The sequence below is a fragment of the Corylus avellana genome, chromosome 7 (assembly GCF_965113065.1).
Source record: "Corylus avellana chromosome 7, dhCorAvel1.hap1.2, whole genome shotgun sequence".
Classification (NCBI taxonomy): Eukaryota; Viridiplantae; Streptophyta; class Magnoliopsida; order Fagales; family Betulaceae; genus Corylus; species Corylus avellana.
The window spans coordinates 5462256-5606434 of NC_142496.1; the positions used below are offsets into that span (position 1 = coordinate 5462256).

General features: G+C 34.4%; 9 protein-coding genes and 2 non-coding genes across 13 annotated transcripts; 3 read left to right on the forward strand and 8 right to left on the reverse strand.

Annotated features, from left to right (window-relative positions):
- The first annotated feature begins 13924 nt into the window (after positions 1 to 13924).
- Positions 13925 to 19797, forward strand: EBS5 (HCP-like superfamily protein). The gene is made up of 6 exons (XM_059598573.2): positions 13925 to 14552; positions 14830 to 15321; positions 16698 to 16913; positions 18245 to 18568; positions 18691 to 18933; positions 19151 to 19797. Exons 1-6 carry the CDS (start codon positions 13986 to 13988, stop codon positions 19370 to 19372), a joined length of 2064 nt encoding a protein of 687 aa, XP_059454556.2. The 5' UTR covers positions 13925 to 13985; the 3' UTR covers positions 19373 to 19797.
- Positions 19798 to 23596: 3799 nt separating this feature from the next.
- LOC132184507 (protection of telomeres protein 1a) lies at positions 23597 to 32149 on the reverse strand. Of its 2 annotated transcripts, none has more exons than XM_059598159.2 (10): positions 31933 to 32149; positions 30473 to 30609; positions 29517 to 29706; positions 28807 to 28871; positions 28514 to 28602; positions 27661 to 27942; positions 27505 to 27578; positions 27332 to 27390; positions 24956 to 25108; positions 23597 to 24037 (listed from the first exon to the last, which is right to left on the reverse strand). In XM_059598159.2, exons 1-10 carry the CDS (start codon positions 32054 to 32056, stop codon positions 23843 to 23845), a joined length of 1368 nt encoding a protein of 455 aa, XP_059454142.2. In that variant the 5' UTR covers positions 32057 to 32149; the 3' UTR covers positions 23597 to 23842. The 2 variants fall into 2 exon arrangements, with proteins under 2 accessions (XP_059454142.2, XP_059454143.2); XM_059598160.2 differs by lacking the exon at positions 31933 to 32149 and adding an exon at positions 31328 to 31393.
- LOC132185986 (small nucleolar RNA snoR113) lies at positions 31310 to 31409 on the reverse strand. Its single transcript, XR_009440671.1, has one exon. It is a non-coding gene; the product is annotated as a small nucleolar RNA snoR113 (small nucleolar RNA).
- LOC132185987 (small nucleolar RNA snoR113) lies at positions 31576 to 31675 on the reverse strand. The gene has a single exon (XR_009440672.1). It is a non-coding gene; the product is annotated as a small nucleolar RNA snoR113 (small nucleolar RNA).
- Positions 32150 to 34489: 2340 nt separating the features above from the next.
- Positions 34490 to 40345, reverse strand: LOC132184158 (zinc finger (Ran-binding) family protein). The gene is made up of 7 exons (XM_059597670.2): positions 39903 to 40345; positions 38547 to 38664; positions 38042 to 38388; positions 36568 to 36684; positions 36018 to 36134; positions 35096 to 35194; positions 34490 to 34996 (listed from the first exon to the last, which is right to left on the reverse strand). Exons 1-7 carry the CDS (start codon positions 40232 to 40234, stop codon positions 34879 to 34881), a joined length of 1248 nt encoding a protein of 415 aa, XP_059453653.2. The 5' UTR covers positions 40235 to 40345; the 3' UTR covers positions 34490 to 34878.
- Positions 40346 to 49867: 9522 nt separating this feature from the next.
- Positions 49868 to 60079, reverse strand: LOC132184361 (bystin). The gene is made up of 12 exons (XM_088518638.1): positions 59826 to 60079; positions 59197 to 59689; positions 58486 to 58609; positions 57642 to 57693; positions 56650 to 56977; positions 55027 to 55106; positions 54150 to 54197; positions 53157 to 53303; positions 52538 to 52610; positions 52367 to 52442; positions 50697 to 50787; positions 49868 to 50079 (listed from the first exon to the last, which is right to left on the reverse strand). Exons 2-11 carry the CDS (start codon positions 59515 to 59517, stop codon positions 50708 to 50710), a joined length of 1329 nt encoding a protein of 442 aa, XP_088374764.1. The 5' UTR covers positions 59518 to 59689; positions 59826 to 60079; the 3' UTR covers positions 49868 to 50079; positions 50697 to 50707.
- A 2264-nt stretch (positions 60080 to 62343) lies between these two features.
- LOC132184441 (uncharacterized) lies at positions 62344 to 67643 on the reverse strand. Its single transcript, XM_059598079.2, has 6 exons — positions 67184 to 67643; positions 66282 to 66416; positions 66099 to 66192; positions 65558 to 65652; positions 63989 to 64156; positions 62344 to 62773 (listed from the first exon to the last, which is right to left on the reverse strand). Exons 1-6 carry the CDS (start codon positions 67518 to 67520, stop codon positions 62613 to 62615), a joined length of 990 nt encoding a protein of 329 aa, XP_059454062.2. The 5' UTR covers positions 67521 to 67643; the 3' UTR covers positions 62344 to 62612.
- Positions 67644 to 76932: 9289 nt separating this feature from the next.
- TOC64-III (translocon at the outer membrane of chloroplasts 64-III) lies at positions 76933 to 93440 on the forward strand. 2 transcript variants are annotated; one of them, XM_059597436.2, is made up of 13 exons: positions 76933 to 77321; positions 78040 to 78192; positions 78458 to 78582; positions 81176 to 81301; positions 82254 to 82436; positions 82974 to 83118; positions 85757 to 85925; positions 88492 to 88626; positions 88840 to 89040; positions 89454 to 89581; positions 89664 to 89715; positions 91393 to 91462; positions 93040 to 93440. In XM_059597436.2, exons 1-13 carry the CDS (start codon positions 77119 to 77121, stop codon positions 93120 to 93122), a joined length of 1773 nt encoding a protein of 590 aa, XP_059453419.1. In that variant the 5' UTR covers positions 76933 to 77118; the 3' UTR covers positions 93123 to 93440. The 2 variants fall into 2 exon arrangements, with proteins under 2 accessions (XP_059453419.1, XP_059453421.1); XM_059597438.2 differs by lacking the exon at positions 76933 to 77321 and having other exon boundaries at positions 78101 to 78192; positions 81166 to 81301.
- Positions 93441 to 97134: 3694 nt separating this feature from the next.
- Positions 97135 to 98499, reverse strand: LOC132185400 (putative F-box protein At5g55150). The gene has a single exon (XM_059599177.2). The coding sequence runs from the start codon at positions 98497 to 98499 to the stop codon at positions 97135 to 97137; it is 1365 nt and encodes a 454-aa protein (XP_059455160.2).
- Positions 98500 to 114592: 16093 nt separating this feature from the next.
- Positions 114593 to 118036, reverse strand: LOC132185762 (nuclear localized protein). Its single transcript, XM_059599541.2, has 7 exons — positions 117593 to 118036; positions 117434 to 117498; positions 116354 to 116416; positions 116133 to 116234; positions 115891 to 115956; positions 115162 to 115240; positions 114593 to 115047 (listed from the first exon to the last, which is right to left on the reverse strand). The coding sequence occupies exons 1-7, from the start codon at positions 118029 to 118031 to the stop codon at positions 114605 to 114607; spliced, it is 1257 nt and encodes a 418-aa protein (XP_059455524.2). The 5' UTR covers positions 118032 to 118036; the 3' UTR covers positions 114593 to 114604.
- Positions 118037 to 123276: 5240 nt separating this feature from the next.
- Positions 123277 to 126035, forward strand: LOC132184362 (protein C2-DOMAIN ABA-RELATED 4). The gene is made up of 3 exons (XM_059597975.2): positions 123277 to 123508; positions 124574 to 124669; positions 125486 to 126035. The coding sequence occupies exons 1-3, from the start codon at positions 123335 to 123337 to the stop codon at positions 125774 to 125776; spliced, it is 561 nt and encodes a 186-aa protein (XP_059453958.2). The 5' UTR covers positions 123277 to 123334; the 3' UTR covers positions 125777 to 126035.
- The last annotated feature ends 18144 nt before the right edge of the window (positions 126036 to 144179 follow it).

Consider the following 144179-nt stretch of genomic DNA (forward strand, 5'->3'; position numbering starts at 1 on the left):
CTATAAAACAAAATTTTACCACTTTTCTATACTAATCCTTATTCTCATTTTTTTCACAAAAAGCATGAACAGTAACGATAAGGGGAGAAAGTTAACAAACAAGCCCCTAAGAATCCATGACCCACCCTCACGGAGGTTGTAAAAGCAATCTTTGCAAGTGGGTCGTAAAAGCCTTGTGACCCACCTTCGTGGAGGTTGCGATGCCTCTGCAACCTCTAATCCTCGAAGAGGTGTTTTGTTGTGACTTATGAGAGTTGACAACTATTGAGAAACATGATTTTTATGTTATATTTAAAAAGGACGAAAAAAACAAAAGAAATCCATGGAAAGTAAATGGTTGTACCTTCTTTTTTTTTCTTGGTTTTGGTAAATGCACAAACGTGTATAGTTGTCATGTCCCTTCAAACTTTTAAAGTTGTAATGTCTCTCCAAACTATCAAGCATTTCACTTAATCCCCACCCCCTGTTAAAGGTGTTTTGTTTAATCTAACAAAAAATGAGTCACTTCTTATATACTAGATACAAATGTATCTAGATAATAACAAAAAGGAGATTGTTGGTCAACTCTCTGGCCATAATTTTTTTATTTATTTTTTAATCTAAGGACATAATTTTATCTACACACATCTCATAGGGGAATAATAGAAATTGTATGTCGTATATTTGTCTCATGATGCATTTGCTTCTAAATTAACGTAAAATTCTAATGGGGGGCCTATGTGAAAGAGCTAGGTAATTGATGGTAAGGCTGCCAACTTTTGACATGATCCGCGAACTCAACACGAAATTAAAATGTCGGGTTATGGTTGACCTATATAATCTTATACCAATGCATCAACAAGATCTGACACGAAACATAATGACTAACAATTTTTGACTTGACTCAAGAACCCAACATGAACCGAGTAATAAATTAGAGGATTAGGGTTGAGGGGTTTGACCCGTTTACTAAATAGGTGGATTAGGATTGACTTATATAGTCTTATACTCATACTTTGACATGACCTAAACCGTACACACAAGCACGAATTGACACCCCTTCACTACAAAAAAACCATTTTTTACTGACAGGAGTTTTCTGACGTGTTCTAGTGTCCGACACGTCAGAAAATTTTTCTGACGGGTCGTTTCTGACGCGTGTCGAGTGTCAGAAACGTAGGTGTCAGGAAAAAAAATTTCCTGACGTGTGAGTAGGCAACACGTCAGAAAATTCTGACGTGTTACACACTCACACGTCAGAAAATTACCACGTCAGAAAATTTTCTGACGTGGTAATTCTGACACGTCAGAAAATTAAAAAATTAATTTTTTTTTGAAATTTTGTTTTTGAATTAAAAATTTATTAATTTAAATTATTATTATTTTTTTGAGAATTCCTGCCGTGCAGGTAATGCACACCATAAACACATACATGTGTTTATGGTGTGCAGAGATGGATCACCATCTCTGCACCCCATGGTGCAGAGATGTGCGATCTCTGCACCAATCTTCCTTGAGCTTCTTCTTCGATCATCGATCTTCTTCTTCTCTACTCTTTTTTTTTTCTTTTTCTTCTCTTCTTCTTCTCTTCGATCTCCCTTTCTTTTTCTTCTGCACTTTCTTTTCTTCTTCTTTTTTCCCTTTCTTTTTCTTCTTCTCTTCTCCTTTTTATGGTTCTCCTTCTTCTGCCTAATTTCTTGCATCTGCCGTGGAGAGAAGGGAGATCTAGAGGAGACAGACAGACTGTGGGAAAAATAAGTGAGGAGGAAAGAATAAAAAGAGAAAAAAAGTGGAGGGAAAATAAGGTGGGGGAAAAATTTCAAAATTTCGGTCTTTTTAGAAATTTTTCCTTTTCCTGACGTGCAATATTTAGCACGTCAGAAAATTTTTGACGCGCCAAGTTTGGCGCGTCAGAAATTTTCTGACGCCCCAAATTCACACGTCAGAAATTTTCCCCATATATATATTAGTTTTTTTTTTAAAGTAGTTTTCTGACGTGCCACGTGTCACACGTCAGAAATTTTCTGACGTGTGACACGTGGCACGTCAGAAAACTAATATATATATATATATATAAGATTATATTTATAAATATACATATCTGATTATATATATATATATATATATATATATATATATATATATATATATATATATATATATATATATATATTAGTTTATATTTATAAATATACATATCTGATTATATATATATATATATATATATATATATATATATATACATATATATAGAATTCTGACGTTGCAAAATTTGCCACGTCAGAAAATTTCTGACGTGGCAGACCACCACGTCAGAAATTTTCTGACGTGGCAAATTTTGCAACGTCAGAAATTATATTATTTTTAAATTTTTTAAATTTGTAATATTTTTCTGACGCTCCAACATCTAAAACGTCAGAATTTTCTTACGTGTCTGAACAGACACGTCAGAAAATTCTGACGTGTTACTATTCACACGTCAGGAAAAAATTTTCTGACGTTTTATATATAACACGACAGAAAATTGCTGAGGTGGCAAAAAATTTACACTGTAGCACACGTCAGAAAACTCCATTTTTTTTGTAGTGCTTGTTGATGGCGATATTGCAACTTTTTAATGTCTAAGTGATATATTACAAATAGAGTGATAATTTGAAGAAGTAAGTTACATTTATACATGAGAAATGATTGATGTCAATATTTTTCCCAAATGTTATTCATCTTATCTTACAAATTAACCATTAGATTTATTGACTTATATGACCTCTACATAAGTTAATGGTGGACCCCACAAATCTAATGGTTATCTATTGAATTTGTAAGAGAATATGAAAAAAAAAAAAATATAGAAAAATTAGGGATCCGGATCCCCTCCAATTGAAGGGGAAACTGAGGATCTCATTTTCTCTAGTCTCAGCCCTTAGATGAATCTAAGGGTTCAAAATATTTCAATCTCAAAACTCAAACACAAACACAGTCACACTGGATTTTATACCAAATTTAAATTAATTAATTAATTATTTTAAAAACAAAATGTAGAAAACACTAAGGGGTGGCTCCGCCCAGAGCCGCCCATTTGGGGGTGGCGTGCGGCCACCCCCATGGCCTAGGGGTGGCCTCGCGCCACCCCCAGCCACCCATGGGATGGACGGCGGTGGCGGCGGCGAGCCGTTCCATGGGGTGGCTTCTCCTCCAATTGTTTTTTTTTTTTTTTTTAAATAAATAAATGTTTTTATTATTTGATATAATTAGGTGTGTTAGGTTTGCTTTTGAGTTTTGTGTTCCTAGATTTTTTAGAACCTTGGATGTTTGCGATGGCTAGGATCTCAAAAAATGAGATTCTCCAATTACTCACAATTGGAGGGGATCCTGATCCACAAATTAGTGATACCAATCATTTATCTTTATATATATATAGCAAAATATTGGCGACAACGTCGAATCATTGTCATTATTTTTTTCAACAACGATAGGTTGTTGCTAATATTTTATTATCATCAACAGTCGTTTTTGTTGCCAAAAAGCAAAAATAAAAATAGTAGACTCGTTGCTAAAATAAAAATCATTGCTAAAACTTTTCAACCTTTTTTGTTTTGTCGAGAACTTTTCCCACCACATTTTTCACGACGAATTTCTGCAACAATACTATTGCCATTGAAAAAAAAAAATGCAACTTTTTTATAAAGGTTAAATACTAAAATACCCCCTAGGGTTTGAACTCTTTATTTTTTGCCCCCTAGGGTTTCATTTTTATTAAATAAGGTACCTGTGATTTTTATAAAGACGAAAGTGGTATCTCTGTTAAAATTATGTCCAAAACTTAACGGAATGTCACATTAGCACCAATCAAATGTCGACACATGTCATGTAATTAATTTTTTTAATTTTTAATTTTTTAAAAAATTAAGAAGATTAAAAAATATATTTTAAAAAAAAAAATTGAGGGTGGCTACGGCCATTTGGGGGTGACTCGGCCACCCCCTTTGGCCATGGGGTGGCCTAGCCACCCCCATCTAGCCGGATGGGGGTGGCTCGTTGCCAAGCGGGTGGCTCGGCCACCCCTTTAGTGCCAACGGGGTGGTTGAAATCACCCCCAGTGGGCACTGGGGGTGGGTCAGCCACCCCCATGGAGCCAAGGGGTGGCCAAAACCACCCCCAATGGGTCTTAGGGGTGGTTTCGGCCACCCCATCTGGCCTGATGGGGGTGGCTTACCCCCTTGGCACTTGGCCACCCCAATTTTTTTTTTCTTTATATGTATATATATTCAATTTTTTTTTAAAAAAAAATAATAATTATTACATGACACGTGTCGACGTTTAATTGATGATGACGTGGCATTCCGTTAAGTTTTGGACAGAATTTTAACAGAGGTACCATTTTTGTTTTTATGAAAACCACACGTACCTCCTATGATAAAAATGAAACCTTAGGGGACACAAAATAAAGAGTTCAAACCCTAGTGGGTATTTTAGTATTTAACCCTTTTTATAATTAGCAACACCTTTTGTTTTCTGTTGCTAAACTTTTAGCAACCAAAATGCCATCATTGCTAAAAGTCATTTTTGGTGTAGTTATACGCTACTCTCAAAAGGTTGTTGCTCTCAAGGGGTAGCTCAATCGACTGAAGACCACGCCTTATAAAGCAGAAATCACTAGATCGAATCCCCTTCTCATTTACCTCCCCTTGTATGGACATGTCAAAAAAATAAAACAAACAAAAGGTTGTTAACCTATCAATGAGACAAGACAACTATCTAAAGGGAATTTTTAAAGAGAAATGTTACGGGGACTTCCACGTTCACATTTCTAAATGTACATTCTCTGACATGACATTAAAAATCATCATTAAATTTAAAATCTAATAGTGATTCATTCAAAATTTAATGATAATTTTTAGTGCCATGTCAAAGAGTGCATATTTGAGAGTGTTAGAGTAGAAGTGTATGAAAGATTTTTCATTTTTAAAAGTTGTGTAGCTATGCACAATTATTTAGAAAATGAACATATAATTACAATATGCAAATATAATTGTGCACACTTATTTTCAAATGTTAGCTCATATCTAATTGAAGCATTAATCAATAAAAAGGTAGACAAGTAATATACAAGATATGAGAGTGCATGACAAGTCTAGAGGAAACTCATGACACTATTGAAAAGACATAACTAACCATCTAGGGTGGTGGTTCAATGATTCAAAAAAATCTCCAAAGTGGTTAGGAATACATTAAGGCATGATTTCGAATCCCGTAATGAGAATTTTCATGTTTAATTAATGTAAATTATCTTGGTAACCATTAATGCCCTTCTTAGTTCCCATTGATGCCCTAGTAGTGTTGGGTTAAGCTATGGCTCAAGTCGAACTTTAAGAAGCGTCTGTAGTTCTCTCTGTTTACCTTCTAGGCTCATCATGTGTGGCTCCCAGCAAGTAGATGCTATTATGGTCACGCTTAGTAAGAATAGCTACAATTAGTCTCTTCGGTCTGCCCCTTTTTCCTAAAAAACAAAAAATACATGACTACAATCAAATGTCAATCCACTTTTTTTTTTTTCTTTTCTTTTTGAAATTAGTGTCAATCAACTCTAAAGCCACCACATTTTACACAAGAGAAATGCTACAGTTCCTCCTAGCTAGTGTTCTTTTCGTATTCTTCTGATCCTACATGGATATTGTTTTCTAAAAAAAAAAAAAAAAAAAAAAAACTTATCCCATGCACTGGTCCCTCAAATTTTTTTTAGAAATCAATATACATGTAGAATCAGGAAAATACTAAGAGAACGTGAGGAGAAACTGTAGCATTCACCTTTGCACAATCATCACTTTAGCGTCTCTTCCTTAAATCTTAGTAATGGTTGAGCACAATTATTTATAAAAATAAATCAATTATCAACCTAAAAGGCATTTTATCTTAAGAAAAACTCAAAAAAAAAAAAAAAAAAAAAAATCTTAAGAAAAACTCAAACGCCTATTAAAGAGATATGAGTCTATGACTTTAGCTAGAAGTCACTACAAATTAAGGCCATAATACTTCACCAAAAGTCATCATTTAAAAATAAAATTAAAAAAAAAAAGCCATTCGTTTCAATAAAATATTATTTATCTATCTTCAAATCAAGTGTATATATAGGTCTTAGGCCCTTTGCTAATGGATTTGTATTCAACATTTGAACTCCCAACACAGAAGAAAAAATTTATAGAGATCAATCAACGGGATGAAAATGGAGAAAATTGGTGCAAGAAAATTGATGGCGTTGATGCTGCTTGTGTTAAGCGTGGCGCCTGCGCGTGCTGATAACTCTCCCGTACCCTCCCGCCATCCACATTTCCTTCCAATATCTGTCCCTGCCTCTCTCCATGCACGTGACAATTTAATGGCAGCCAACATGGTTCGTAGAATCCCTAAATTTCTTAAAAAAAACCCAGAAGTTGTTGGAAACCCTAATACTATTCAAGGAACTGGGACATCTCTGAAAATCTCTCCATTTCAAAAAGTGGTAGCAAAAATCCCAACGTTTCCTAAACTCCATATGCCTAAGAATCTGATGGGAAAAATGTTTGGTGGGATGATGGTTTGTGGCATGATTTGTCCATCGTTTGATCATGTATCTAAATTTTGTTCTATTGCATGTCACCCGATTGCTACGTTAGAAGGAAAAGCCTTGGCTCCAGAACATGAAACATGACCGCCAAATTTGAATCTAGTATGCTCTCTCTCTCTCTCTCTCTCACATGTATGCATAGCATGCATGTACATATATATGCATCATGCATGCATGGTTGGTTAATATTTCTATTATTTTCATGTTGAAAACTTTGCACGCTAAATATATATGCACATGAAATACACAAAATCAAACATATATAGGGTTTAACTCTAGTTGAGATACCCTAATTTTATTCGTTTGATGACTGAAATTTTCTCTAGCTAATAACTTATAAAACTTTGAAAAGTATAGCATATAAATTTAAAGAAAATTAGTATATTAATTGCTTAGCTATTGCTCCTATTTAAATTTCTCCTACTTACTGAAAAACATTTGCTTCACCATATGGGATTTGGTTCTTCAATTTGAGCATATATGGTTGAGGGAAGAGTGATTATCTTCTACTTTTCATTGTACTTTTCACTCCCCAAAGGGCCAACCCTAATTTTATTTTTTTTTCTTTTGGCCTTGTGAGGATGGTAAGGACCATGGCCATGGGAGCAGTACTTCGGCCACCTAAGATCGGCCCAACCGTAGGGGGTGGCCTAAACCACCCCAGGCCAAATGCCAAGCCCCCCAAGGTGGGTAGTTTGAACTAAACTTGTTTGATAATCTTAATGGGGGTAGTTCGGCCAGCCCCAAACCAGCCATAAGAGTGGCTCAAGCGACCCGCTTTTTTAAAAACAAAAAAAAGTTAATGTTTTAATTTTTTTTTTTTTTTTCTATTTCTTTACATTTTTAATGAAGTAAAGGGCCGCATGCATGTTTGCTTTTTAAGGACATTGATGTGGATTTTTGTTAAGTTATGGTTAGAAGTTAGAGGAATGGACCATCTTCATTTTTAGCCATAAGCAATGTACAATTTACGATACAAATTAAAACATAGGTAAAAAAAAATAAAGTTGTTAAACCATAAAGGATGAAAGGTATATGACCCTAAATTGTATAAAAAGTTTAATCCAGACTACCCAAAGTGAAACTCATGTCAGGTCGAAATTTGTTATGAAATCACATGTTCATGATAATATTATATGAATTATTCTAATGATAATATTATATGAATTATTCTAACTATGTCTTTTGATTGCTCTTATTATATATGATAGGCGTGAATTAAGCAGGATGCAATGCACAAGCTACGACTGCTCAATAAAATTTATTGTGCACGTACTTATTATTATTATTATTACCATTATTATTTTCTTTACTTATGGGTGAAAAGTTGTGCTTCACATGTACTAAGAAAATAATGGAGATAGAATATGTGTGTTTATGCATCAAGTACTTTGTACTATTAAATTCCATAAATAAAATGGCTAACGACATTTGATTATTTAGCTGAAATTCACATCTCAGTGGTAAATTGTTTGTCATGTCACTTAATTTTCATTAAATAAACAAACAATGAATGTTACTGGCAACGCGGATAATAACGTTTTTATTTATTTATTTATTTTATTTCTCCCTCTTGATTTTTATCAAGAAAGAATTACATGAGTTCAGATTTGATTTTGAGGTGTAATGATTCTTTTTTATTTGAGTTGCATTTTGGGGAAGGTTCACGTACACTACAAAAAAACTATTATTTTCTGACGTGGTTACAGTACACGATTTTTTGCCACGTCACTAATTACTGACGTTTTATGCCATGTCAGTAAATATTTTCCTGACGTTAAAAATTTGGCAGGTCAGTAATTAGTAACGTGGCAATACCAACACATCAATAAATTCTGACGTGTTAGATATTGCTACGTCAATAAATTTTTTAGGATTTTAAAACTTTTAAAATTATATATTTTATCAACGTGTTAAATTTTTACACATTAGTAATTTTTGACTTGTGAAATTACCACGTCAGAAATTTCTGACGTGTGTAACTACCACGTCAAAAGATTTTGACATGGTAAACTGCCACATCAGAAATTGGCAGATCAAGAGGCACCATGGCTTTAAATTAACAAAAACAAAAAACAAAACAAAACAAAAAAGGAATCACCACAGACGAGCAATTAGGTCATTTTAGTCACATTAATACATGCCATCCAATTTAACATCAAAATATGAACTTATAGAAAAATAATAATAATAATAACATCAAAATATGATGGAGGGTCCAAAGTAGCATAAAAGCATATATTTGATGCTATGTAATAAAAATATTAGTTTGAAAATGTTATTTCAAAAGGAGTGGTAGTTTGGGTAATTAAGTTTAATTTCCTTCCAAACTTATTGTTATAGCTTTCAAAAAATATAGGGAAAAATATATTTATTCTCCTTAAACTTAACACATTTTTTTCAAAGGAAAAATATATGAGAATAACTTCTATAGGGTCTTGGCACAAACGAAGGCCTTTGTGCCCTTCAATAAGAAGGCGACACATTAGTGTGGAACACTATAACAAAAATATGATGTTCCACCTAATCTTTCTTTTTTTTTTTTTTTTTTTTTTAAATACATAGAACAAAACACCTTATAGAATAACATTTTCATATTTTTCTCTAAAACCACCCTAGCCACCAAGTTGCCGCCGGAGAAAACGTTGGAGACGACGCCGACTGGTATAGAGAAAGCTGAAGATGACGCCGTCCGGTATAGGAAACACCGGGTAAGAACGGCTCTCTTCCTCCCTCTCTCTGGCGCCCCTCTCTCTCACCGGCGGCAACAGAGAAAATATGAGAGTTGAAAGAAATGAAGGGAAAAGAGAGTGGGGGACGGTTGTCTACAAATGGGCTAGGGCTTTTTGTCTCTCTGGATTCTTTTTCAATTTTAGGAGTAAGTGCTAGGAATTTGAATCAATTAAATAAAATTTAATTTTGTGAAAAACAGCAAAAGGAGGCGTGTGATTAATTTGGTTGTTTCTATAATCTTGGGTTTTTTTTTTTGTTTTTTTCTAATTAAAAAGGTGGGAAGGGGCGACCAGTGTAGTTTTCCTCCTTGGGCGTTCACTACAAAAAAACCATTTTTTCCTGACATGAGTTTCCTGACGTGTTCTAGTGTCCGACACGTCAGAAAATTTTTCTGACGGGTCGTTTCTGACGCGTGTCGAGTGTCAGAAACGTAGGTGTCAGGAAAAAAAATTTCCTGACGTGTGAGTAGGCAACACGTCAGAAAATTCTGACGTGTTACCCACTCACACGTCAGGAAATTTTTCTGACGTTGCATTTTTGCCACGTCAGAATTTTTCTGACGTGTCAAAAATGACAAGTCAGAAAATTTCCTGACGTGTGAGTGGGTAACACGTCAGAAAATTTTCTGACGTGTCATTTCTGCCACGTCAGAAAATTTTCTGACGTGGTAGTTCTGACACACGTCAGAAAATTAAAAAATTAAATAAAAATTAAATACTTTTTTTTTAATTTTTTTCTGGAATTTTTAATTATTAATTAATTAAATTATTATTTTTTTTTTCTTTTGAATTCCTCTGCACGCACGGCAGCTCCCTCACGTTGCCGTATGTGCAGATCTGCACCACACCATGGTGAGAGCTGGAGAAAATTTTCTCCAGCTCTCATTTTTCTCTCTCTCTCTTCAAAAAATCAATCTGAAAAACCCAAAAAATCTTCAAAATCGATCTTCTCCTCTTCTTCTTCTTCTTCGATTTTTAACTTCTCCAATTCCTTCTTGATCTCTCCTTCCTCTTCCGGGCGATTATCGTAGTTAAAGACGCAGAGGCCTTTGCACGTGGCAAAGCCATAATACAGCTTGTCGCCATGTTGGAGGCTGTCGGTGAAGGAAGAGAGGAAGCAAGTGGCGGCACAAAATGCGATGACGAATCCGACGAGGTACTTGTTGAAGATTTGGCATTTTCCGTTTCCGGTGAAAGATGGGATCAGAGCTTGAAACACAAGATTTGATCTCCTTTTTTTTTTTTCTTTTTTTTTCTTCTTCTTCTCTTCTCCTTTTCTTTTTCTTCGATCTGCTGCATGCTTCTCAATTTTTCCCCTTCACCTTTTGTTTCTCTTCATCCTCCAGAGGTGCCATGCAGACTGCAGATCGAGAAGCAGCTGGGAAAAAAAAATGTGCTGCAGGGAGATTGAGACAGGAGATCTCCTGTGCTGGGAAAAAAAAATGAAGAGGTAAAAAATAATAAGTGGGAAAAAGTTGAGGGGGGAAATAAAAAGAGGGAAAGAAGTTCAAAATCCCGCCTAAAGGGGGCCAATCGAGGTAATTTCCTGACGTGCCAGGTGTCGCACGTCAGAAATTTTCTGACATGCGACACCTGGCACGTCAGGAAATAAATATAAAAAAAAAAAAAAATATATATATATATATATATATATATATATATATATATATATATATATATATATTAGTTTATATTTATAAATATACATATCTGATTATATATATATATATATATATATAGCATTCTGACGTGGCAAATTTTGCAACGTCAGAAATTATATCATTTTTAAATTTTTCAAATTTGTAATATTTTTCTGACGCTCCAACATTTAAAACGTCAGAATTTTCTGACGTGTCTGAACAGACACGTCAGAAAATTCTGACGTGTTACTATTCACACGTCAGGAAAAATTTTTCTGACGTTTTATATATAACACGACAGAAAATTGCTGAGGTGGCAAAAAAATTACACTGTAGCACACGTCAGAAAACCCCCTTTTTTTTGTAGTGGTTACTATTGGGGTTCCCACCCGCTGTGAAATGTCAGGTTTGAGCCATAGCTACTGCCTGGGAAGGCGAGCCCGTCACCACAACCCCACAAAGGTGTGAGCCAGTAGAGCCCCTTCAAAGTAGCATCTGGTTCACGCATCTACTACCGCAAGCGGATTCAAACACGCGACCACTAGGATGAAAGGAATTCTTCTACCAACTCAACTACCACCCTTGTGGTATAATCTTGGGTTTCTTGATTTGTGCATGTTATTCATTTATACTGATGAGTTATTAGGTGATAAATCCGACTGTTGATATTTTCTTTTCTTTTCCTTTTTTTTTTTTTTTTTTTTTGTTCTTATCAATATCCTATTCGTTGATAGAGAATAAAACCAAAACCAAAACTAGTGCCTTTACAACCTAAAAAAAAAAAAAAACTCAAACCAAACGTCTTCGACGTTTTCTCTGGCGGCGTCTCCGGCGGCAGGTTGGTGGTTGAGGTGGTCTTAGAGAAAAATATAAAAAGGTTATTCTAGAAGGTGTTTTGTTTTAGGTATTATAGAAGAAAAAAATTAAGTGGAACACCATATTTTTGTTATAGTGTTCCACGTTGATGTGTCAACTTCTTATTGGAGGGCACAAAAGCCTTAATTTGTGCCAAGACCCTATAAAAGTTATTCTCAAAATATATTTATTCTCCTTAAACTAACACATTTTTTTTTTCAAGGGAATTACTAAACTACCATTTGTTACACTTACTCCTACTCTCAAACTACTATTTCGTTGCAAAATGGTCCATACCCAACTTTTAGCATTAAAATGAAAAAAAAAAAAAAAAAAAAAAAAAAAAAAAAGGTGCTCATAATCTACATGTTCATGTTTTAGACTTAAAAATGTCTAAATTGCCTTGAAGTATACTATTTGCAAGACATTTCGTATTGTCCCACATTGAAAGATATGAGAAATGACGAATAAAAATTAATGAAAAAATATAAAATTAGTAACCAAATTTAACCAATCAAATACATAGACAAAAATATCTAACAAATAGTGTACGTTGGGATAGATTTATATATACTAAAAGTTTGTTCTTAACTAGTGCATACAAATAAAATTGAATGAGAAACTCACAAGTAAGGAAATTTTGTCCTTAGCTATATACAAAAATACAAATAGATTGAAATGCCTTCGGATCTAGAGGTAAAGCGACTGAAAGAAATTGCAACAGATTTTTTTTGTTTAATCGTTTTTGTACTATATGATCATTATCACAAAGGCATAAAATCACTATAACATTATATATATACCTTCACTTTGAGAAATTGGAAACCATAAACTAACCTTATTAGATGTACCAGCACCTCTATCACATTATAAATAATAAACGAATGGATTGGCAATACTACAATACTACAAGTGTGATATATATAAGCTTTCTCTTTTTTAATTCTTGGACTTGTTTTGCTAGAATCAAAAATAGCAAAATCTTTATTATTAGTCAAATCAGATTCAGATCTCCTGACACGAAGAAAAACAAAAAAATTCCAAGCCATCGGTTGGTTTTCTCAAGAAGCTGAATGAGGATAGTCCTAAGTTCCTAACCACTCCTGTCAAAGCATGCAGACAACTATTGAAGGCTGAGGATTATGCAGTTCAACATAAGCCTCTACATGCAAATGTGGTTATTTGCAAGATCCAAAGTTACATCCGCAAAATATGGATATATCTTTTTTGATATTTTCATCTGCACCATGTTTTTACTAATGGCATCAGCTCGATTATTGTAGTTATTAAATGCAATTATTATTTGCTATCTACATATTATGTAATGGACTTTTTGTGTCTATTTTAGTTTTTTTTTTTTTTTTTTGGCCTTCTTTGAATTGTGTCTCTATTAGGCCTATTTTAAACGATTTTGAAAATAATTTGAGTAGGTTTTAGTATTTTTGGCTTCTTTGATTTTTTTTTTTTTTTTTAAGCCCAAACGTTTTGAAAATGTATTGAATTCACATTACTTTTGAAAACAATGTAAGCATAACCTATACCTAATCTAAAACAATGTAATTTTGGTGAATATATATATAAATTGTTATCCGTAGCTACATATGTAAATGCAGATATTGATTTTTGTTAATCGTATCCACATTGACATGTGTGATAGTGAATAGTTGCAAATAACAGATGCAGTCTATTAAAATCCACTCAAATATGCATCCCTAGCTAGTTGGACTTGAAATTTGCAAATTAAGAAATACAACTCATATCTGTCCAAATTCTTAAAACAATAAGTAAGATCAATGAACTTAAATTCAATCTGATTTAAGATATCAGATATCTGATAAAATTATTTAAATATAATTATAACTTTAAAACTAATTATATAATTTTTTAAATTTTTACATATCAACATTTTATTTAGAAATAATAAATAAAACTTTTTGAAAGAATTTTCGTTTGATTGGGACGGTTTTGGCTACTTTGACTGAGGTAGTTGGGACGGCCACTGCCGGCGTCTGCCACCATGGCACGATCTGATTGGCCGAGTGAGCACAATCGACGTGGCAGCCAAACATATATATTTATAATTTATAATTTTATATCATACACCATCGTCCCCAGAATTTCACTGTTCTTCCAACTAACCAAACCCATTTCTTCTTCTTCTTCTTCAGCGTCAAAACGATGCGTATCGCAACCCTGAAGCTCTCACTCTCTCTCCTCATTGTCTCTCTCTATCCTCTCTCCCTCACCGCTCGCCCCTTCGTCCTCATTCTCTCCCAGGACGACATCAAAGAGACCGCGATCTCTTCAGATGACTCGCCCGATTCGACTCACCCTGACTCGCCCGAGTGGGACGAGTTCGGCGAATCCGACTCACCGCACAAGTCCGAGGACGAGCTCAACCCCGGCTCATGGCGCCCGATCTTGGAGCCCGGCGTGGCCACTCCAGCCGCCGGCTCGGCCGATCCTGGCGCCGAGCTCGAGGTGCGGTACAGCTCGTGCGTGTCTAAGATGGTCGCGGCGGCGAGTTCGGGCGACGCGCGGGTGATGGAGGAGGCGGCCGCGGAGATCGAGGCCGCGGCGAGTGAGGGCCATGCGCACGCGAGGTCGGTGTTAGGGTTTCTGTACGGGATGGGGATGATGAGGGAGACGAACAAGGCCAAGGCTTTTCTGTACCATCACTTTGCTGCCGAGGGAGGTAACGCCGAGTCCAAGATGGCCCTCGCATATACCTACTCGCGCCAAGATGTGAGTGGTCCTTACCCTTAGAAATTTGGAATTGAGTAGTTGAAATGACAATTTGATTCTTTGATGCATGAAAACCCTAGGGTTTAGGAACTATGCTCTGTTTGGTTGCTGGGAAAAGCTAGGACCTAAACTTAACTGTGTCTAATGCAATTAAATTACTCCTAATTATTGTTGAGGAAGATTTTCTCCTGTGAAGTTTGTAGCTTAGGAATGTTGAAGTTCTTATAGTAAGAGTATTCTAATGATGAACGAATTGATTTATCTTGATTATTTGCAGATGCATGATAAAGCGGTTAAACTTTACGCAGAGTTAGCAGAAGTAGCTGTAAACAGTTTCTTGATCTCGAAAGATTCACCCGTGATTGAACCGGTACGTATCCACAATGGAGCCGAGGAGAATAAGGAGGCCCTGAGGAAGTCACGAGGGGAGGATGACGAGGACTTCCAGATTTTAGAATATCAGGCCCTGAAAGGAAATGCAGCAGCCATGTATAAGATTGGGCTGTTTTACTACTTTGGGCTGAGAGGATTGAGGCGTGATCATGTCAAGGCAATGTCGTGGTTTATGAAGGCTGTGGACAAGGGAGAGCCAAGGTCAATGGAACTTCTTGGTGAGATATATGCTCGGGGAGCTGGGGTTGAGAGGAACTACACAAAAGCGCTTGAATGGCTTACCCTTGCGTCCAAACAGCTACTTTTTTCAGCTTATAATGGGATGGGGTATTTGTATGTCAAAGGCTATGGAGTAGACAAGAAGAATTACACCAAAGTAAGATTATCTTGGTTTGCTGCATATTTATATGCTGAACCTTTACTTATTTATCTATACAATGGATTATGGACTGACTTGCTTAACCTGACCTACCCATTAAGCCCTTTTTTCTCTACTTTGTTATGCCTTCCTCTTTGTTGGCATGTTTCTCTTCAGTACTCTTTTTCTTTTTCTTTATTTGCTTTTTTATCTGAACGGTATTATTTAGTGTATGTTACTGCCCTCAATTCTTCTCATTGTGGTAATCAGTTACCTCCATTTTCATCAATTAAATGAAAAGCAGAACTACTGAGAGAATCTGATTTTGAATCTAATGTGTTTAATTTTCCGCCTTATCAGGAGAGTTCAAATTACCATATTGTTAATGATAGCATGAAACCATTTATTCTGCCTTGACAGATAAGAAATGATAGTCTCTTCTTTATCTTCATCAGATTAATTAGTGTCACTGTAGTTGAGCTGGGAGAACACATGCTGCACCTTTGTTTTACTAATACTTCATAATTTGTCATTTAAAAAGACAAAAAAGAAAAGGTAAAAGAAAGAAGGTACAGCCTTTTTTAATTTGTGCCACAATACTCGGAAGGGCATTGATTGTTGGAAAGTTCACATAGTTGAATTGATTTGTCAATAAAGATGAAGATACAATTGAAGTCCACTATGAAGAGCTACATCGAAGGGGTAGCCAGTATCTGTCAATCTGTGACTTGACATGCATTTGAGTTAGGGGAATGGACATGGCATCCAATAGCTGGCTTGGAAAAACTTGGATTGACGAGAAGAAATTTGAGCAGTATAAATTTAGCATAGAATATTGGCCTCTTGGCCTTTTGGGTAATGGAATCTGCATTTCTGTTGACCAATTGAGGGCTGAGGTTAGGGTGGGCCACAACATTGAGAATCTTAACTACATCTTTGAGCGAGCCAGTGTGATTTCTTATTATATTTGATCTAATTACCCATGGTGTGGTCATCTCTTCCCACATTAATGGTAAAGTTCTGTTGTTCGCCTCTTTTAACTAATATGTAGGCCTTTTCATTTCTTTCCTTCCTCCAATAAATATAGCATGTCATGTGTTTCTTTTTGCCCAATTATTCTGAAATGCTTAACTGTGTTATTGGTTCACCTGAATGGAGAGTGTGTACATTTGGATTTTCTTGCCTTTTTTAATTTTGTTTTGAAGTTAGTCTTTGGCTTTCTCTAAACTTTCATCTGCTGTGGGGAAACTGTAATATTACTACTACTCCAGTATTTTCTTACTTTGTCATGACTTGACCAGTATTTAATTTCTTTGTCCTCTCCTCCATGTTCTCAAGTTGTTTTAGGTCTATTGATAGGCTAATTTCAGAGTATACCATCCATCCCATGACAGGCAAAAGAGTACTTTGAGAAGGCCGCTACTAATGAAGATGCTGGTGGCCGTTATAACCTAGGAGTAATGTATCTAAAAGGAATTGGGGTAAAGAGGGATGTGAAGTTAGCATGTAACTATTTTATACTGGCTGCTAATGCGGGTCAACCAAAGGCATTCTACCAGCTGGCAAAGATGTTCCATACTGGCGTGGGGCTTAAGAAGAACCTTCCTATGGTAAATTGAGTTTGACTATGTTATTTTCTCTTCATTGTGTATATGTTTCGCCAAGTTAATATTTTATGTACATTGCAACCAAGCTTTCCTTTTCCTTTTCCCTTTTTTTTTTTTTTTTTTTTTTTTTTTTTTGTAATTGTTTTGACAATTATCTCTCAGGTCAGTATTTTTTGCTCAGTAACCTCATGCTTGTGTTAGGATTAGTTGTTTGTTGTATCATGATCATACAGATAGTAAATACAGAATTCCATAACTGGCATTAAAACTGAAATATTATTTATATTATTAGAATTTAGAAGGCCGTGACTTTGATTATATAAAAATATTCAACAATTTTTAGGGTTATTTTCTTCTTGTTATGAAAATCTGTCTTATTTTCTTTCCTCTTTAAGATAATAATAATTAATAGGTTGGCATTTTTTTGCACCCAGGGGGTGGGGTTGTGGGGAGTGGGGGAGTGAGGTTTATGTTATTGGTCTGCTGGAATAAAAATGTTAGCAAGAATTTGGGAAAACATAAAATTTGCCCAGAAGAAAAGTGAAACACTAATGTCTACCATAGTCGTCATCCTTAAAAAAATTGCTCTCTATAACAGCTGAGGAAAGTTACATTGAAGAACATATAAAGAGCATTAATTACAAATTTATTTAAGAATGTTCATATTATATATGCAGTTGGTCAGGTTCAGGATTCTGATACTGACCCAATTTGTTGGATTTGGACAAAGGGGTGAATGAGTGCGCGTGGGGGTTGGGGTTGGGGTAAGGGTCAGTGCTTCCTTTGGTTGAAAGGAATTGAGAGGTATCCCAAGCATTGTTGATGGGTAAGCTGAGTGTTGCTTGGCTGTCGACTACAGTAGAGTTGGTCCGATTGTCAGAGTTGAAAATTTAACCATGTCTGTATGATTAAACATTAATACTGTTTCAAATAGCATGATCAAGTTATTTTGCATGTTATATTGTGCGAGTAACTAGTGAGCTTAAATTGATAATGGTTAGAGAAACTGATTTCTTGGTGTAATTTTCATTAATATGTTTCTTTCTCTGGTGGCAAGATATTGACTTCTTTTGACCAATTATTTTGACAAATGCTGTGTGTCCCCAAGGACAAAATTGAAAATTCTGCTTTCACCAATGTATTTGGGTTCATTAATGCACAAACGCCCTTTTTTTTCCCTTAAGTAGTTAAGTTCAACAATTGTTTTAGAATCTTCTTGAGAATTAGAATTGATATTTGAATTGCATGTAAATTTCTAGTAGTTATTATCATGATTGTTAAGATGCCTAACACTTAATATCAATCGATCAATAGTTGAGTTTGTTTTATTTCAGGCAACTGCATTATACAAATTAGTTGCAGAACGGGGGCCATGGAGTTCCTTGTCTAGATGGGCGCTTGAATCATACTTAAAAGGTGATGTGGGTAAGGCATTCCTCTTGTATGCAAGGATGGCTGAGCTAGGCTATGAGGTAGCACAGAGTAATGCTGCATGGATACTCGACAAATATGGGGAACGTAGCATGTGTATGGGAGAGTCGGAGTTTTGTACTGATGCAGAAAGGCATCAGCGTGCACATTCTTTGTGGTGGCAGGCTTCAGAGCAGGGTAATGAACATGCCGCTTTGCTCATTGGGGATGCATATTACTATGGTCGGGTACGTGTCTCAAGATGAAATAGGCCTCTGGGTGCTCAAGGTTCAGGATTATGATTTAAGACATGTACTCGGATCTCCCACTCCGTGATTTCCTTATCCTTTTATCTTTTCTCTGTTCGTAGGGTACTGAGAGGGATTATCAGCGTGCAGCAAAGGCTTACATGCATGCCAAATCCCAATCCAATGCACAAGCCATGTTCAACCTAGGATACATGCATGAGCATGGCCAAGGACTTCCATTTGATCTCCATCTTGCCAAGCGTTACTACGATCAAGCCCTTTCAATTGATTCTGCAGCAAAATTGCCTGTCACACTTGCCCTTGCAAGCTTGTGGATACGAAAGAACTATGCCAACAGTTTCCTGGTGAGTTTACTTGTCTGGTTTATTCCAATCCTAAGAGATTGATAATGTTTAGAACTCTCTTTTGAGCTAAATTAGTTCTCACTTGTATTTTTGGGATAACTTGAAATTTCTAATTTGTGCTTGATGTCGATGATTATGAAAATTAATTGAAAAACTGAATTCAGCCATTCTTCTTTTTTGAGACTGAATTGAGGGGTTTGTTTTGTGTATAATCTAGGTCGATTTGATTGATTCATTGCCTGACGTCTATCCAAAAGTAGAAGCATGGGTGGAGGATGTGCTCTTGGAGGAAGGAAATGCAACCATACTCACCCTTTTTGTTTGCCTCCTTACCGTCCTTTATCTTCGTGAGCGGCATCGTAGGCATGCTGCTCCTGCCGCTGGTGAGGTGGCTGTGCCGCACAACCCTAACGAGCATGGTGCACCTGTACCTAATTAATTTATGTCACTGGTGGTTTTCCCAAACTACAAGGCTAATTTGCTACTTTTGAGAAAGAAAGGTTTTTTCTGCGACATGTACAGGTATATGTTATAGGGCACATTGTACCATAGGGTCTTAAAACCATGCATCTTACATAGATTGATTTATTACATGCCAACTTCTGTTGTGGGAGGTACAATTTACAACTGAGTTTGACCCCTTTTCGTTTTCTTTTTCTTTTTTGGTCGAATCGGTTTGCATCAAAGGAGAGCACAAAATCCTTATTTTCATTCACATTATGTTGTAAGATCCAGTTATGGATTGTGCACACAAATGAAGTTTTTGAAACTTCTTTGTTAATTCATTTTTGCCCCTACTGCCTGTGAGGGGCATGGCGTCAAATCTTCATTGTTATGAGATATTGGGTGGGCTTTCTTTGTCAATGTACACCTTGTCTTTCTACATTGGATGGAACTACATGTAAAGGACGTAATCAAGCTAAAGTATCGGTAACCAGATTGAGGTTTCCTGTAATTCAAAGAATCCGGGCTGTTCATTCAAAATGAACGTCTTGAATTGAATTGAGCCATGTTAGCAATAACTACCCTCTAATTAGCATGAGCTGTCTTTAAGAGGTAGTTCAATTGGTTAAGACCACACCTAATGAAACGAAAATCACAAGTTTGAATTCTCCTTTTCCCTCTTATGCGGACATGTCATAAAAAAAAAAAAAAAAAATAGCATGAGCCCTTATAGGCCAAAAATCATGACATGAATTCCAGATTTTGTGATACAATACATCGAAATAAAAGTTGGGAAGAATCAAGAGATAGAACTCTGAATGAAAGTGTATCTTCATATGGTTTCTCTGGTTTGAGCATTCAGAATCAGCAAGAAAAATATTTTTGAGTTTTATCCTTATTTTATTATAGTATTAGAAGTTTGTTGTTTCCTGCTGTGATGGTAAATGAAGACAATAGCAGCAACTACTATGGCGGCAAAGATCGTGGAGTGTAAGCCTTTTACGTAGCTATTCATATGCTCGAAGACAACGACCAGTAGAATGATGAGAATTGGGAGCTGTTTTCAAGAGATTTGATGGCAACAAGCATGAAAAGCATAACGGTAGACACAACTCCCATGATTAGTGATTAAAATAGATTTACTAACTTTCAATCGAAACCTCCATATTGAAGGTTTTCTTAATTGGCTTGATCAAGTAAAACGTTTTTTGTCCAGAAGAAAAGAAAATTACATTAATCACATGTAAATTCAAGGGAGAAGCATCCACTTGGTGGGAATAGATGCATAGTAATAGAAGGCAACAAGGAAGGAAGTTTGGTTGACATGATCATTTCTTCTACGTTCAAGTGGCTCATTTGTTTGATGACCGGCTGAAAAATTGTTTGAAAATATGGTAATAAGAAGAAAAATAATCTAGATTTACTAGCAGATGACATAGAGCACGTATATTTGCTTGATGACAATCAAAGTCTTATCTCTTCACTTTCACTAGACGACGAAGAGTACAATCACCTTATCAATTTGATGAAGGATGAAGAACATGTAAGAAGCTTGGTGGACTCATTGCAAAAAGCAAATCCGCCAAAAGTAAAAGAGAATCTGTCAGCTTACAGATAAAGCCTACGAGAAACATGGTGGGACCTGACAAAGAAATTATCTATTCTCTTTACTAAAAAAGGTGAGAGAATAAAAATTGAAGGATTTAAACCTTAATCTTGTCCTTTAGGTTAAAGCCATACAAAGCTATAAATTCTAGTTCAAAAGACTTGAGACTAGTATTGTAAGCACTTACCTAAGTTTCTTTTTTTTTTTTTGATAAACTGTGTTACTTTTATTTCCAATCAAGCATCAAAAAGAGCTTCATCAAGAACCAGAAGGTTCTGAATACAGAGAGGAGGGTCAACAACCCACATAGCATCCATTACACTTTTAGTTGCCATTCTTGCAAGCTCATGGGCTGGCCTGTTAGCCTCCCTTCCACTGTAGGCTATCTTCCAGTGGGACAAATCACGCAGATGATGGTGAAGGTCTTCGAGAAGAGGGTGCCGCCTACTCCAACCTCGCGCCCCCTGCTGAACTGCTTCCACAACCAGCTGTGCATCACCCACAAACAACGTGCTATCAAAACCCCAAGTACGACAGATTTGGACAGCAGTAATGGCTGCCATTGTTTCCGCATCGATAGGACTAAGATAACCCCGTCGTGTGAGACTTCTTGCCATAATCATCTTCCCTTTGTGGTCTCTCAGTAACACTCCCAGTCCAATAAGTCCTCTGTCCTTGTCCAAAGAAGCGTCCCAATGTGCAATAATCCACCCATTCGGAGGAGTCATCACCTGAACTGGCCTGGCTGGTATCCCCGGCACAACTGGCGTCTCGTTGGCCTGTTGGAAATCTAAGAGAGCCCCCCTCGTACGTAGAAGCAGCTCTTTCGGAGAGGCAAAAGATCCACCATGTATCACCTCATTTCTTCGTAACCATATCCGCCTTGCCAATCCAACGAACAGTCTCATTTCTTCCGGATTACATACTTGGAACATTCTTTCCGCAACTTGGACAAAGTGAGGACCATTGAGGGAGCTTTTCTGAAATTTACGATCCCCTTCACCCCACACATCCATGGCTGATGGGCATCTCCATAGAATATGGAAGACCGTCTCCACCTCAAGGCCACATATGGGACACCCTGGATCGTCTATGATTTGTCGCTTGTGGAGGTTTTCTCTGGTGGGTAATATATCCTGGCAAGCCTTCCAGAGAAAATTTTTTTCCACACTTGGTACCTTTAATTTCCAGATCAGCTTCCACACAGCACTACTGGAACTGCGTATAGAGCATTCCCCACGTCTCTCTTCCTCCTTCTTTTGCAAATGGTAAGCACTTCGAACCGAAAAATCCCCCTTCACCATACCCCTCCACACCATACAATCTTCTTGATTTCTGCTACTAAGGGGGATGGCTAGAATCATTTTCACTTCTGCCGGAGAAAAAATCTGTTCGATGAGGTTTGTTTTCCACCATTTAGTATCTCTATCCACAAGTTCACACACCCGAGCCGTCGGGGCAAGCACTGACGGTTGGGATTGTATCATGTAGTCGTTCGGATTGTGGAGCCACTTGTCTTGCCATATACGGATCTTCTCCCCATTTCCCACTCTCCATATAAGGCCCTCCCGAACGATATCACACGTGCTTTGGATGCTCCGCCAAGCAAAAGAAGGCTGTTTCCCCTTTGGAGCATCTATGATAGAGCAGTTTGGGAAGTACTTTGCTTTCATAAGTTGTGCAATAAAGCTGTCCGGTGACTCCCACATTCTCCACACCTGTTTCGCCAACAGGGCCTTATTGAAAAAATTAAAATCCCGAAACCCCATACCTCCGGACCCTTTTGAGACCCCCATCTTGCTCCAACTCATCCAAGCAATTTTGTTTTCCTTCATCTTATGGCCCCACCAAAACTTTTGCATAAGTGAGTTTATTTCCAAACATAAGGACTTTGGAAATAAAAACACGCTCATGCTATAAGTAGGTATGGCTTGAATGACCTCCTTCAATAGGACCTCTTTTCCAGCTTACCTAAGTTTCTTGTTACCTCCTCTAGTCAACATTCTCTTTTCTGCCGACCATTTTCACTCTACATTGCCTTTTAACTAATAATCTTGAATGTCCCTATATCCTTTTTCCTTATTCAATGAAAAAAAATAAAATAAACTAATAATCTTTGAATGTTATACACCTTTTAAGAGAAAGGGGGTTTAAAAGGGAGGCAGATTATGATGTGATCCTACCAGTTTATTGAATTGTTAATAATGCAGGGCATTTTCTGTGATTCTTTTTTTTTTTTTTTTTGGCTTGTTAATTATTGTGACTGTCATTGTGCTTAAGTCACCATAACGTAAGAATAGCATAGTCTATTATTAGCTGTTAAGAAAGTATAAATAACAGATCACCGGCCTTTGTAATCAGTTTTTGACTCTTGTAAAAAAATTTCAATACTAATAACGGAGCCTTGGAATAAATTGTTCTTTCTATAAACCCTAGATCTCTCTTTTCTTCTTGAATATGAAAGCCTAGACTCCCTGAATTACCATCTTGCCCATACTTGGTGCTCACTTTAATCATGGGCGCATTGGCAATAACGTAATATAGACAGTATTTCAGCCTCAATTAGAAACGCAGAGATCAATATCTTGGACTAAAAGAAACAATTACTAACAAATGATGAAAAAAAAAACCTAACATTACAAGATAACTCTGTACAAATAAGCAAATATTTACAGCCTGCCATCTAGAATTAGTCTATTTACAGCCTGCCATCTAGAATTAGTCACGCATGAAGACTCCCTTAATTTATATGCACTCTAATATTTATATACAACAATTCTAAGTTCGGTAGCAGTTACGCGCTTCGTGCAAGGAAAAACATAGCAGCAACAAACAAGATCTTCATGCTTGTCAGACTCCTTACTCCAGCTTGGTGCCAAAGATTCGATACTGTCTACTTCCCCAAGCTTCATTTTTAGAGAGGTAATATGATTTAAGGCAAAATTGTGCCCATGGTGGAGTTCTTGGAGCATTATCACTCACAGCTACCCCAAGTAATTTGTTCATCTTAAGTCTCAATACATCAGTAGAGGGATAACCATCAAAAAATTTCTCCTATCATGGATGAAGACGACACAAATCAAATAGAATCCAGCCATGCAAAAGCAGCATAGATGAAAGAAAGTAGCATATGAAACTGGTTGATTTTAATGCACTGTTGAACTCTAATCAACTTGGTAAGCATATGAATTAAGGATTACCATGTAGAAGATTTTGAATATATGAATCACTTAAAAGTAGTTGGCAACATGTAGTCTTGTTATATATGGTCTATTAGTACGTGTTCTATCGTCAGATATAATTGGGTTTAAGACTAGTACTTTCCGATCTACGGGCTCTATATGTGGTCAGCAGTAGCCCAAAAAACAACCGTTTATCAATAATACAACACTGTTGTTAAGGGGAAATCTCAAGTTGCCTTAAAAAACGTTTAAATTTAATCCGAAACTCAACCCTGCTAAGCAGGAAATAAAGAAGCAAGAGGGAGAAATTATTTAATTTGTTTAAAAGAGACACCAACCTCATGTTAAAGCAAAAATACGAGGGCAAATGGATGGGAAGTTAAGAAGTCAAGAGAAACATAGGGACATTTCACAAGGAAGTTTTTTTTTTTTTTTTATAAGTAATGTAGTATATATCAAAAAAAGCGCAAAGCGCCTCTAAGTACACAATAATGTATACAAAGGAACCCAACCGAACACCCTAACAAACCAAAAACCCAGAAAAACCCAATCAAACCAAACACCCAACCACAATGGTATACAAGAGACCCAACCAAATACCCAAGAAAAGCCCTAGTGCATCTCAGGTGGAAACCTAGTGCACCTCAGGGGGGAAATGAAAAGGCATTTTTCGACCCCAAAAAGGCATTTCACAAGGAAGTTTAACAACTAACCATGGCGAAATAACAGGGACATCGAATAAGGAAATTTTAGATCAGATTACATGAAGTTGGTTGTTGAAATGTCTTACCCCATCTTCACCATACAAAAGAGCATGGATTCTGGCAGTTGGATCCTCTAGGGTCAGCCTGATCCTGTAAGTCCCAAGTGGAGAGCGGAGGTCCTCAGCCTGCCATGGAAGTGCTGCAACTACTCGAGCTACACACTTGAATTTAGCTGTTACCTGTAATGAAAGTGAGAATCACTAGGAATTATTACAAAAACATAATCATAAAAAAAGTGTTGATCTCTGTAGGGCTCTAGGATTGAAATTCTAACAAAAGAAATGTGAAAGTGACAAAAGGGCGCAAGCTTACCAAAAAAAAAAACATTATTGTTCTAAACATTGCCATGTAATGAAAGCACTTACTTGAAGCAACACCAGCAGCATAAAAGTCATGGTTTTAATTCAATTGTAATGCAAACAAATGCTAAGAAATAAATATTTGGACATTGATAGACATGTCATTCAATGTAGAAAGCTGTTTGTTATAAGGAGCTTCCACCATAATAAAAAATATGATACAAAAATTGGTCATAAGCTAAGAAATAATGCTATTCTTCACACTCATGCCACGCCAACTAACATAGTGTGTTTTAAGTGGCTTACAATAACCACTTTAAATAAAATTAAATAAAATTAAATTTAAAAAAAAAAAAAAAAAAAAAAGTGTAAGTCACTTGAAACAAATCATGTCAGCCGGTGTGAGATGGATGTGATAAATGAGAGTAAGTGTAGCTTTAGTCTAAGCTAAAACCTAAAGAAAATTCCTTCATAAAGCACCAAGAAAAAACACACACGGGCACACAATAGCACAATGGCCTCATTTTTTATAATATGTAGAACAAATAGGACTCCCACGTTTACAGACCTATTAGAAAATGGACAATTCTTTAACACCTAAAAATTCACAAAAAGTACATATATAATTAAAAAATTAAAAAAAATGGATAAATGCAAAATCAGTCCTTATAGTTGACCTAAATTACAAATTATTTCATGTGGTATAAAAAATAATTCAAAGGTCCTCGAGATAGGCAAAAATAACAATTTAGTTCATGCAGTCAAATTTCGTCAAAACACTTAACGGATTCTATTTGTGTGCCACGTTAGCACCAATACAATGTTGACACATGTCACTCTTAATAAAAAATATAAAAATATTAAATATATAAAAATAAAAAACTTAAAAATTTGTTTTTTATTTTTTATTTTTTTTTAAATAGAGGGTTGGTTGCCGGAGCCACCCACTTTGGGAGGGGGCGGCCAGGGAGCCACCCCCAGAGGTGGTAGGGGATCGTTGTATTAGAGCAATGCAAAAGCATCTATAAATCCTTTTCCGATACCAATTCTCAATCCACTACGCAGTCTCAATCCACTACGTGATCTTAGGTAATCTTCCTCCCATTCTCTTTCGCATTGTCACAATGTACAATTTTGGTATCTAACACCCTAATTTCCTATATTTTTATGGTTATTCATTGTCAGAACCTTTTGCAACCTTAGGCATCTAAGAATCTCTAGAATGGTCTAATTTTCTATTTTATTTTATTTTACGGAGCTTTCAAAAAGAAAATTGATTTCAAAATAAACTAGAAGAATTTGATAGGTGTATTCAAAACTTTAGTTTTTAGTTTGATTAAAAAGGAAAGGTTATTGGCAAAGATTTTGGTTATTTTCATAGTCTTTGATGCGTAGTTGATATTAGCTCCTCTTAATGGTTGTGGAAACGACGAAATTATCTTTGGTAATATGATTGTTGAACTAGAAATTATGCAGACTAATCTTTTATGGGTTGCTGTGTAGATTTCAAATTGCCACCCCCCTCTTATTATTATTATTTTTAAAAAAAAAAATTACTTTTTTTAGATTTATGTATTTATATATTTAATATATTTATATTTTTTTTTATCAAGAGTGATAGGAGATGGCGTGGTACACTAACAAAATCCGTTAAGTGTTTAGACGAAATTTGACTACAGGGATTAAATTGTTATTTTGGCCTACCTCAAGGACTTCTGAATTATTTTTTATACCACAGGGAGTGATTTGTAATTAGATCAACCACATGGATTGATTTTTCATTTATCCCAAAAAAAAAAAAAAGAACCTTCACAATTCCTGCAAACTCTTCATATGCTGACACACAAATGTTAAAAAGAAAAAAGGTGTACAAAAATCAGTAAATGGAATGTGCTTCCCAGCTCCGGAATTCAGGGGAAGCATACATGTGCTCTATTGTAGAAATGGAAAAAGTGAAATTCTCCAAACTTTAAAAGAGATAAGAAAAAAGAGATTACCCATCATAAAGAGAATAGGCATCAAAATAACCAGAGTTTGTTTAGATGTTACATCTGGATTCATAAAAAATAAAATAAAATACAATGGGGAAGAGATATATGATACCTCTGAGTAGGTAAGAACATCCATTAATGTGACAAACGGCACATCGTCATAATCTACCTCTGCAAGGGGAAAAGGACATACACCGTCAAAAACTTCCAGAAAACAAAGTTGATATTGGATAGGACCTTGAATCACATAATTAATGAATGAGAAACCCAAAACAAAAGTGAAACCTGTAATACGTGACCAAGGGAAGCACCAGTATGGAATACATCCCCTTTCTGATGATAACCGCTCATTGTATAACCTGACACAAATAATTAAAAGCCGCATTTTCTTAAAAAAAAACGTTTGTGCAATATACCAATGTGTCAATCCAAAGCAACAACCTTTGGCGCACTGATATGAGCTGGTCGTCATTTGGTGTATAGCGAAGCTTCGTAAAAGATGTCAATATACCAAGCCAGAATCCTGACTTCACTTCACACAGTACATTCACAAATTTTACCCATTTTCCAGAATGTAGCAAGTGGAGGTACTGGTTTTGCATGCCTTGGTCAAAAATGACCCTCAAGATGGTTCCAACAGCAGGAAAAGTACATAACAGATCTCTTTGCAAGGCCACGGGTTCCAATTGTAAAGGAACCGGGTTACTCAGATCATCTTCTAACCTGTGGTTTATGGTTAAAAACCTTCAGATTAATCTTTATAAAACTAGGAGTTTAATACCATTTATCCAAACATATATATGAATTAATTTCACACCTAGAAGATATTATGAAATAAACAAACATGTGCAATGAAGACGAAATGAGATCACTTGTAAATCACATATCTAAAGCACAAATCTACTCCTGGCCATTATTAGTGAAATGTCTTTTTTTTTGATAAGTGGCCATTATTGGTGAAATGTTATCCCCTTATACACGAGATAAAGAAGACAATTCATTGAAATCTCAAACTAGAAATGGACACACATAGTGATGGTCCTACATCATACTATTTCATACAGACTGAATTAAGATTTAGAGGTCACACAAATAAAGAAAAACCCCATAGGTGTTGGTGTAAAGAGATATCCGCTGCATACGTTGAATTAACTTTCTGTTTTCATCTTCAAACTGTAAAAAGTTATGGAGTACCATATAGAATTATACTAAATAATTCAGTTCAATTGCAATCCATTTGCTTCATAATCAGAGAAATTGAGTATAATGATTGACAAAATACTGATCAACTCACTTTGTAGGAAGACTTATTGGCGGAGCATCCGTTCCATCCCAAAGAAACACCATCCACTCATCTTTAGCAACCTCACAGATATGAACTATCTAAGGCACAATACATTAAAAGGATGCAAAATTATCAGTACTTTAGGAAGCTGAAAAAAGAATGTCAAAGAGCATTGACCAAGTTAGACCCTAATAAATCTTCAACTACAAAAAATAATGAACAAATAACTAAATAAAGAATAAACTGTGGTAATCATTTTCATTGACATGCAGAAATTACACCTGAAAAAATTGTTGAATTACCTTGCATGCCAAATCAATGCGGTCTCCTTCCTTGATCTCCCTCAAAAATGAGAAGTTACTCAACCCTACAAAGCAGATGCGTAGTTCAAAGCTTTGCATTAGGTTGAAATGCATAGTTAAACTCCCGCAACATAACAGAAAGGAGGGTAAAGACATGTTAAGTAGAAAGGAAAAAAATATGATGAAACCCCCCTTTGCTTTACCCGATTTTAATTTTTAGATCCTAGTTTCAAATTTAGTAAATTTAGGACCCAACTTACAATTGTTTTGAAATGAAGACCTCTGTAAATTTTTCCATAAAATAAATAACAAAAATGATATGAAAATGCAAGGATTTGAGTAAGGGAAATTGTGATACCACAGAATGTCAAGTCCCACAATGGATGGGTGGATTGCTCACATTGAGCAAATGAATTATAAATGTGCTACATGGGTAGCAAGTCCTACATTGGTTCATTACTAAGTGAGATTGGGCTTTATAATTGATTTAGGAAGTTCCATTTGTAACTTGACAAGTCCTTTTGGAGAAATAATATAGATGTGGCTAACATTTTTCTTGGATCATTATAATGTGTATTTATTATTAAATTTCCCCTACCTATACCTTTATAACATATTAAGACAATTTGACCATGACTTTAAGGAGATAGTATAAATACAAGGGATGAATGCACTGCTGATAATATCAATGGATTTATTTTTAAAAATACCTTCATCAAGCTGAAAATCAACCAACCATTTTCGCAGCCCTTCTATGAACTTCTTGTCTAGGTCTCTTGGGCGAAATTTGGAAGAAACTTGATAAGGAAGGAAGTCTTTGCCATCTTTCCCTTCATATAAAGCAAAAGAAGAAAACCTCTTGTTGAAAACAACATTCACTTCACCACAATGAGTTTTCATCTGTTAAACAAGCTGCCCAAACTTTTAGCACGCTTCACAATGCTAATTTCATCGAATATGAGGAAAATAAGACCCCTAAAAATCCTATAGCAATATAGATGACGAAGTCATTTTAAACTATAAATTAGTGAATATTCACAACATCTTGACTCCATTTGTTTCAGAGGTAAGTTTTTATGCTGAACATATATACCATACAAAAATCATATTACAGGTGTAAAGAGTATACTATCATAAGCTCATTCAAGATAAATGGCTGAGGAAAAAAAAAGACGCATGAGGAACTTCCACCTTGTTTCAATATAAGATATCCATCGACAACTTTGGAAGGCTTTAATTCCCGGAACATTTTTTACCCATAAAACCAAGTGGACATAGAACGTGCAGCATTTTGAAGCTATCTGCAAGGCCAAATATCCATCATTTCCTAAGACAAAATTACAGTAAGCTAGAAATTTTAAGCTCTCCACTCTTTCTAATTCTTTTCCTTTCTTCTTCCTCTTTTTTTCTCTATGCTGTTTCATCTATTAAAAGCCCATAAACCTTGTCAGAGCCAGCTGTTTTTCTCCCATTTATGATTATTAAATATCAACTAATCAAAAGCAGAACATATAAAAATACAGACCCTGGGCACGTCTAATAATTTAAATAACCAGAGAACTTCGAAGAAAGAGAAATTGACAAATTGCCTGTATATGAATAGTATATAAAAAGAAACGGCCCAGAAAGTATAAATCATATTTTGGAGTTCAAAATCAGAACGTACCACAACATGAGAAAGCTGAATTATATCCCCAGCTGACACAACATGGGGAAGCTTTTCCATACTTTCAGCAAAAATATTAACTGAAATCCCAGGTTTTGGATGTGATTCATCAACTATTTTTAGTGTACAAATCCAATCTGCATACAAATCATAATTCTTGGTAAGAGTACTAAAATAAAAGAATATTTGCAGAAATATAACCTGAAAAGAACACTAAAGATCAACCCAAGCACAGAAGGTAAGTTACTTTTCAAAAAACTGATTCCAAAGTGACATGATTATAAAAGTAGGCATATGTTGAAAGTGCAAACTGACTTTAGAATTCAGTAAATCAAAAGGAAATGTTAAGCCATGCAGTTGAGAATCAACCAGATTCCATAGGTTATAAGCACCACCCAATCAACATGCACTGCAATGAGCAAGAATTCATTGCTTTTTCCACAAATAATTATTTTCCTCATAGATCAAAAGCTGGAGAACATTTTTTAATGTCAAGATTTGAATAAGGATCTGAAGCAAAAATATACTATAATGGCAATGAGATGACTCTAAAAATGCTCATGGTCGATCAACCATTCTCATTGAGTAATTTTCTATAATTGTGACAAGAAATGAGTTTTGAAAGACAGAAATTTAACCGATATAGGGTGTTCCAAATCTTTCAGTTCTGAGAAAATAATCCTTATGCATCTAGAATTTCCACAAGTAATTGACTGAATTTGTTTTTTTAATAAAGAAAAAATGGTGAAAAAGTTAAACATCTTCCAAATATATACACCCAGAAAATGAAAAAATAAAAAAGATAAAAAGCATTTTTCATTTCCAACGTTTTATGAAATGGCTCAGAACGTGTACCTTACAGCACTTTTCATCACCCTACTACCAACCAACAAAACTGATAGCAGCCGTTTGTCCGGCCTTTGTTTCATCATTGCCAGCAAAAATTTCCAATTCATCCAATGTCACTTTTTTTTTTTTTCCATTTAAACTAAAATGCAAATAAATTTAATGACATAGAAACATAAAATAAATACACCCAGAAAATGGGAAAAAAATTAAAAATAAAAAGGATAAAGCATCTTTCATTTCCAACATTTTATGAAATGGCTCAGAACGTGTACCTTACAGCACTTTTCATCACCCTACTACCAACCAACCAAACTGATAGCAGCCGTGAGTCCGGCCTTTGTTTCATCATCACCATAAAAAAATTACCCATTCATCCAATGTCACTTTTTTCTTTCCATATAAACTAAAATGCAAAGAAATTTAATGACATAGAAACGTAAAATAAAACATGGACCTTATACTTCAGATAAAAATAAATTAGCACAGCAGCACAAATTTCAGACTTGAGACAGACGAACAATCATGATAATTTCCAGGAAATGTAAAGTGCGTATTAGAAGCTCTTCCGAAAATCCCAAGGAAAAAGAAAATGAGAGAGAGAGAGAGAGTACCAGTGCCCCTGGTTTTCTTTGGTACACCGAACTCGATGATGACTCCGATGAGGTTCACCTTCTGATTGACGGCAGCAATGGCGTCCCTTATCTGAAGGAACTTGTAGTCATCGCTATCCCCCATTTCTCTCTCTCTCTCTCTCTCTCTGTTTCCAAAACCCTCTTTTTACAGCGTCTATGTCAATTCTAGGGTTTTCAGCATGGCAGGGTGACTTTGCTAGGCTGTCTTGAGGGAATAGAATAGAATAATGCTATGAACCAATTTTTATCTTTTTTTTTTTTTTTATTCTCTTAAAGTTGATAGGTCTTTTAAAATTATCATTGGATCAAAATTTAAATATAATTTATTTAAAATTTAATAGTAAATTTCAAAGACACATCATCTTTAGGAAAATAAAAAGAAGATAAAATGATGATTCCTAACATTACTCAATAGGATATTTGAAACAGAGAGTAGAGCAACAGGTTAGTGTTAAAAAAGGGCAAAATTGTTAACATGAAAATTGGGACAATCTTGTCTCTCATATTTGTACGAGAAATTAAGGCCGTTTACCTCCTATCAATCACTTATCGACTACTACTGAATTGTCAATGACTGACAATTGACTTCTGGCAGTCGGTAGGCGGAATAAAAATACTGTTTCAACATCGGTTCAATTTGGTAGGCGGTAGATTTTATTTTTTTATTTTTTATCGATTAACTGACAATAACTTAGCTGATTTTTCAAGTGAATTTTGAATTTTATTTATAAACTTTATTTATTAACTGTTTACCGCCTACTGATCACTTATCGACTGCCACCGAATCGTTAGCGACGGACAATCGACCTCCGGCGGTCGGTAAGCGGAATAAAAATTTTGTTTCGACATCAGTTCAACTCGGTAGGCGGTAGAAATTTTTTTTTATCGATTAACCGACAATAACTTAGTCGATTTTTCAAGTAAATTTTGAATTTTATCTATAAATTTTTCTTATTGTGTTTGTCTCGCTCATTTGTGGTTGTCATTTTAGCCCATGTTCTATAAATTTACTTTATCTTTTCATTTATAAAACATATTATTTATTGATTCTGTAGTTATAAGGAAATTGATAAATCTTAATATAAAAATTTGTAACCGACAATTGATTGACTTAACCAACCACCTATTAACCGACTTACCGATCAACCAAAAAAGTCGAAACTATTCATTGTCGCTATGAAGTCGTCAAGTTGGTTAATTAATTGACTTAACTGACTTTTACGAATCGGTAGGTGAAAATGCCTCTATCGACACTGACCGAACCGATACCCACCCCTACGAGAAATAATTGGTGTCGATATTTTACCTATATTATCTTACAAATCAACCATTAAATTTATATACTTATGTGAAGAAGAAAAAAAATATAAGAAAATTAGTAACACCAATCATTTCTCTATTTGTACCAACCAAATCCTCTCTATTTCTTTCTTCAGTTGTCGCCAACAATGGGACAACTACCTCTCAATCTTTAGATGAAATGAAATAAAAATAATTCATTTTATAGCTTAAATCATATTTAAAATTTTAAATAACCAAGCATCATGCTTAAAATGACATTGTAATCATCTACGTGTCACTTAAAAAAGGGAGAGGATTCTATTCCTCAATCATTTCTTCAATTTTAACGTTGATCTGTAAATTTTTTGCTGTACTTGTCTTTAGGGGTGGGCAGAATAACTGATTATCGATTACCGACCGATTACCGACTTTAACCGAGCCAATATTAACCGTAACCGATAGTTATTAGTCGGTAATCAGTTAAAAATTTTATACCAATAAGCTTATTGGTCAGTAATCGGTCGGTTAAAAAATTTTTATCGAAAAACTGATATGACCGATAAGCTATTTTAATTTTTAATTTTTTAGAATTTTATATTTATTATTGTAGTAGACCAATATAAAAAAAAAAAAAAAAAAAGTTTCAATATGGTATTTTAGCCAAAAATATACTCTAAAATAACTAATTTTTAATAAGCTATTTTAGGCTTTAGCCCAACAAAACGTATTTGACCCTTCAAAACAATTAATTTTTTGCTCAGTTAGCAACTAGTAAAAGCCCAATAAAAAGCCCACAAAAGCCCAAACTGATTTAACCGACCGATTAACCGATTACCGATATGACCGATAATTTTCGGTTAACACTTCTTATTGGTCGGTAATCGGTTAAGATTTGCTTAACCGATAGTTTATCGGTTAACCGACCGATAAGTCCATTAACCGGTCCTAACCGACCGATACCCAGCCCTACTTGTCTTTCCAATTGAAGGACAATTTTAACATTGTAATAAGTCAAAATTCTATACATAAATAACATATGCAACTTTCCATCCCTCTTAATGTTAAAAGCTAATAACGAACATCAATTAAAAGGAAATGGTAGTTCAAAGGCAAATGTCACAAATGGTATTTTTGGGGTAGTTGTAAATAAGATGCCCACCAAGAGGGTAAATGTGACTTTCCCTTTCTATAATCTTATTTATTTATACTTCCTGAAAAATGGCATTTGCCATGCATGTCCAAGGCTTCTTCGGGCTAATTAAACCAGTGTTCATCATTTAAAAATCCCAAAATTTGCAGAAAGTTCGCCCATATGAAACACTACAGATGCAATACTCACTTCATTCGCAAGCTATACATTACTCAGTAACACAGCAACCACCAAATCCTGCCTTCTCTCTCTCTCTCTCTCTTCCCCCAACCCTAAAACCCCAAAAGAAAAGAAGAAAAAGAAATTGCAGGACCAAATCCTTCCTATCATTGATTTTTCCAGGGCCAAAATCGTGTAGCTGTGGACGCCCAGGGAAACATCATAATGAACATAATTTAAAGAGGGTAAACAGTTCTACTTAATGTTGCTCTCTTTTTGGATTGGTACAATGACTTTAGCCATCTTCTGAAATTCGATTTGGCCATTTGGTAGAACTAGTATCGAGGCTGCTTCCATAACTGATCCTTGTACTCGGAAGCTACCGTTTCTTTGGGGCGTTCGCCGTTACACTTCAGGCATTCCATGTTCCTGCTGTAATTTAAGAAACCACATCTACAGAAACCAACCCTTGTCTTAATAAACTCTTCAGTTAACCTTTAAATTCAACATCACACTTGAGAGAGAGAGAGAGAAAGAGAGAGAGAGACTCACGAGAGGCATTCCCAATCTCCTGGCCTTAGCTCTCTTTTAGGCCGTAGCTCTGGGCATCGCAAGCACTTCCTATTGCTAGCGAAGTTCATGAAACCACACCTGCAGAAAGACGCTAATTCAGGAGGATAGAAGCAATTCACAAGTTAAAAATGTTGGTTGTAATACTAGAGAGATTAATCCTTATCAAGATTATAATCCAGGAACTAGATTGTGCTCAGTCCTCTAAACAGCTTTTGCTGTATCCCTAATAGAGAACAGCTTGATATTTTTACGTTTAGTTTTTCATCACGTCATTAAAAAAAATTAAGCACAATATGCTCACAAGAACAAAGTTTACTGAATATGTTTTGATAAATGAAAACTGGATCACATGGTAGGTTGTGGGAAATTACTAAATTTAGGACTTTTCCCAGAGGAACCTCATGAGACTACAGTTGCCTGAAAAGTTCTTTTTTTTGATAAGTAGTTGCCTGAAAAGTTCTTTAAAGAAACAACTAGCATTGTTATCCCAAATTTCATCTTTCACAAGCATAGACAATGAAATTTGTTCCAGCACAAATACATACAAACTGTGAGATTAAAATAAAAAAAAAAAAAAAAATGAAAAAAGAAAAGAAGAGCAAAAACCATTATATCATATATTGGTTAGCACTCTTTGCAGCAAATGATCAAATCAAAATAGATCCCAGCCCTGACCCTGCACCTCCCAAAATACCGAAGAAAAGCAGCCATATAAGGAAAATACATGTTTACCACAACGATCAAACGAATAGCTATTAATAGGGTATAACTACAATAAATCTATAATAACAAGAATGATAAAGCCAACTTACAGTGAATAGACTGCATCTTAGTTTACATTGACCAATCAACAATATTTAAAATGATTCTGATTGCAGGACAAGAAGAATAGGAAACATACTGTGGGCAGGTCCAATCACCCTTTTTCATTTCAGCCTCATCTACACTAACCCTCTTTGGCCCCTCAGCTTTGCACTTTAGGCAACGTATATTTCTAGAAAAATTCATGAAATTGCATCTGTAATAAATCCAAGGGCATCAGTCAGAACGAATGAACATATGTAACACGTGGGACAAAACATCTCCTGACAGCATGAGAAAAAGAAAGGAAGATTTGGGGCACTAGCCCATCATCGGTACCACTGTCAGTAACATATCAAATATGGAAAAGTAAAGTTCCACAAATGACTATCCCAAACTAGATAAATTAAACATTAAATGGCACACCCATCAATTACAGGCTAATGGAAAAACTTATGTAATACTGCATCTGCTAACATCCATTGGCATATAGTAGACAAAGAAAGCATTCATTGACTAGGAAAAGAAAAGTGGAAGTATGAAAACATAGTGTTAAGCCTGATTCAAATTACTGCCAAAAGTGAGTTCAGCAACTTAAAAAGGATTTATTATGAATTATTACATGCAACTGAACGCAAGGATGGACTTACTCAGGACAGGTCCAATCTCCTTTTTTCATTTCAACATCACCTGCACCAACTCCTTTGTGGCCATCTTCATTGCATTTCCGGCACCGTACATTTCTAGCAAAGTTCATAAAATTGCATCTGCAACAAAATGGCAAGGGCATCAGCTCATGGACTATAAATTTTTTTTTTTGATAAGTAATGGACTATAAAATTAAACATGACAGGTTCCAAAAGCAAGGAATAGATTATTACCAGCACTGCAGTGTTAAACAGAATCAGATTTAGGGATGCATGGACATGCAAATGGGATCAAAAAGGTCTGGTGCTGTTAAGAGTCTTTGATCAAGACCAATGCAGAGATAGAGAATGCGTATGTGTGTATGTGTGCAAGTGCACTCAGGACCCTCCAGGTATTTCTGTTTTCACAAACAAAATTTATAATTGCAGATGTAGTGGTAGGAAAATACAGGATATGTTAACTAAAGATATCAGCTAGCTGTCTTTATAGTGGATACAGATTTGATTGGGAAATGGATGAGTTCTTAAAGATTAAGGTTCTTCTTTTTTTTTGTTGTTGCTAAGTTCATGGTTTTACATAATTTCATGTAATTACCCTCTATTGAGGGTAATTACATAATTTCATAGGTTTTAATGAGGCAAAATTGGAATAGAGGACATCAAAATCCCACGTGAGACGCACGTGGAATGATTTCCGTCCAATTAGACGGAAATTAGTAATAAAGGGTTTGAATTGAATTTTTTTGAAACATTAGGGGGGTACATTGCCAATTTTAAACAATGGGGTTCGAATTGAAAACCCCCTGAAACTTGAGGAGGGTAAAGTGAATTTAACTATTTTTTAAAGTAACTGAAATTTCAATAAGCGTAAAGGCACAACTCTGATACATAGAAAGTATACAAGAAAGACACCTAGCTAGAAGGGAAAAAAGATCAAGAAAATCATGAAAATCAAGCACATTAGGAAAGTCTAAAGAGTCGTCCAAAAGGACTTTAGTTCCACCACCGTCCTCTTGAGGTCTTCAAAATATATACATATACAAGCCAAGTTGAGTTTATACGATTTTGTCTCGTCTAATAGACGATCCTAAATTTCTATTCAAGCTCGGTTTATTTACAGCCTAAGAGATAACTGCCCTTAACCCTTGATCCTTTCAATTCCCACTTAAAGGTCGAATTTCATCCTAGTTCTCTAGTAAATACTTCAATATATGCAGCCATTTCTACTTCAAAAGCATACATTCTCCTGGTCTCCCCTTTTTGCAGTCACTTTGTGCAACAATCAAATGTTATTGCTATCTCTTATTGAATTTAACTGTCATAGGTAATTATGATTTTTGGTTTCTCTTTAGGCTTTAATTACTTTGGCTCCCTCAATTGCAGAGGATCCTCCTAACAACTAAGCAAAAAGCAGAAAATCAAGTTAAACAGATTACACAAACAAATACACAACTAAGCAACTTTAAATGCGACTTACTTAGGACACATCCAATCCCCTCTCTTCATTTCAACATCTTGAGACAGTTTATCATCCACAAATTTTATATGGTCTTCCTTTCGCTTGGGTCCTTTGACAGCAGGCTTTGGAAGTACCGGATCTGGGGATGTTTCACTCAGTGCAATCAACTCAGAAAACAGTTTTCTTGCAGATGATTCAATCATATCTCTACCAGGAGGCTTCTCTCCTCCTGAAATAAGAAGTGGATCTAGAGCATAGAAAAGCAGTATACGCACTATATCCACAGTTCGGGCAGCTGCATCATTTTCCTTCAAAATCACATAAGCTCGATCACAGGATCCCCGCAGAGAGCAAGTACTACAAACCTGAACATAAGTGAACCTGTCAGATGCTTCAGCAATGAAATGGCCTCTCAAACATAAAAATAAAATAAAAGGGAAAAAAAATAATAAGCCCTCTTCAATACAGCATAATCAGTGGCTTTTTCTGATTAATATATGTTATAAATCAAGTGATAACATACATCGCCTTCATCCAATCGCACATAGGCTCTCAACCGTTTTGCTGAATTAACAGCTTTCCGTAAAAGATTAGGACATCCGCCCTCAACAACTGTTTGAATATCCTCAGTAGACAATGATCTGCACAAGCAGAGAAGTAACATCAATTATTCTTTAGTTTTGGTAAGTGAGGTAACACCAATTTTTTTTCTTTTGTTTTAATAAGTGAAGTAACATCAATTTTTTTTTTTATAAGTAGTTCATGGAAAGAGCGCAAGGGGTCCAACCAAGTACATGGAGAGTATATAAAAGAAAACACTCAGCACTTCATGGAAGTTGCAAGTAATGAAACCAAAGAGCAAGCTGAGGTCAGGGTTGAGGACTGCCTTTATGTGACTAAGAGCTTAACCTTGGGAGCAATTTGTGGCCAAGCTATATTAATATTTCTTTACCAATGGAATTTCAATTTCTCTCGACTCTTGAGAATTTAGGCATGGTCACATAGATTCTTTTCTTCTTCCTCTATTCTTTTTTCTCTCTCACTATTATTTTTTTCTCTCTAAATTTCTGCCACTATTAAACATTCTGCTCGTTTTAATAGACACCCCCACAATAGATCATAATCAGGCCCATTCAAAACCATAGTTCAACATCTAAAATTCTAGTAAAATTCTAACAATCTTCCCTTACATAGACAGAAATTATTTTATACCGCTTTCCCTTATTTTTGATAAACAATCGAATTGCTTTCCTATATGAGATACAGAAGGTGAAACTTTAAAGATCTACAAGGCTGCACCAACATATCCTCTAAAATATCCAATAAATTAAAGCTTAAATGTTGATATTTATCAAACCCTTCCTGTAGCCTTTATTTACATCGTGCAATGAACCCACAAACAATCAGCTGCACTGTTTACCTAGTCTTACCACCAAAAATAGATATGATTTTTGAGAGCTCAATGAAACAAAGTACAAAAAAAATACAATTATATTCTCACTGCTCATATTTAAGGGAAAAGAAGATTATCTTTAAACTTTGAGGGAAAGAAAAAAAAATCACTTTCACTAATCAAAATAGACTTAGCTCACAATTAAAGAAAAATTTCAGCTTTTCCCGGTCCATATAATGAAACCTCCAATTCTACTAGTCTACATTTATTTTCTGTATTCACGTATCCATAACAACGAAACAGAGCAACAATCATATGCCTAATAAAAATCAAGGAAAATAGGTTCTTGATTGTGTTTGCTAATACACTATTCAGAAGATACAAAAGCTCAACCAAGTCAGAGCATTTTAAGAAAAAAATAGAAACGAAGACTCAAGTTTTCTCAGCAACATTTGCTCAAGAAACAAACAAAGGAAACGGACGTACTTGAAGACATCGTAGCGGTCACGCGCGAAGCTGAAGCAAGCGTCCCTGACGAGGTTCATGTCATTGTAAGTGCTCTCCGCATCACCCTCATGGTTGGCCTCGGGCGCGGATTCGACAAAGTAACCCTTGCTCTTCAAGCGGTCGACGAAGCTCACCCATTCGGGCCACGGGTGCGCGGCGCATAGGGTTTCTGCGGCGTCGGCGGTGAGCGTATCGACCGCAGCGGAAGAACTGTAGCGGAGGAACCGTAGGGGTTTAGGAGAGAAGGGTTTGGGGAAGAGAAGCGGGGAGATTGGTGTCGGTGTACGGAGGAACTGTAAGAATTTCGACATTTTTCTGAAGAGTTGGGAGAGAAGAGAGAGAGAGAGGTGTGCGAAGCTCGGTTATGGGAGCATGGAGGGTAGGGGTTTGTGGACTTGGGAAAAGAGTCCAATGGTAGGGTTTATCTGTAACGCATATATTTGTTTATCCAAAAATCAAAATATTAAGGAAAATAGAATATCACGAAGACATGCTAATTGATGGGCGCTAAAAAAAAAAAAAAGTTATGAAAAGATTTCTCAAAATACAATAAGCATCTAATTTTTTTTATTTTTTTCAAATAGAAATGTTAGAACATTCTCGATGGAGTAACCAAATGGTACTTTTATCTAAAATGACTAATTAAATTTGTAAAAAAATTTCACATTAGATTAGCCAAAAAAAAAATGGAAAATAGATATTTGATTGGATTAGCAAAAAAAAAAGAAAAAAGCAGTACTTTTCAAGGGAATCATTTTATTTTTTATTATTTCTCTCACCTATTTTTTCTTTTTTCCAAAATTTTTTCCACTTTTCAGGAGATCATTATGAGAATATTCTTTCACAATTTTTAATAAAAAGATATTTCATAAATATGATTGACATTACTAGCTATGATTTTCACACTTACCTGGCAAATACGACATTTGAAAAATATAACCGTTTCAAAAATATTATAGTTATAAAAATGATTATTTGAAAAATAATAATCGTTAAAAAATTATTGTGTTAAACAAATTACCATTAAAAAAATAAAGAGTAAAATACGAATTTTAGAAAAGAAATAAAGATAGAATCAATAAAGAGTAAAAAAATATATATAGATAAAAATATAGTTAATCGAATGTAGGAGGCCTTTAAAAATTCATTAACTAAACTATATAAAGTGAATTTTGAGGATCTATTTTGCATAAAAATTTGGCTCATTCATTGGGAATGTTTATATCTATAATTTTTTGCAAAATTGCTAATCAAAACTCTTTTTTATTTTTTTGAAATCCTATTTTTATTAATTTAACTAATTACTTTTCAAGACTTACATTCAACCGCTTATCTAAACTCATTATCTGTTTTATTAAAATAATCATTTTTTAAAATTATTTATTTATTTTAATTAAAAATTCATTTCTACCAAAAATACGAGACGTATCCTCATCCGCCAAAGCAAACATGTTAAGACAAATGATATTTAGTATACTGTCATACAACTGTTATGTTATTAGGATGACGTGATAGTAAAAAATAGATATTGAATTTTTTCTTTCTTACAAAGTTTTTTTCTGATTCAAAGGTTGAATTTTACTTACATAACATCTCACTTGTATAACAATTATATAAGAGTTTACTAAATATCTTTATTCAAAGATCAAACGTCACACATTCTCAAATCAAATCAAATCAACCCCTTTTCTCACTTGCCAAATGCTTTTCAATTGCTCAAACTCAAAAGCAAGCCATAAATGAAAACCTTCAATGAAAATCCCTCAATCCATAAATGAAGAATTAGGATTCTCTCAAGTTCATTTTAACTAGATAATATTCAGTTAATTATATTGTAGGATATTTTTGTTTTCTCAAAAAGTAAAAAGACAAAAATTTCTCTCTAATATTATTAACTGGATATTATCCAATTCAAATGAATTTGAAAGGATCATGTTCCATAAATGAAAATATTATCAAAAAAAAAGAAAAGGGAGAAACAGAGGACAAGAAGAAGGTGAAGGGCAAGAACTTCATTATATCTTTCTATATTTGTCACATAACTTGATTATGTGCCAATAAAAATGAGTCATTGAATTAACACCGGTAACACTGTCACGTCATCCAAGTTATTTTAAAATATTTTTTAAAAGAAATTGGGATTTTTTTTAATATATATATATATATATATATATATATATATATATATATATAGATTTAAGATGTGAAAATTATTTTAAAATGAGTTGTTTGTTCCGAAAAGTATTTTAAAAAGTGCCCTATGTTTTAAATTGTTGTTTTGATAAGAGTGTATATTTTAGAGGGTAAGGTTTATTTTTGGTTTTAATTTTTTTTTTTATATGACATAAATGTGAACTATTTTTGTGTTTTTATGAGTGTTTAATGTTTGAATTTTTTGTTAATATTTTTATTTTTAGAAGAAAAAACAAAAGACAAAATACAAGAATTTTAACAAGGATCAACATTTTTTTAAAAAACCAAAAAAGGTGTCTTCAAATCGTTACTAAACTAGAAGTCTAGACCTATATGTTTAGTTTATCTAGTAGTTCTTATTTATTTTTTCTTTTTTGGGAAAAATCCCCTTTACCCTTGAAATTTCAGGTATTTTTCAATTTAAATCCCAAAGTTTAAAAATTGGCAATATACCCCCTAATGTTTCAAAAAATTTTAATTTAAACCTTCCGTTACTAATTTCCGTTAAATTGGACAGAAATTTTAAAAAATAAAATTAAAGCCTGAGGGTAATTACGTAATTTCATAGATTTTTGTCCAATTTGACAAAAATTAGTAATTGAATGTTTAAATTGAAAATTTTTGAAACATTAGGGAGGTACATTGCCAATTTTTAAACTTTGAGATTTAAATTAAAAAACCCATGAAACTTCAGGGGGTAAAGGGAATTTTTTCCTTTTTAAAAAAAAAAAATATATATATATATATATATATATATTGTACCATCCATGGAATTGTTAGTTTTGCCAATGTAATAGCTCACAATCTAACTCAAATGATTTTTGTTAAAAAATGTTTTCTTTTGTCATCCTTCCCAATGTGATATGGCTTATTATTGGGTTCACAACATCATTCTTTCCAAGTCCTTAATTGTCGTCTCGCTTGCTCGCATGAAGTATGAACACTAGATTTAAAAGAGAAATGTTACCTATGTTTCTAAGTGTTTACTCTTAATTCGTAAGGAAGCACTTTCTGAATAAAAATTATCATTAAGTTTAAAATTTAATGATAATTCATTCAAATTTTAATAATAATTTTCACTGTAACAATAATTAGTGCTTATTTAAAAGTATGTGTAGCATTTCTTGATTTAAAATGCACCACGCCAATTTCTGGGTACTTCAACATTCATGGATTTTTTATTTTTTATTTTTTTGAGCTTCTCTTTGAAAAATAGCACAAACATTGGAGAGTAGCTGCACTTCACTTTTATCAATATTCGCCCTCTTGGGTTATCATTTTCAAGCTTCAGACTAACCAATAATTGACACACTACTACGTTTCATACGCGAAATGACTATTTCATTAAAAAAAAAAAGAACAATCAATAATAAGAATGGAAGAATATATACTAAAATAGACTTGGTGTGAAAGTATACATATACTCTAACACTTGAAAAAAAATCATTCCTATGACCCACGAGAGAATGACTATTTCATTCTATCTTTTTCATTTATGATAAAAGTTATTCATTTTTTTTAATAGAAAAGTTATTCAGCGTACCAAACGTTATCCAAAGAGTTTGCTTGGGATTGCATTAGGAAGCTTAAAAAAATACTTTCAATACTTAAAAAGTTGTACCAAACAAAAAACTGATTTGTTTGACAAAAAAGTCAGAAAGCACTCATCTAACTTTTTTGCTCTAAAAATGACACTTAAAAAAAAAAAAAAAAAAAAGCTTAAAAATAAAGATTTTTCTAAAAGTTCTTTTAGGCTTTAAAAACTCAATTCATCAACTCAATTTCAAACATGCTCTAAATTCTCATCAACCTGTTTTTTCAAAAATCACAAGAAAGTCTTCATTTGAATGATAATATGGAAGGCATTTGCAATACCGCTCCCCTCTTCCCTTCTCTAATTATATCTTTTTATTGTTTGTAAAATTTATGGGTTTTAATCACATCAGATAGAAAAAAAGATTTCCAAGAAAAGAGCTTTAAGAAAGCATATCATAAATATAATAATTCAAAATGTTTTAGTGCCTACAAAATGCACTTATTGAACATAAAAGGATCTTCAACAACATCCCCTATGTCTAGTCATTCTGTCCTCCTAGCACATTCTTGATGACATCTATGGAAAAATAAATAATAATAATAATAATAAAATTGCTTTTGCATAAATAATTTTTTTTGAGAACTTTACATTAAATCTAAGCTTTACATTAAGAGTTGACTCAAACGTGGACCAAAAAAAAATGAGTTAACTCAAACTTAAGTTAGAATATCTTGCCTTTTCCCCTTTTATGATCTTTCTCAGTTGGCTTTGGATGGATTTCTTTTTCCATCATGAGAAAAAGGAAGGAGAAGTGTTTTGGTTTGTGTTGCTTTTATAACCCATTGTTTCTCTTTTTAAAATTGTGTGTTATTTTAGGGGAGTTAAGTTGTTAACCTTAAGGGGGAGTTGTATGTTTACTTACATTGCCTATAATGTTTGTGGGATGTAGTCTTTTGTCTGTATTATAACAACTATTATAATCCAAATATTATATGAAATAATGTTATCTCTGCATCTACACATTGTTATGACTCAAAAGAAACTTAAATATGTAAATATAGCAATAACACTAAGGTCTCGTTTGGTTCGCGAATTGGATATTTTATTAGGAAAATGAATAGCTATTACTAGGAATAGACGAAAGTGGAATAAAATAATTATTCATATTCCTTAGTTTGGTAACAACATATGTACTCTATTTAGAGTTGAACTAAAATTACCAAAAACCTCACATTTTTTTTTTTAAAAAAAAAAAGAAGCTAAAAAACCTAGAATTGCAAGCGGTGGCCGGCCACCCCTGTAATTCTAGGCTTTCCCTTCTTTTTTTTTTTTTTTTTTTTTTTTAAGTAAAAACAAAGTTAAGGGTTAAAAGAAACTTTTGAAAAAATTGAATTTTTTTTTTTAAAAAAAAAGTTGTCAATTCCCCTTTTTTTTTTTTTTTTTTTTTTTTTTTGTAGAAGAATAACTATTCCTATGTATAAGGGATTAGTGATTCTCATGGGAATAACTATTCTTCGGAATAAATCTTTACCAAACAAAAGAATGACTATTCCACAAACCAAACATGCTCTAATTTTTATCTATACCATGTCCAAGATCCCACAAACTTTCTGACCCAAAAAAAGGAGTTGGGGTCTCCTTTGTTACTATTCATCACAATTTCCCAAAAAAATCAACATCAAAACATTTTAACTTTTTCACTTTTTTATATCACATCATTTATTTTTTATTATTATTCAAATAAAAAAATCACTACAAAACAAAACTTTTTTCACTTTTTCACTTTTTTATACTAAACATTCTTACTTTTATTTCCCATCAATCTACATCAACTACAATGTCTAAGCCAACTCCTTTACCAAACATCAGACAAGCTTAACTTATGACTTGACAACGAGGAGCATAGGAACATGCATGTCCTAATGTTGGGGAGAATAAAATAAATAATGCTAAAGAACCTTTTATTGTTATCGTAAAAATACATAGAAGTAAGAAAAGTCTTCTTTTAGTGTATCTGATAAAAATTGATAAGCATAAATTACATAAGGATTCTTGTTTGTGAGAGCACACATTAATGTCTATGAAGAGAATATATATATATATATATATATATATATATATATATATATATATATATATATAATCTCTTACCAAACCTTGGAGTTCATTGACAACATCTCAATTCTTCTTAATTTTATCATCAAAGCAGTCGAATAAACAAGTTCCAACATGGACGTCAGGAGCTTGCAATTTTGGGAAGCATTCTTCTATGCACTTTTTACCAAGATCATAAATTTCAGCATCAGTTTCTTTTCGGTGATTATACAAGCATTGAAAAAAGTTACGTGTAATATGCTCAGCAAACCTTAGGCTTCCATATTTATATTTTGTAATGCAATATTAAAGTCTAGTTTCGAGGCAATCATACAATGACTTTTCAGCATAACCAACAACAGGTTCAGAAGGATGAAGATGGCGGATGGGATGTAAAGAGGCATGGAGAAAATGAGGGGTAAGGTAATTTGCTTGCATTGCTAGTACCGTGAGGATAATCAACTTCATCATCAGCACTATCAGTTTTCTCAGACATTTCATGGCCATCGATTGTTTCTCGCTCTATAAGCTTTTCTTATTTGCAAGTTAAATGCATAAACGATTTATTGGGATTGAACCTCTAGTCATAATCCATATCTATTGAGACAAAATCTCTAGTCAGCATCGCTATTGAATAGCTTGATTCCATTGGAAAAAAAAAATGTTTTTAGCTTTGTTTATTGGTTTATTCATTAAATTGTGGCTTTTGGAAATATGATTATATTCTAATTAATTAACATTTGATCCAAGTTATGTCTTTTGAATAGGGACATAGGACTTTACAAAAGTTGTTGCGCAATTAATTAGTGATTATTAACACTACAGAACCAAGGGTAAGACAAAACCATAACCTCTATTTCGTGTTATTTAAGTTTATTTTTCATTAATAAGATGTTTACCATAGAAGTATAGATCAAGCTAGAAAATGAGAATGTGACTTTTAGAGGACACGAAATTGTAGGGCAAGATGACTTGTTTTCTGGACTAAGACAATATACTGTCATGTGTTAAATTTCATGTTGGTGGAATATTTAAATGAAATAGGGGGTGAAATTGACGGAGTCAAGGTTCGATCCCAAGACCTTTAGCTCGGATATCATGTTAAATCACCAGTTATCCTAAAAGCTTAAGCTGATAAGAAGAGATAAATTTAATCACTTAATCATTACTTTAATATCATGGACACTTAACCATTTCGTGGTGCCTAATATTTGTAGTTAAAAAGGACAATACATGTAATCGGGCTTCAAAAATCCAAGATATGGACTTGGCCTTTGGATCCGTTTCTCTTGGTTCGGGTCACCCACTCAATTTACCCACCATCCAAACATCCACCGTACCAATAACTCATATTCATATGGATTCTTCTTCAACTTTATATAAAGTTCAAAAATAAAAATAAAAAGAGAGGAAAATTAATAAAAATGGGCATTGGCTTTGCTCTTGATCCTCACTTTGAACATTGTTATAGCTTGTTCTTGTTTTTATGATGACCAGGTAAAAAGTCATTCATCTCTGAATTCAAATTATGTTTTTTTTTTTTTTTAAAAAAAAAAAATGAAAATTAAGTTAAAACCATAATTGTGTTTTGCACATACTCAACAGTTTGTCCAACATGCTCTTCAACTTTCCAGAACCTCGATAGATAAAGAGTTTTCTTGTTTATGTTAAGAATTTTGTCGTTGTGATCAATAAATTTGAGATAAACATACATAAATTCTAATAGTATCATAATGTCGTCCATTCAAAGAAAGTAAAAAAGAAAACGTACATGTACCTCTCTCAAACTACTATCTCATTATCAATGTCTCTCTCTTCTCTTCTTACCAATCAATTTTACTCACAAACTACCCACAAAATATCAATGTCCCCCTTATGGAAAAAAATACCCTTCATAATTTATTTTTTTTTAGAAAAAAAAAAAAACCAAAAAAGTAAAAGTATAAAAAGGGTTAATAACTTTTTTGGTATTTGGGTTTTAACATTTTTATTTACCCCCCTAGGTTTTAAAACATGAAACATGACAAATCTCATACCTTACATATGGGAAAAGACGGAATCACTATCTCTGTTAGTTTCCGTCAGTCCTCCATTAACGAAAGTCCACGTGTCACTTCCATAATATGCCACGTGTCCTAAAAAAAATAAAAAAAATTGAGGTCCCCATCTTTCACGCCTGAAACCAATATGCAACCCAGCAACCCATCATCGCCCCCACGCAACCCATTGCCATCCATCCTCGCAACCCATCTTCCACGCAAGCCATCTTCGCAACTCACAGTGTCTGTCTCCATCGAACTAGTTACGAGAGATCTGTCTCATGTCATGGCATGGAAAGAAAATAGTCAATGCCGCAGATCGTTTGTGAATGCTAATGTGCTTCAAATAGTAGAAAGAGAAAAAGCTCATCATTGATCCGAAAATGCAAAAGTATCATCTCTGTAGCCTATTACTTATTCTCTTCCTTGCGTGGGATATCTTAACTAGGGTAATCAAGGCAAAATAACTCTTTGGACAATTCCCCTATTCCATTCACAGCTGCTATTCCAACATCAAGTTAGAGCACCAGCTCTTCGTCTTCATCTAAGAAGGCATTAGACATGGGCAAGAGCTCTTTCAGCAGCAATCCTTGATCGAAATGAAGGAAGAAAGCAAATGATCGATTAGGGGTGGCTTTCTGGCCACCCCTTCAATTTTTTTTCTTTCTTTTTTGGACTTCAGGGCCAAGATCTTGAAGCTCTGTGATGCAATCTTTTGTTTGAGCACCAAGCACCGTTGCTCCATGAATCTGATGTCCGCGTGCTTCGATGCCAACACCTGAGACTTGTTCACCTGCCATTCTTTCTCTGCCTGCAAGCATTTTTCATCCTAATGAACACAGGTTCAAAAATTAGGATTTTCTGTAGAGATTAAAGAGATTTCGGTCTCTGTTTGGTTGTTAAACTAAATGAAAATAAAAAAGGAGAGTATGAGATTATACAATGTGTTGGATTTTTTTTCTTTTCCTCGATTTTCTTAACAACCAGAGGAGAGAGAGATTAGTGTTTGTATTGGAGACTTTTTTCTAATTTTTTGTATTGGAGACTTGGAGGCGAGAGAGACGTTGGGTTTTTTTTTTTTTTTTTTTTTTTTGGATGATATCATTTTTTTATTTTTTAGGTTTAATTATTTTTTGTTATTTTATTATTTTTAATTTTTAGGACACGTGTCGTGATATAAACATAAATGACATGGACTTCCGTTAATTAGCACAGACGGAAACTAACAGAGGTAGTGATTCCGTCTTTTCTCATATGTGAAGTACTAGATTTGCCATGTTTTAAAATGTAGGAAAAAAAAATAAAAATGTTAAAACTCAAATACCAAAATAGTTATTAACCCAAATAAAAAATCTAAAAAACCAAAGAAAAAGAAAAAGAAAAACCAAGCCACCCACAATGGCTAAAGAAAATAAAAATGTTAAAACTCAAATACCAAAATAGTTATCAACCCAAATAAAAAATCTAAAAAACCAAAGAAAAAGAAAAAGAAAAACCAAGCCACCCACAATGGCTAAAGGGTTTGGCCACCCCCTAATTTTTTATTTTTAACAAAAAAAAAAAACTGTTTGAGGGGATGGCGAAACTACCAAAAAATGTCAAGGAGGTGGTTATGCAGATCTTTTTATTTTTGGCTATTCAATGCAAGAGGGGGGGATTTCCCCCCAACTTCAATAGGGCAAGAAACATGTAAGAGTATTCACATCAGCTACCCTATATCTGCTTTCCTTTCTTAAATACAAGGAAAATCTCCACAAAAAAATAAAAAAAAAACCCACAAAAAGCCACTTGCAACAACTTTCCAATAAGTTTGGTGCTACCCAATGGCTAGAGAAGCTCTTTCTCTATCTATTATTTTAACACTATTTCTTTCTTCTCTCTCATCTATCCTCTGCTTTTCATTAGGAATTGTATTTGGATTTTTTTAAAAATGCAAGTAGGAAACTGATATGATTGAAAAGAATTCCAACACTAGAGCAATGAAGTCGATTTTTCCCCTAAAACCTTTACTCAACTGCAAAGTACACTAGTTAAGATGAAAACAGGCTCAAGACTTGAATTTTCAAGCTCCAAAAGCACTATTGGACAATCATGGAGTTTCTGGATTTTTTTTTTTCGAAGCATGTGGATGCATGCCCACAACATATGATAAATACGAAATTTGTCCCACGAGTGCTCAAAGAGAACATTTAAAAGGCATAATAAATCCAAAATTTTGTTACTTGTACAAAAATTTGCCATGAAATTGCATTTCTCCCAGCAAACATGGACTGTATCTTTTTGGGCACTCCACCTGAAAAAAAAATAATAATAATAAAACCCTACAATTAGCCGGAGGGCACATTCTCCTCACCACATCCAAAAACGAAATTATACGTGCATTATCAGTTTACACGGGGTGTAATGCTAATGCTTATTACACCACTCAATACAATCTGGTTTCAAGGGTCAAGTCTCTCTAAACCCTATCAAAATTACATTCACCTTAAGCTTGTCATGCATGCCAAATTTAAAAGTTTATCAAAACTATACAATGTTGAAACACTTCTTTCCATGTAATTTTGAGCAATCACATTTAAAAAAAAAAAAAAAAGGATTATACAGCTCCTAATATCCGATCAACTTCATATTTGGAGTGCGTGAAGGGCTTGAGGAAGGCGTATAATCCAAATTGGATATAGTGAAAAATGAAGCAAACAAAAAGTAAATTTAGAGGCATACTAATGACTACTTTTACAAATGGGTCTGCATGACAAGCTTGAGGAGACCTTGTAATCTAAATTGGGTCTAGTGAAAAATGGATCCCAGAAAATATTGTAAAAATGAAAGAATCACCAGTTTTACACAACAAAATCCAGCTTCAACGATAGCAAAAACAATATAACAAAATGCAAAATGCAGTACACATACCAGGCAATCAATCAATCCTCCTCCATCGGAACCTCTGGAATATCAAACCTGTCTTCTTCAATAGTTTTATTGATCACAGAAACAGGAGAGGGTATGGGAAGTCAAGGAAACAAGAATTTATCTGGTCATTGAATCTAATGAAGAAAAAAACACTTAAACCAACAAAAGCAGCTCCACATTTGATGAATTCCTTGATGCATCATTATAGTAGGATATCAATGCAAACTCAATTTTATGAAGCAACAGATAATGACTAATTCAGATTAGCAAATAGCAACTAGTACAATCCATAATACATCAATGTCTTCATGATCCGCTAGGTACATAACTCATAAATCTCAAGGGTATATTAATAACCTTGTTTTATGTGATTCCACGTCGCTTGTGCGAGTAAGTTTTTTCTCTAGTAAATGATTAACATAGTGCTTAAATCATATGATCACATACATACAATAATGACAAGCTTTTACTAATACAATCAATCACCGAAGCACCTTTTCTTTTTTTCTTTTTTTTCTTTTTTTTTAAATTCAAAAAAGGTAGGCACAGGGGAGATCAATTTTAGTTATTCTATTTGGGCGTAATCATAGTAATACAGGAGAGGGCTAGACGGTGGGAATTGTAGACGCTCCCTCAAGTCCGACTCAACCTCATCAGGGCATCAATGGGATCCAAAGAGGCTAATACTAATAGGATTAAGTATTCCCATTTCGGGATTCAAACTCTCACCCTAGTACAAGTCCAACTACTTGGGAGATTTCCTTGAGGCCACTGAACCACTACTAATGATAATCACCGAAGCATCTTACTTTCATGAGTTTCCGCTTCTTCTCCCAATATGATTCATTTAAAGCATAGTTTATTTCATGAATCCAACGAAGCAAAACCCAAGCCTAGCTCATTGAATGAAGCCAGATAACCTCGTAGTCTAGCTTAAATTGGAAATTCTAGAGGTTAGTCTTAAATCTTATAATCCTACTATCTGTGATTAGCTGTGCCCTTCTTTCAATTCAAGCAGTAGACTTAAGACAATCAATTTGATTCCATTAGAGATGAACAAATGATTTCCAGGATTATCCCTTTTTTCTCTTGGTCAAGACATTATGATTTGGCAACCCTTGCAACTATGCTGCATCGCTTTTCTAGCTTAAATAAGTTAGAAGGCAAATTATACATTAAAAATATAATCCACATATATCTACTCAAGCTGAGACCTTACCAACTTGAAATCAAGCTCCTTAGAAACTTGAAAATCAATAACCAGAAGCTAAAAAATACAAACTTATTAGCACATAACACATGATACAGTTTCAACCACTGTGGCTGGCTAGGAGCATGACTAGCTATGGCTGGGTTTTGCCACCCATGACCACCACTGTGGCTAGCTTGGTCTGTGGCTGCACTAGGCAAATACAACTTTTTTTGGCATTTTTTTTGTCTTCTAAGGGGGCATTAATATTGTTTCAACAATCATTTATGACAAAAATGCTGACTGAGGTCATGAATTTAGAATGGACCTAAACCTAAGCCTTAGTCTATCAAATTGAAAATTGGGGTCTCAAGGCCAAAATGGCAAAAACATTCAAGGGTTTTGTCACCTGATTTCCCCAAAAAATTATTAGATAGAATTCAAACTTTAAGCAAAGCCTAGAAAAGACAAAAAAGGATATATATTGACATAAGATCATCCTCCTTTTCACCACGGTTGCGGCTATTATTTAGCTCCCGGCGGATTTCAGGAGTAACCTACATTTGGAGAGGGCATACGCATTATATAAGACATTAAATTAAATAATGAGAATTCATGGAAGCAACTACAATGTCAGGGACAATGTCCTTACTAGTTTGTGCTTTTGCATTTCAAGTAGATTTCTAAGGTTATCTTTATCCTCCTTCCGCAGGTCATTTTTGTACCTGCAAGGAATTTGGCATAGGAACAGTATATGAGAGGAAATGCAATTATGAATCAAACTAATACAATGACGTATGTTATAAAAGTATAAAATGTAAATCCTAGTTACATGTTTCTCCTTTTCTATCAAAAGGATGGGTACGTTTGATGTAGGACAGATTTAAAACCTGTCAATGGATGGCTAATATGGTTATAGGGTTAGAAAGTTGTGGTTTTAGGGCTTGGGATGGTAAGAGAATCGGTACAGGGTTCAAACCCTAGCTACAACTAGAGAGAGATATTGGTTTTTCCTTCTTTTTTTTCCCTATTGGGCAGACTGATTTGGAAGGCCCAGGGACGTTTTGCCTTCATTTCCCTCCCTTTTTCTCTCCTACCAAACAGATGGATTTTAACTTCCCCAAACCCCCCAATCCTCTCCTTCCCTCCCTCCAAAAATAGTGGAAGTGAACCAAATGTATGTTCTATAGAACATATTATCCTAGGAAATAAAAATTCTTCTCGACGCCCAATCAGGCAAGAGAAAACACTTTTTAGTAAAAGTTACTAACCTTTGCACAAATGCAAGTAATGATTGGTGCCATATTACAGGCATTATCCTGGTATCTTCGAGGAATCTCATAAAATGAGCAACGGTAGCATCAAGTACACGATGTGGCAAAGCATACTTCTTCTCCAAAAGAAGCTTTATAAAATAGCTGCAATGATTAAGAAGGAAACTTGGTCAAGTAGTTTCAAAAGCATTTGCAACCAAAAAGAGATTGCCAACAAAAATCATCACTTATTATATAATAAGTGAATTTATTAATCAACCAATCAACATGAATACTAATCTCGAAGCAATATGATGATCTCAAGAATACCAATCACTTTGTTTCCGAGCTTCATATTACCAAGCTCTACACTCTCCTTTCCTGATTAGTCATGTATCATAGAGAAATGTCAAAATAGGAAGTCAAAAGAGAATTATGTATTACATAAGAAGGGATTTATCCCATGGACCTTCTACATCTTTTTACTAAATCAGCAGCATTTAACATATATGGGTTGTCTCCCCTCTTAAGCCAATAAACCACATACTCTCAATGTTCTATCACACAATCTATCTGCTCGAAACTTCTAAGTAACACCATATTAAAAAGAGCAAGTGTTGTCCATTTGACTGCATGCTGACAAGATATTATCAAACACATTGGGAACAAGCTTATGGCCAAACCAGCTCTCTGATGGACTTGATTTCTGTGTACCATGATCTCTAGATTGATCTTGTCATCATTTCAGCTATTAGCATATCCAGATACCAACCATGTTAAACAAGGTTTTATCTGACACCTGAACATTAATGCTTGTCTCTTCAAAAAACTTAAGTGTCAAAAAGCCATTCAATTAAATACTCATAAAAACTCATGCATCATCCATCTACAAAAAAAAAAAAATTAAAAAAAAAAAAAGAATAAAAAAAAACAAACACATGGCACGAGCCATTAACCTTCAAACATGTTCGCATTCTTTGTAAATGAAATAAATGTTACATCATTCACTACCTTGTTGTACCACCATATTCCATCTCTGCAAGCTTCAATAATGCAACACTGCAAATCCATTCAAAAATTGTGTTAGACATCTCCCAAGTGTTAGAGTTTGAACTATTCATCTAAAATAATTTCAACAGCTACTCAGACATGCACACCATTCACAAGAACTTCATATATTCAAATTATATCAACAGCTACAAACACAACGAAGAAACCAGCTGGAAAAAACCACAAGTGGACTTTAAATTGAAAAGCTAAAGGGGCAAACAAGGAATATGCTTAGTAACAGCAAAGACATGTTTAAATTGTTGACAAATACAGCTAATTAGGCATCCACAGTTAACTGACAGATATGCTAAATAGGGCTCTTGTGACAACTAAGCAATACAAATGTTTGCCATAGATTTGTAGTCCTTGATATATATATAATCAAATAAATCAACAAGGCCATATTTCTTGCAAAAACTTGCTAAAGGAATTTTGGAAAACTACACCAATGATTTAAATCTTACAAAAAATATTCATCAAACGTCCAACAGATTTCTAATAAGTTAAAAGAGCAATGGGTTCATCTTCAGACTAAAACAGAAGGGCGCTTTTATTAATTAAAAAATATATATTATTATGTGATGAGACGTGTTTTAAAAGGAAACAATTATACAAAAAATAGGCCTGACAAAGTTTTTCCAAGAAACTCCTTAAGTTAAATTATGAAAACCATTTCGTCATTGACCAAGTATAAGGTGAGTCTCATCTCGAATCTTTAGATCCAGGACAACCCCGCTCCCCCCAACTGTTCCACAAGGTAGAAAATACAGGCAGTATCCCCACACTTTATCAGTCCATTGATTAAGATTTTGTGTCCATAGAACTCCACTAGACATACCTTGAATGAAGGGGAGGAATGGAGACCTTCTGTATAATGCTCCCAATTATGACAGCTTCCCTAAGATTGCAGGTCCTTGACTGCATGTCAAGAAAAAATTGATAAGTAATTCAATCTTATTAAAGGGCTGAGGGGCACAATCCAAGTACGCAAAGTATACAAGAGAAACCCACTTAGGGAGAAGAAAAGGAACACAAATCCATAAATTCTACAAAGTTAGCAAAGCAGAAACTGTTGATAGCAGCCATCAACCCATAAAAAGATTTGAACAAAATATCTTTCAACTCTACCACCATTCTCTCACAATCTTCAAAATTTTGGGAATTGCATTCTCTCCAAATGCACCACATCACACAATGGGGAGCCATCCTCCAGGCTTCTAAATTACAGTACCTACCAAACCGGTCACTCCAACTAGCCAATAAATCCGCCACCCCACTCTATGTTGCAGAAAAAAAAAATTAAAATCTAAACAATGGAAATTTATGACTGTATATAAAGGCTATTTTCCCTGCTCACATAATTATGTGATTGTCCAAAGCTAAATTAATCAGCCTTCCCTACACTATCCTTCCATTTCTAGAATGGTTTATAAAATGATTTTAAACTAGATTAGTAGAAATACATAAGTTTGAACCATGTGTATACTTCCCATAAATGAAGCCCAAACCCTAGGATACACGATTGATGGCAACCCTTCCCCCATCTCATAATCCCCAAGCTTGATTAAGGTTTGATTTGACCCTAAGACTTTGGTACACCACAGCAGAGACAAAAAGAATGGTAAATGTACGTAATAACAATCACATACCAATATCTGAAACACCAGAGACAGCAAAGAAACAAATTGCAACAGTACATATTCATCTTAATGGTCAAGGGAAGCGACAATTACTTATCAAAAAAGAAGTATCAATTAAGTAACAAAGACTAAAGAGCACAAACATTGAAGTGAAAGACAACATGATACTAAGTATCCTCCACTTAGTAAGTGGTAGTCCCAACATTTATAGGGAACGAGGATTGAATTCTAAGAAAACAGGATATTAGGTATCACTGAAAATATCTATGCTACAAAATGCAAGCTAGTTTTTTATCATCTCGCACTTAATTCCCATTTTAAGGAATTAAAGTATTCAACCTCTAACACACTGCAATTATATGAAATAATGCAGAGAAAGCCAAATTGCATGTATTCCCTTCACATATAGCATTGCTAAGAGATTTCAAAATTTTCCTAACAGTAACAGTGATGGTGCAAGTAAATAAATAAATAAAATGTACATCTTTATAAAACCCATCAGACACTGAGCATATCATAATTAATGTGTCTCTACATATCATGTCATAATTTTTCCTAATACCCATAGTATCTTATCCGTGTCCCAGGGGCTTCCTAGGTGTTTATCAATAAATCCATACCACGGCTATACAAATCAGCATTGATCTCCTTAACTGCTCCATTATGAAAAAAGAAACTATGCACAAGCATCCACAGTTTGTACACCAAGTTCAACAGTAGATCTTGAATATTGAAGCACATATCAGCACATTCAACATAATTTTGGATAGCGAACTTGAGGGAACAGCAAAAATTATTATGATATGTTGAAGATCGTGTACCTCACATAGAGGGAACAATATTCCTTTGAAGAATGCAGCAGGTTTGTAGAGCGACTTCTTCAAAGCTTGATATAAAGCGAAATGAAGCCGCTGATTCTTCCGAATATCTTCTCTCACTCGTGGGAGCAAAACTAGTTTGTAGAAGCGTTCTGCCTTCTTTACACCCAAATTGGAAGCAAAAATTCTTGTGGATTGATACAGAGCATTTGGTGACCAGTTCTCAGGCTCAGTCAGATATAGGATATCCTCCCAAAGTTGCATTGAAGGGATGTGCTTGAATGCTTTGGGCATTTTGCCTGCTGTGTAACTACGAAGAAGCTTGCCAACCCTGCATAGTATGTGTACTCGTGTTCAATAAATTTGTCATTTAGAATAAGATTTCCTAAATATATATATTTCTCCCACAGATTTCAGGCATGAATAGCAACAGCACTTTTTATGAAAACAAAAACATTTTAAGATTCAAATAGTCAAGAAAAATCAATATAAGTTAAACTCAAAAGGGGAACATAAATGAGTATTGCCCTTTGCGGTGAAGAGGAGGATCCATATTCAGCGGATTTTCTTCAGGTTATGGACGTCGCTCGGCCTAGGGCTGAAGGAAAAAGGCCTAGGAATAAGGGCAAAAGAGAGCTGTTAAATTTAGAAAGCTCCGTTAATTATGGCAATGTTAGTGCGTCCTTCAGGAGAAGGAAGGGCAGAATTATTGCGTCATAGTCTTTTGTGAAAGGATGAGGGTGTTTGGTTAGTGGGCCTTGCGTTGGTGTGTTTGTTTGAGGGTTTTTGGGTGGTTGTTTGGTTTTTCTGGGTGGGTGTGCTGGGGTTTTTCTTTGGGCTCGCTTTGGCCCCCTTTGTATACTTCGTGTGTAATTAGGGGAGCCTCTCTCTTTCTCCTTCTTTAATAAAACTTCTTATTACTTATCAAAAAAAATATATATAAGATATTTCAATGTGATGCAATCTTATAACAAGAAAATACATTGCGTACATACCCCTTGTATAAATCGATGATGGAGTTATCCAATTTAGGCAATGGTCGCATTTCTGCAATAAAATAAATAGAATCAGTAAAGAAGATAATGACAACTGAACGACAATGGTAAATAAAGAAGAAAAAAACAAAAAAACAAAATCCAAACCTCTAAATGACATTATTTCTAAGATTCACTTAGGACACCTTTAGTACGAAGGAATAGACCTAGAAATGGAATAGCTATTCTTATGGAACACCTACTACATTATTTGGTTGTGCCACCATTAATGGGAATAGTTATTCCCCTAAAATGGGGAATAACCATTGCTCTCAAAAAGTTAGTAAATAGGTATTCCACCAGGAATGGAATTGTGCTAAAATAATATCCCAAAAACCCATTCGTCATTTTCGTTCTGGTCTTCACAATAGGTGGTTTGGTCACCCCAACCGAACCTCACAAGTAGTCACGGCTACTCCCGGCATGCCATTCGGTGGCTGCAACCATTAGATGGCTTGGATTTGGTGGTCGCGACCACCCCCGCACGCTGGTTGGGGTGACACCAACCAGGAGAAGGAGAGTCTTATTCTTATATTGTTTTTATTAGTAAAGGTATTTTAGGAAATTTGGTTGAAATCTGATTCCATTTCGAAAATTTGGTCATTCTTGTGTTGTCACCAAACAAACAAATAGGACTAATCATTCCATTCCAGCTTCTTGTATTCCTCGTAATACTAATTCCTATTCTATAATAAGTAGTCATCATTACAGTGCATCAATCATGCCCTTAATCACTTATAGATGAACAATCCCCCCCCCCCCCCCCAAAAAAAAAACAAAAAAAAACTAAAATAAATATATCAACCTGAAGCAGCCTTTGCATCTTTCTGTTTAATTTTTGCAACAATGATATCGGCAAGAGTACACTGGGGACCCGCATCCTTTCTTAAGAATGCCTCCAATACTCTCTCATCCTCTTCATCAATCTCCTGCATGACAATAAATAAATAAAAATTGTGGGCTTGAATATCAAATTGAAGACTCCTAAAGAAACTTCCATGAAGGGGAAAGAAAAATTGATCTTTGATGATGTATGCTAGTGGTATCACTCACCCACAAGAGTATCAAATTATATGATGCCGTATTAATTATTCATAGTTTCCTAGAATGATGATTGCCCAAGCCACAAAGAAAAACTTGAGGGAAAAAAAATATATAAGAGTTTAGAATCTTAAAGTGTCAAGAGTTTTCAAAAATTAATAACAAACAATACACCACTCTGCGGTCAGTGACACAGTTTGGCCGCTTTATCGAATTCTGGAACCTCCATCGACAAAAGCTCAACATCCAAACCCCCAATTTTTTCATGCCGGAGTTTCTCAATAACCAAAACTTCCAAATTAAAAAATAAAATATAATGACAATGTACATACAAGCTCGAATCTCACCCTAATTGTTCTTCCCTTCTGACACGATAAAAACTCAAAATCCACAATCCAAAATTTCCACTTTCTTTTTGCCCACAGATTATCAGTAACCACGCAGTATAAACTAAAAGCAAAACAATGCCACTCACATCATAAGCGCCAAATTGGCTCTGAGTTTCAGAGAATCCTGCAAACTCATCGATGTCCTCGTGTGCTTCCTCGGCCTCAGTGAATCCTTGAGCGATAACCGAGTCGCTGTCGTTAGGGTTTCGCCCCTCCGCCTCGTCCTGAATCTCTCTCTGTTGAGCCAAGGCTTCTTTCAGGATCTTGGAGCTCATGCCGGACGATATCAGCTTCTCCTCCGCCTGGTGCTGCTTGGGCGCTTTCGACCTCTTCTTCGAGGCCACGGAGGCATCGTCGTCTGCGAGGAAAGGCTGCGGATTCTGATGCCTGCTCCTCTTCTTCGCCATCCGATCGAACACCAGCCAAAACCCTGATCACCAATCACTAATCAAAAACCCTAAAATGAGGGTGTAAAACAAAACCCTTTTGTTTAGCACGTGAGAGTTGACACCACGTGCCAATCTGATGGCGAACAAGAGCTCCGGCGGTTTTGATACACAGAGCTTGATTCTGTGGTAACTGAACCAACAAAAAAAACAACTCGTTATAAACTTAAGCTCAGAGAGATAGAGAGAGAGAAAGAGACTGTGAGAGAGAGAAAAATCGTGAGACAGAGAATCAGAGATAGAGAGAGATAAAGAGAGGAACCCCGAACCTGTACGGCTCGAGCAGCTCCACAGCAATCTGCAGCGTAGAGGTGGAGCCCTCGGTTTTTCAAAGGGAGAAACTTTCCGTTCCTGTGCCGCACCGCATGGGAGAAGAGCGTCGACGGAAGGACAGAAATTTCCTGGGCGGGCGGATCCAGGAACCCGGGTATTTTAAAAACTCTTACCGAATTCGGACCGGGTCCAGTCGGAATTAAACAAATTTAACCCGTACCTGTTGTTCAAACCTCAGGATCCGCCATGCTGCGGGGCGGGCGGGTTTTGCCCTTCCCCATAGACTGGATCGGGTAACTATGCCACGCCAATAACATACGTTGTACGATGTCCAATTCAAGCAGTCTTATGTTATAATATCAATTTAAATAATAAAAAATCTATTATTTTCAGTAATTTAAAATAAAAAGTCATGTACTCCTTCAAACTATCATTTAATTAATAGTCCCCAAAACTTTTAATTATGACATATTTTCTTAAATTATTGAAAATTTGACAATGTCCCCCAAAGTCAGCAAAAAGACTAGAATGACCAAAAAAAAATTTTCAATAGGACAACAATACTCCACTAAATTGGTTAGGAGATAAAGCAGTTATGGAGTTTTTACCAAGAGTACATTAATATACATAATTGAACACAACTCTATTCCATAAGCCTAAGCTAATGGGATAAGGTCCACTTAGATATATTAAATACTATTTTCTTTTATATTTTCTTGATGTGAAACACAACACTTACACGTGCACTTACAACAAAAAAATTTTTTAAAAAAAAAAATTATTTTTTTTAAGAAAAAAATGAAAAATTTCCATACCCTAGTTTTTTTTTTTTTAATTAGTTTAAAAAAATATTTTAAGGGTATTTTTCATCAATGGGAGACATTAACAATTTTTAGTAGCTTAGGGGAATATTGTTCAAATTGAAAGTTTTGGGGATTTTGTCAATTTGATAGTAGTTTGAGTTGGTATGTAAATTTTTCCTTATTTTAATTTTTTCAGATAAATTGTAATTTAACATAATATTACAACAACGATTTTTGAGATTGAATCCTCACTTTACTTCTATTTAGTAATATTTTGCGTGTTAAACTTCATACATAATTGAGAATATTAGGATATTATTCTTAATTTAAAGGAAAAGTACATGCACTCGAATAAGAGGATAACTTCTATAAGGCGGTGGACCACCTCCTTACCGCCCACCAACCAGAAGCTGCCACCTCAGCATATCAGAAAAATCCTATGTTTAAGAAATAAACACTACAACACTAAATTATACTAAATTAAATAATTAAAAAACCGATTAAATTTTGTTTAAAAAAAAACAAAGGGGTGGCTGGCTGGCAGCCACCAAAAGGAGAGGTAGGGGTGACGGCAGGCCATGGGGTGGCTGGCGCAGCCACCCCCAGCTCATCTGGGATGGCCAGCGAGCCACCCACATAGGTTGGGTGGCTACGCGTGGCCACCTCCAACAGATCTGGGGAGGCCCCCATGGGGTGGCCCGCGCAGCCACCCAACCCATGTGGGGTGGCTAGCCGGCCACCCCAGATGGGCTAGATGTGGCCGCGCAAGCTGGCCACCTTAGATGGGCTAGGGGTGGCAGCGAGCCACCCTCACATTCTTAAAAAAATAAAAATAAAAATTGAAGAAAAGAGGATAATTTGGCGTTTTGGGTCCTATTCTAGTTTGTGCAATAATTAGGTGGCAGTTTCTAATTGGTAGGCAATAAGGAGGTGGTTTATCCTCCTCGAATAATACTAGAAGTCTCCCTTATGTCACTCCAAAAATAATGTGACTTTTAAAATTACCATCGAACTTATGATTAATTATTATTAAATTTTAATCAAATGACGATTTTAAAAATCACATTATTTTTTGAGTGACCAAAGAGAGACTTATAGGCTGTATTTGGCAAAGGGCAGGACCGGACCGGACTGGACCGGACCCAAAAACTCAAAAAATTATTTTCAAAATTAATCACAACATTCTTACTTTTTACATCACATCAATCACTTTTTATTACTATTCAAATAAAAAAAACCACTACAAAACAAAATCTTTCACTTTTTTATACAAAATATTCTTACTTTTTTCTCTCATATCCATATCAATCAAATCTACTACAGTAACGTTTCACTCCCTTTTTTTCATTTCATTGCCAAACACAGCCATACAATTTCTTTAAAGTTTGAAAATTTACAATTTCTTTTTTTAAAAAAAATTCTAATAAATCCCAAAATCATAGGCTTGTTTTGTGTGGTGTAATCGGCTTCCACACAAGATGACTCATAATTCCGTATAATTCTCCGAAGAGACATATTAGACATCGTTCTCTTGTACATCTCTGAGATGTACAACAAATGTACGAATGATTTCTATCATTTTTCTTCTTCGAAATGGAGTTCATCATCCAATCATAATATTACTAAATAATCACAATTCAAGCCTAACAATTATCATCTACAATAGTAGTCGTTATACCACTTGGATCAACTGAAATAACTGAAACTCTGCTTGAATATCACACACCAAGATTCTTTTATTTCTTATAGCTTAACAACATTACTACAGTAATAAATCAGTTCAGTTTCCAAATAATCAATTGTACGAGCAAAATTTGGCTTATAAGAACCATTTCCCACATAACAAAAAAGCCCTCTAATTGCAAAGGACAAAGAATAATTCTTGTAAAAAATTTTGGTTGTTTTCTTGTATTGGATATACTCAAGTAGTGAGAAAACCTAAAAACTCAGAAAGGCAGAGAGGAGCAATTATCCAACAGTTTAAGCTTTAATCCGTGAAGGCTCTCCCACAGCACTCTCCATTCTTGTGTACCAATCGCCAATACGAGTGTGCTCCACCATATCATTACCAGACCTCAAGTAACGGATTGGTCTTAACACCCCATAGACAGCAAGGTCAGCTAAATTAGGCTTGGAGCCCCCTGACACAATGAGAAACAAGAAAGAATGAACAAAGATAATCATAATGAGGAAAAGAGTAAGAAATTCCACACGTCTATCTCATAATCAAGGAAAAGAGGCACATCTACTGCCGTATCCAAACTATTTGTTCGTAATAAAGTATTTGATGAATTGTTTCAAAAAGTGTGTTAGTAGCGTGGTGCCAAATCTATAAACCCATTTGAATAAATGTTGTTTGAGAAGTGTTTTATAGTGTTTGAAAATTAAGAAATGCTTTCCAAAACTTTGCCAAACACACAAAAAAATTCATCTTTTGCTCCCTTAAATTAAACTATTACCTGAGCAATTTCAAGAATTTAAATGATTGTGCCACAAAGGCCTCAAGTTCAAGGAAATAGTCAAACAGGGTGAAAGCAAGGGGCAATGCCTAAAACTTTGGCTGTCTGTTTCCAAGAGAACTTTTTAAATAGTGCTATTGCTAGAGAGCTTTGGCTGTTTGTGTTTTAATTTTTCGGGGTAGTGGGCAAGTTGTGTAGGGCTTTTCATCAGTCATGGAAGTAGCAAGAAATGGAAGAAAATTCTTTTATCTTATGTGGTGCATTTGGATGGAGAGAAATGGTCGAACATTTAAGGTTTGTGAATCATCAGTTTTTTGGAATTTCCAGTTTTTAAACATTTGTAATTTGGTGGATGCTACAAGATGCTACTTCACCGTGCTAGATTTCTTAACATGTTTGAATTTTAGGAGAGAAAATTTTACCCCTCTCTCTCTCTCTCTCTCTCTCTCTCTATATATATATATATATATATATATATATAATTATGATTATTATTATTATTATTTTTGGAGTGACTTGGATAGGGTACTACCCTTCAGCATGTTCACATAAAGTATGTATATCAAGAATGATATACATACTTTTTTGGAACTCTCATAGTACTACTCCCTTAATCATGTTAGGAGAATATTTACTATGACAGTATCATTCAAGCGTCACATCCTCTCCACTAAAGATTGGGGGGGGGGGGGGGGGGGGGTGGGGGGGTGGGGGGTGGGGTGAGGAGTGAAGTCGTGGGTCCGATATCCACGGGGCATGTTTTAATTATCAAGCCAACAAAAAAATTAAAAAGAAAGAAAAATCTGAATGCAATGCATGAACATCAATTGACTAAATAATGTAATGCATGCTAATGTTCTTGTAAAAAAGTTGTGTATACGAAACTTGAATGCATACCAAGGAACTCCCGGCCATTTAGGGCATCCACCCATGTTTCTGCAGCTTCATACAGCGCTGCACGTTCATCAGTGATGTTATACTTCTTCTTCAGTTTCTTGGACACAAAATACATAGCAGCAGCTCCAGCATATTTCACCGTAATTTTTTCTGTGAAGCTAAAATTACCTACAATAATAGGAAACAAGTACATAATAATCATGACTATCAGCCAAAATCTAAAGTTCAAGTTGTTCATTCACTGGAGGATGTAAGAGCAGAAGAAAAACTGGTTAAAAGATTAGAAACATATGCAGATGATAGCATACATTAGATGGTCCCTCCCCGTACGACGGGATAGAGAGAGAGAGAGAGAGATCTGTGATTTTGAATTCACCCTAGACAAGTACAGACCAGATGAGCCAAACACTTTAGCATACAATCAAACAGGAGTCTACAAAGACATAACAAGCCGAAGCTCTGAACATTTTTGAGCAAACACAGAGACACAAATGAATGACCTTCAACCTAACCCATAAACGCCATATATGCAATTTTTTTCTCCAAATCATGAATATCATTAGTACAAAATTTATTTCTACTACTACAAATGAGAGGCAAAAAGCCTTACATCTTATGGTGATAATGAGGATCCAGAAGGCTTGACAATTGAAAGTGCTGTATTAACAAAGTGTAATCATCAATCAGCTAGTCGGCAAAATCAGGAAAGATGGTTGATACACATTCAAGGCCCAAACAATGCCTTGAAAAAATTCATCAAACACCTCAAAAAATGAATCCCAATCACACAACTGCACTATTACACACATCCACTGATAAGGGCCTGACTTTGGAAGCAACTGCTCAACAAAAACCCTTCTAGAAGCCAGCTCAGTCTTGACAGAGGTGCTAAAGCCTAGAAGATTGCTTTCTAGGGATTCAGTGCTACCAGAGCAACTATTACTTCTTACACTTCTTCTGCCTTTTGTGGTAGTAAACCAAAAGAACTGCTACCTTTTAGTCATTTTTTAGAAGGGAAGACTTCTATACAGTTGACAACAAGCTCTAGCTCAAACGGTACTTCCCTAATAAGAATGGGATGGAGGGTGAGGTTGTCGGCTCAAGATCCCCACTGAATGATATGTAACCCACCAGAAAAAAGGGACTACTTACAATCCACAACCATATTAACTAAAGGAGTACTGCACATACCTAGAAAGGTCCTTCCCCATCCCCCTCCACACCCCACCAAAAAAAAAAAACTAAACTCAGATGTTTTTATGACAAATAAGACTAGGATTTTATTAATACCAAGAGACTAACTACACAGAACATGTGCAATAGATCTCCTTAAAAATTACAATCTAAATTTCAGACAATCAAAATATTCAAGGAACGAATATAAGCATGAAACACTGCTTATGGCCAACATCCAATGCCACAACATTCACAAGAAAGAGGATTTAAGCATCACATCTATTTGATAGAAAATATATAGAACACCTATTTTGTTGTTTAAATTAAGAATGAAAATTCGATAAATTAATTCTAAAAATTAAATAATTATACACAAACTAGCACAAGTCTTACCATTGCTTGTGATATAGTCAAAGGACTCAAGTGCCTCAGAAGTATTTCGATATATGTTTGGTGACAAGATATGCACCAAGTGATTGTCGACCCACCTATATCATGAAGCCATAAAAATTAGCACACCGGATTTATCAAAAGCCATAGTAGCAGTCGTAATACCTGCTAAAACACGATCACAAATATAAATGCTGTATCATAAATAAATATATATATATATATACATATATATATATATATATACATGCAAACATACACATGGAAAGTATATGTATAGATATTCTTGCAAACGAAACATACTTTTATGGACTCTAAAACGTGAAAACAAACCTTTTCTGTATAAACTTGCAATACCTGGTATAAAACTTTGTTTGCTTACTAACAAGTGAAGTTTATTACAGAAATCTCAAACTTCTCAAAGTATACTGCTAACCAGAATTATTTCTGGCAACACATAGAAGTACTTTGATCATGAGCATATGCTTGGCGAAGGGAAAAAAAAAAATAGATCATGAAGATAAGCTGGTGAAAAAAAATTTACCCACGCCATTTTTTCTCTTCATTATCATCATCATCCAAGTCTGAATCAGCCTTTCTTCCTGGAAGAATCTTACCGCTCAACTTGTCAATAATAGCTGAAAACATGTCACATATCAGTTTAATGAACACTTAAAATGGAACCCAACAAGTATAAGCAAGCCCATGATCATTCAAAGACACTTGCCTGAGGAGTCAACCAGCTGTTCCCCATCTACCACCAATATTGGCACCTTTTTATAGTCAGACCATTTAATTTCTTTCTTACTAAGTGGATTGACCTCCACAACTTTGTATGGTATGTCATAGTAGTCAAGAAAAGCTGAGATGGCAAAAAAATATCACCAACTTGTAAGAAACCTAATACAAAACAATACAACACATCAAGAGGTAACTAGCACAATAGCAACCATTACTGATTAAATGCATTACTTCAACTGACTAAAAAAAAAAGGCGAAAATGAAGCTGCTCGAGGATAATCCACTAATTTGGTAGCAGAGAAAAGACAGGAAATGAAAGAAAATAAATAACATAATGAGCAAACACCTACTTTAGTCTCTAGAGTTTACAACAAGTTCTAATTTGGTCCCTAACATTAAAAAGTTCACAATCCAGTCCCTAAACTTATTTAAATTTTTAATGATTTGGCAACCGGAAGTCCATGTAGAGGAAGAAGGGCAGGATGAGCAAGAAGAGGTTGCCATATCGGCAGCAAAATAACTAATTGCAGAAGTGTAAAATTTTATGGGCCAAATCAAAACTTCTTGTAAACTTAAAAAGCCCCCCCCCAAAAAAAAAAAAAAAATTGTGTGTGCCTTCACATTATCTAATATCAAATTTTCCACCATTTCGAACCTTTAAGAGAGGAACTAGGAATCCCATTTCCAACTCGGTATAATCCAACTCAAACGGACACAATTAAGGAGCCATTTCAATTTCCGTATTAGCATACGATCCAAAATAGAATTTCTTTTTCCCACTCCTCCATTGCAATTTCCTATTCTTAACACAATTCATCAAAAACAAAAAAAAAAAAATCAACTTTATCAAATAATTCAAGAAAGAAAAATAGAATAAGAGATCTTTACTTTTAACTTTATTGCAGAAGGGGCAGGCTTCGTACTGGTAAAGAACGACTTCCTTGGGGACGAGCTCCGGCCGGGGTGGCTCCTTCGCGTGGACCTCATCGGAGAGTGACGCGGCGGCTGCGACAGAGACCAAGGCCCCAGCTACACCGAGAGATACTGCTCGCACTGGCGAACCGGAGAAGGAAGAGAACCACCGCCCGCGGGTGTACGAGCCGCCCATACTGCTGCCGCCGTAGAGCGCCACCTGGAGGAGTCTGTGGTTCACGGTGGCTCCACCGTGGGAGGTGGCGAGAGTCCGGGAGAGGACGGAGGACGCGAGAGTTGAAGCTCTTCTCATGGTGTCGGAGAGAGTCAGAGAGAGTGGAAATTGGTTCGCTCAGATCCTCGTCGAGGGTTTAATGAGGTTTTGGGGTGTGCGTGGTGATTTCATTACAACAGGGTGCATATTGACTTCGTGTTACGCCTACGTCTCGAGACTCTCGACTACCACTGGACAAGCATCCTCTTCCATATGTTTTTTTTTTTTTTTTTTAATTATTAAAAAAATAAACTTTCATTCTATATATTATTTAATCCTCAAAATTTAATTTTATTGCATTTAACAGTATAAATGATGTTATATTATTTAAATTATTTTAAAGTAATATTATTTAATAAATTAGTATACAATTGAAATGACGTAATAATAAAAATTAACTTTTAAATTAGCAAGAATTTTGTAAAATTTGGTGCTTGGAAATGCATTAGTTTTTGATCGCCAAAAATTAATTTTATTCAAGTTAATCATATTAATTGACATTGGATTCATTAAACAATTTGTTACTTATAACCACAATTGAACTATTAATGTATTATCATTCTAATTTATATGATTATATAATAACAAATTATACATATATAATATGATATAAGTTATAAGTATACAAATTCATACTAATACAACAATTAAGTACCTAAGGTACTTAATTGTTGTATTAGTATGAATTGGTTGAACATTTTTTATATATTTTTTTATATGTTGTGTTGAACTTTATATATATATGTTGTGTTTTTTTTTTTTAAAAAAAAAATATATATATATATAAAGTTAACTAGTTATGATTTAATATTTAAGGAATTTTTTTTAAAGTACATGTAAATTTGGGGTCAAATATTATTTATTTTTCAATATGGGCTCTTTTTATCTTTTTATAACAACATGGCCCAAGAAAACACTAAAAATGCAAAAAACAAATGAGGATAAAAAATGGTACAATGATAAAAAAAATAAAAAAATAAAAATAAAAATAAAAAAAAAGCTTAATTTTAAAAAAGCAATTATAGCGGGCGGTTACCTGTTTTATTAACCGCTAACCGCCAGGCGGTTACGGTTGTGGTTAGTGAAATTTAATAACTGCTAAGGTGGTTACGGTTAGCGGTTTTTGCCAATAACCACTAACCGTAACCGTATTGACACCCCTAACTTATACAATTAAAATGGCATGATAATGAAAATCAACTTTTAGATTAGGAAGGATTTTGTAAAATTTGGTGCTTGGAACTGCATTAGTTTTTGGATGGATATCACCCTGACTACATTTATTTACCGAAAAAGTTAGGGAGAATTGAAATACAAAATATTTATTTGTTTCAGCAAGTTGATCATATGAATAGTATAATTATAATTTTATGTAGAGTAATAAATGAGATGTTCACTTTATTTATGGAGTTTTGAAGACTTTGTTTGGAATATTTTTAAGAAATAAAGTTTTTAAGTTAAAAAAAAAAAATTTTGGGCAAAAACTTTATTTTTAAGCTATTGTTAAAAATACGTTTTGACAATTTTTTAACTTTTTAGACCCTTAAAAGCTCTTTTCAATTTTTTTACCAAATAAATATTTTTTTCTTTGAATTGACTTTTTTAGTGTTAAATGCACTTTTAGGCCCCTCAAATGCACATGCCCATATTAATTTGTTTATCATGACAAACGGAAAATTTATTTATTTATTTTATTTTTAAAAAATGTTTTAATATAATATGTTGTAAAATCAAAGGAAATAACAAGACAAGATAAAGAGATTGCAATATGTGACATTAGTTCTTCAAGAACTATGTATGATTCTTCTCTATTATTGTCTGATTTACATACTACTCAATACTCCCTTTTATAGGCATGAAATCATAATGGGAGGTTAATGAATATGAAATAGGGAATATGAAACAAAAGGGTACATCAATGTATTACATGGATGTTACATAAATTCTAAAAGATAACACGAATGTGTAGAATTCCAAGAGATGGAACTAAATGGTCATCCACTAAATGCATAAATGCATTTATAACACTCCCCCTTGGATGACCATACACTAAGAATATGCCTCATTAAAACCTTGCAAAAAAAAATAAAAATAAAAAACCTGTGGTGAAGGAAAAAGAGTACAATATTCTTGTGTGCCTTTGTATGCTTTAGCACTACCTCACTAAAACCTTGCAAAGGAAAACCCAGTGGGAAAAACTTTAGCGAAGGAAAAAGAGTAACATAATTATTTTACTCTCCCTTATTAGCATGAAGAGCTTCAATTGTTTACGATGAAAGATCCTTGAGTTGACGCATTTCAATGTTATTCACCAACTTCTTAAATGTTGCAGTTGGTAATGCTTTGGTAAATAAAGCTAACACATTGTCACTTGATCTGTTTGACATCAATATCACCACTCTTCTGAAGCTCATGTGTATAAAGAACTTTGGTGAAATGTGTTTGCTTCTATCACCTTTAATATATCATCATCTGATCTGTGTGATACAAACAGCATTATCTTCATATAATATTGTCGGGCTATCTTTGATTGTGGATAAACCACACTTTTCTCAAATGTGTTGAATTACTGGTCTTAGCCATATGCATTATCGACTTGCTTCATGAATTACAACAATCTCCGAGTGATTTGGAGAAGTAGCAACAAGTGTTGGCTTGACAGATCTCCATGAAATAACAGTACTTCCACATGTAAATAGATATCTTGTTTGAGATCTACCTTTATGCGGATTAGAAAGAAAACTCGCATCTGCATATCCAACTAATTGTGAATTTGAACCTCTTAAATAAAATAATCTCATGTCAATTGTTCCACGAAGAGAACATAGAACATGTTTGACCCCATTCCAATGCCTTCGAGTTGGTGCAGAGCTGTATCTTGGTATTAAATTAACTGAAAATGCTATATCAGGTCGTGTGCAATTTGCAAGATACATCAGAGCACCAATTGCACTAAGATATGGTACTTTATGACCAAAAATTTATTCGTCATCTTCTCGATGGCGAAAATGGTATTTTTTCACATCAAGTGATCGAACAACCATTGGAGTACTTAAATGATGAGCTTTCTTCATGTAAAAGTGCTTCAGGACTTTTTCTGTGTATGTTGACTGATGAACAAGAATTCCATTTGGAAAATGTTCAATCTGTAAGCCAAGCCAAAATTTTGTCTTTCCAAGATCTTTCATCCCAAACTCATTTTTTAAATAAGTGGCAGTTTTTATGAGCTCTTCTAGAGTTCCAACAAGATTTAAATCATCTACATAAACTGCAATAATAGCAAATCCAGATTATGATTTCTTAATGAAAACGCATGGACAAATTTGATTATTTTCAAATCCTTCTTTCAATATATATTCACTAAGACAATTGTACCACATGCGTCCGGATTGCTTTAATAGCAAATCTAGATTCTGATTTCTTAATGAAAACGCATGGACAAATTGGATTATTCTCAAATCCTTCTTTCAATAGATATTCACTAAGACGATTGTACCACATGCGTCCGAATTGCTTTAATCCGTACAAAGATCTTTGTAGCTTGATAGAATAAATAATTCGGGATTTTAAATTATATGCTTTAGGCATTTTGTATCATTCAGGGACTTTCATGTATATATCATTATCAAGTGATCCATATAAATATGTTGTAAACATATTCATTAAACGCATATCCAAACTTTATGTAACTACCAAGCTAATCAAAAATCTAAATGTAATTGCATCCACTACAGGAGAATGTTTATTTATAATCAATACCAGGTTTATGCAGGAAACCTTGTGTAACAATTCTTGCTTTGTATCTCACAATTTCATTTTTCTCATTACGTTTTCGTACAAATACCCACTTGTATCTAACAGGCGATACACCTTCAGGTGTTTGGACTACAGGTCCACATACTTCATGTTTTGCTAGTGAGTTCAATTCTGCCTGAATTGCTTTCTTCCACATTGGCCAATCACATCTACGTCAACATTCTACGACGGTTTGTGGTTCAATATCATCATTACTTCTGGTAATGTCAAATGCAACTTTAAATGAAAATATGTTGTCGACAACAATTTTGTTTCTATCCAATATTTCTCCTATACTTACATAATTTATTGAGATCTCATTATTTTCAGGTACATGTTCCTTTTCAGAGGGTAATTCTTCAGGAGATTCCTCTTCGGGAGATTCATTGTCAGGAGAATTAGCAGCTGGAATGTGAGACTTAATTATTTTCTTGTTGTTAGTAAATGCATCGGCAATTGATTTGCAATACTTTGCAAATGAATGATCCTCTAAACTTCTAGTTCACATTGATTTGTACGAGGATCAAAATGAGATAACATCGAATTATTCCAAGTGATTTCTTGTCGTGCTTCTGGCAACGACTTTTATTTCCCTAGTGATGAGAATTTGTTTTTATCAAAATGACAATCTTCAAAACGTGCTTTAAAAATATCATCAATTAAAGGCTCAAGGTATCTAATGATAGAAGGAGAATCAAAACCAACATAAATTCCAAGTCTACGTTGAGGTCCCATCTTGGTGCGTTGAGGTGGTGCAATTGGAACATATACAGCACAACTAAAATACGAAAATGAAAAATATTTGGTGGTTGACCAAATGCAAGTTGCAAAGAGGAATATTTTTGGTAAGTTGTTGGTCTGATTCGAACTAATGATGCAACATGTAATATTGCATGTCCCCAAACAGAAACAAGTAATTTTGTTTTCGTAAGCAAAGGTCGAGCAATTAACTGAAGTTGTTTAATAAACAATTCAGCTAAACCATTTTGAGTACGAGTATGAGCAAAATGATGTTCAACATGAATTCCAATTGACATGCAATAGTTATAAAATGCTTGAGATGTAAATTCACTCGCACTATCCATTCGAATAGATTGAATTGGATAATCAGGAAATTGTGCTCGTAATCTAATTATAAATTGTGCTCGCATTATCCATTCAAATATTTGAGCAAAAAGTTTAGTAAATGCAACGTTACGAGTGTAAAGTAAACAAACATGTGACCACCTAGATGATGCATCAATTAAAATTAGGGAAAATTACAGTTTACCCCCCCAAAGTTGACAGCGTTTTTCAATTCAAAAATCAAAGTTTCAATTTTTGCAATCCACCCCCACAAAGTTCCAATTTTTTTCAATTCGACCAATATTATCCCAAAATTCTCATATTGCCCCTGATTTTTTTTTTATTTTATTTTTTTTTTTTTATGAAAAAAATTAAATTTGGAGTTGCAAAAATGGCCAGATGGCCAAGGGGTGGCCGTATTTTATTTTTAATTTTTTATAAAAATAAAAAATAAAAATTAGGGGCAATATGGGAAGTTTTAAATATAATTGGTCAAATTGCAAAAAATTGAAACTTTGGGGGGGTGGATTGCAAAAATTGAAACTTTGGTGTTCGAATTGAAAAACGCTGTCAACTTTGGGGGGGTAAACTGTAATTTTTCCTTAAAATTATAAAATATTTAAATGGCCCACATGGAGGGTGAATCAGCCTACATATATCACCTTGAATTCTTTGTAAAAATGATAGAGATTCAACAATTACCTTAGAAGGTAATGGTTTGATAACAAGTTCACATTGAGAACATGAAGCACAAGGATAATCTTCTGGTTCTTTAAGAGATGCTCATGAGAATTATCAATTATTCGACGCATCATAATTGTTCTCGGATGTCCAAGATGATCATGCCAAAGCATAAACATCTTCGGATTAGAGCACTTCTGGTGCATCACAACATGTAATTCAATTATTCTTATTGTTGTATAATATAACTCGGAAGAGAAAGCAGACAGTTTTTTCAATATGAGCTTCTGACCCGAAATTATTGAAGTAATATAAAGATATTCGTCACTACCTTCATTAATGGTTTTAACATGATAACCATTTAGACGAATATCCTTAAAACTAATTAAATTTCTTCTAGATTTAGAATAATACAAAACATCGTCAATACACAATTTTGTTCATTTTGGCAATATGATATTTGCTCTTCTAGAGCCTTCGATTAGGTTTGATGAACCTGATATTGTATTGACACTAGCTTTGTTTAATATCAAGTATTGAAAATATTTCTTATCTCTAAGAATTGTGTGCGTTGTACAACTGTCTGCTAGACACAAATCTTTACCAATCATCTTGGAATTAATCATTTCATCAATATGACCCATACCTCCATATATAAACAATATATATATTAAAATTTCATTAATAAAAAAGAAAATAACAAAATATAATTAAATTTGACAATGTAAACATATTGTGATTAAGACATAAAGAAAACATATTAATTGTTGTAGACATATTTATCACCAATCAGAGGATCAGCATTTGTGTTAGAGTCTACAAAGAAATCAAAAGCATCAAGATGAGTGTTACCCTCTCCATTTAGAGTATCAAAAAAACTGGAGAATTTTCAGGATTACTGTGATTACAAAATTAATTTAAATCCACTTTTCTTTTATGGAGGCTTGATATAGGTCTACCAAATGTTTAGGCGTACGACAGGTGCGCGACCAATGTCCTTTCATATCACACCTGTAACATTTATCTTCATAATTCTTTGTAGGTTTATTCTGTAAACCTTTGTTTTCATTTTGTTTTGCCTCAGTGTGGTTTTACTTCTGGTAATATGAAGCATTTGTTTTGTAAGAATTATGAGCACGTTCCCTTTGACCTCTATAATTTTTTTTATACCACATCCACGACCACTGTTTCCTTTATTACCATGAAATGAGGTTCCATTTGCTTCAGAAAATGGTGTAGAACCCGTTGAACGAGATTGATGATTTTTCATTAATAGGTCGCTGTTTTGCTCAGCCACTATAAGACAAGATATTAATTCACAATATCTTGTAAAATTACACTCTCGATATTGCTACTGCAAGAGCACATTCGAGGCATGGAATGTGGTATATGTTTTTTTTAACATATCCACATCAGTGATTTTTTTTCCACACAATTTTAATTGTGAGCTGATTTTAAATAGTGCAGAGTTATAGTTACTAACATTCTTAAAATCTTGCAACCTCAGGTGCATCCAATCATAATGAGTTTTTGGGAGGATAACTGTCTTCTGGTGCTTGTGTCTCTCCTTTAAATTATTCCACAAGGTCAATGGATCCTTTACCGTAAGGTACTCAATTTTTAATTATTCATGCAGATGATGACAAAGAAAAATCATTGCTTTAGCGCGATTCTGCTGGAATGCTTGATTATCCTCCTTAATAGTATTTCCAAGATTCATAGCTTCAAGATGGATCTCAGCATCAAGGATCCAATATAAGTAATTTTTGCCAGAAACGTCAAGAGTGACAAACTCAAGTTTTGTAAGATTTGACATTATCTATACAAACATATATCAAGAATTAAATAAATAAACATTATTTAAAATTAAGTGATATCATACGCAAACCAAAAATTTTCAAATATAAACTATAAGACATCATATTCATAGCATTAGTATGATAACATTTTAGTTCATATAAATCTCACATGAATCATAATATGCATATGTTAGAATGTTAATTAACAAAATAGATAATAACATTACTAAATGTTATAGAAACTTACAATGAATTGAGAATACCTCATGGATAGCTTTTGATATTGAAGATCAAAAGAACACAATAATTGGCTAGAGCTTCGTGCTGATAATGTGTTGTAAAATCAAAGAAAATAATAAGACAAGATAAATAGATTGCAATATGTGAAACTAGTTATTTAAGAACTATGTATGATTCTTCTCTATTATTGTCTGATTTACATACTAGTCAATACTCCATTTTATATGCATGGAATCATAATGGGAGGTAAAAGAATATGAAATAAAATGGTACAACAATGTATTACATGAATATTATAGGAATTATAAAAGATGACATGAATGTGTAGAATTTCAAGAGATGAAACTAAATGATCATTCACAAAATGCATGAATGCATTCATAACATAATATTAATTATTAACGTTAAAATTATTTTTGTATTTTTAGAATTGTTTTTGTGTTTATGTTATTTATTAATATCTTGGGAAATTATATCTAAAATCCTTAGGTAAACGCGCTTTTTTAAAAAACTCCCTGGGTATTTTTTTTTGGAAATTTAGTCCCTGTGTCACTCGAAACTACTAGAAAACTCCATACCGTCAATTTTTGTTAACTTCCGTTAGTCTACTCAAAACTCACCGTTTTATCTGATTAAAATATTATTTTTTTATTAATTTAAGTTAAAAAATTCAATCTAAAAATAAAAAAATAAAAAAAATTTGAAGGGTGGCCAGCAGGCCACCCCTTTCCACCCAAGGGGTGGCCGAGACCCACCCCCTTGGGGGTTTGGGTCGACAGGTAAGCTATTGGGCATTTTCTCTTTTATAATACCGTGAATCATTGTAGAAGATATGATCTTAGAATTTCATAGGTTTGTGATAGTATCTCTATTAGTTCCCACAGGCAATTATGTTATAAGAAGGGAGGATGGTCTGTTACAATTGATATGATATTCGAGCATTTGTTTTCTAAAATTGAATTTTGGCAGTTTATTGTTCTTAATCTTTGTATGTTGATGTCTGCGGCTTATTACATCAGATTTGCTGCCCAACCTGATCAGTGGAGGTCAAACCAAGCATCAAAACAATCAACTTACAAGGACTTCTATGATACATTTGGCTCCAGTGAAACCAAGTCATCCAAAAGTGATGGTTTTCTTGCTGATACCTCCAAGCACTCATCACGCCCAAAAAACTTGAAGGAAATGAGGAAAGAGATTGACTATGACCTCTCTTCTGGTGTACCATTTTTGTGCATGTCGGGCATTAAAAGCAAGCCAAAAAGAGCAGATCAACACGGTGGGAAATATACAAAAATCTCAGTAGATGATGATATCAGGAAGGCAAAAGGTATGAAGTTTAACAAGAAAAAAAGAAGTCATGGTGGGTCTGAGAGTGCTGCAGCTGCAGATCAATCTTTCAACAAGATGGAGAAGAAACGGCAAAGAAAGGATTCCCAGTACTCGAATGCTTTCAACTTCATGAAAGCATGAAGTTGAAAGCATGGAGAAGAAACGGCAAAGAAAGGATCATATCTTCTTATAACATAATTTTTTTTTTTTTTTTTTTTTTTTTTTTAAGATTGAATTTTTTAAATTAAATTAATAAAAAAAAATAATATTTTAATCAGATAAAACGGTGAGTTTTGAGTAGACTAATAGAAGTTAACAAAAATTGACGGTAGAGAGTTTTCTAGTAGTTTCGAGTAACCCAGGGACTAAATTTCAAAAAAAAAAAACTCAGGGAGTTTTTAATAAAAACGCGTTTACCTAAGGATTTTAGATATAATTTCCCTAATATCTTTTGTTTCAACAGAAAACAAAAAAATAGAAACAAAATATAAATACTCATACGCTACCACCCCAGCCCACAGGCCGATATTATAATAACATTTGTCACCGCACAAGAAAACTCGGCACTCTTCCCCCTCTCGCCTCTCACTGTATTATCCTTTCCTCTCCTCTCCTCTCCTCTCTCACATTTCTCTCATCCTAAAACCCTTGTTCTCTCTCTTTCTCTCTCTCTCTCGCAAATTCAATTCTAGGGTTTTGAGAATATCATCCAAACCTCAAGACGCATGGCCTCTCAATCGGCTAATCTGTGGGTGCTGCTGGGGTTGGGATTGGCTGGAATTCTGTTCGTGACGAGAAAGCTCAAGAAAGTCATCAGAGAGGACTTCGGCGCCTTCGTCGAGAAGCTTCAGCTGCTTCCTCCTCCTCCGCCGCCTCCTCCCAAAGCTCCCTACCCCCTCACCGGCCTCACCTTCGCCGTCTCCGACGTGTAAGCCTGTTTACATCACAAAATTGTTGTTGTTTCTATCTTTATTTTTCTGTTTTGTTAGGAAGATGTGCTGGTCCTGGGTTTTGATGTATGGAAGGGTTGGCTCGAGTAACGGACTCTTTTTGACTTTCTGAGAAAGGAAAAAGTGAGAAAAGAAATTGTGTGAAGTGTTTGTTTGATTGCTTTTCATGGTTGTAGGCTTCGTTGATTTGAGGTTTTTTGTTTTGGGCTACTATAGTAAATAACGTGACACGCAAATTTTAACTTTGATTTCTTATGAGGTGTCAAATGTATTGCTGGAGTGTTGAGCCAATGAAAGTGAAGAGAACATAAAATTTTGAATTTTAACCGTGAACGATTTATTTGATTTTTCAAGTAGGCCAGGCAATTGAATTTGGTTGATAATTCATATTTTTCTAATCTCCCGCCCCGCCCTCATATGTTTCATTTTGTCATTTTGTCATTTTGGTTCGTTTCAAAGTACCTACCTTCGTTGAAATTGTCTGCTTCTCTCTCTGTGATTTTGAATATCATGAGAGTGTGCCTATTTTGTAACTTCCATGTTTCTAGCGTTAAAGATTACGGATAGGAGTTATCTATTATTGGCAGGTGCAATAAATCCTCAATTTCCACTCATGCATTTGCACTACTGATTTTTAATTTTTTAATTTTTGGTTTTGGCTTTTAAACTGAATTAACCATTTATTATAATTACCAGATTCGACATTGATGGTCATGTCACTGGATTTGGTCATCCAGACTGGGTGATGACACATGACAAAGCTTCTTGGACATCTCCTGTGGTTACTGCTCTTGTTGAAGGAGGTGCCACTTGCATTGGAAAAACTGTTGTGGACGAACTAGCATATGGGTATCTGCCTTCTGGTCCTTCTGGCTATTATAAATATCTAAATGGTCTTCTAAATATTTTTCTTGGAGTACAGTTTGGTGCAAACAAAGATATTCCTATCTACTTTGTTTCTTCTTTGTTCCTATTTTCACTACACTATGTGTTTGGTAAAACGAAAGAGAGAAAAAGAAATTAAGAAAATAAAGTTACCTTTCTAATCACTCCCACTCTAGCTATTGTTTGGATTTAAATAAGGTGAATTGTTTTTGGTATGTCTTCTTTTCAGTATCAGTGGAGAAAATAAGCATTATGGTACACCTACCAATCCTGCAGTGCATGAAAGAGTACCGGGTGGATCCTCTAGTGGAGCTGCTGTGGCTGTGGCTGCTAATCTTGTTGACTTCTCATTGGGTGAGCTTCTTATTAGCGTTCAACAGCTTACCTTCCTTCCCTTGAATTTTATTAGTCTTGGCTCGTAATTGTCAATGCTAACATGATTAATAAAAGGCTTTTGGGCGTAACCTTGTTTGTTTGGTAATTTATGGTAATTGGGTTCATTCTTTGCGTGTTTATCATTTTCATTTCCATTTCCTTTTCCTGTCTTGTCTCATAATACTTGTTTCTAAGAAATACAAAGAAATAGTGTAGCTAGACTTACTACACTTGTTTTTGGTATACTTACAGCTGGAATTAGACATGTGGTGTTGATTATGTAGTGTTAAAATTTTATTTTTTAGGTTGTGGCACAAGTATTTAGCTGGTTGAGTTGACTGAATTTTTTTGTCTATGCTGTCATAAATTTTAATTATGCTAAAAAAAGGGTATAGTTTATCATGTTTGAACAGTCAAAAGTGTGTTCTGCCTCCTTAGGCATTTAAAAAAAAAAAAAAAAATAAGTGAAGCAATTTTTTTTTTTTTTTGTTGATAAGTATAAGTAAATTTGCTTTATAAGTAAAGCAAATTTATTAAAAGCACAACGGCCGCAACCCTAGTTCACAAGCAACATTTAAGAAAAACACCCAGCAAGATCAAGAACAACGAAAAAGAGCACAAAAATCATTAAAGTTAAGAGGCGTCAAAAAGGGTGTTAACAGAGTTCTACTTGAAGAGGGATTTAAAGAAACAAAACTATAGATCTAGGCTTGTCTTCTTGCAATCCTTGAAACTTTGAGCATTCTTTTCTCTCCATAACCCCCACATTAAACAAAAAGATATTACATTCTAAACAACATTAAGATTATTCTGACTGAACCTTCTTTTCCAACACACTAGGAGTTCCACCACCCATCTCGGCATAACCCACTCTACTCCGAACATCCTAAAAACCAAATTCCATGAGTCTCACAATATCACAATGAGGAAGAAGGTGATTGAGAGTTTCCCCATTCTTTTTTCACATATAATACCAATCTATCACTGTGATGTGCCACATGTGGAGATTTACTTCCAATCGGCGAGGGAAAGGCAAGGCGCCAGGGTGGCAACGCTGAGCCTCCTTTTGGGTGGTTTATGGTGTCGTGAGGGTTTTTTTGTAGGGCTTTCTTGAATTGGTCTATGGCTTTGCTAGCGCGTCCGCTCGGAGAAGGAAGGGCAAGACTATGGTGTCGTAGCGCTCCGTGTGGGTTTTGAGGGCTGTTGGGTGGTTTTGTGGGATAGTTCTGTGGGTTTGTCTTGGATGCCTTGGGTGTTTGTGGTGAGGGCTTTGGGTGGGTCGTTTTTGTTTTTTTAGTTAGGTGTTTCTGCTTGTATACTTCTAGTATATGTAGGGGCGCCTTACTTTTTTAATAAAACTTGATTATTACTCATAAAAAAAAAAAAATAAATAAAATTTCCTAAAGAAGTTATCCATGTAAAGAAAGCCACTCTCAAAGGAGTCTTGGACCTCTAGATGCTCTTCCAAGGGAAAGAGTAGTCAACGTTGGGGAGGAGAAATCTGTAAAAAGTTCTGACTTCAAAAGATCTTTTCTTTTTTTTTGGATGGTATCCAAAAGAAATCAAACAATGAAAAATCTAACTTTAAATAAGTGTGAAATATCAAATGCTAACAATAACATTATTCCTATTTGCTATAAGGTCGGCAACATTTAGAAGTTCACTTGTAGCTTGAAGAAGAATACTAGACAATATATATTTTTTTATAAGTAATCGAGATATTATTAAAAGCGTAAGGCACCCCCATAGAATACTAAACAATAAGTGGTAGCTTTGTTGTATCTGCCCTGGAAATTAAATTTTTATGTGCTTCTGCAGATATTTCTTTCTAGTGGTTAATAATGGTGGACACTGACTTATCAAAAAAAAAAAAAAAGGGTCATTGATGGAACTTAACGACGAAGAGCTGTACTTCTGATTGAAACGATACAATTACTGATGCTAAGTTACTCAATTTACTGGGAAGCTGTTTAGTCTTAGTGTTGAACATATAGATGCTTTGACTTGCTCCATGCTTTGACAATAAGTGCTGTAGCTTTGTTGTATCTGCCCTGGAAATTAAATTTTTATGTGCTTCTGCAGATATATTTCTTTCTAGTGGTTAATAATGGTGGACACTGACTTATCAAAAAAAAAAAAAAAAAAGGGACATTGATGGAACTTAACGACGAAGAGCTGTACTTCTGATTGAAACAATACAATTACTGATGCTAAGTTACTCAATTTACTGGGAAGCTGTTTAGTCTTAGTGTTGAACATATAGATGCTTTGACTTGCTCCATGCTTTGACAATTTTGGCGGATCTAAAATTTGAAGGTTTTGTGTCTTGATCAGGAAATAGGATTGTTTGATCCTCGTTAATCTTTGAGCTATAGAATTAAGTGTTTCTCTTTTGTACAGGAGTATGCTAAATTTTACTCCCTTGGTATTCTTTATGAATTGTTTTAATCTATGAAAATGTGTTTAAAATTGATGATAGAACTCTTGTAATGCTCGATCGTATTTTAGCTTATGGAGCAGGCTTCTTGTTTTAACTTATGATTATGCCTTTCGTACTAACAGTATGTGGCAGGTATTGATACGGTTGGTGGCGTGAGAATTCCTGCTGGATTTTGTGGCATTTTAGGATTCCGACCCTCACATGGGGCTGTTTCTCATGTGGGCATTATACCTATTTCGACAAGCCTTGACACAATTGGTATGTGTGGTTACAACTCTGTATCTTAATGAAGATATATGTTATAATGATATATAACTACCCAGTCAATCTTTCAGGTTTTTCCCCCTGGCTACTTTTGAGGTTCTGTTTAGGAAATAAGAAATTTGCCCTTGTATCCCTTTTACATTTAGTTTTCTTATAATTTCAGGCAGTTTACATAATTTATTTACATTTATTCGAGAAGAAGTGGAACATATGTATGAAGTTTACTGTTTGGAACATGTTATTTTAGCTTTGGAATAAAATTTGGTGTAGTTCTATTCTGGCTTGCCCTTTGGTTTCAGCAATTTTGCTCGTTGAAGAAAAGATTCTATGTAGAAGGATGTAATTTCAGTTTGTTCAGGTCATTCTGCATTAGGATAAAGTGAGAAGGATTTTCAGATTGAAGTTTATGTTGTTCACCCATGTTTCTGAAGTTAAATTTCCAAAGTACCACTCCTTGTTTAATTTGACCTACAGGAAGCATCTGTTTGGGACTGTGTTGTAAGCCCTTGTAAAATGCCAAGAACTGATTAATTCTACTTCTGCTGTAACCAACCTTTGATTGTAGGTGGAGACTAAAGTTCTGCATGTCAACTTTGCCCATTGTCATGTGAATATCATTTTCTCTGTGTGCACGTGCAACTAGCTTCACTGAAATGCAGATAATGCTGCATCCTTTTCAGTTATACTATTTTAAATCATAGTTTAAAGTAGATTGTTAGAAGTTTTTGTAGATACTAGATAGTGATTACTGAGTCATTACATGTGATTTGGTTGACCTTGTCTTGTCTGGATGGCATGATTGCTTTTTGCATTTGTTGTCCTTTTCCTTTCTTTTGGATCAGTCATTGGTTAGAAGATTGATTTCTACAGTTAGAAAGCCATCAATATGCTGTCTAGGGCGCTTATATAACTGGGTTTTAATGAACCTGTGCAATCACTTTGGCAGGATGGTTCGCCAAGGATCCCAATATTTTACGTCGTGTTGGCCATGTCCTGCTGCAACTTCCATATGCCATTCAACGCAGTCCTAGACAAATTATAATTGCTGATGATTGCTTTCAACTCTTAAAGATTCCTGTTGACAGAGTTGCACAAGTGGTCATCAAATCCACCGAGAAGCTTTTTGGAAGTATGCCAATTTCTGTGTCCCTAAGCAAAAAGTTATACTTATGTTATTTTTATCCTTATTGTCGTTGTTGCTGGATTATTGTTCTCAATGCTAATACTGTTAACCCAAAAGCTTAAAATGGTAAGAAAGTTTGAATTTAATCATCTAATTAATATTTGAATGCATCCCCTCATATATAAGTTCCGACTTTCCCTCATTAAGTGGAGTTCAATACATAACTTAAATGAGAGGTATAATGTGGAGTCAAGATTCGAACTTAGGACCTCTATTCTAAGACCTTGTTAAGTACTAATTATTTTGCATGTGAATTTAATCATATAATTAACATTATAACAAACAGAAGTTTACAAATATCATTTTGAGTCCTTTGGTTTACGAAATAGTGTAAAAAGAAGTGCTTTGAATCATTGCTATTTGACTCAGACCTGTTCTAAAAAAGTTTAGGTAAGAACGTACCAAGTTGGTTTTGGGCAGCATGCATGTATGTTTTACTTTATGTTCTGGAATTTCTCTAAATTGCACCATAAACTTCCTCAGGACAAGTATTGAAGCATGAAAATGTTGAGGACTATCTCAGGTCTAAAGCTCCAAGCTTGAAAGCTTTGCATAGCAAGAAATCAAATGGTGAGCTGAAAACTTTCTCAACAAGATTGCTTGCGAATGTTATGCAGTCTCTTCAAAGGTGAGCTTGCTTCTTTATTGTTTTATTACCTTAAAGCAAAGATGAGAAAGACTTTAAAGTATGAAAAGTAATTAACTCGAAGTTAATTATTTCTTCCCTTAGTGATTAGCTTTACTGACTATCTTGTTCTTTTTTCTCCTTCTACTTAGGCGTCCTCTTGTATACTTTCTATGTACTAGGGTTGCGCCCCTCAACCATTTTTGATGTATACAACATTACTTATAAAAAAACAAATTAATTATTTCTTTTACTGTAGCATATCACTTTTTGTACATTGCTGTTTGTAATGGCATCTTTGTGCAACTCTTTTCTTTGCTCTTTCTTTTTCCCATTTGTTCTAAAGCTTTCTTAAGGCCTAGTTTTTTTGGGAGCTCTATACTGTAGGTTAGTGGTGGATATAGATTGTTTTTCATCTTTTGCCCTCTTCGAGAGAGAGAGGGTTAACTGTGGGCATGGATGCATGCACCACTGTTTTTCTGACTTAATGTGCAAGGGAAAAGCTAATTCTCTTGACACAAAACAAATTACAGGAGAAAATAATTATCAGCAGACACAATGGATCTTAAAAGAGAGATATAGTAAGTGCTCAGTAAATATTACAATAAGCTTGTAGGAAGCATTTAGTAGGGAGACATAAATTAAGGAAGCATTTAGCAGATCTTTCTACAACGCCCTTATTCCTTGTGATGGCACTCACTTCGGTGCAAGGTGCCCTCGAGAGTGGCCTTTTATTACTTGGTCATTAGTTGTAGGGAAGATCCCTCAGCATGGATAGCTTAAGGAAGTGGCATGCCATTGTGGTTGATTGGTGCTGTATCTGTAGGAAACGTAGGGAGTCTGTGAATCATCTTCTTTTTCATTGTGAGGTTGTTATTGCCTTGTGGAGTCGAGTTGAGTTGTCTTGGGTTATATCTAGATGAGTAGTGGACTTCGTTGCTTGTTGGAGAGGGTTATATGGCAGACCTTAGAGTAAAGCAGTGTGGAGGATGGGGCTGTCATGACTTTAGTGGGAAAGAAATGATAGATGTTTTGAGGATTGCGAGAGGATGGTAGTGGAATTGAAGTCATTTTTTCATTTTCTTTATACTTGGGCAGTTGAATTTTTAGCTCTATTGGTATTGGAGATAACTTTTAATGATTTTCTTGTTATTTTACTTTTGGACAAATGCTTCAGACCTTCCTTATTTTCTTGGTTTTCATGGTTTTATTTTTATTTTTATCATTTTCTCTTTCTAGCTAGGTGTTTCTTTTGTATACTTCTTGTAAACCTGAGTTTAGGGGCGGAACTAGCATTTGGAGTTTGGGAGGGTAAAACTAAAAAATAAAAAAGATTGGGTTAAAATTCTGATTTTGAAAGGATTATGAGGGCATGTGGTTCCGCCCCTGCCTGAGTTGCGCCTTTTGCACTTTTAATAATATTTTGATTACTTATTAAACAACAAAAATCCTGGGGATTTAGGGCTTTAAGAGTCAGTAATCACTGTCTAATCTCAATGTTTGAATGGTTGGATAAGTTGCAGAAAATCAAATAGTCGGAGAAGAATAATAGTTGTCAAACCTACTTTCCTGTAGCCATCACGCCTAGGGTTTGGTTGCATCAAATAATTTTTGAAAAAGAGCTCAATAGCTGGAAATTCTCTTAAAACGTTTTCCACTAAATTAGAAGAGTTACATCCATATTTGTAAGATTAGATCTTTTCCATGAATCCTGAAATAAAATTTACTCAAAATCACAATAGAAACCCAATAACACAAAACCATTACTTCAAAAAAGAGCCCAATGGCTGGAAATTCTCATAAAACATGTTCCACTAAATGAGAAGAGTTACATCCATATTTGTAAGATTAGATCCCTAACAGTAGAGGACTTGGAGTTGATAGACCTTTTTAATCCTGAAATGAAACTACTCAAAACAACAAATAGAAGCCCAATAACACCAAAGAGAGAGCAACATGAATCAGTACTTGGAAAAAATGCCCAATAACATGAGCTGATCCATAGTGTGACACGTGGCGCCATTATTGCAGAGTCCATGTCCATCAATTCTGAAATTTCAGCAAAATCCTTAACTGACAAAATTAAAGAAAATTGATATAAAATATAACAGCATAAGAGTCTTAATCAACTAAACAAGGCTATTCAGGCTCTCAATTGGCATTGGCATGTATGGCAAATCATGAGTGGGCTTTTCAACTAGCCCTTTTGCGTGCCTTTGTAGGTCTTCAAAGACAGCTTGCAGTGTCCTCCATCAATTATCAAATGTGGAAGTTGAATATGAGGTAGTTGCTAATGCCAATTGTTTGCTGTGCCTTTTTCGCCCTTGTTGGCAACTAAGTTTGATGTGACTAATGAGAAAAGATGCAGCTATTATGGCCACTCTGGTCTGTCCTCTGATCCACTTGTTCTTCATGAAGAAAATAAAAATTTGTTAATAAAATTCACCAATCAAATATTCTGGTCTTGGTATTTAATCCAGCATAGGATATTGGTCTTTGTTGGCTTCTTTTCACTCTGATCATGCATGATTTTCTGTGTATAAGAAGGTGCAGGTGATTGAATTTATTCATTTTCTTTATGTTGGTACTTTTTCCCTGGACAATGTGTTAATTGAGGTTCATGATGACCTTTTCAATGCAGACATGAGTTCAAACATAATCATGGGGAATGGATTAGCTTGGCAAAGCCTGTTTTAGATCCTGCTATCTCGGCACAAATATACGAAACACTGGACACAGAAGATACAGATATTGAAAAATACAAAGCAATCAGGGATGAAATGCGTACAGCTATCTCCTCTCTTTTAAAGGTAATGATTATATGTAAGTGTAACTTATATTTGTTTTGGTCTTGGATTCAAGTTGTACATGCCACAAAGAATTTAAAATGTGTAGCAACTTTCTACATCTGTATATGAAGTTCCAATTTGTATTGCTTCTTATTTTATTTTTTATTTTTAAAGAAATCAACAAATATCATTAAAAGCGTAAGTGCCCCTAAGTACACATAAAGTATACAAAAGGAATACCTAGACAGAAGAAGCAAAAAGAATAAGGAAAACCCAGCCAAAGAGACCCGCAATAGCCCAGAAGGAGAAAACTACAAGGAACTACAGGATACAACCTAGAAGAAATCCCCCACCCACTTTCCACCACCTTTATGATGACACCCCCATAAACTGCACACTGCGCAAAGCTCAATTCTTCCCCTCATTCAACCTTCTCACGAACCAGGAGCATAACCTAGGCTTCAACAGAACACTAAAAGAACTCTCTTGCCTTTACCATGGCTAGAGCAATCATCTCTTGCATCAAAGCTTATGGAGCATTTCAAATTTTTGAGCTCCCTACTACCTTTTGTACCTCGTTTACAAGGAGTAGCCAAACCTCATGACAGTGTTCGTCTTCAAGAATTGTCGAGAGAGCCAAGATCTGTTTCTCATGACCCACATATGAGATCCCCACAATAGGAGTGATCTCATTTGCACATTGTACAATCTCGGAGTAACCAAATTCGCCACCTCTCCAACCTCACTATCTCCAGTCCCATCCAAGAGACACAGGGTAACACCTTTCCCTATCTCTCCCTCTTGCTGTTCATACTAAAGAAGAATAAAGCTGGTTTTTGTATTAGCCTCATACTTCTGGGGCTGATTGGTTTTGCCCCAGTTGAAGTGGAAGATACATGTCTTGTGTATTGTAACACAGTTGACCCACTCAAACAAAATAACTGGCTGTTACGAACTTGCTAGGTGTCGACCCTTATATTTCATATGTTTTTGAAGGAGGAGAAATGAGAATTAAAAATAAGAAAATGAAGAAGAATATAAAAGTAAAGAAATGGGGCATATGCATAAACGAATTATGGATTACACCATGTAGGAAATGATGTATTTGTCATGTAATAGAGTTACCCCTTTTCAGCCTACTATCTGATGTACTCGCCACCTCTTGTAGAGAGCATGTCAAAATAGTCCTGGTCACCATGCATGCATTAGCTTACATGTCACTCTTGGTTTACCCCCTTCGCTCCTTATTATTGATGTCATTATTATGGTTATGATCTTTCCTGTAAACTTCCATGACTCTAACACTGTGTTTGCTTCCAATTGCAATATTTTTCTTGTACCAGTTCCTCAAGTGCATTAAATCTGCTCTTTAATTCTTTTGTAGAGGGATTGTATTTTATAAGTTGCATCTCTTATCTTTGTAATATGTGTACCAGAGAAATTTTTTTACTTTTAACATTTGCTATAAAAAAATATGGGAGCCTATTGTACATGTTTCAGGGCTAGGTTGTATAGGCCAATGTTAACTATTTTTGGGAAGAGTACACATATTCTCTCAAACTACTATCTTATTGTTAATGTCCTCCTCAATATCTTTGTAATATTGTCAATGTCCTCCAAGGCCAACAAAAAGATAAAGATAATCCTAATTTTTTTTAATAAGACAAAAATACCCTTATAAATTCGGGAAAAAAATAAAAATAAAAAATAAAAACCAAAAATTGAAAAAAAAAATGGTAGTTCGAAAGCCACTCCTAAGGGTGGCAGAGCCATCCTAGCCGTTCCAAATAGACGGGGGTGGGCTCGACCACCCTCATTAGTTTCAGAGGTGGCCGATCCACTCCCTAGGGGGTGGCTAGGCCGCCCTCAAGTGTTGGGGATGGATCAGCTACCCTAGGGTATGTACTATGTGTGTGTGTGTGTTTTTATTTTTATTTTTAATTTTTAATTTTAGTAAGAATAGTTTCGTCATTAGGGGGCGCATTGTCATCTTTTGGTAATTTAGGGGGGACATTGACACAATTGATAGTTTGGGGAGGACATTGACAATATGGTGGTAGTTTAACGGGGTATGTGTACTTTTTCCTATCTTGTTTTTCCATTTTCTTTCTGTAATTAATTGGCATATTATTTTGGGAAAAATGCAAAATCAGTCCTTGTGGTTTACTTGATTTACAATTAACTCCTTGTAGTATCAAAATGAACTCAAAGGTCCCTAAGGTATGCCAGAAAAAATAATTTAGTCCTTACGGTCAAATTTCGTTCACTGACTTAATATATTATGATAACATGAAACATTAGAACCAATAAAATTGTGATACTTGTCATATTTAAGTCAGTGTCACACTAACAGAATCGGTTAAATTAGTAAACAGAATTTGACTGTAGGGACTAAATTATTTTTTTGGCATACTTCGGGGACCTTTGAGTTCATTTTGATATCACAAGGACTTAATTGTAAATCAAGTAAACCACAAGGATTAATTTTTTATTTTTCCCTATTATTTTGGTGGCACCTTTCTTGTAATTTGCTTTTCCAGGATCACTTTTTAACTGTACTTGTGTTTACATTTGATTATTTCTTTAGGATGATGGAATTCTGGTGATCCCTACCATTGCTGATCCTCCTCCAAAACTTGGTGGGAAGGAGATCCTATCAGAGGAGTACCAGAGCCGTGCATGCAATTTGTTAAGTGTTGCTAGCGTATCAGGTTGCTGTCAGGTGACTCTCTCTCTCACACACACGCACAAACAAGGTTTAATAAAATTTTCCGATCTCTTGAATCTTTAGCATTGAAAACTGCTTGCTTGCTGTTTTTAAGATTTTTCCTATATACTAATTGATATCTCTTATACTTATAAAAAAAAAAAGTTTCCTATATACTGGTTTGTACTGCTTAAATATCATCTGTGTCCTCTTGATGTCTCGTTTCAGGTCACAATACCTCTGGGATTTCACAACAAGTGTCCCCTTTCAGTGTCCTTCATTGCCAGGCATGGTGGTGATCGCTTTTTACTAGATACAGTGCAGACCATGTATACGTCTCTCCAGGAGCAGGCTGATATTGCTGCCAAATCCAAAGTTTCAAAAAATGCTGTCAGCAAGGAGCAGTCTGCTGAGATTGCTAAGGAAAAGGCAAATAATGATATTAACTCAACTTAACTAAGCTTTAATATGATCTAATTATGCCTGCTACATGGATCCTTTAATGCCACTTGACCCTATCTAGGACATTTTCTTGTTAATCTCTCCAACATAATGATGATTACTTTTTAACTTAACCAAATATATAGAAGCGTCCAGCTCTTTGGAGTTGATCTTAATATACTTGTACAATTTGACCTGAATTTGATATGCTAGTTAGTGTTATAAATGAACTGGCTCTCAAACCCTTGAATGGATACCATCTTCAATCCTAGGGGTTTTGTGCCCTAATTCTTTTCTTAATACTCATTATATATGCCTCTCTCTCTCTCTGTCTCTCTCTTAATTTACTTTGTGCATTTACTTCTTCTAAATCTTATGTGTTATTGGGTTCTATGAATTAGGGCAACCAAGCATTCAAAGATAAACAGTGGCAGAAGGCTATTGGGTTTTATACAGAAGCTATCAAACTTAGTGGTACTAATGCAACCTATTATAGTAACAGGGCTTTAGCATATCTGGAACTGGGGAGGTAATACTATATTATTGGGAGTTGAACTCCTCAATCAATGTCTTATTAAATGTGCTTGACCAATTTCTTTTTGCCCATACAGTTACCTCCAAGCTGAGGCAGATTGTACTCAAGCTATCAATCTTGATAAAAAGGTGACTTCTTTCTCCCTGAAAACAGTTTTGTGTGATTGTTTTGTGCTATATTTTCTTTTTTAACAAGTAACCAGTGATCATGCCGCTGCCAGCTATCCAACAATGGTGTATACCTAATGTGGTGTGGCATTTGTAGTTTAGTGCTAAAGTTGTAGGTGTGTGTGTCATTGACTGATTTATCATTAAAAATGATGTCATTTTATAAAACTCCTGGCTATGTTTGCTAAACATTCCAAAAACACTTCTCTTTTCAAATACAACACACTTTTCATGAAATAGTTACAACCTGAAACACTTTTCAAAAAAATGAGTCACGGCCACACGACCAACCCCACAGGAAGGGGTGGCTGCACGGCCGCCCCTACCAGATAGAAGTGGCTGTGTGGCCATCCTAACACGTCAGGAGTGGCCGTGCAAGTTAGGGGTGGTGGCGATAGGGCAAGGATGTGCACGCAACCCTCCGAACCAGAAAAGGATGCCTGTGTGGCCGCTCGTGAGGTTTTTTGTCTCTCTCTCTCTCTCTCTCTCTGTGTTCAGAGTCTTCATACTAGGGGTGAAATAGCGGTTGCGGTTAGCGGTTAGTGGCTAAAACCGCTAACCGCAACCGCCTAGGCGGTTAGTAATTTTTACTAACCGCCTCCGCTAACCAGGTAGTGGTTAACCGCCCGGTTAGCGGTTAACCGCTTTGGAATAACTGCTTTTTTTCTAACAACTTTTTTGGGTTTTTTCTTTGAACCGATTTTGGGCCGGTTTTGGATCGGGTTTGGGCCGGTTTTGGGCTCCCTTTAAACATTTTTTTTGCTCATTTTAAACATTTTTTTCCCTTTTCATGGTCATTTTAGCATTAAAAATTGCTATATACCAAAATCTTGTTGGCCACCTTCTACAAATCTACACATCATATAATATACAAAAAAAATTACAACAAAATCATCACTTCACTTGTAGTCTCACACATAGAAATAAAATAAAACACAAACAAGTTCATAAACTCACAAGCAACCAAAAAAACCAACATGGTTAAACTTGAAGCTTGAGGCCCATTTCAATCAAAAAAAAAAAGTTCATAAACTCATGACTTATTGTTATTATATATATATATATATATATATATATAAAATATAAATATATATTATATTTTTAAAAAAGCGGTTAGCGGGTAACGGTTAGCGGTTAGCGGATTTCCAAAACCCACTAACCGCTAACCGCAACCGCCTAGGCGGTTAGCGGTTTTTATTAACCGCTTTGAAAGCGGTTAGGCGGTTAAGCGGTTAACGGTTATAGCGGTTAGGCGGTTTTAAATTTTACCCCTACTTCATACCACCCTTATTTTTTGCTTTTTTGTTTTGTTTTGTTTTTGAAATTCTTCTCAGATTTTTTGCTTTTGAAAAACATTAAAACACACTTTTCATGAAGTTTGCCAAACAATTTTCTTTTGAGGACCCCGCAAACAATACTTTTCAAATGTGTACCCAACTGAAAACACTTCTTGGCTTTCTATCGGAGAAAAAACTCTTTTAAAATCAAAACACAAAGAACCCTTGAATGTTAGGGTAGGTCATTTTAGAATACAGATATGCTTGAATCTACTTGAAATTTTCCATTTTCTGTGTGTTTTTTTTTTTTTCAAAAATGATTTTGGTATATTACTGCATTTGTTTTCTGCCTTTTCTTCAGAATGTAAAGGCCTATTTACGTAGAGCCACAGCAAGGGAGATGCTTGGCTATTATAAGGAAGCAATTGAAGGTAAATTACAATTTTTTTTGTGTTTCTTGAATAGGTTGTAGCAGATTAATGTCTTATCATTTTTACATTAGCTATTAACAATGTGAACAATGCTAAGTGGTTGTTGATGGCATATTTATGAAATCATAATACTTCGTACAAAATAATCTTTAGTTGGAGAATGATATTCAACTCAACTCAACCAAACTAAACCTTGATCCCATTTAGATTGGGGTCGATTTTGGATCATCAACTAATCAGGGTCAGCCATATGTATCCTTTTCCACTATTCTATCCTGTGTAAATTCATATTCTATATCATCTCCCTACTTATCATATTCTTCATTAATTTTATACATATTATTATGATCATCCCCATACCTTTTTTTTTTTTTTTTTTTTTTTTGTTTCCTAAGCAATACAAAGGGGAAGAGGGCTAAGGGGGGAATCCCTATACCTTGTTTTACTTCCTCAACTGGATCTATTTCTTACTGGTTCATTGATTGATCCCCACTATACATGATAAAACCTTATAAGCAATTGTCCTTTATCTTCTTTCCTTTATTGGGCACCTTTACCTTTTAACGGACTTTTAGTATTCCTATTCATCCATCTTAACATCCTCATTTCGGTTATTCTCATTTAGTGAACGTGTGTTGCTTCTTAACAGTCCAACATCTTGTATCATTGAGCATTGTTGGTCTTATAGCAGTCTTATAGAATTTTCTCTTTAACCTAGTAGGTGTTTTACAATCACACAGTACCCTCAGAACACTTCTTCGTTTCATCTTCCCTACTCTTGCTACGAGCAACATCCTCCTCAATCAATATCTCCCTCATTGTGAATTATTGATCCAAGATACCAAAAGTAATCACTGTTTGGTGTCTCTAGACAATCAAGTTTTACTGTCCCCGTCTCTGTTTTCTATTTTTACTAAACTTGCACTGCAAATAGTCAGTTTGAAGCCTACTTAATCTAAAACCTCTAGATTCTAAACATTCCTCCAAGCTTCAAACTTGGAATGAACTCCCCCTGTCTCATCAATAAAATATCATTAACAAAAGCATTCACCAAGGGAGCACATCTTGAATTGATCTAGTAAGTTCTTCCATAACCAATACAAAGAGAAATGGATTTAATTATGATTCTTAATGTAAACCCATTGTGATGGGAAATTCGCTTTACACATTCTCAATCTGGTTACAGTTCCATTTTGCATACCCTTTATCAGGTAGTACACTTTAAATCGATTCTTTTCTTTTCCAGAATCTACCACATTACCTCTCTAGGGCCTCTTATTATATGCTCCCTCTAAGTTGATAAAAACCATATGGAGATTTTTTCTCCTTTCTCGATATTTCTCCTTCAGGTGCTCTAAAAAAATTGAATGGTGATGGTTCAAAATGACTGTTAGAGAAACCAATGTGCTTCCTCCTGCTATTTTCAATGAGGACTTATTTTATTGAATTGCTAAGAACTAGGGTGAATAACAATGAGCCAAAGGGTATTAACCTGGGCTTAGTTCTATGGCACATCTCAAGTTTTTAATTGGTTTCATTACTTCAATCATTTGGTTGATGACATTTTTAACCTGCAGATTTTAGATATGCGCTTGTACTTGAGCCAACCAATAAAAGAGCATCACAATCTGTTGAAAGATTAAGGAAGCTATTTCAGTAGGTTATTCAAGTTTAAGCAAGCTCTCATCGCGCAAACCCTCGGACCCTTTGGGGTCATCAATCTCATGGATGATACATTTTTTGAGGTCCTCTTTACCAGAAAAGAAAAAGAAAAAGAAAAACCTTTCCCCTTTTTCAGAGGTCTGAAAAGCATTTTGTTGTGTTGTGTTGTGTAATGTAATATGTGGAAGTATAGTTAAATTTTGTTTCTTCTTGAATTTTTGCATTCAGGTTGTACTTCTATTTTTGAGGTGAGCTTTTAATAGTTATTGTTGAGTATAGCTTGCAAATAGCTTCTTATGGATTTAAAATTTGCTCTTAGGGCCTGTTTGGGATTGCGTTTGAGGGGCCCAAAAGTGCTTTTAACACTCAAAAAGTCCGTTTGAAGAAAAAAAATACTTGTTTGGTAAAAAAAATTAAAAGCGCTTTTAAGGGTGAAAAAAAGCCTAAAAATGGCCTAAACGTACTTTTGGCAAAAACTAAAAAATGAAGCTTTTATTCATAAGCTCTTTTTTATTTAGAAGCTTTATTTCTCAAACGCAATTCCAAACAGGTTCTTAGTGGACTTTCCTCTCATTCATTATCTTACAGACAAGTCAATTAAATTCAACTGGCTGAGCACTGGTTGCTGGTTTACATGAATCAAAAATGTTGGCAACTTACATCGAAGTCTTGATAATTTGCTGTCTTTTGTAAAGAAAGAAAGTTGAAACTGATCTTGGTCAGTTGTATTCAATTCATTTTAAAGTAAAAATTAAGACTCCACCGCCTCATGGGAGGAGGTAAGCCATTTTTTGTTACTGTATTTGCCTTCGGTGGAGGGCGGATTTCACCATCTAGACACCCGTCAGCAGGAGGTGGAGTTCACTCCTATCTACGCGCGGGCAGATGGATAATGTCACTTAACTGCCCATAGAATCCATTATACACCAAGTATAATATTAGACATCCCAACACTTTTTCTCAAATTCTTTTTTCCAAATGATCTGGTCTATTCAAATAGATTTATATTGTTTTTCTTTTTCTTAAATAAATGTGGGGTTCAGATCATTTGGGAAATAGAATTTGGGAAAAAATGTTGGAATGGCTAGCAGCTCTCATACACCAAATTTGATCTAGAAAATCAAAATCTAAACAAAACAAGGAAATTAGAATCCAAACAAAACAAAACAAATTAAGGAAATGAAAATCAATACAAATAACTACATTCCATAAAGCCACAACTGTTAATAAAAACAAATAAAAGTGGAGTTTGGGGAATAGACAAATCTTGATCCTCCTTTATATTCTAGTGCAGTGGATTCATTTGTTAATCTTCTGACTATCTGGAATAATCTTGTGGCCAAGGAGATTTATCTAAACATATATTTTGAGTTATTTTACCACATACATAGATTCTATGTTAATCTTCTTATGCTTGGTAATTAAGTTAAGCGTAGAAAATGGCTGTTGTTTTCATAGGAGTGAGGAAAACAAGTGCCAAATTCTTCATGCCACATAAATTTACGCCTTGTTTCAAGAATGAAACTTTGGGACTTCAACAGGATCATCTCTAGTTCATTTGAACTGGATAATATCCAGTTAGTTATATTGAAATGATATTTTTGTCTTCTTAAAAAGTGAAAGACAAAAATACCCCTCCAATATAACTAACTAGATATTATCCTGAAGTAAGCCACATCATTCTTAGTGGGACACAAGTAGGACACAAGTAGGCCACCTAAAATTACTCATTATTCTGAGATAATCCTAATCCGGGACTTGGATAATCAATTTTTAATGGTCCTGAATTGAATAAGGCTTAAAAAAATTGATGCATTAAATAAACAATATTAGAGACATTATTGAATATTGCATTAAATGCTAAGAAGGTGGGAAAAAAAACCATTCAACTCCTTTGCACGTTCAAAATGGAAATAGGATCATTTCCATTTCAAAATCTCTCTATTTTCTCTATTTAGTGCATTTTGAAGGGTATTGCATTTAATGCACTACCATTATTAAAACTTTTGGACTACACTACCCTTCAAAATGCACTAAATAGAGGAAATGGAGGGATTTTGAAATGGAGAGGATCCTTTTCCTTCAAAATGGGGGAAAAAAATCAGTAGCATTAAAAATTGATTCTCCTCAAACAAGGCTTAAAAAATTTGATAGCATTAAATAAAGATGATGAAACAATATTAAAGTTATTCTTGAATATTGGATTAAATGCTAAGAAGATGAATGTTTCATTCTTGAAACAAGGCAAAGAAAGAAAACGAATTAAAAATTGATTGGAGTCATGTTCCATTCTTGAAACAAAATAAAGAAAGAGGAGTTTTTATTCTCTTTTACATTTAACACGTCGTTCAAAATGAGAAAGATTAAATGCTAAGAAGATGGAAAGCCTACAAGCATTTTATTCAATTACAAACTACTCTCTTTATAAGTTTTTTTTTTTTTTTCCTCTATTTCATTATTCAAGTCTTATGGATATGAAAAACTTGAAAAAAGGGAGAAAAATAGAAAAAATCAATTGAATCTAAAAAATGATCTATAAATAAATTCGTTATGAACAGTAAACAAAATAATTTAGTATTAAAGTAATATTTAATAAATATTTAAAAATAAGAAAAATGTCACACATAAATTTGTCGCCATAAGCCTCAAAATGTATCAAGCTGGCCTTCTAACTAGCAACCAATCCCGAGAAGAAAAAGAAAAAAAAAAAGAAAAGAAAGGAAAAGACAAGATCATAAGAAAAAAATACAAGTGATAAACTTTTTTGGTAGCATTTTCCCTCTGATTGGGGAGCCACCCATGCCATGGAGTGAGAAATGAGGAATACGATTTAGTAAGCTATTATATGGCTACCATACAACTGAGATTATGTGGCAAACAACTTTTGTATTAATAATAGCTTGTAAAAAAAAGAGAAATGCTATAGTGTCATAAAAAGACAATTTTTAGCTCATAAAAGTCTTAGGCGGCAGAAGCCATAGGCCCCATCCGTAGTTGTTGTGGCCTTACCCACTGATGAGCCTATGACCTTTTGCTACCTAGGACTTTTATGGGCAAAAAATGATCTTTTTATGGGCCAAAAAATTGATTAATTTTCACTGTCACGTCATGATCATAATCGTATAAGTACCTACATATGCCGAAGCACATGGATTACTTTTCAAGTGCTAGATTGACATATAAAGTTAAGCTTGTTTATTAAGAAGCACAATGATTGCTTCTCAAGTGCCTTCTCAAGTGCTAGATTGACACATAAAGTCAAGCTTGTTTATTAAGAGAGGCATGCTACACATTATTCTCTCAACTATCTTTTAATCATATTTTTTCTGCAAATCCAATTCATCCACCATTGGATTTGTGGACTCATATAGGTCCCACACAAATTCAATAGTAGATTCACTCATTTACTATACAGAGATAAGTGAAAAATGAGATGAAGAATGATTTGAATGCTTGGAAAAGGGAAATCTTTTGACATTTGAAAGATTATTATTATTTCTTTTCATTTTTTTTTATTTGAACATTTGAAAGAATCTTTCAGTTAGTGGAAAGGTCGAGTATGAATAAAGTTAATTAACCACGTCTTTTCAAACATTATTTTACTAAATAGAGGTGTCTTCCCTCCTTAAAGAACAACAAGGTTGTCCTATATGTTTCCTTTATCAAACATAAAAGCCAAGGCAAAAGTCATTTAAACTTCCAAAAATGGAGAAATATCTCAACAATATAAATTGGTTATCTAACAATATATTGAAAAGTCAATTGGTGAAGGGGCAAAACAACCAATAAGAGAATAAATTTCTAGTGAGAGATCAAGAAATTAATCCCAATTATATAGAATATACAACCCGTTTGAACAATGCAAAACACAAACAAGCCACCCCAAAAATAAGAAACCTACAACATAAGTTGAAAGCTAATGGAGATAAAGAGTATATATATCAGGATAAGTGAGTGTAGAACCTTTGATCTTTAAATGAGAAGGCAATATAATGAACTAATGAAGGATATTAATGAAAATTGCGCATAACCCAAAAAGGTGGTGGTAGAATCTTGGTGCCACGAAATCTAAACTCAGAAAATGCAGATCCTCCTAGCTCGTAATCACCAAAATCGTGGCCCCCATAAGTAGGATATTTCTTATGTATTGTAAAAGAATCATCGGTGAAGTATATCCGATTTGCTTGCAATTTGTCAAAGTCTCGAGCAGAGAGAGACAGAGATTGGTTAGTACCTAAAAATAAAACTTGGTCACCTATGCATTTAGCAAATTCCCATGTATTCCGAGAGAAATCCAGCTTATAAACGTCAAACGTGACTGTTTGGTCTGGAAATATTTTAGCATCATGAGAAAATGTAAATTTGCCATCGTCATCCATATTATTAGCAATAAGCCTACGAACCCAGAGAAGATCACCTAATGATTCAACCAGATAATATCTATCTTTGTACCAACTCCTCATGCGTTCTTCAAGTGAGGATAAGGGTTCAAAGTCGAAAGAAGTTTCAAGAAGATAACTCTTTGGAGAAGAAAGATCAGAAAGATTATAAGCGTATAAAGTAAGTCCACAACAAGACACCGCATAGAACAATTGGTTGTTGAAATGTATGACATCTATAAGGTGGAAAGATTTCTCAAGTGGCGGCTCTACAAAGGTCCATGACTTGTCCCCAGGTTTACAAAAAGCAATACTGTGACGAATCTTATAAATAGGAAGAGCCACTACGATGCAATCATCACTTGTTGGAGCAGATGACAAAACAATCTTCTGTATGATATCTAAACTCAAGAGTTTTGTAGACATGGTACAATATCTTTGGGATCTATTTTGATCTTCAAATTCAACTTTGAACCCAAAATCGGAGGAAAAATCGTCGTCATATGCACTTATATCACCGTCTTTGTGTTCATCATCAGCCAACTCTTCGCAAGGTATAACTTTTACGAAGGGTAGCGTATGAATGGGAGGAAGCCAGATGAGTGGAGAGGTGGTGAAGGGACTCCAAAGGAAAACTGAGCAGTCGAGACGAGAGACATAAGCCAGCCAGCCATGAGATGACCCGACGCATATTGCATCATCGACCTCTTTAGGGATCTTAGTATTGGTATTTACAACCTTTTCGTTTACGTAGTCATAGAAACGGCACATACTCCGGCCATCTTCGTCCTTCTCACCCGGTTCTATCATCATCAATGGATGTGACTCATTAGAAATATGGGCCGCTACCGAAGGTGATGCCAATAATGATGATGATGATCCAGTAATAGAAGGCATCTTTCGGCGCCAAAGAAGCAATGGAGTAGAAAAGCAAAGGCTGGTCTTCTTGGTACAAGAACTAAGTTTAGCAACAGGATAGAGTGAAGCCCTAGTCATGGGCATACACCATTGGTAGGATAATACCATATTCATCATCTTCACTACTCTGTAAGGTTACATTTTACACATCACTACACAATTTCTCGAATATGTTTGCATAAAAAAGATTCAAAGAGAACAAGAAAATTATACTTACGTGCGAGTGGATTTAGGGATGAGAAAACTTCAATCTTGAGATCCTTGAGAGAGAAAATATGGGGGTGCTAGGGTTCTTGAGTTTTTTTGGAAGAATGTAAGAAAATAGGAGAGTTGAGAGAAAATGAAGGGAAAAGAGAGAGAGGGGCGGCTACAAATGGGCTAGGAGTAAATGATTTTTTATTTTTATTTTTAAAGATGTAAATGCTAGGAATTTGAATTAATGAAATAAAAGTTAATTTTGTGTAAAATACCAAAAAGAGGGTGGTTTGGTTGTTTCTAGAATGTTGGGTTTTTCTATTTATTTATTTTTTTATGGGTAATGCTAGGGACTATTCTTTTATCCTCTTAAAGCTGATGTAGCTTTCAAAATCACCATTGGATCAAAATTCAAGTATGATTCATCTAAAATTTAATGGTAATTTTATAAGCCACATTAGCTTTAAGAGGATAAAAAGATGGTTCCTAGCATTACTATTTTTTTTTTTTTTTTGAATAAATGGATCACTTGTATTTCATTCAAATCTCAATGGGAAAGAGCAATTTGCTCTTCCAAAATAATATCAGAGATACAAATTGGGATTTCATCAATCCAAACCTTATCTATGACTCGCTTCATAGCCTCTTTGGCTAATACATGAGCTGCATTATTACCCCAACGTCTTACGTGACCAATACACCAATTCGGAATAAAAGCCAAAATTACCCGAATATCATCAATCATGAGTTGGCCAAAATTTCGAGAAGATGGTTCCCCCGCTGCTACCGCATCAACCACTGTTTTGAAGTCTCCTTCCATGTAGATTTGGGTAAACCTTAAATCTCTACATAAGCACACAGCCAAAAATGCACCCAAAGCTTCAGCTGCAGTGGCATCGAGGAAGCCCATTCTTGTGGAACCCTTCGCTGCTATTACTGCCCCCACCTCATTCCTCACAATAACTCCTACTCCAATTCGGCCATTGGATCTATCCAAAGCAATGTCCCAGTTCACTTAGCATTACTATTTTTTTATTGATGTGTTCATGTTATTCATTAATGAGTTATTAGGTGGTAAATCCGACAGTTGTTTTTTTTTTTTTTTTTTGGTTCTTCTCATCCAATCCGTTGATGTTGTTGTGTGAAATGGAAAGGAATTGAAAATTTTGATTTTATAGTCTTTATGGAGACACCAATTTTGGCCGGCCACCTAGTGTTTAAGGTGGAATTTAATTTTGACAGGAATCATTCCTTAAATGTGTGATTTGCATGATAAGGTCTCCGATTTAATTCCAAATAAGCTTTTTAATTCAAAGAACATTTATTTTTTAAGATAAATGAGTAAATTTTTACTATCAAAAGTTCAAAACACAGAAGTAAAAGACTTGTTGATGATTTGTGATCTTATTAAAATTAGGACAGAAATTTCCTCCAAACCAGTCTGGAAGAAATATCTTCAAACTCATTTAAAATAATGTTAAATGTCTATAAACATTTAAAACGTACATTAAATTCGTAAGATCATTAATTGCAGTTTATTAACTTAGACTAACGTTTTAAATGTTTATAGACACTGACACTACTTTAAATGGGTTGAACGATATTTCCAGGAAATTTCTGTCCTTAAAATTATTATTTATTTGTCACTAGGAATCTTATTAGATTTGGATTTGGAGCTCTATAAGGATAGACATATTGGTAGGTTTTTGGCTCTGGAAATGTATGTTGCAATAAATTGTAAGGTTCTAATTAGAAACAGTAAAGAAATAATGGAAATAAAAGTAATCTGAGATTGAAATGGAAATAGAATTACTAGAAATACAAGATTGGTAGCTAATTCGATATAGCTAATCTCCTAATCTCCTAACAGGGGATTATAATTAACATTATATTTCAAGCCCCCTTCTATTGGAACAGGATTCTCTCAAGTCCAAAATGAACTAGAAAGTACCCAGTTTATGGCTAGGATTTCTCTCAAAAATTCTAGAGTCACAAACGGGACATATGTCCCACTAATAAAAAATAATAATAAAATATTATTTAAAATTTAAAAATAAAAAATAAAAAATAAAATAATAAGGCGTGGCTGGCCATCCTATCTTGGCCATAGCGGCTGGCTGGACCACCCCGTTGGGCTGGGAGTGGCCGAGGCCACCCCATGGCCCTTGGGGTTGGTCCAACCACCCCCAAGCACCAAACGAAAATAATAATAATAATAATAATGAGTTGGCCCTTGGGGGTGGCCAGACCACCCCCGTTGGGCCATGGGGTGGCTTCGGCCACCTCGGAAAGGCCAAACGAAAAATAATAATAATAATAATAATAATGGGTTGGCCCTTGGGGTGGCCGGGCCACCCCCCAGGCCCAACGGGGGTGGCCGGATAGCCAAGATGGGGTGGCCAGCCACCCCTTCTTTTATTATTATTATTATTTTTAAATCTTATATATATATATATATATATATATATATATATATATATATATATATATATTTTATTAGTGAAACATGTGTCCTATTTGTAGTTCTAGGATTTCTTACCTAGCCATGAACTGGATACTCTCCAGTCCAAAATAGACTAGAGAGGATCCGGATCCCCTTTTCTTATGGCTGAACCCATGTTAAATAGACCCACTACTTAATGTCTTGCAAAACCCAAGTAGACAAGTTAATTGAATTAAGGATAAGTTGTCCTTTCATTTCCTCCTTGTGATGCACACCCATAATGATCCACAATTCACCTGCACTTGAGAATAGCAAAAGGTTCACTCATTTCTAATATTACTTGACTCCTTATTTCCAACGGGGACTCTTCCATTTCCCCAATGTGATACGTCTTCCCATTCATTATGTTATCCCCAAAAGGCACATAACATAAATCAACAGCTAGGTTTTCATTTTATTTTCTGCATCATGTATTTTAAAATTAGTTGATAAGGTGATGCACTTCTTTGCTTTATTGATTTGGTGTAATAAACATGATGGAATGCTTTGTTTGTTAAACCATTCTCCTTCTCACTTTTGTTTTCTCTTATCCAAATGAAACTATTAACAAACAACTCAAAATGTAAAACACCCAAAATTGTTTTCACATGTCATATCAACACATTATTATTTTTTTTTAAAAAAAAAACCCTGTCAAAACACATTAACAAACGAAGTGGACGTCCTTATTTAGTTGATTAAATTCTTCTTTATGTATAAGGGGCTCGGATGATTGAATCTGTTCATTTTCTTTACATATGTGACATGTTGGTACTAACGTACTTGCACTAAGACAGAGATGGCTCCTCCTATTTCCAATTCAGTTTAAAGGAAAACTGTTGTAAGGAAAAATGATGGGATTGAGGGGATTCCACATCTTTTGGATTTAAAATTGATACACTTGGTCACTGAAGCTCACTAGTAACATACACTATACTTTTCTTCTATATCTTAGAAAACTCTTTAATTCCTAATAAAGATAAGATTTGATTTAAGGGTCTGACATGACATCAACAGACTTGTTAGCTAAAATTAATTAGCACACCACTTTTGTTTCTAGATATTATGTACATAAGAGTATATTCAATAAAAGAGCAGGGCAACCAAAATTAAATGCAAATTCACAACATTTCTGTGAAAGTTTCACAAAACTAAGACGTTGTATTTACCATATATGGAAACCAGTTCAATAACGTGTAATATGTACGCTTTGTAGATCAACTTCACCGGTAATAGAGTAATAGAGATAGTGTTTGACAAACAACATGGCCTTTCCACAACACTATTCACAATAAAATAAAAAAGAAAAAAGAAAATAATGATTGGTACAGAAAAGTGAAAAAGTGGTATTAAAAAGTAAAAAAAATTTGTTTTGTAGTGATTTTATTTTTTATTTGAATAGTAGCAAAAAGTAAATGGTGTGATATAAAAAGTGAATGATGTGATATAAAAGTGAAAATGTTTTGATGTTAATTTCTTTGGAGAATGAAATGAATAGTATTTGAGAAGTGGGTGTTGTTTAACAAACAACCCCAGAGTAAACGCCCATCATTCCTCATTCAAATTCCATAAGCACATCCAGCTGTTCATCTGTCTAGTACTATGGGAGTGAAGTTCTCGAAATTAACGGGTGCCTTTTCTTGTTCACTTCATTTGCCCTTCCACTTTCTTCATCATAGAGTATTACTGATGACATTTTTTTTCATCAGTAGAGTATTACGTACTGTCAACACTTGTTGACAGATTTAGGGGCAAGAACATCATGAAGTATGCTGCATATCGTATGTGATTGATGCAGTTACTTTATAGTTGGGATTGCAATTTGTTTAGCTTCCTTCTGTGTTTTGGTTTTTTCATTATTGCTTCACTTATATTAGTTAACGGTTTACAACTATATATATATGTTTGTATATCATGGGATGGGATTCCTATTTCCACTAGCTCCCAGTATAATTACAGAGTTGGCCTTCTTCCACTTTGGTTTTAAACAACAACTAGATTGACATACTAGCAAATCCTTTAATTAATTTTGTTTTCCAAAATGAAGGACTGTTTTAGGCTATGTGGTCTGTTTTGTTTGTTTTGTTTTTATTTGTTTCTTTAAACCACACATAATGTCAATGATGAATCCTATGGTTGTTTCACTTTCTATTTGTGTCTTGCGTTTTATGATTGTGACCTAGTGGGGTTCCTTCCTCCGTCCCTCCCTCCCCAGCTATTTTGGTAAACTGCATGCTCACCCATTTTGATGTACATCTGTCGATATCTGTCTTGTATGAAATACATCAATTAAACTCATCTCTAGGTATTAGAGTTTTCTTAACAAGTTTAGATGTTGCTTGTATTGTAACCTGGTTTTATTTTCCCTGCACAAATCTTGATTCATTTTCTTTGTCCCCTTTCTTATGTTGTAGAAATACCGAATTGCAAAATACATGCCACTCTATAGAAGGTGATTGTTGTTTTAATCCTTGTATTTATCCGAGTGATTTATTGTTTTTGATGCCTCTACTCTTAGCTGGTTGAGCTCTTTTATATATTATTCAGAATAGTGGAGTAATTATGAATTAGGTATTCGGAAATCAGTTGCTATCTTTAAGTATTCGGAACAGGAAATTACACACACACAGAGCTTGGGAGACAAATTATAGCTTCCATAATCCAAGTCCATCTCTTTTTCCACAGCTTCATTTAGTTTCGGCTATTTTCTTTGGGGAAATTTCTTGTCTAATATATGCTCTTCTTCTCCGTGCAGTTACAATATGGTATTGATGAGTTGTACAAGTTATCGGTTCTTACATCTGGGAAGCCTTCTTTGTAATCCTTTTTTTCCTGCTTAACTACATATGAAGTTTAATTTCTCAAGGAACATTGTTGTTGATTTATGCCTTCTTTGGCACCTGCTTAAGCACTTGACAATTATGTAGTTTTCTCATCCTACTTTTGAGACTTATTCACTTAAAAATGTGTAATGAACTTTGTTTAAGACCTTTTATCATATTTAATTAGAAAAAGAGTTCTTGAGATAAGCTCTAACATATTGTTATGTTTAGATCATTCATACCAAACAATTTAAAACAATAATCGGCCAAAAAGAAAAGCATTTGATGTTGACGACAACGATCTGATGATCGCATAATCATCTAGCAATGACATTTTGTCGTCACTAATGTGTGCATCATCTAGCGATGACATTTGTTGTCACTAATGTGTGCATCATCAGTGACGACATTTGTTGTCACTGATAATTATTAACAGCGACGACATGCAAGGACGTCGATGTTTAGTCTTTAACGATAGATTACTTGCAACGACTTGGGGCGACAACCATAGTCGTTGCTAATGTTAATTAGCGACAACTCCAATTTTCCTGTAGTGCGCGTACTTCGCCTTTCGTCGCCATAAGGAATACAAACGGCACAAATAATCCAGTTGGGTATTGGTATTCAATTCAAACCAGAAATCCTCCAACCTGACCTTTGGTACTTTTTGTTGTGGATGACTCAACACACGACTACCGGTACCCAGAAATGAAACAACGGTCGGTATACCTAGTAACGATAGTGTCTGTATTGCAAACCCTAAGGGTCAAATAGCCGGCGTATCGAGAAACCTAAGGGTGTTAAGGGTCGAGTTAGGTTTAAAAAGTATGGGTGTCAATGCCGGCGGTTAGAAGCTAACTACTAACCGCCTTTTTATATAATATATTTTTATAATTATAATTATAATAATATTTATACATATAACATAATCAATTGATTATTAAATCACAATTTTTTTTTGAGATAATTAAATCACAATTTGAGTATTAATATATTATCATTATAATTTATATGATTATATTACATGATCAATTGATCATTAAATTATTTGATTATATAATAACAAATTATGCATATATAATATGACATAACTTATAAGTCATAAGTATGCAAGTTCATACCAATACAACAATTAAGTATCTAGAGACTTAATTCCAATGTATGTTATAAACTTATAAGTCCATACATGTTATAAATTATAATTATACATTATACATATATGCAATTATGCATAATAAATGTATAAGATCAATACTTAATCATATGATTCAAGAACAATTCAAATACTTATTAAAGTGAATCATATTATTAATGTACAGTGATAATGTGATTCGTATAATATCAAATTAAGTAATTGACATTGGATTAAACAATGTGTTACTTATAACCACAATTGAAGTATTAATGCATTATCATTTTAATTTATATGATTATATAATAACGAATTATACATATATAATATGACACAAATCATAAGTATACCAATTCATACTTTTTTTTTAAAAGGGAAAAAACATTCCATACTCATTCATTGATAAAAAGTCGCGAGCAAGAGCTCTTACAAACAGAGCAAAAAGATCTGAAGCAAATCATAGCTGAAGCTAAAGTTACAATAAACCAATCAAGTCCAATCAAAGACCATATCATCTGCTAACCCATGACTATTCAATAGGTTTAACCACAGATCTGCACCAAACAGACACAAACCAATGCATATGTAGCGCTTGATCCTTGGCCCTGAGAGCAAAGAATCCCTAAGCCGAAACTCATCCTCCTCGACCCGAAAGCCAGGATATCGTTTACATCCACAACCTAAGGGTCTGGACCAAAGCAAATATCCCACAGAAAACATCAAGATACAAACGGTCGGAACAAAAAGAGAGGACAGAGCCTTATTACAAGCAAAAAAAGGAAAGAAAAAACTTATAGGAAAATAAAACAGGAAAGTAAAAAACAAATACAGGGAAAAACTAAAATACAACAAAAAGAAGCTAACAATACAGGAAAAACAACAGGAAAAGCACACAAAGCGGATGATAGCAACCATAAGGAAGCGGATCGCGTGCTGGCCAGAAACCGACGCGGAAGGTGGCGTTGGAAGCTCATTGCGAGGGGACGCCTGAAAAGACCAGACAGCTGACGGTGGGCGGCAAAGCTGGCGCGGAGGAGATCAGCGTCACACTCAAAGCACAGGGGGGAGAGTTTGAGTGAATCCCCATGAGCAGCACCCAGAAAGTGTGCCAAACAAGCAAAAAAAAAAAAACACATCGAGAAAAAAAGAGCAAATAACAGGCAAAAACAAGAAAGGGGAAAAACCACAAAACATAACAGAAACAAACCATAGTCGGAGTGACGGATCCGGATCAAAAGGTAGGATGGACACGGACAAATCCGGAGAGCAGGATGGCGGGGCACACGTCGAGGGGATCAGACGGAGGATGAAGATCGAGCAAAGACAAAACGATCCAAAGCCAAGCCCAACCCAGAAAAGACGTGGCAGAGACTGAAGGCAGTGGGAAAAGGCAGCATGGTGGAGAACGGCAAGGTGGGCACAATGGCAAAAGGAGAAGGGCAAAACACCAGAGAACGGGACAAAAAAAGAGAAATGGGCGGAAGAGAAGGAGGAAAAACCGCACAAGCCGAAGGGGGAGGGAGGAGGCAACGGAGCTAGGACATCAAGTAAATAGGTTAGCTCCGGAGAGGGCGAGGGGAGGAGGGAGGCAGCCAACGACCTTCCCTCCTCCCCAAACCAGGGTTTACCCTACCTGTGCGGCGCTCTGGGAAGAGAGCTAGGGTTTCCTAGGGGAAAAAAAAAAGTCAAACTTATACCAATTCATACTAATATAACAATTAAGTACATAGAGACTTAGTTCCAATGTATGTTATAAACTTATAAGTTTATATATGTTATAAATTATAATTATACATATATGCATATGAATAATATAAATGTCTAAGATCAATACTTAATCATATGATTCAATGACAATTCAAATATTTTATTCAAGTTAATCATATTAAATTTTAACAGGTTATGATTTATATTTAAGGAATTTTTTTTAAAGTACAAGTAAATGTAAATTTGGGGTCAAATATTTTTGATTTTTCAATATGGGCACTTTTTATAGCAATTTGGCCCAATAAGACACTAAAAATGCAAAAAACAAATAAGGTAAAAATGCTACAGTTAGGGGTGAAATAGCGGTTGCTGTTAGCGGTTAGTGGCTAAAATCGCTAACCGCAACCGCCTAGGCGGTTAGTAAAAATTACTAACCGCCTCCGCTAACCGGGTAGCGGTTAACCGCTTTGGAATAACCGTTTTTTTCTAACCGCTTTTTTGGGCTTTTTTCTTTGGACCGATTTTGGGCCGGTTTTAGACCGAGTTTGGGCCGGTTTTGGGCTCACTTTAAACATTTTTTTTGCTCATTTTGTTTTTTCCTTTTCATGACCATTTTAGCATTAAAAATTGCTATATACCAAAATCTTGTTGGCCACCTTCTACAAATCTACACATCATATAATATACAAAAAAAATTACAACAAAATCATCACTTCACTTGTAGTCTTATACATAAACTCAAACAAGTTCATAAACTCACAAGCAAGTTCATAAACTCACACATAGAAATAAAATAAAACATAAACAAGTTTATAAACTCACAAGCAACCAAAAAAAACCAACATGGTTAAACTTGAAGCTTGAGGCCCATTTTAATCAACCAAAAAAAGTTCATAAACTCACGACTTATTGTTATTATATATATATATATATTTTAAAAAAAAAGCGGTTAGCGGATTTCCAAAACCCACTAACCGTTAACCGCAACCGCCTAGGCGGTTAGCGGTTTTTACTAACCGCTTTTAAAGCGGTTAGGCGGTTAGCAGTTAACGGTTATAGCTGTTAGCGGTTAGGCGGTTTTAAATTTCACCTATAGCTACAGTGATTAAAAAAAAAAAAAACTGAAAATTGGTTATATATTTATTTTGAGAAAGCCCAAAAAAGCCCAAAACGCCTAATTTTGAAAAGCGGTTATAGCGGGTGGTTACATGTTTTACTAACCACTAATGGGCGGTTAGTAGCTAGGCGGTTACGGTTGCGATTAGTGAAATTTAATAACCGCTAAGGCGGTTACAGTTAGCGTTTTTTTGCTAATAACCGCTAACTGTAACCGTATTGACACCCCTATTAAAAAGTTTAATTTATTTTTTAAAAATTTTATTTGTTTCATTCTTTTTATTTTTATTTTTTTAAGCATATGTGGTAGCAAAAACATAGGTACCACTTATAATATAATGCCACATCAGCCAATCTGCTGATTTGGCATTAATATGTGGCATCTGGGATAGGTGTTGCCATTTTAAGCGTATTGAGGTGTAGTTTCGTTAAATTTTTGGACGGATCATGGACGGAAGAACTAAGTGTGTCTTTTCAATATTCACAGGTACCGCTTGTGACACTTTTTGAAACCGAGGGATCTGTTTGATTTTGGGCCTTACCACATATACTAAAATTGCATTTAACCCTAAAATAAATGAAAAAACTACCAAAAAAAAAAACCTCCAGGTAGTTATAGTGGAGGGGTATATTTGTCTTTTCACTTTTTGAGAAGACAAAAATGCCCCTCCACTATAATTAACTGGAGAATGAAATGGAAAGATCCAAATTAATTGTTTTCATAGAAGTGAGGAAAACAAGTGCCAAATTCTTTGTGCCACATAAATTTACGCCTTGTTTCAAGAATGAAACTTTGGGACTTAGAGAATCAATTTTTAATGCTGCTCAATTGAATAAGGCTTAAAAAAATTGATGCATTAAATAAATGCTATTAAATGCTAAGAAGGTGGGAAAAAAACCATTCATCTCCTTTGCACGTTCAAAATGGGGAAAAAAATCAGTAGCATTAAAAATTGATTCTCCTCAAACAAGGATTAAAAATTCGATAGCATTAAATAAAGATAATGAAAGAATATTAAAGTTCTTCTTGAATATTGGATTAAATGCTAAGAAGATGAATGTTTCATTCTTGAAACAAGGCAAAGAAAGAAAACGAATTAAAAATTGATTGGAGCCATGTTCCATTCCCTAGGAAAATGAAAAATGAAAAATAGACGGTCTGAATTTGAAATTCCAAAAAAGGTACAGGAAGAGGAATTTTTATTCTCTTTTACATTTAACATGTCGTTCAAAATGAGAAAGATTAAAAATGCTTAGAAGATGGAAAGCCTCCAAGCATTTTATTCAATTACAAAGTACTCTCTTTTTAACTTTTCATTTTTTTTCTTCTTCTATTTCATTATTCAAGTCGTATGGACATGAAAAACTTGAAAAAAAAAGGAGAAAAATAGAAAAAAAAATAATTGAATCTAAGAAATGATCAGCATTTTATTTTTATCTATATCATTTAAATATCTTTTTAATATATTTTTATTAAAAATTGTTGAAGAATATTCTCGCAATGATCCCTTGAAAAGTGGGAGAAGTTTTGGGAAAAAGAGAAAACATATGAGAGAAACAATAAAAAATAAAATGGCTCCATTGAAAAGTGTTGCTACATGTGTCTTTTTATTTTTTATTTTGCTAATCCAATCAAATGTTTATCTTGCTTTTTTTTTGGCTAACCTAATGTTTGGGGGGGGGGGGTTTACAAATCCTTTTTTGGTTTTTTTTTGACATGTCCACACAAGGGAAGGGGGAGGGGGGGATTCAAACTAGTAACCTCCGCTTCATGAGGCGTGGTTCACAGCCGATTGAGCTACACCTTGTGGACAGTTTTTTACAAATCTGATTAGCCATTTTAGATAAAAATACCATTTGGCTCATTCATTGAGAATGCTCTAAATAAATTTGTTATTAAAAGTAAACAAAATAATTTCGTATTAAAGTAATATTTAATTAAAATTTAAAAATAAGAAAAATGCCACACTTAAATTTGTCACCGTAAGCCTCAAAATGTATCAAGCCAAGATCATAAGAAAAAAATACAAGTGCTAAACTTTTTTGGGAGCATTGTCCCTCCAATTGGGGAGCCTCCCATGTTATGGAGTGAGAAATGAGGAATGCGATTTAATAAACTGTTATATGGCTACCAAAGATGATGTGGCAAACAACTTTTATATTAACAATGGCTTGTAAAATAAATGAGTAATTTTCACAGTCACGTCATTATAATCGTATAACTACCTACATCTGCCGAAGACCATGGATTGCTTTTCTAATGCTAGATTGACATATAAAGTTAAGCTTGTTTATTAAGAAGCACATGGATTGCTTCTCAAGTGCTAGATTGACACATAAAGTTAAGCTTGTTTATTAAGAGAGGCATGTTACACGTTATTCTTTCAACTATCTTTCAATCATCTTTTTATGCAAATTCAATTCATTCACTATTGGATTTGTGGACTCATGTAGGTCTCATACAAATTCAGTAGTAGATTTATCCATTTATTATACGGAGATGTGTGAAAAATGAGATGAAAGCTTCGAAAAGGGAAATCCTTTTGACATTTGAAAGAATCTTTCAGTTAGTGGAAAGGTCGACAGCCAAACATTATTTTATTAAATAGAGGTGTCTTCCCTCCTTAAAGAACACAAGGTTGTCCTATATGTTTCCTTTATCAAACATAAAAGCCAAGGCAAAAGTCATTTAAACTTCCAAAAATAGAGAAATATCTCAACAATATAAATTGGTTATCTAACAATATATTGAAAAGTCAATTGGTAAAGGGGCAAAATAACCAATAAGAGAATAAATTTCTAGTAAAAGATCAAGAAAATTAATCCCAATTATATAGAATATACAACCCGTTTGAACAATGCAACACACAAACAAACCACCACCAAAAAAAAAACAAAAAAAACATAAGTTGAAAGATAATGGAGATCAAAAGTATATATATATATATATATCAGGATAAGTGAGTGTAGAACCTTTGATCTTTAAATGAGAAGGCAATATAATGAAGGATATTAATGAAAATTGCGCATAACCTTTCTAGTGGTAGAATCTTGGTGCCACAAAATCTGAAAGTACAAACTGCAGATCCTCCTAGCTCTTAAATTTCAAAATGGGGGACTCCCCTGTAAATAGGATGTTTCCTAAGTATTGTAAAAGAATCACCGGTGAAATATATCCGATTTGCTTGCAAATTGGGAAAGTCTCGAGCAGAGAGAGACCAAATTTGAAAGAATAAAGTGTCGATGTTTCTAGCTCATAACAACCAGAATCATGGCCCCCATAAGTAGGATATTTCTTATGTATTGTAAGAGAATCATCGGCGAAGTGTATCTGATTTGGTTGCAAATTGGGAAAGTCTCGAGCAGAGAGAGATAGAGATTGGTTCGTACCTAAAAATAAAGCTTGTTCACCTATGCATTTAGTAAATTTCCATGCATTCCGAGAGAAATCCAGCTTATAAACGTCAAACTTGACTGTCTGGTCGGGAAATATTTTATCATCAGAAAATGTATATTTGTCAGTTTCATCCAGTTTATTAGTAATAAGCCTACGAACCCAGAGAAGATCACCTAATGATTCGACCAGATAATATCTACCTTTGTTCCAACTCCACTTGTATTCTTCAAGTGAGGGAAAGGGTTCAAAGTCGAAAGAAGTTTCGAGAAGAAAACTCTTTGGAGAAGAAAGATCAGCAAGATCATAAGCGTATAAAGTAAGTCCACAAAAAGACACAGCATAGAACAATTGGTCCTTGAAATGTACGACATCTATAAGGTGGAAAGATTTCTCAAGCGGTGGCTCTACAAAGGTCCATGATTTGTCCCCAGGTTTACAAAAAGCAATACTGTGACGATTCTTATAAATAGGAAGAGCCACGACGATGCAATCATCACTTGTTGGAGCAGACGACAAAACAATCTTCTGTATGATATCTAAACTCAAGAGTTTTGGAGACATGGTACGGTATCTGTGGGATCTATTTTGATCTTCAAATTCAACTTTGAACCCAAAATCGGAGGAAAAATCGTCATCATATGCACTTATATCACCATCTTCATGTTCATCATCATCCAACTCTTCACAAGGTATAACTTTTACAAAGGGTAGCGTATGAATGGAAGGAAGCCAGATGATTGGAGAGGTGGTGAAGGGACTCCAAAGGAAAACTGAACAGTTGACACGGGAGACATAAGCCAGCCAGCCATGAGATGACCCGACGCATATTGCATCATCAACCTCTTCAGGGATCTTAGTATTGATATTTCCAACCTTGTTGTTTACATAGTCATAAAAACGGCACATACTCCAGATATTTTCGTCCGCCTTGTCCGGTTCTATCATCATCAATGGATGTGACTCATCAGAAAAATGGGCAGCGTCTGAAGGTGATGCCAATAATGCTGATGATGATGATCCAGTAATAGAAGGCATCTTTCGGCGCCGAAGAATCAATGGAGTAGAAAAGCAAAGGCTGGTCTTCTTGGTATAAGAACTAAGTGTAGCAACAGGATAGAGTGAAGCCCTAGTCATGGGCATACACCATTGGTAGGATAATACCATATTCATCATCTTCACTACTCTGTAAGGTTACATTTTACACATCACTACACAATTTCACTAATATGTTTGCATAAAAAAGATTCGAAGAGAACAAGAAAAATTAAATACTTACGTGCAAGTGGATTTAGGGATGAGAAAACTTCAATCTTGAGATCCTTGAGAGAGAGAATATGGAGTGCTAGGGTTCTTGAGTTTTTTTGGAAGAATGTAAGAAAATATCAGAGTTGAGAGAAAATGAAGGGAAAAGAGAGAGGGGCGGCTACAAATGGGCTAGGAGTAATTTTTAAAGGAGTAAATGCTAGGAATTTGAATTAATGAAATAAAAGTTAATTTCGTGTAAAATACCAAAAACAGGATGGTTTGGTTGTTTCCAGAATGTTGAGTTTTATTTTATTGGGTAAGGTCCACTTAACTCCCTCAAATTACTACTCTAATGACAATTTACCTCCCAAACTATCAATTGCGACAATTTACCTCCTAAACTACCAAAACAATGACAATATACGCTCAAATTTTAAAAAATGACAAAATTACCCTTATTAAAATGAAAACAAAAATACTAAAAATTAATTTTTTTTTTCAAATTTTTAAGTTTATTTTTGTCTTATTGAAAATTCTATAAGAGTAATTTCGTCATTTTGCTAGCATTTGGAGGTATATTGTCATTGTTTTGGTAGTTTGTGGAATAAGTTGTCGTAATTGAAAGTTTGGGGGGATAGATTGTTATTGGGTGATAATTTGAGGGGGTTAAGTATTCTTTACCCTATTTTATTATATTTTTTTATTAATGTGTTCATGTTATTCATTAATGAGTTATTAGGTGGTAAATCCGACAGTTGAGTTTTTTTTGTTCTTCTCATCCAATATGTTGATGAGAAGGTGGAATTTAATTTTTACAGGAATCATTCCTTAAATGTGTGATTTGGATGATAAGGTCTCCGATTTAATTCAAAATAAGCTTTTAATTCAAAGAAAAACATTTATTTTTTTAGATGAATGAGTAAATTTTTACTATCAAAACACAGAAGTAAAACACTTGTTGATGATTTGTGATCTTATTAAAATTACTATTTATTTATCATTAGGAATCTTAATTATTAGATTTGGATTAGGATCTCTATAAGGATAGCTAGACATATTGGTAGGTTTTTGGCCCTGGAAATGAATGTTGCAATAAATCAACATGATGCAATGCTTTGTTTGTTAAACCATTCTCCCTCTCACTTTTGTTTACTCTTATCAAAATAAAAATATTAACAAATAACTCAAAATATAAAACACCAAAAACTGTTTTTACATGTCGCATCAAACTTTCAAAACACATTAACAAACGAAGTGCACTTGTTCCTATTTGATAACTACCCACATATTCAATTGCTTAAATTCTGCTATATGTAAGAGGTGCTCGGGTGATTGAGATACAAATGACTCTTATTCCTAGTTCCAACTCAATTTAGAAGAAAACTGTCATACGATGGAATTGAGGGGATTCTTACATCCTTTGGATTTAACATTTAACTTGCACTATAATTTTCCTCTATATCTTAGAAAACTCTGTAATTCCTTATAAAGAAAAGATTTGATCTAAGGGTCTGACATGATATCAACAGACTTGTTAGCTAAAATTAATCGGCACACCACTTTTGTTTCTAGATATCATGTACAAAATAGCATATTCAATAAAAGAGTAGGGCAACCAAAATTAAATGCAGATTCACAACATTTCTGTGAAAGTTTCACAAAACTAAGGCGTATTTACCATATATGAAAACCAGTTCAAGAACGTGTAATATGTACACTTTGTAGATCGACTTCACCAGTAATAGAGTAATAGAGGTAGTGTTTGACAAACAACATAGCCTTTCCACAGCACTGTTCACAAAAAAATAATAATAAAAAAAAAAGAAAATAATAATTGGTATAAAAAATTAAAAAAGTGGTATTAAAAAGTAAAAAAAAAAAATTGTTTTGTAGTGATTTTTTTATTTGAATAGTAGCAAAAAATAAATGATGTGATATAAAAAATGAATGATGAGATATAAAAGTGAATATTTTGATGTTAATTTTTTTGGGGAATGAAATGAATAGTGTTTGGGAATGGGGTGTTGTTTAACAAAAAAAAAAAAAAAAAAAAAAAAAAAAAAACCAGAGTAAAGGCCCATCATTCCTCAGTCAAATTCCATAAGCACATCCAGCTGTTCATCCGTCCACTGTGGGAGTGAAGTTCTCGAAATTAGTGGGTGCCTCTTCTTGTTCACTTCATTTGCCCTTCCACTTTCTTCATCATCATCAGGAACATCAACCAAGTTTGCTGTGTCACTGCGGCCTTGGATGTTGCAGGATGGATTGCCTCCTTTACTCTGTTTATAAGGGTTGGGCTCCTCACTCATCACAATTTCTTGGTCAATACAAATGGTGTCCTCTCTAGAAGCTACTTTAGTGATTCTATTGGCCATACCCAATCTCATTAACAAGGATTCTTTCTCTACAATATCATTAGGAGCACTTTCTCCCAACTTAGAAGTCTGTCTAAGGCAATTCATGATTCCTTCAGTTCTTTCCTGCAATAGAGAAGACGTCCCCTGTGGCATCCAGGACTTTTCACTGCTTTCTGTTATGTAAAGAAAGAGGATAAATGGACAGTGAGATACACTAAACAATTCTGCTGCCTCTGCCTCAAACTGAGAAATCAAGATTGGTAACTAGAACAAAGAATACCACATACCAGAAACAGGAGCTCCATGTTTGGTTGACGATGCAGGATATTTTTGTTTTAATGGAGGTACACTATCCTTTGGGATAACCTGTAAAGTTAATATTTGCTATCAGGGTACACAAATGGAGCATTTTTTAAAAATGTAAAGCAGACTCAAAATGGATGTTGCTTAGATCTTTGAAATGGAATAAACACTTATAAGAAAAAGATAAGACTATAACAGTAGAAGTTCTTGTTTATGTAAGGTGTCTTTGCAGTCCAAGCTTCAGTTTTGTGAGATATCTATGCCCCAAAAAATGACAAACTCGCATCACCACCAGGCAGTACCCTAAGAGAGCTTTACCCCAAGCCAGACCAGTGACCATACACAACAGCCTGAGGGAAATGACATATAGCAAAGGGATGAGTGAGCAATGCTGTAAGGTCAAAGATACAATGCTTCCCATCCCAATTTTTTGTAATGTTACTACTTACACTAACCAGTTTTCCAACCTTTACTGTCTATACAGCAGAAATCGCATACTGGGGATATGCACGAACCGAACATTTAGCCCAAGCACATCCAATGTTCAAAAAATATAAAGAATCAAGCAACTAATGTCCTATAATATGTCAAAGAAACTGGAAACAGAAATGGATGTGGCCAAACCATAATCCCCAAATCCTCCAGAATTTCTTTCATTTTTGTGAGAACCTGTAATAACTTAGCTCATTGTAAACACCAGAAAGAACATGTACCTTGACCAAGTTGCTTAGTGTTACATTCAGGTAATGAGAAGAGCGTGAAGGGGAGAACATGGCAACCTGCAAATATATAAATAAAGAAAAATTGAAAACACGCTTTAACCAATCCAGCAATGTCGACAACATCCCCATAGCTTCAAATTCAACACTACTTTTAATCCAGATAAGATAGAAACGCAGATTTACACATTCATGAAACAAAATACTTCGAATTTTCTGAAAGAACAAAATCAAACCTTCAGGAATACTAAAGCCGCGCCAACAGATACATCCTTCCCAAACTCTCCCTCTGTAAGAACTTTGCGGTGGATGCTAGCACCGATTGTACCTGTAGGATCCTGAAATTAAAATTTGGGTCACATCAGTAATACTTCATATCCACATAAAGTCAAAAACTAAAGGCAAAAGAGAAATACCCATGGGCCATTGCATTTAAAGTCGCGTTCTAGTGCTTTACCTTCAGAGTCACCATCATATCACCATGACCATTGGGGGAGCACGATTTGATTATGGCAACAACCTAATTACAAGCAGCCACAAAATTATAATCTGAGACAAACTTAAAAGATAATTAATCCAATTTTCAATAAATCAATTGTGCATTTCAAAGATACTACAATCAGGAAGCCTATATGTAAATGGTTGCTAATTTATTTGGGAAAAGGGCAAAAAAGCGTATATAAAAGGCTTAACATCAAAGATTCATACAATCATCTAAAAAATTAGTGAGTATTTTACTTCCGTTTTTTTTTTGATGAATGAGTAAATCTTTCATATATCAACAATGATTACAATGCACTCTAGCTATTTTTTAGCCAGAAGCTCCAGAAAACATTCATGTCTCCTGAACACAAAAACTATACAGTAAGGAGAAGCCAAACTATGCAACCACCTATATAAGCCAACAAATTTACACTTCAAAACCAGAAACAGGTAAACCTGAACCTACTCAACAATCCTGCAGCAAACTTTCAAAATATACCAAACACCTGAAATCATCTACAACAAACACCATCAATTGGTAAATCTGCAAAAACACCTGAAAGCAGAACCCTTACAGCCTCTGCATCAACAGCATCCATAATATACAAACGCAACAAAAATCATCTACCTCCAACCATATTTAGTAAAGGATTTACATATCACAAAAAGATGCAGGCCCAAAGGTCCCACGCCTACAACAGCCTAAACAGCAAACTAACTATATAGCAGAAACAGAAAATTATACTGCTATACACTTTACAAACTCCCCTAACAGATCACTGAGCAGACAGACAAACTGTCAGCAACACTTCACACTGTAATCAAGACAAACCACCAACTGGAGTATCAACTTTCCCACATATTGCACAACACTACAGAGGAAAAGCGGGTCCAAACCCAATTTTTACGTCGGTTTTGCATTCTTTTATAGTTTAAAATCACTGGGCCTCATTTCCCGGCGGTTTCTCGGCAACCAAACAAATCCAAACGGTTTCTACTTCACACATTTGTCTCCTAAATCAGACTGATAGTAGAAACTCACAATTAACAATACCTGAGCCACTCTCCCAGCATTTTTTGGCCCATTTTTGATCGAGTCCAAAGGCGTCCCCACCGTACCTAAAAATCGAAAACCCCCCAATTAACCCATAAACCACCAATTCACATTCTCAAATCCAATAAAAATATCAGAAATCAAATTCAAAACAAAAACCTTCACGGCGGAGAAATTCCAGAGCGCAAAGCCACGGATCGCTCGCGAAGTCATCGTCGGCATCGGCATGATCACCGTTTTCGACAACCCTCCTTATATACTCCTGAGTAGGTACCGGTTCCTCTTCCGGGTGCAAAAGGGCCTGATTGTGGTGGGTTCTTCGGTGCATTGCGGCCTGGACAGTTCCGGCAGGGCCTGGAATGAGTCTAGGAGAAGCGGGTAGTGGGGACGGGGACTTGGAGTGGTGGGATTGGGAAGTTAGGGTTTGAGAGCAGCGGTGGATGAACGGGTGTTGTTGTTTGGAGGAAGTAGAGGTGGGATTGGGGGATTTCGGGGAAGAGGTTTGGCGGTGGAGGCGGGTGTTGCAGGGGCGGAGGAGAGAGCGGAGGTCTGAATCGTCAACGTCTAGTGCCTCCCACGGCTCTTGTTCATCTTCCATTTTTGCTTTGGTGTCTGCGCAGAGTCAAGCGCGGGAATGTGGGGAATTTGAGAATGGCAGACTGGGCCGGAGTTTGATGGGCCGGACAGACAGATTTCTTCATTTTTTTTTTCTTTTCTTTTACTTTTACTTTTTCAAAATTGATGTGGCATTGTTATTTTCTTTGTTGCGATGCGTCTTTTCGCTTGTTTCGGTCGTAATATTTTCACCTAATGGGTCGGGTCATTTACTTGACATATTTCTAATAATTTTGAGTTTTTTTTTTTTTTTTTTTGGTACTATTTTATAGTTGTTTTGGGACTCGTGTTTGGGTTGCCAACCTTTATTTGTTTTTTTTGTATGTTGTAATATTTTCTTTCCCCTTTCTCTTAAATTGATTAAAAAAAAAAAAAAAAAAAAAAAGTTTACAAGGATTTTCTTCATTTTACTTAAAATTGAGAGAAATTATTTCATGGCCAATATTTTATTTTACAAATTTATTAGTGTACAAAATGCCACATCATTTAAAATTTTAAATAATGTAGCATTATATTTTACTGTTACGGATGCCATTAAATCTGTAAAATAAAATCTTGATTATAAAATAACTCATCTCTATTTCACAGGTTTTTCCCACATAATCTGGTGCATAAAATTAACTTGCTCATCGAATGATTCAATGCCTTGTTGATTTTATGGTTGATAGTCACTTTTGTCCCAAAAGCTCAACAGATTATGTGAGAGTTTTTTTTTTTTTTGGTAACATGTTTAGGATTGTATATGATAAATAGAGTTTTTAAGTCAAAAAATGCATTTTTAAGCTTTTGGCAGTGTGTTTTAGTTATTTTTTTGGTTTTTTAGACGTTTAAAAGCACTTTCATTTTTTTTTACCAAACATATATTTTTTTTTCCAAATAGATTTTATGAATGTTAAACGCACTTTTAAACTCCTCAAATGCACACTCAAACAAGCTCTTAATCAATTTTATTATTATTATTTACAACAATGACTAATCCAATAAATAATTAAAACTACTACATTATTATTATTATGGAATATAATTTATAGCATTACTCTTTTCTTATGGCCACTTAGGTTGAGATTATTCCAAAGACTTAATAGGCCCCGATTTGTACGACGGCTGACCATTTCCAAATGATTCCTGAAAGAAGGTTGTCGGTAGTTGGTTTCTTCTCGGACTTGGTCATGGAGTCAAAGCTAGGGTGATGAACATGACAACCTTTTCACGTTATTGATTTTTGAAAACTTACCACTTTTGCTGACCAATTCCTTTGGAAGGTGGGCTCTCCAAATCCCTTCAATGGGTTTAAAGTGATTTATTTGAAACATTCCTTATGACTTATGACTTATGAGTGATTCTTCATATGGAAGGGATTCAATTTTGTAGGAGAGTGTTCATACTGATTTAACGCTCGACTGGAATTACACTAAGAAATAATTTTTTTTTTTTTTTTTTATTAGAAAAAGTCAGGGACAGAGTTTTTCTTCAAATTGGGTTGGAAGAATTTTTTTTAACGTGGTCTATAAAAGTGATGAGAAGTGTTAGGGAGCTAAACAAATAAATCTAAAAAAAAATTTTAACTGGCAAGGGTTTTTAGATTAAAAAAATGCAATTCTCTTTTCCTTGTCTGTGACTCACGATCTGCCATGTCAGTTTAAAAATTTTTTTGGTTCATTTGTTTGACTCTCTAGCACTTATCAAAAGTGATGTATCCCTTAACATGCGAGATGCACATGTTTTTTTAATAATAGGGATAAAGTTAGAATAAATTTTATTAAAAACTCATGTGCATCTCACATATTATTAAAAAAAGAACACATGTCAATTTTATAGATTAAGTTGAAAAAAATTCTTCCAACTCAATTTGGAGGACTTTGTCCAAAAGTATAAAGAACTATTTTAAAAAGTCTAATCTTTTTAGCTTTCTTTAAAACACGGTTTTGAGGTTTTTTTTTTTAATGTTTTTTTTACCGATGTTGGGATACATTGGCATCTCGATAGTCCTTCAAAGAGTCAGAAGCATGGCTTACCACTCTGGTAGGAGGGCTAATAGATTCCCATGGACCACAGCATTCCGTCGTAGCCACAACTTCCTAGCCACCACCGCCATAAGCTCTATTTCCTCCTTATCCAAATGTCCAAAAAGCTCCTTTACAATAAACACAAATTCCTTATGTTCAATGCACCATTTTTTAGAACTTGCTACCGCATGTATTTCATATAACCTTTGCTGCGGGGCAGCCCTACAAAACATGCCCGGTAGGTTCAACCTCTACACCGCATAAGAGCATCTATTGCAGCCTCATCAAAATTATTTTTTTATTATTTTGGTGAAATAATTTAATAAAAGTGACTAAAATTTTTCTTTTTCAGCCTCATCATTTTAATCCAAAGTCAACAGTACTTGCTATCTTTAATGAATACTATTCACTCACAAAATGAATAAAAAATAATATAACTTTTCTCTTTCGTTTCATATTCTTTCAAAAAGTGAAAAACAAATATAAAGAAGTATTTGAAAAAAAATATTTAAATAGAATAGTAAAAGTTGATAGTTAAAATAGTGACGTTGCTAAAATAGAGATAAACATGTACTTCTAGTTATTTTAGTGAGTAAAATTTACTAAGACTAGTAAAAATGCTCTAAAGGAGCATAAAGGGAGATTTTTTGAAAAATGTGGCTTTAGTTGCTTATCTACTTTTGTCGACCAATTCCTTTGTTGGCATTAAATGGGCATTTATTTCACTAATCTTGTTGGACATTAAACCCTATTCACTTTATTTTTTTATAAAAAATTAACATCAAAATATTTTTATTTTTTTTTATATTATATTATTCACTTTTTATTATTATTTAAATAAAAAAATTACCATAAAATAAATTTTTTTATACTTTTTAATACTACTTTTTTGTTTTTCGATACCAATCATTATTTTATATAACAAAAAGTATGAACAGTGCCAGAGGATGTCGAGGTTTTTAACAAACAACTCCAATGTCAATGCGTTTGGATTGGGTTTTTGTTTTTTTATTTTAAAAACTGTTTTCATATTACATAAATGTAAAAATAGTGTTAAATATTTTATATTTTAAAATATTTGTTAATATTTTTGTTTTGATAATGGAAAATGAGAGGGCGACAAAAACAAAACAATAATTTCAGCAAATGGGTCCTTTGTTAGAAAGAGTCACCTTAACCAATCTATTGACTTTTGTACAAGCCATGGCCCATAAATCACATGGAAATCTGATAGCGATGGGGAAAAAGGATTTTCTATTATGCACATGGATAAGCTCTACAATGTCATTGTTTTACAAAGACAAAAAAACCAATTAGAAACAAACAATAATAATAATATGAATTACCAATTTTCATGTAAATGCACGTCAACAGATCAACTAACTTCTTCCAAGTTTGGGGGGTTTAAACGGCAAACGAAGCAAGGAACATGGTCTTATTAAGAAAGTCCCCCTTTATTTGTATGTCTGATATTATTTCTCTAGAGTGTTGTACTTAAGTTGTTTTTAATATTAGATCGGCTCGAATCCTTTTTTTTTTTTTTGCTCTTTAAAAAAAAAAAAAACTTCTTCCAAGTTTGTGGATGGTGAGGAAGAGGGCATGTGTGAGAGCATTGACCACCAATTGACTTGTTGAAAAATGCAAAGTTGGAAAAAATATTTGTGAGATATCAAACTTAAAAACTAATAAAATGACATGTAATTGCTTAGAAAAATATATACCAAAAGGATGCTATAAGAATTTACTTAAACTAATAAGAAAAATTTGATAATCATTTCAATTGGAAAATAAAAATAATCTTAGAGAGGTAAAATGCAATATAATTTTTAGAAAGAGTAACGCTATTAAGTAGACTCACATACAACTGGGATGACGTGGTATTGAAAATCAACTCTTAAATCAACACTTGTAAAAAAAAAAAAATAAAAAAAAATAATACTTGGTAGATTTTCATACAAATGAGATAACATGATAATAAAGATCAATCTTTAAATCAACACTTGTAAAAAATAAATAACAATAAATTTAACCATGGTTAAAACATAATTTATTTTAGGGTTAAATTCACTTTACCCCCTGAAGTTTCAGGAGTTTTTCAATTTGAACTTCAAAGTTTAAAAATTAGCAATGTATCCCCTAATGTTTCAAAAAATTTTAATTCAGACTTTTCGTTATTAATTTTCGTCAAATTAGACGGAAATCTATGAAATTAGGTAATTACCCTCAGTTTTTAAACTTTGGGATTAAAATTGAAAAACTCCTGAAATTTCAGGAGTAAAGTGAATTTTTCCTTTTATTTTAAACTTTTTATATATAATTAAAACGGAAAAGTTAGAAGGGCATTTGGGAAAGTTCTAATCCCCAATGTTCTTATCCACAAATCAATAAATATAATTTAAAAGTAGATATTCTTTCCTAAAAACAGAAAAAAAAAAAAAAAAAGTTAGAACTTAGAAGGGCATTTTTAATGGTTGGATATCTGTAATTTGTAACTACTCACCACTATTATGAGCTTTCTAGAGAAAGTTTCAACTTCTTCAATATTTCCAAAATGGACCTTTTGCCTTTAAATCAAAAATAAAGTTGATCTTTTAACCTAGCTTAGTTAATATATATATATATATTTTAAATACATGTAAGTTGAATAAACTTTATTATTAAAAGAAATTAGATGCATTAATAATCCATAAAGTTTTATTTGACAAAATGAAAAAGAGAAGAAAGAAAAGAAAAGGGAAACATTAAATTAAAACGTGTGCTCATAAAGAATACGACCCACACGACAAGACCAGTAAGGGGCAGCCACGTTGCTCTTCTGACAGACGAACCGCCGTTCACGGCTCCCCATCTACAGTCAACGTCCACAAATAATTCCCGTCCATTGTTCTCCGACTGCCTACCGGATCTCCCGGTCAACTCATCTCAGTAAAAACCCCTCACCCAAAAGACTCCTCTCACTTTCAATCTCTCCCTCCCGTCGGCCCCAACCAAAATTAATCCCCCCGAAATTGAAAAAAGAATTTATATATATATATTTTAAATAAAAAACAGTAAAATAGAAAAAGACCCGGTAGTTCATCAATATCAAGATCAAGAGCAGGTGGGCCAGGACAACCTACGGTGTTGTCCGTGTCCTTTTGTATTATTCACGATCGCAATAATATAATATAATTTGTTTTTTTTTTTTAAAAAAAAAATTGATAATAAATTTTGTGGGGTCGAGACGTGAATCGGAAGGGTTGGGCGTTTGTATAAAGAGGGAGGAGAGAGATCGAAGGAAATGACGGAACCACCAACAACTCCATCGACTGGCGGGCGGTCGTCGAATGCCAAACCGTCTCTAATGGAAAGTCTGCTGGGGCTCCTCAGAATCCGCGTCAAGCGAGGCGTCAATCTCGCCGTCCGCGACGTCCGTAGCAGCGACCCGTACGTTGTCGTCAAGATGGGCAAACAGGTCTGGTTTCTTCCTCATCCATTCCTCTCCTTTCTTGATTATTTATTTATTTGTTTTAGTTACTTGTTGTACGTATGAAGTTGAATTCGGATTTCGTATGTGTTTTTTTTTTGGCAAAAAACAATATTTCATGATTTTTTTAAAAAAATTTATTTATTTTTCAATCAATTTTAATTGGGAGTTAGACTCGCATGATTATGAAATTTAGGGAATATAGTATGTCTTTCTATTTTTCGCTTTGTTATCTTAACAATCTTGACCTTAACTGGCTACTTTCAAAGGAGCAATCTGGGTTATGACATTTTATAGTATTCAATGCTTCGTCAATTTGCTAGTTAGCTTCTTAAAAAAGAAAAAAAATGCTAGTTAGAATGTATTAAAATATTAATGAAAATGATTAAATTTCCAGTTTCCTATTAGCTTACTCTTTTAAGATAATTGGTAATTTAATCATGAGATCAAAACTCAATTTTTATTATTTACCTTTCGTTTCAATTAAATATTATGTGTTTAGCCTTGTTTTAAACCAGGAAGCTTGAGCTAAAGAGTGTTAGAATATTAATTAAATGATTAAATAAATTATTTTTTATTAATTTGAGATAAGTGGTGATTTAACAAAATGTCTGTTGTTTTTAACACAAAATCAGATGTATGTTAGGATCGTTTATTTCTCCTTAATTTGTTTACCACATAGCCACCCTGATTGCTGTTCAAAATAGAGTAGGATGCTGATAATGATTCTCAGTTCATAGAATATTCTATCTAATCTATGATCTGCAGCTTGAAAATGCTATATTCCTTTCCTTTTTCTTTTGAGTAATGCTATATCCCACCTTTTCATTCGGATGAAATGGTGGGATATAACATTACTCTTTTCTTTTTCTAATTTTTGTCTGGTTTGTATTATTTGTTGTTCCTTCCTTTTCTGAGCTAGTTGAGTAATATGTTTAGCTTAGGAATGTAGTTCCTTTTTCTTTCTTCTTTCCATAAATTTCTCTCTGGTTGTTTTCGACTACTTGCTATTAAGTTCTTCTAATTACATCTAAATGTGAACATTTGTTGCAGAAACTTAAGACGCGTGTTATTAAAAAGGATGTTAATCCCGAGTGGAATGAAGATCTAACTCTTTCTGTCATAGACCCTAATGATCTCGTCATGCTGGTAAGCATTTTGCTCACTGCCCCCATGTATTAAATATGAAATAGAAACACTAGCACTATCTTATAATGATCTTTTCCTTGCTTGTCTAGTTTTCTATGTGCCAATAAAAGGTGCAAATTCCATTTTCAAACAGGACTATGATTAAGAACGAATGATGATGTAAAGACAGTTCCTTTTTTGTTTTCCAGATTCTATTCAAGCTGAAAAATGTCTGAGGAAAACTTTTAAGATTGAAAATCTTGTGCAATTGCAGAAGTACTGGAGAAAGGATTACTTTAGATGTTCACTTTACTTTTTAATGCTACTCTTCTGGTGCTTTTAGAATCGTGGTTAACTGAGGAGCAAAATACTGGAGCTTCCTTTACCTGTATATATCTCTAAGCTAACTAGGCTGTCTGTCAGGTTGGATTCTGCCTTAGTCACAAGACATCTCCCACAACAAACAACCAGTTTTGCATATTAATATGTCTTAAGTGGTTGTAGTCTCCTATATGGAATGCTTTCTCATTCCTTTGCAAATCTCTTACCACTAAATCACATATGTGAATTTTTGCTAGAGAGCTAGAAGGCAATAAAAAATATTAACAGGTTCACTAGCCCACAATATGATCATATCAAATCTGCCTTTTAGGTGAAAATGACTTCTGTAGAGTAGCAATTTATGAGTAGCCAATGTCCTGTACTTTTATGCATTAGATGATGGCAAATATGGCAAAGCCACTTAATGAACTGTTAATTGTCTTAGGCCTCGGTCTTGGTCTCGTCCTCCATTTTCTATGTTTGTATACGGATGGTCATTGTTTCTTATGATTGCAGACGGTGTATGACCATGACACGTTTACCAAAGACGACAAAATGGGAGATGCGGATTTTGATGTCAAAGCATATATAGAAGCCTTGAGGATGAATTTGCAAGGCCTTCCAAGTGGCACCATAATCACAAGAGTACAACCAAGCAGGCAAAACTGCTTGGCCGAAGAGAGCTGCATCTTGTGGAGTGATGGCAAGGTGGTCCAAGATCTGGTCCTTAGATTGAGAAATGTGGAATGTGGAGAAGTGGAAATCCAATTGCAATGGATTGATCTTCCTGGTTCCAAGGGTTTATAAAGATTGTGAATGCTCCTTTGTTTGCTTTCCTTCATGTGAGCTCCCTGGTGGGGTTGGTTTGTTCATAGGTGTGTATTGAACTGACATTATATGTTTTTGTGTTTGCCTATGGGTTCCAGTTTGTAGCTCATTATATAGGGTTGAACAATTTTTGGTATTATTGAATACCATAATACTATTTTGTATGGCCTTATATCATCTTTTGCTGTGAATCTCAACTTGTAGCTGCCTGCTCACTCAGCACTTGGCAGGTATTTAATTGTGTATTCGCAAATTGCTTGAATAATATGAGATAAAAGCACATGGAGATAATCCTATCCTACTCAAACATTACTATTTTTTTTCCCTGTTACGTGCTTAAGTTCTCAAGAGCGGGATAAATTTTAGTAGGTTATTAAATAGAACTTGGCTTCCACCCCATAGGAACTGTGAGATCACCTCAAGTGGAACGCATTAGTCGGGGTTGGAGAAGGGCAATCGCTCCTTCTTAAAACCAGCATTTTTAAGAAGAGTCAAGCAGAAAAAGGGGGGGTAGCTCTTCGTTCTAGGTTCTCTTGTAGATGGATCTTCCAGAACCACAAGAATCCTTAGTTATAATGGAATTCTTGATTTTAAGAAGAGTTGCTATTTGGAGAGCACAGTACAATGAAATTTGTAAGCTGTGTTCGGGGCCATCGATTGGAATTGTTTTTATTGGACAACACCCACCTTTTGTGTCTTTAAGATACGAGAAATCATGCTCCAACAATAAGGAAAGATTGGGTCTTTGGAGGCCCATTGAGCATAATGACCAAAAATTGTCTTTGAAGAAATGATGTGTCTCATTTACTTCATTCTGTTTATGATCACCCTCTTCTGGGTTGGGCCAGCTCCTTATAGATCTTGTAGCCCTTCAATTTTTTCTTCTCTTTCCGGCCCCTTTTAGAATCTCTCTTTCTCTATTTGGAGATTGGGATGTCAAAATAACTTTTGATATAAGATTTGATTCTTGTTTTTTTTTTTTTTCTTGGTAATTATAATTTTAGGCCAATGCCATCTTGCTAAACAAAATAGTAACAGAATTTGGGGCATCTGAAGAGCCTGCCTTGTTCAACTTGGCACACTTCAACCAAATTAAACAATTATTGTTCACCAAGTAACGTCGTAGTTTTTTTTTTTTTTTTTTTTTTTGGCCCGAACTTTTTTCGCATTTATGATTAAGTTGAAAAATTAGAATAATAGAAAAATTCTAATTATAATGAATTATTTTCACTTTGTGAGACTTGTCTATCTTTCCGTCCAAGAATTATTTAACCCACTAATTTTGTGTTAGCTTTATCTCGAGTTCACGAGTCGTATAAAAAATTATTAGCTTTAAATGTCGTGTATTGAGTAGGACTGTACAAGCAGACGGTTATTAACCGATATCTCTATAACTACATGCGGATGCGGTTAACAAAAACGACTAACTGCATATGCGGATGCAGTTAGTGATTTTAGGGTAGACATATGTAGTTATAGCTTATAACCACATTTGCATGTACAGATTGTACATCCCTAGTGTCGGGTTGTATTGAACCTAATCCGACTTATTTAATCAGACCCCTCAATCATAACAGTTAAATTCCATCTTAATTTTTACTTTTAAGGTTATAATTAATTATACAGCTCGCCTCCACATTCGCCCAGGTGGGAAAATTGGCAATGGCCCTGTGTTGGTGCCTAAATGACTAGTAGGGCATTGCCTAGTGATGGATTAAAGAGTCTTACAACTGTGCATCATAGATTGGTCCCGTCCCTATTGGTAAAGGCTGAGGGGTACCTTTCCCTGATTTGAGGGGCATTGAAATTTGAAATGCACCCACAAACTACAATTATTATTATTTTTTTAATTAAATAAGGGGAAGAGGGGAATTACATGCGTGTGACTTATGATATTGATTTTTATAATTTCTATAAAAATTATAAAACATTATCCTTCTCTTACCATTTCCTAATTCCTATAAGCCAAGTCAATGTTGGATCTCTTGGAATTCAAAGCCCATTCTCCAACAAAGCAAATTAGCTTATACACCGTAGACTGAACAATGGCCAATGCAAATAACATCCTTTGCTGTACATTTAAGAAACTTTTTGTACCTTTCTATTTTAATTAATTGCTTTTCATTCCCATTAAAAATATATATATATAAAAAAAATTAGATTTTCTTATCCACGTGTGTGTATGAGAGACAGGCAGTACAATTAAATGGGCTTTTTTAATTTTAATTTTTTTTTATTGTCTACTAAATTATCTCCAAAAAAGGCTTTTTCTCCCACTTAATGTTTAATGTTTTATACTTTGTATTGAACGACGAGGAGGAAATATGGTATGGAAAGAAATCAGACGAAAAAGGACAAATAAACCATGGCAGTAAAGTTAGACTCACATTTGAAAGATAAAAGATAGGGGAAACTTCACTAAGGCCCCCTGAACTTCCGGCCGTTTTTGCAGACCCCCCCTGAATTTTCAAAACTCTCACTTAGGCCCCCTGAACTTTGATTTTCTCTCATTTTGGACCCTTTTAACTTTTTATACTCATTTTACTCTCGACTAAAACTACGCCGTTTTGGACTTAAATAAAACTACGTCGTTTTTACTCCAAAACTACACCGTTTTGAGCTTCAGAACTACATCACCACCCAACCCAAAACGACGTCGTTTTGGTCATTAATATTAAAAAAATAATAATAAATAAAATAAATTAAAAAAAAAAAGAAAAAAAAAAAGAAATGGCCCTTGGCCAAAATGGGGTGGCCGGACCACCCCCAAAGCACCCCGATCCCCTTTTCTTTTTCTTTTTTTTTTGGGCCACGGGGGTGGCCGAACCACCCCCTTGGCCATGGGGGTGGTCAAACCACCCCCAGATCGGCCAGGGGGTGGCTCCAGCCACCCCCGATTTCTTTTTCTTTTTTTTCTTTTTTTTTTTTTTATTTTTATAATTTTGCTTTTCTTTTTTAAAAAATAAAAAATAAAAAAAATTAATGCATAAAACGACGTCGTTTTGGGCTGGGTAGGTGTTGTAATTTTAGGACACAAAACGACGTAGTTTTGGGGAAGGGTAAAATGGGTATAAAACATCCAAAACGACGTAGTTTAATGTTAAAAGGGTCCAAAGTGAGAGAAAATAGAAGTTTAAGGGTCCAAAATGAGAGTTTTTGAAGTTCAGGGGGGGTCTGCAAAAACGGCCGGAAGTTCAGGGGGCCTTAGTGAAGTTTCCCCTAAAAGATAAACACCTCACGTGAAGTCTCATAATGATTTTTTAAATGAATGAGACCGAGTTTTATAAGTTATTTTACGGAATTTGTTGAAATTAGTGGTTCATATTCTTTTAAGTATAGAGAATAATACTGAAATATTAGTGGTTAGTCGAGTAGTAGGAGCGGATATGCTCCGTTCACGGAGTGGTGATGTTTTCCTATAAGTGTTTTGGGGTTTTTCGAAATATGTTCATACAATTAAGATTTTTTTATAAATATGTTATGTTGTGACCCGAAATTATTAATATTAAAATATAGCTGCATTCTCCCGTGGACATAGGCACTTAGCCGGATTACGTAAATCTGTGTCTCGATTTTCTCTTACTCTCTATTTTCGATTTCATGTTATTCATCATTGTTTTGCACGATAACAACAGAGTTCCAATTTTAGCTTGACTAATCATTTTACAGTGATAGTAGATGTTATAGTACTGCTTTTTCTGGGTCGTTACAAATGTTATCAAAGAATCGTAAAAAGTTAATGAATTGTTCACATGGAGTGGGTGATTTTTAGAAAGTTCTAATTGGGACTTGACTAGTCATTTTGAAATACAATGCCCCAAAAAGTCAGTCTCACACTGGGAAAATAAATTAAATGCCCACATAGAATGGTTGATTCTATGAAGCTCCAATGACAATTTAACTAGTTATTTTGTAGTGATAGAATATAGATATATATGTAACTAGTACTTTTCGTCAAATATACAGATATGTTTGTTAATATGTTTTGATGGGTATTTTTTTGTTTTTGGTTTTTAAAAATATTTTGATTTGACATAAATGTGAAAATAGTTAACAAAAGAAGACATTTTCCAATAGATAAAGAATAGAGTTAAAAACAAAAAAAAAAAAAAAAAAAAAAAGAAAAAACTTCACAAATGACCCTTGAACTACCACATGATTTGAAAAGACTCTCCAAATTTTAAAACCTCTCAATTTCACCTCCCGAACTTTCAATTCAATACAACTTACCACACTCCGTCAGTTTTTGAACATTAAAAGTGATGAAATGACATTTATACCCCTGAAACTTTTATAAAATTTTAAATTTATCCTTAATTTCAAATTTAAAATAAAACAAAAAACAAAAATTGAAGGATAAATTGGTATTTTTAGTGGTTTCCATTATGGTTTAATGGCAAAAATTAATATAGGGGTCAATTGCATTAAATTGAAAGTTGAGGGGGTGAAATTGAGAGCTTTTAAAATTTTAGAATTTTTTTCAAAACGCATAGTAGTTCACAGGTTTTAAGTGAAGTTATCCCTTAAAAAAAAAAATGATATAAAGATAGAGTTTCCTGCAACTTGCAAAGGCGATATATCTCATTTGCAAGTTGCAGGAAACTCTATCTTTATATCATTATTTTTTTAAAGGGATAACTTCATATATATATATATATATATATATATATATAAGATAAAAGGTTCCAACTCCATTATAACCATCCAGAAAATCTTCTTTTCTGGGTACATTTTTTTTCAAGTAAAATCAATCAGAATCAGGGTTTGGATTAGGGTGATATATATATCTTGAAGTATCAGATAAAATTAGGTTCCAACTCCATTATAACCATCCAGAAAATCTTTTTTTCTGGGTACATTTTTTCAAGTAAAATCAATCAAAATCAGGGTCTGGATTAGGGTGATTTATATATTAGATGCCAAAAGATTGCTTATCTCACAAAATTTCAATCACCAATCTCATTACAACGTTGGGTCAATTACGTTATAATGTTCCTCTAATGCTCTTCTTCATGCACAAACCTTTTTGTTGTGCTTTTCATCCTCTGGTTTAAACAAATGGTGGAGAATGGAGATGGTGCCACCCATTATTCTTTATTCAGAGAAAAATAAACTAAAATAAATATGAGAAACCCAAGTGATATATACGACAAAAATCAACAAAAATTAATAATTAAAACAAAAACAAAAAAACATAAACAAATCAAGTGCATGCATTCCCTTTATACTCTTAGGAAACACAAACCCTATTGCAGTGCGTGCAGTTAAGCATGGTGTTTGAGGTTTTTTGAATTTCAACTGAGTTGTGGGACTGACACGCCAATCACTGTCTCCCATTTTGCTTTTATACTTTGCCACCCATCATTAACTTCAACGCATGCTTCTGTGTTTTCAGCACTTCTAGGGTGGATTATTTGTTTATTTATTTTTAATTTTCTCTCCATTCAACAAATCCCATAATTTATTTTCTCTCTACCCAATCATGTATTAGCGTGCTCATACTTGCAAATAAGTTTGTCACTACTCTTTGTGAGGATCGAGAGGAGAATAAATACATTTACTTTATTCATATACCACCAATTTGTTTGTAGAACTGTAGTAGAGTGGCTCAAAAAATTAGAATTTTTTTTCTTCTTATATATATAGGTGATTGATAAATATAAGGTTCGAATTTAATACATTTGCTTTGATATCCTAATAAAAGGAAAAATTTACCGGTTTTGAGCTTTGTCATTGTCATTCACTTCTTATTTTAATTATGAATATTTCATGTAATGAGTCCTGCTTATTAATAGAAATCCATACGTAAGTATACACATCCGATGAGGAAGTGATGCTTGATGAAATCCAAGAATGTCACAATGAATAGAAAGATGATATAACATTTTCAATGAGCTTATCGTTTCTCTAAGTTTCACGTGTTAGATCGATTTTTTTTTATTTTTTATTTTTTTTAAGAAATGGCTGGTGTCAATATTTTTTTCATATCATCTTACCAATTAATCATTAGATTTGTGAACTTATGTGGACCCTACATAAGTCAATGGTTAATCTATTAAATTTGTAGAAAAATATGGGCAAATTATTGACGCCAATCATTTCTTTAATTTTTATGAATGACTTAGCATTTGTTGGCTCGACATTGCATTGGGCTGTTGATGATATGTCAAATGAGACACATGTGTCAGATAACAAATTGTTAACTTAAAAGTAAAATGACAGAATGACTTATTTTAAACTTGAAATTGAAAACCCAAGGACTGAATTCAAATCAGATGAAAACCTAGGGTAAACATGATTTTTCTCTATTTATTTAAGGGTTGGGTATAATTATGAAATTAAATATATAAAATATTTTTTTTAATAAATAACATGTTTTAATACTAATTAAAGAGATATTATAAAAAAGTATGAATTTTGACACACTATCATTTCTAAACCGTGCATATATATATATATATATATATATATATATATATGAGATAGTAGGAAAGATGATTATAACTTCAAAGATATATAATTGTCCAAAAAAATCTTTAAAAAATTATTGACATTAGGCTAAGAATTATGTTGCATCCACAAAATTAGTTTTGATGAAAAAAAATTATAAATATATTTCAAACCTTAAACTGTTTTAAGAAGAAACTTGAAGAAGGTATAAAATCAAATAAAAAGTAACTATGGTTTACAAATTACAAGAGAAATAAAAAGTATTCAAAAAAAAAAAAATGATAAAAGTGGCCATAATTACAATTTATGAGTAAATGTCCAAGTTTCGATTTTGCTACAGAAAAAATTCAGCATAAATAATTTCATTGGTCTAAAATGAAATGAAAAATATTGTGTTTTCTACCAACAATATTATTAAGGGTTAAATACTTCAGACTCCTCTGGGATTTCACAGCTTTATTTTTTTCCTCTGGGGTTTCATTTTTATCACAGGAGGTCCCTGTGGTTTTGATAATAGACCAAGTTAGTCCTCCGTCAGTTGACCGTTAGTTGACTTAACGGAATTTCATGTGGACTAATCAAATGTTGACAAGTGGCACCTACTTAATTTTTTTAATTTTTTTTTTAAATTAAAAAAAAAATGTATTTTCTAAAAAAAAACAAAAAAAAAGAAAAAAGAAAAAAGAAAAAAGATTGGGCCACCCCCTTGGCCATTTGGAGCCACCCCCTTTGGCCATGGTGGTGGCCTGGCCACCCCCATCTGGCCGGATGGGGGTGGCTTGGCCACCCCCTGGGCACCAAGGGAGAGGCTGAAACCACCCCCAGTACCCACTGGGGGTGGCTCGGCCACCCCCAATCTTTTTTGTTTTTTTTTTTTTTAGAAAATACATTTTTTTAATTAAAAAAAAAATATTAAGTAGGTGCCACGTGTCAACATTTAATTGGTCCACGTGGAATTTCGTTCAGTCAACTAACGGTCAACTGACGGAGGACTAACTTGGTCTATTATCAAAACCACATGGACCTCCTGTGATAAAAATGAAACTCCAGGGGAGAAAAAATAAAGTTGTGAAACCCCAGGTACTAATTTAGTATTTAACCCTATTATTAAATAGGTCGATACACACAATGCCAAGTATCCATCATTTACGGCTAAGACTATTGGGGTATCTAATCTCATTTGCTCCCTCAGCTTTCATCTCTCATTGTCAATATTGGCTTAGCAATGTTCTTTCATAGTTGATGTTCTTTCTAATCTCTACGCATTTCGCTGCTCCACGGGAAATTCTCTGTCCCTATGCACTCCAACTTGGTAGTTTTCATCACCCATTCAAGGTTGAGCCTTGGGATTTGACAACAAACTTAAAAAGCCACCTACAAACGCTATAAGTCCAATCATTCTAGATAGCGTTACTAAGCAGTCATTTAGAGGCCTTAGTCTGTGATCCAGATTATTTCCCCCTCGACTATGAAGGAGAGGTAGCAACCATTCTCAAGAATCAAACAGATTGAGCTGAGAGAAGCCCTATGAGTAATTGAAACAATGGCATGATGGCCTTTTGATTTAAACATGGGTTTGAGACAATTCATGTTCTGAGAAATATTTACCATTCGAAGAGAGGAAAAAAAAAATAGTCTTTGCCTAAAAAATGCCTTAATAAAGGGCATATGTTTTCAATGACGATCAAGGAAATATAATTTAAGGAAACGTTGACATGACAAACCGACACATATTTATTATTATTTTTTAAAATTTCTACGTTTTTTATTTTATTTTATTTTATCAACATCTTATTTTTTATGGGAGGGCCGGAGGGGGGCATTGGTTTGTCTTTGACTATTATTGTTTTCATGTTAGAGAAATGTTTATTTTTCATTTTCTGTCTATTTCTTGTTGATCTTCATATAAGAGATGTGCAAATTTACTATTATATAAGTCTCACAGATTTAATGGTAGACTTGTTAAAGAGATGAACAAAATATGAGTAAGTGATGGATGCGTACGTATAGTAACACTTCTCTTCATGTTATCATCTGCTTTCATCACTATCATTTTTATTTATTGTTTTGGCAAAGATTTATTTTGATTGGTGAGATTGAAAAGTCCTCAAGTCTTATTTCCCCAAAAATATATAATTATTTTCTCTTTAGGGGTGACAATTTTTGACATGACTTACAAACTTGACATGAATCTAGCACGAAATTAGCGAGTTAGAGTTGAAGAGTCTAACCTGTTTAATTGAATGGGTTAGATTAGAGTTAACCTATATAGTTTTGTATTCATGCCTCTATATGACTTAAACCCGACACGTGACATAAATGACGACTTCCAAATCCGATACAAATCCAATACAAAATTAACAAGTTATAATTGAGGGGTTTAACCTATTTAATTAATTCGAGTTAAGATTGACCTATATAATTTTATATCGATGCTTCGATATGACCTGAATTTAATACACAAACACGAATTGTCACCCTCACTTCTCTTTTGCTCACATAATATTTTTTTCTTAATATTTAGAATAAAAAAAAGGTACCTTCCACCTCTCATATGAAGAAAAAAAAAAAAAAATTGATGACCCCACATATGCATTTTATCAAGGCATTATTCATTTTTCTCAAAATTAAAAGCCATAGATAACATTAAGGTGAGTGGAAGTCCACCCATTTTCCACTAAATGGAAAGATGATTCCAACGTCAATTGAAATTTGCTATATTTGTATATTTTACTATGATAAATTGATAATTATTAACACTATTTTTAGTATGATAAAATTATAGTTAACAATATGGACGACGGAAATAAATAGTATAACTATAATTTTTATTTTATTATTGTCATATTTGTTATCATGTTACGCACTTATCATATAAAGTGTCTTTTTATTAAAATAAAGTAAAGTGAAATATAAATAATTGATCAATACCCATATGGATGGAAATTAATAAATACTATATCTATAATTATTTTTTATAATTTTTGCAGAGATATAATTACATTGATTGGGGAAATTGATCAAAGGTCAAAAGTTGGATCTAGAATCATGATGACTTTTATCAATTGGTCATAAGACGTATACTTTTCTGAAGCCAAATGTGTCATGAGCCAACCATGCATGGGTGACACACGCACGATATTGCCTTAACCTTAATAATTACTTTTTTGATTGCTTTACTGCTATGACGTTGTGTTAGGCAAACCTAGTCTCCACTTTACTGCTAATTTGGGCATGGGAAGTCAGCTTATGCTGCGGCTGCGCGCAAAAAAGCACACTCCTTATTTTTTTTTATTATTATTATTTTTTTAATTTTAATTTTTAATTTTATTTTTAATTTATGATGAAAACTGTTTTCTCTGTTTTTCGATGTTTAAAACAACAGAAAAATTATGGTCAAATTGAAAAACTTTCTTTAATATTCGTAAAATGGTTATATATATATATATATATATATATATACATTTTCTCTCACAATTCATCTTCCATCGCTGTTAGAGTTTGCTTTTCGCCGTCGAAATCTACCACCGGTTGTTGGAGGTCGCCGGCTGTCCTTGGTTTTATTAGAATTAATCTTCCATAAGGAGACTTAAGGTGGCCTACATGTCATATATGTTATATGCATATTATATTAATATAGTTTTTATTAAACTAAATATTTTTGGGTAATTAATATATAGTTAACTACTAAATGTGAAAAGTTGTTTCATTTCACCAAATGTTGTTTTATTTGATGGAAGAAAGTAACGTAAGATAAATTGGATAAGGGTCTTGGCCTATTTATAAATAGGCATCTAATATCCATAAGTCACAACTTTAACGTGAGAAACGCTCTTATTTATTACTCTCCAACATATTGTGAGGGTTCTAGGATTTGTTTTAAGATTGCAAATTGAACAAACATTCATGTCTCGATTCTTTAATTCAAGTATTTAATCAACAATGGCTAGAGGTCAATATGTTTATTTTATGTTTATATGATAATATTCTCCCAAATTTCTCACAGATTTTTCGTGAGTTAAACACCCAAAAAATGTTTTTAGCCAAAATCATTTTCCTAAAAAATAATTTTGCTGAAAATATTTTCCAACATAAAACATTTTATGTCGAAAAAATAAGAGCCCAAATTGGATTGAAGGAAATCTTTGAGTTGACACATGTCTTTAAAGGATGTGACATGTCAATTTAAAATAAAATTTTGTCCTTCTATTTTTCAGATATAACGAGTTTAAAAATTTAAGCTTTGTTTGGTATTTTTTTTTGTTGTTGGAAAAAGTATACATTTTCCTCTCAAATTAACCCTCAATTTGCAATATCTTTCCAAACTACAATAAGTTTACAATTTATTTACCCGCATGATAAAAAAACCCTTAATATATATATAAAACAAGAGGCTAGACTCTTCCACTTATTTTTTTTATTCCAAATTTTAAAATTAAAATTTTTAGTTTTCTTTTTAGTTTTCCTTTTTTTTTTTTTTTTTTTTTTTTAGAGTTTATTACTAGTAGTAGTTTTGATATATTGAAAATTTTTTAGGGTCATTTTCGTCCTTTTACGGGATGAAATGACAAAAAAATTATAAATTTTTGGTAATTTGGGAGGACATTAATCCAATTTTTAGTGTGAGAAAGGACATTACAAGTTAGATGTTAGTTTGATGGAAATGTGTACTTTCTCCAAAAAAAAATTATTATTATTATTATTTTTTTTTATCAAAACAAAAATATTAACAAATAATCCAAAACACAAAACACTCAAAATTATTACTTTTATATCACATTAAAACTTTTGAAAAAAAAAAAAAAATTCCTCAAAAAGTATTAACCAACGAGCCTAGCTAGCTAATAGTGCCATCATGTCAAAAAACAATTTCTCACAATTGAGAATCTTTTTCATGTTTGGTACAACTCCATCGATTTCACTTTGCACAAAGTTTAGATTGATGTTTAAAAGTTTGGCTAAGATAGTAACAGCCTAGGCATTAGCCACTAGTATGATTATTGATCCTGGCCAATTATTTAGAACGACCAATTTCCAATTTATTTATTTATTTATAATTTGCATTAGGCTTCAATAAAGTTCGCCCATCTACTTGGACAAGTGAGTCATATAAAAATTCTCTCAGATTTGTTGTTTGAATTATAGCAATCTGGACAACAAAATTACTAAGGATCCGATTCCTTACTTTTCCTACCAAAATTAGCCCAATTCCTTGGTTGTTGGCACTATTTTCCTTTTGCACCAACCTCTAACATCACATATGGCTAACAACAAAGACAATGTTTGAGTTTAGGATATTTTTGTTATGATATCATATTAAAGTATTAATTTTTCTAAAATCTTAAGTTGATAGGAAATGATTAATTTAATTATTTAATTAATATTCTAACATACACAAATCTTTAAGTAAGTCAGCTGATCGCAAAAACATTTAAGTACGTTATCATTTCTTCAATAATCTCTCTTCGACTATTATGTGTTGCTAAAGTATTAGTTAAACGATTAAATTTACTAATTTTTATCACCTTAAACTTTTGTGATAAGTATTAATTTAACATTGTATTATACAGTTTACCCTCTATTTTCAATTAAAATTGTCAACGTGTAGTGATAATTAACCTGTATCTTCAAACATATTTACAAACACAAATCCAAATCTTTTTTTTTTTTTTTTTCTCTCTCTCTCTTTCTTTTGGGTCGTGAGTATATATATATATAACTTTTTTTTTTTTTGAATTGGAATTCCCTGATTTCATTACTCAAATCAAACTTGTTCAGCTCATACAACATGGCTGATACAATCGGGAATAGTCTCTCCAAAAAATTGGTCATTTCTTAGGGCTAATGCCATTTTAGCTAAATAAAACTTATTGAATAGATGTCAAATCCTACAAGTATTTCACACGCATAACCTAACCTTAATTTTTATTAGAACAATGTATGTTATACTATAACTTTTACTATAAACGTTTTTAACAAACTCACGTGATAGTCTATATTTTATAAGAACGATTGTCCTGTGAACTATTATGTGATATTTTATATTTTAATCGCTGATGTGGTAAGTGTTACATGAATTGTCACGTTAGTTTATAATGATCGTACTTATAGTAAAAACTTTAATACTTCTAACAATATTATTTTCATTAAAAAGAAAGAAATTGAGAAATAGTAGGATGGTATGCCCCCATCGAATGCCACCTCTCGGGTAAGGAGGATAAAGGATTTGAACTATTTCATGTACACCTTTAAATATAACAAAATAAAATCTTGACAAATAATAAATGGAGAGAATCCTTATCCATGGAGGAGACTGCGGAACAATTGGTTGGTATTCTTTGTTCTCATCTTGCTGGTTCTGGTACACTGGATGTGTGTGGTTGAACGCATTACGCTAAAAAATTGTCTTTCAATTCTAAGAAAATGGTATTTGGGTTTCACAAAAGGAAAAGGAAAAAGCAATGATCGAGAGGATGCCAAGTAGGAAGAAAGTAGTAATACCAACTACCATGACAGCTTTTGGCATCAAATTGCTTGACACATATTAATAATAGTAATACTTAAATCCATTTTCATTAGAGTAACTCTACAATTCAAATATAGCACTCACCAAATTGTAAAAAAAACTCAGTGGCTTCCCAACATGATAGATGAATCTCTTCATTTACTTGGCATGAGAGATGAATTGTATTATAATAAATTTAACTCTAATAAATTTCAATGGAGTTGTAATCTAATTATAGAGATTAATTGGTGTAATTTTCTACTATACAAGAATCCGACTAATTCCTAGTTATGCATAATCATCCCATCATATGCAAAAGTGGATAATGGTTAAAATTAGTTTTCAAAGTGTCAGGGAACAATCGGGTACTATTTACATAGTGGATCAAAGGGTTTAGACGTAAGTTTGGATACTACCCAATGGCCCAAAGACTAGTCAACGAACGCTTGGGGTGGTCCCCCTAGTAAGCGCTCGCACTAAGGTTAAGGACGAATGCTCGGGTGTCCCCTAGCGAACGTTCGGGCAGAGAGTTGGGTTTTGGTTTTTTTTTTTCCGAAAATCTCAAGTGATTTGGATCACTCATAAGGGATTTAGATTTTTGGGTTATTTTTGGGTTATGAAACATTTGGATGATGTGTTTTATAAAAATGATTTGTTGTGTTTAAGTAAATCATTAGTCTTTTAAAACTTGGTGATTTTTTTTTTTTCCTCGGGGTATTGCAAGAAGAATAGAAAAATGATTGAAGAATACAAAATATCTACATATCTTATTTTTGTATTAGAAGTTCTTTATTTTGTGGGATGGCTACTGCAAAATTTGAAGTAGAAAAGTTTGATGGTCAGAATAGTTTCAGTATTTTGGCGTATCAAGATGTGTGCTTTGTTGCGACAACAAGGCTTGGCGAAGATTTTGGAGCCATCCAAGGAAAGAATTAGTATTAAGGCAATTGATGAAATTGTGGAACATGCAAAACTTGAAGAGAAAGCCCACAGTTTAATTTTATTGTCTCTTTCAAATGGAGTTTTGAGAGAAGTCGCCGATGAAGAAATTGCTGCTGGACTTTGAACAAAGTTAGAAAGTTTGTACATGAAGAAGTCTCTCACCAAACGTTTATTTCTGAAGCAACGATTATATAGCCTTAGGATGCAGAAATGTATGCTTCTTTGTGATCATCTTGATGAATTTAATAAAATTGTAATGGATTTGAAAAATATTGATATTAAAGTTGATGATGAGGATCAAGCCTTGATTTTGTTATGTTCACTACCTGAGTTCTTTGATAGTTTCATTAATTCAATGTTGTACAGTAGAGATACCATCTCCTTAGTTGATGTTAAATTTGCTTTGAATTCTATTTAGTTGAGGACAAGATTGAATGGAAAAGGTAGTGACAATCAGGCTGAGGGTTTATTTGCTAGGGGTCGTTCGAAAAATTCATCTAATTTTAGAGGTCGATCCAGTGAGAGAGATTCAGATAGAAGAGGCCAATCGCAGTCCAACTCGAAGAACATAGTTAAGTGTTATTATTGCAAAAAGTATGGACATTATAAATCCGAGTGTCCGAAGTTGAGAAATAAAGAGGAAGTTGATAAGGCATGTTCCTCTTCTGTGGCTAGTGTTGTCGAAGAAAATTATGAGGATGTAGAATTTGCTCTTACAGTTTCCGTTTCTGATAATCGTTTTTACGACAAGTGGGTCCTTGATACTACATGTACTTTTCATATGTCCTCTAAAAGGGATTGATTTACTACCTACGAGTCAATCAATGGTGGTTCAGTCTTGATGGGAAACTATGTTGCCTGCAAGATTGTTGGTCTTGGTGCAGTCAGAATAAGGATGCATGACGGGACTGTCAGGACTTTGAAGAATGTTCGACACATACCAGATTTGAAGAAAAATCTTATTTCTTTGGGCACTTTGGACTCCCTTGGATACAAGTATTCTGGTGGAGGTGGAGTCATCAGGGTTAGTAAAGGCTCATTAGTTGTGATGGAAGGTAACAAGATTGGTGGTCTCTACTTTCTTCGGGGCAGTACGGTTACAGATTCAGCTGATGTGTGTTCTCCAAATAATTTCAGACTATCAACAGTGTTAGAAAGCAGAGTGAGGAGGAGGAGCATTTCATGTCGCATGTACCTTACTCTAGTGTGTTTGGGAGCATCATGTATGTTATGGTGCGCATTTGTCCAGATGTTTCACATGCAGTCAGTGTTGTTATTCCTGGTGAAAAACGCTATTCCGACTCCAAAAACTTGTTTATCACAATTTATGCGGAATTAATAATATGTAGCAATAAACAATTCAATCATCCAAAATATATAAAGCAATAAAGAGGCAGACACAGATATTTTGGTTACGAAGAGGAAACCTTTTAGAAACCGATCTAAAAGTAAAACCTCTCCGGGGCAGCCAAACCCAGGAAATCACTATCAAAAGATTATCTAGAGATTACAGACACTAGGAACACTTACAACCCTTTGCAAGACCTTGGCTCTGTAAGATCGACAAGCCTACAACTCGTCTCCTTGCTCACAATCTTCTTCAACGTGATTCTCCTTTACCGGACCCTTCCGATAGACTTCTCAACCGTAGATTTATCAAAGGAATAAACAAAAACTCTAAGAGATTCAATTAACGCTCACCACATATAATCTCTCTTAGCACAGCCTCCGACGAACTCTCTGGGGGCGAAAATTCGTGCCTCTCTCTTCTATAATGATGTATATATACCTCCGACAAAACCCTAGACCTAACCCACTTAAAAACACGTTTTTGGGCCTAAAACTTACGGGGGGTCCGGACCTGTTAATGGGCGGTCCGGACACGGCTTTGCGGAGCAAGATTCTAGTTTCTGGAAATGAGGTCCGGACCCGGGGAAGGCATGTCCGGACATGGGTGAAACAGCATTCTGGAAATGCTGTCCAGTCTTGATCAACAGCCCCGATCGATAGGCGTTTGTGGTCCGATTGAGCTGAAATTTTGCAGTGACGTTCATAACACATGAATCTACATTATGAACGGTGGAGATTGGATTCTGAGCATTCTATATCAGTGTTTGAGCTCGTGAACAGTAGCCTCTGCATTTTGGAACTGAATTAAGCCAACACAAGAACTAACAAACTCCCCCTTTGGCAATTCAGTGACAAAACCAAAATGCCGAGCCAATCCCATCATCTCCCCATATTTACTCCCCCTTTTTGTCACAGAATGACAAAAGGTCTTCATATTTCCTGAAACACTTCACAAAATATATTAAGGCATATGTGGAACAGGAATACAGAAATAAAACTCATGATCACAAAAAAATGACGTAGAATGCAAGATCATGAACACACATCACCAAAAACTCCCCCTCAACATATGACTCAATAATCAACAAGAAGCTAAAAAATGCGAAACGTGTTTCTCCCCCTCAAAAGTCAAATGAACACAAATGATAACACATTAATGACTCATGTATTGCACAATGAATATCCCAAACATGCTCCAAATATGCAAAATATACATGATACTAGAAATGGCTAGAAACTCATATTGCTTAACCCAAGCCAAGAAAATGTTTCATTCAACCTATGCTTGTGTGGTGTGTGGGTAAGCCATCCAAAGAGAAAAATTTCAATTTACAAAATGAGGAGAAAGTTTCACCACCATAAGGTTTTGACAAGTATATCAAATCAAAAGTCAAACCTTATCATACTAGGGCCTAGCCACTCTCATCCTATACAATTCTCTTTGTAAAATATTTTGCACAAGTTTGACACAGTGAAATAAATTCCTTTTGGAATATGATCTTTCGATTTTATTTGTTTCACTATTTTGTTTATTTTTCTCTTTGAGAAAGTGTCATTAAACTTTTGGTGCTTATCACAACAGAGAAAGCAGGAATTTTTAAGCCCTAGGTTCAACTCGCATATGGTCAATTTGAAAAATATGACTAGTCAAAAACCTCATATGGTTACCTAACAGATCTCACAAATAAAGTGAAACAAAACCTCAATTTAAGCTTAAATGTGCACAAAAGATAAAGCATAGGCAAAATGTACCACATAAGCTTAGGCTTTAGGTAACCACAAAAACAAGTCCATTGACACAAATTTTCATCTCATGCATATTAAGAACATTCCAAGATGTAAGGAATTAAATCCATAAAAAGCGACATGAGAAATTAATGGACTATCTAGGTACATAAGACAAAAGAAAGAAAAGGAAACAATCAAAGTAACATATTTTTGTCTTTTTGAAATTTTTCACAAAAGAAATGCACACAAAAGAAAAACAAATGCAAAACAAAGAAAAATGCAATGCAAAACAAGACAACATGCTTGAATTGAGATTACAACAGGCAAGACATGAATGTCCTTTAGCATTAAACTTTCATCACATCTTATAGGTCCCACTACAAAATAATGATTTGGTTTAATAACTACTTCTAGGTCTTCACAAGACATTACACATTCCTGAACATTTGATTAGCAAGTAGACAAAAATCTTGGTGGTCCGCACACAACATCTCATCTATAAGCTTTTCAAAGATCATGATATATGAATTTCTTGCAAAATCCTTTATGAATATGCCTCAAAACATGAATCTCAAAACAATCATGTATATACTCTTCATACAGAAAGTGTAACAACAAAAACAATGCAGTGCATAAACAATAAAGCAAAAACGAAAAAAAATGCAATGAAAAAAAACAACATGCTCTAGGATATTACAAAATAAGCAAAACAATCAATCCTAGGCATGTTATTGACTCACCTAACTTTAGGTGAGATCACTACCACTCCCCCTCAATGGGTGAATGGTATCATTCTTCCTAACCCACACTTGAGAAATCTTAGGTCTAGACTTATGACTTTGCTCAAACTTATCTAGCCTAGATAACACTTCTTTAATCATTATGACCAAACCCTCACTTTCTTTCCTAGAATAGGAATTTTCACTTTTATGCTTATGAGATTTCAAATCAAAACACTTTGGTCGAATATGACCAACCTTTCTACAATGATGACAAGTGGGCACAAACCTTTTAGAAGGTAATTTTCTATGAGGATGCATGACTCTCAGCTTAGGGTAAGATGCATGATGCTTAACATAAATTTTCTTACCTTTCTTACCATGGAGAGTCGGAGCAGCTGTATGATTTTCTTTCTTTGGAGCAGCTTTAAATTTCCAACAGTTTGGTCTAATGTGACCAACAATCCCACAATGATGGCATGTAGGAAAAAACTTACCTTGAGTTTGTTTAACTAAAGGAGTCTTAGAAAAATTAGCCTTGGTTTCTTTAACATTCACAGGCTCAACATTCAAGGACTCATTAGAAACATGTGAAGTAGATGCACCAACATTATCAACAATCATACTAGGCTTGTTAGGAACAAATTCTTTAGTACAAAGAAAACTTTTCAAATTATCACTAGAGAAA

What these genes read in the sequence shown, in the direction of transcription:
- EBS5 (XM_059598573.2), top strand. Translation starts at nt 13,986, where the DNA reads ATGCGTATCGCAACCCTGAAGCTCTCACTCTCTCTCCTCATTGTCTCT. An exon ending in ATACCTACTCGCGCCAAGAT is followed by an intron (nt 14,553 to 14,829) that starts GTGAGTGGTCCT and finishes GATTATTTGCAG; the next exon opens with ATGCATGATAAAGCGGTTAA. An exon ending in ACTATGCCAACAGTTTCCTG is followed by an intron (nt 18,934 to 19,150) that starts GTGAGTTTACTT and finishes TGTATAATCTAG; the next exon opens with GTCGATTTGATTGATTCATT.
- LOC132184507 (XM_059598159.2), bottom strand. Translation starts at nt 32,056, where the DNA reads ATGGGGGATAGCGATGACTACAAGTTCCTTCAGATAAGGGACGCCATT. An exon ending in CTCATATCAGTGCGCCAAAG is followed by an intron (nt 27,579 to 27,660) that starts GTTGTTGCTTTG and finishes TATTTGTGTCAG; the next exon opens with GTTATACAATGAGCGGTTAT. An exon ending in CCCTTGGTCACGTATTACAG is followed by an intron (nt 27,391 to 27,504) that starts GTTTCACTTTTG and finishes TTCCCCTTGCAG; the next exon opens with AGGTAGATTATGACGATGTG.
- LOC132184158 (XM_059597670.2), bottom strand. Translation starts at nt 40,234, where the DNA reads ATGTCGAAATTCTTACAGTTCCTCCGTACACCGACACCAATCTCCCCG. An exon ending in GGGGATTGGATGTGTCCTAA is followed by an intron (nt 36,685 to 38,041) that starts GTAAGTCGCATT and finishes ATTTTGTTGCAG; the next exon opens with ATGCAATTTTATGAACTTTG. An exon ending in GGAGATTGGGAATGCCTCTC is followed by an intron (nt 34,997 to 35,095) that starts GTGAGTCTCTCT and finishes TGGTTTCTGTAG; the next exon opens with ATGTGGTTTCTTAAATTACA.
- LOC132184361 (XM_088518638.1), bottom strand. Translation starts at nt 59,517, where the DNA reads ATGGCGAAGAAGAGGAGCAGGCATCAGAATCCGCAGCCTTTCCTCGCA. An exon ending in TATTGTTCCCTCTATGTGAG is followed by an intron (nt 55,107 to 56,649) that starts GTACACGATCTT and finishes CTTGACATGCAG; the next exon opens with TCAAGGACCTGCAATCTTAG. An exon ending in ATTCCTCCCCTTCATTCAAG is followed by an intron (nt 54,198 to 55,026) that starts GTATGTCTAGTG and finishes ATGGATTTGCAG; the next exon opens with TGTTGCATTATTGAAGCTTG.
- LOC132184441 (XM_059598079.2), bottom strand. Translation starts at nt 67,520, where the DNA reads ATGAGAAGAGCTTCAACTCTCGCGTCCTCCGTCCTCTCCCGGACTCTC. An exon ending in ACAGCTGGTTGACTCCTCAG is followed by an intron (nt 66,193 to 66,281) that starts GCAAGTGTCTTT and finishes ACATGTTTTCAG; the next exon opens with CTATTATTGACAAGTTGAGC. An exon ending in AAATGGCCGGGAGTTCCTTG is followed by an intron (nt 62,774 to 63,988) that starts GTATGCATTCAA and finishes TCATTGTGTCAG; the next exon opens with GGGGCTCCAAGCCTAATTTA.
- TOC64-III (XM_059597436.2), top strand. Translation starts at nt 77,119, where the DNA reads ATGGCCTCTCAATCGGCTAATCTGTGGGTGCTGCTGGGGTTGGGATTG. An exon ending in CTATCAATCTTGATAAAAAG is followed by an intron (nt 89,716 to 91,392) that starts GTGACTTCTTTC and finishes CCTTTTCTTCAG; the next exon opens with AATGTAAAGGCCTATTTACG. An exon ending in TTATAAGGAAGCAATTGAAG is followed by an intron (nt 91,463 to 93,039) that starts GTAAATTACAAT and finishes TTTAACCTGCAG; the next exon opens with ATTTTAGATATGCGCTTGTA.
- LOC132185400 (XM_059599177.2), bottom strand. Translation starts at nt 98,499, where the DNA reads ATGACTAGGGCTTCACTCTATCCTGTTGCTAAACTTAGTTCTTGTACC.
- LOC132185762 (XM_059599541.2), bottom strand. Translation starts at nt 118,031, where the DNA reads ATGGAAGATGAACAAGAGCCGTGGGAGGCACTAGACGTTGACGATTCA. An exon ending in CACTAAGCAACTTGGTCAAG is followed by an intron (nt 115,241 to 115,890) that starts GTACATGTTCTT and finishes TTAACTTTACAG; the next exon opens with GTTATCCCAAAGGATAGTGT. An exon ending in ACATGGAGCTCCTGTTTCTG is followed by an intron (nt 115,048 to 115,161) that starts GTATGTGGTATT and finishes TTTACATAACAG; the next exon opens with AAAGCAGTGAAAAGTCCTGG.
- LOC132184362 (XM_059597975.2), top strand. Translation starts at nt 123,335, where the DNA reads ATGACGGAACCACCAACAACTCCATCGACTGGCGGGCGGTCGTCGAAT. An exon ending in TCGTCAAGATGGGCAAACAG is followed by an intron (nt 123,509 to 124,573) that starts GTCTGGTTTCTT and finishes CATTTGTTGCAG; the next exon opens with AAACTTAAGACGCGTGTTAT. An exon ending in CTAATGATCTCGTCATGCTG is followed by an intron (nt 124,670 to 125,485) that starts GTAAGCATTTTG and finishes TTATGATTGCAG; the next exon opens with ACGGTGTATGACCATGACAC.